Source organism: Oncorhynchus kisutch, linkage group LG4 (genome assembly GCF_002021735.2).
Source record: "Oncorhynchus kisutch isolate 150728-3 linkage group LG4, Okis_V2, whole genome shotgun sequence".
Classification (NCBI taxonomy): Eukaryota; Metazoa; Chordata; class Actinopteri; order Salmoniformes; family Salmonidae; genus Oncorhynchus; species Oncorhynchus kisutch.
The window spans coordinates 47,848,935-47,993,113 of record NC_034177.2 but is presented as its reverse complement, the minus strand read 5'-3'; the positions used below and the strand labels follow the sequence as shown (position 1 = coordinate 47,993,113).

The window sequence follows — 144,179 nt, the reverse complement described above, 5'->3', positions numbered from 1 at the left end:
CGATGTTTCTAGAGACAATATCTCTCTCTTCATCACTCAATACCTAGGTTTACCTCCACTGTATTCACATCCTACCATACATTTGTCTGTACATTATACCTTGATGCTATTTTATCGCCCCCAGAAACCTCCTTTTACTCTATGTTCCAGACGTTCTAGACGACCAATTCTCATAGCTTTTAGCCGTACCCTTATTCTACTCCTCCTATGTTCCTCTGGCGATGTAGAGGTGAATCCAGGCCCTGCAGTGCCTAGCTCCACTCCTATTCCCCAGGCGCTCTCTTTTGACGACTTCTGTAACCGTAATAGCCTTGGTTTCATGCATGTTAACATTAGAAGCCTCCTCCCTAAGTTTGTTCTATTCACTGCTTTAACACACTCTGCCAACCCGGATGTTCTAGCTGTGTCTGAATCCTGGCTTAGGAAGACCACCAAAAACTCAGACATTTTAATTCCAAACTACAACATTTTCAGACAAGATAGAACTGCCAAAGGGGGCGGTGTTGCAATCTACTGCAAAGATAGCCTGCAGAGTTCTGTCCTACTATCCAGGTCTGTACCCAAACAATTTGAACTTCTACTTTTAAAAATCCACCTCTCTAAAAAAAAGTCTCTCACCGTTGCCGCCTGCTATAGACCACCCTCTGCCCCCAGCTGTGCTCTGGACACCATATGTGAACTGATTGCCCCCCATCTATCTTCAGAGTTCGTGCTGCTAGGCGACCTAAACTGGAACATGCTTAACACCCCAGCCATCCTACAATCTAAACTTGATGCCCTCAATCTCACACAAATAATCAATGAACCTACCAGGTACCTCCCCAAAACCTTAAACACGGGCACCCTCATAGATATCATCCTAACCAACTTCCCCTCTAAATACACCTCTGCTGTCTTCAACCAAGATCTCAGCGATCACTGCCTCATTGCCTGCATCCGTAATGGGTCAGCGGTCAAACGACCTCCACTCATCACTGTAAAACGCTCCCTGAAACACTTCTGCGAGCAGGCCTTTCTAATCGACCTGGCCGGGGTATCCTGGAAGGATATTGATCTCATCCCGTCAGTAGAGGATGCCTGGATATTTTTTTTAAATGCCTTCCTAACCATCTTAAATAAACATGCCCCATTTAAGAAATTTAGAACCAGGAACAGATATAGCCCTTGGTTCTCCCCAGACCTGACTGCCCTTAACCAACACAAAAACATCCTATGGCGTTCTGCATTAGCATCGAACAGCCCCCGTGATATGCAGCTGTTCAGGGAAGCTAGAAATCATTATACACAGGCAGTTAGAAAAGCCAAGGCTAGCTTTTTCAAGCAGAAATTTGCTTCCTGCAACACTAACTCAAAAAAGTTCTGGGACACTGTAAAGTCCATGGAGAATAAGAACACCTCCTCCCAGCTGCCCACTGCACTGAAGATAGGAAACACTGTCACCACTGATAAATCCACCATAATTGAGAATTTCAATAAGCATTTTTCTACGGCTGGCCATGCTTTCCACCTGGCTACTCCTACCCCGGACAACAGCACTGCACCCCCAACAGCAACTCGCCCAAGCCTTCCCCATTTCTCCTTCTCCCAAATCCATTCAGCTGATGTTCTGAAAGAGCTGCAAAATCTGGACCCCTACAAATCAGCCGGGCTAGACAATCTGGACCCTTTCTTTCTAAAATTATCTGCCGAAATTGTTGCCACCCCTATTACTAGCCTGTTCAACCTCTCTTTCGTGTCGTCTGAGATTCCCAAAGATTGGAAAGCAGCTGCGGTCATCCCCCTCTTCAAAGGGGGGGACACTCTTGACCCAAACTGCTACAGACCTATATCTATCCTACCGTGCCTTTCTAAGGTCTTCGAAAGCCAAGTCAACAAACAGATTACCGACCATTTCGAATCTCACCATACCTTCTCTGCTATGCAATCCGGTTTCAGAGCTGGTCATGGGTGCACCTCAGCCACGCTCAAGGTCCTAAACGATATCTTAACCGCCATCGATAAGAAACATTACTGTGCAGCCGTATTCATTGATCTGGCCAAGGCTTTCGACTCTGTCAATCACCATATCCTCATCGGCAGACTCGACAGCCTTGGTTTCTCAAATGATTGCCTCGCCTGGTTCACCAACTACTTCTCTGATAGAGTTCAGTGTGTCAAATCGGAGGGTCTGCTGTCCGGACCTCTGGCAGTCTCTATGGGGGTGCCACAGGGTTCAATTCTTGGACCGACTCTCTTCTCTGTATACATCAATGAGGTCGCTCTTGCTGCTGGTGAGTCCCTGATCCACCTCTACGCAGACGACACCATTCTGTATACTTCCGGCCCTTCTTTGGACACTGTGTTAACAACCCTCCAGGCAAGCTTCAATGCCATACAACTCTCCTTCCGTGGCCTCCAATTGCTCTTAAATACAAGTAAAACTAAATGCATGCTCTTCAACCGATCGCTACCTGCACCTACCCGCCTGTCCAACATCACTACTCTGGACGGCTCTGACTTAGAATACGTGGACAACTACAAATACTTAGGTGTCTGGTTAGACTGTAAACTCTCCTTCCAGACCCATATCAAACATCTCCAATCCAAAGTTAAATCTAGAATTGGCTTCCTATTTCGCAACAAAGCATCCTTCACTCATGCTGCCAAACATACCCTTGTAAAACTGACCATCCTACCAATCCTCGACTTTGGCGATGTCATTTACAAAATAGCCTCCAATACCCTACTCAACAAATTGGATGCAGTCTATCACAGTCCAATCCGTTTTATCACCAAAGCCCCATATACTACCCACCATTGCGACCTGTACGCTCTCGTTGGCTGGCCCTCGCTTCATACTCGTCGCCAAACCCACTGGCTCCATGTCATCTACAAGACCCTGCTAGGTAAAGTCCCCCCTTATCTCAGCTCGCTGGTCACCATAGCATCTCCCACCTGTAGCACACGCTCCAGCAGGTATATCTCTCTAGTCACCCCCAAAACCAATTCTTTCTTTGGCCGCCTCTCCTTCCAGTTCTCTGCTGCCAATGACTGGAACGAACTACAAAAATCTCTGAAACTGGAAACACTTATCTCCCTCACTAGCTTTAAGCACCAACTGTCAGAGCAGCTCACAGATTACTGCACCTGTACATAGCCCACCTATAATTTAGCCCAAACAACTACCTCTTTCCCAACTGTATTTAATTTTAATTTATTTATTTATTTTGCTCCTTTGCACCCCATTATTTTTTATTTCTACTTTGCACATTCTTCCATTGCAAAACTACCATTCCAGTATTTTACTTGCTATATTGTATTTACTTTGCCATCATGGCCTTTTTTGCCTTTACCTCCCTTCTCACCTCATTTGCTCACATTGTATATAGACTTGTTTATACTGCATTATTGACTGTATGTTTGTTTTTACTCCATGTGTAACTCTGTGTCGTTTTATCTGTCGAACTGCTTTGCTTTATCTTGGCCAGGTCGCAATTGTAAATGAGAACTTGTTCTCAACTTGCCTACCTGGTTAAATAAAGGTAAAATAAATAAATAAATAAAAACACCATATTTTTATATGTTTGGAGAGTAACATTATTTCACCCCAACTTGTGAACTTCTGTATGTGAAGGTTGGATTCTCACATGTGGAGTGTTCTTGCATTTGAAACTGCAAATATTATTTTCTCGTTCACATGTGGAATTGCAAGTTCACGTGTTGCCTCACTAAGCTTTGAGTGTAATTCAGTATGCATCTTTAAAAAAAATAATAATGATGGAGTGGAATTGAAAGGAATTGAAGCAGAATCTTTGTCAATCCAATAATTACACAGAGTATGTCTGTTCTACACTTCAATGTGGCAACACACTGACTCATAGGCCCTGTTATGCTTTAGTTGAGCTCCTTCTCTCTATCGAAAGGCCTTATTTTAACGGGAGCCAGTCTGTGCCAGAAAGCCACACTCATTATTACTGGAAAAAATGTTTAATGAGTCAGTCCCCGGAAGTTAGAGAGGGAACATAAAATGGTCGTCTGGCGTGCCACGGTGCCAGACTAGGAGCTAGGAGCTAGGAGCTAGGAACTAGGAGCTATCCCACCTCGCCAGGCCAGCTCTGCTGCCAACCATGCAGAGAACTACTGGAATACTGCAGAGACTGTTAACATGCTGTATGTAAACACACACACACACACACACACACACACACACACACACACACACACACACTCAAACAACCGCACCAACATGTCATGAAAATACACAAGCAAGGCCACCTTGGTAGCTGTACCCCACTATGTAAACGACCATCCGCAAACATGCATGCATACATGTACACGAACAAGACTACACACAGAATGAACACAAATAAACATACCCTTAAATACACACACACACTCATAAATAGTACATGAACATATGCAAACATACAATCAAGCACACACACACTCGAGCACACACAGAGAGAGAGAGACACACACATCTCAGACAGATAAAAACTGTAACTCAAAGTTCAAGTGCAGTGGTGCTAGTATGCACTCTCTCCTCCATAGATGGAATGGAAACTAGTAGCGGTATGTGACAAAAGCCCTAGGCGTTTCCCATAAACACGCTAGGGATCCCTCTGCTCTATACTCAGGTGAAGGTCATCACAGAGTGGAACGATGTGGTTTGCATCACAAATGGCACCCTATTCCCTATTTAGTGCACTATTTTTGACCAGATCCCTATAAATTGTACACTATACTGGGAATAGGGTGCCATTTGAGACACACAATGGGAGATACGGTCCTCTCCTCTGGGCTCCGTCTCAATCCAACAGGATGTCCCCCATCCAGAGTGAGTGCTCTGATATCATTGTTCCCCATTCCCCCTGTCCCCTAACAAGCAAACACACATTTGTTCCTCATTAAGCCAGAGGAAGCCCTCAACACCGTTCCAGACGTTCCGCATAAGGACACTGGTCCTCTAGGGACCACTGGAAGTCCTGGAATGTGGTGGCTTGGTAAATTCATTGAGCATTCACGGAAAGGAGCACCAAAATATAATGCAAGCCACAGGAAGGTCAGCGATGATGCTTGTTGTGGAGCCTTATGGAGATCGTCATCCCAGGCATTCATCTGTTGCTCACTAATATGTCTATGGAATAATATGCATGGGAAAACAATCGTTGGGATGTTGTTAGTAGCAGGTGTATGACCACTTAGCTGTATGAAAAACAATGATCACATATCTTGTCACTTAGGACTATAGCTTCAGGGACAGGGTTTGTTGTTAGACCATGTTTGTCTATTTGGTTGGTCACAGGACCTTTTTAAACGTACAAATATAGGTTTGGGCACAAAACCGCTTTTTCACTTCAAGAGATATTGATTGCCTTGTCGAAACACTTTTATCATGATGACACTAGTGCATGGAGACTGCAGGGTGCATATTTGAAAATGCAAATATGTGAACATGCAGTCTTACAGGTTTCAGTTGTTCTCTGAAAGCCTGCCTGCTAGCCTGCTTTGATTTTGGCATCATGGCTATCAATGGCTATCCAATGGATATCAATGGCCAACCATTGACTGTCCAATGCTACCACTGTGAAATGATCACCAAGCAGAGGGACACAGTGCTAGACTGAGTTCATACGGAACAGGGATGGATGATGAGTGTTAATATTGAAAAGGTACTAAAAAAGTGATGGGATATCAGTCCTTGCCTGAAACAGGTAACCCTCATTGAGTCTTGTATTAATCCAGGTCCTCGTCCAACTGGCACTGTTCTAAACAATCTTGTATCTATACCATTTCAAGCCAACTCCATGGCTATTTCATATACAAGGTTACCTACTGATCATAGCATGTGTGTGTTAGAGACTCCGTCTGACCTGAAATCCCACAGCTATGGCCTTGGACTGATTCATGTAAATGTCCGAAGTTTGATTTCGAAAATGGATCTCGATGTAATTCTGTCTTCTCAAACTAATGCAGACATTTTGATAATTACTGAGACATGGTTGAAAAAATCTGTGCCAGACTGATGTGTCTCTGAATAGATATATATTTTTATAGATCTGACAGAGCTGGCAGAGGTGGGGGTGTCTCCATATTCATAAAGAACAACTTGAATGTTGCTCTGCGTATTACCAGCTCTGTCCCCAAGCAATTTGAATGTCTTGTCCTAAATGTGGGCCTTGGTAATAATGCCCAACTAATGTTAGTGGGAGTTTATCTCCCTTGCTCTTGGGAAATTGTCTGACTTGCTAACTATACTAAATCTGAATGATTAATACTGGGTGGTCTTAACCTGGATTTAGTTGCCAGTATCAGATAGAATTATTGATATTTGTGCTAAGCAAAATTTTACTCAACTGATAACTAAACCAGCCCGTAATAACTTAAACACCCTGAAAACTCTACTCTTTCGGATATCATTCTGACAAACGCCCCTCATAAGCGTGCAGCTTTGCTCAGTGACCATTGTTCCATTGCCCGCATTAGCGATACTAAGCTACCAAAATTGTGTCTACACATTATTACAAAGATACATTTTAGAACTTGATGAACAACATGTCCTGTGTGACCTGGGGTTATGATTGAGATGGTGTGTCCTCTATCACTATCTCGGATCAGGCCTGTTTTACCTCTCTGTTTAACTTTGTTGCAGATAAGTATGCTCCATATAAGATATTAAGGGTAAAGGACAGATCTAACCCATGTTTCATGCATTAATTGTCTGAAAGATTTCATGAAAGAAAGTTAGCTTGGGCTAAGACTAGAGTGACTGATTCTACCTCTGACTAGCAGTCCTTCAGACTTTGGTTAGAAAAGCAAAGTCAACACATTTCTTGAATTGTGTATCTGAGAGTGGTGGAAATCCAGCTAAATTCTGGAAAGTGGTCAAATCTTTGGAAAAAAAACTCCATGCCCCAATTACCCTAGCAGGTTATGATCGCCTCTGGTCCCATAACAGACAAAATAAAAAACATTTGTGGCCAACAATTTTGCCTCAGCTGGCCATCTATTTTAAAGAATGGTTTCTGAAAATACTTGAAGTTCCACTAGAGGGAGTCCTTTATTCACCTCTAAACAGACAGCAGGGAATGATGCACTTACTTAAATCAAATCAAGCTTTATTTATACAGCACATTGCAGACGAAAGAAAAACAAAATAATTACACAAACTGAACAACTAAAAAGCACCTAAGGAAAAGCATTCATTTTATGTCAGTGATGTGTTAAGTGCCTTGAAAAAAGGAGCTGATTCACTTGATCCCTTTGTGCAGCTTTATGCCCCCTCATTGTAGAACATTTGACACACATTTATTTTATTTAGTAATTGCTTCTGGTGCCGTCCTTAAGATTTGGAAGGCGGTGCATGTCCTCCTCCTTTAAAAAGGGGGAGATCCTTCTGATCTAGATAACTACAATTCTAAACTATTTTGCCTTGCAAAAATATTAGAATCACTTGCAAACGTTCAGCTCAAAACTTTTCTAACTTCAAATGATATTCTTAATGTGTACCAATCTGTTTTTAAACCTGGACATAGCACTGTTTCCAGCAGCTACTCTTGTCTTAAATGATATATTAAATTGCTTATATGTGCCGCCATATTTATAGATCCAAGGCCTTTGACACTGTCGACCATCCCCTACTCATTCAAAGGTTGTCTGAAATGGGCCTCGACCAGGCGTCTGGCAAGTGGTTTGGTAACTATCTATCAGACAGGACACAAACTGTGCTTTTTGATGGTGTCAAGTTTAAGTTACCTTGACATTACTAAAGGTGTCCCGCAGGGATGGGACGTGTCCTATTTACCATTTACAGTATATAAATAATATTGGTCTACAAGCAAAAACCTGAAATATTCTGTTATGTACGCTATTGCCCCATATGGCTGCCCACGATATGTTGGAACTGCAATCTGATATGGTCACCATGCAGAAAGTCCTTGTTGATTTGGAAATAGTACATAATGCGGGAAAAACTAAATGTTTACTGTTTTCTAATTCTCGTAGAAATATTCCAGATGGCTTACACAATTTATGCATTGGATGGTTCATTCATCGAGCAGTTTCCCGCCTATAAATATCTGGGCTTTTGGATTGACAATAATTTGATGTTTAAAAAACTTACGGGTGACTAGTTAAGAAGCTGAGATTTAAAGTAGGCTTATTTTATAGAAATAGATCATGCCTTTCCCTAAACAGCAAGAAGCAGATTGTACAGCCAACTTTTCTGCCAGTTATTGGCTGTGGGGATACCATTTATCAGAATGCAGCAGCCGCTACTTTTAAACCTTTGGATGCAGTCTACCATAGTGCCCTTCCTTCGCTTTATCACAGGTGACAGTTTTAGTACGCATTGATGCATCCTGTATCAAAAAGTTGGCTGGTCCTCATTAAAGTCTCATTTTTGTTTACAAAACTCTACTACTCAAACTTCCAACCTACCTGACTTCACTGTTAAAATAAAAAAAGATGAGACACCAAACCCGTTCACAATGATGGATAACTCGAGGTTCCACTAGTAGAGGATATCCCAAACTCAGTCCTCAGGACCCCAAGGGGTGCATGTTTTGTTTTTTGCCCTAGCACTACACAGCTGATTCAAATAATCAACTAATTATCAAGCTTTTATCATTTGAATCAGCTGTGTAGTGTTAGAGACAAAACCAAAATGTGTACCCTTTGGGGTCCAGAGGACCGATTTTGGGAAACGTTGCACTAGTACGTACATGCTGATCTAGGTCTTCAGTTTTAGTGCCCAACATTATTGGAATAGACTAGAAAACTCTCTACATCCTGACTCTCTGGTGCCTCTAGGGCAGTTTAAGACTTTAATGTTAAATCAATTTAATGAGAATTGCAACTGTTTGGATTGAATGTAAAAAATTGTATTTGTGGTGTTTGAAGCTATAGTGTTGGTTCTGTCATTTACCAATTTATTTTATTTTATTTATCATTTTGCATTTGTTGAATTGTTGTCCTCGGGGCACCATTGTTAATGAGACCCTGGTCTCAAAGGGTTCCCTGAATAAATAAAGTAAATCAATAAAATACATCTCCATCAATCTCAACTCTGGACCTCGAAGCCAGTTCCACTGTTCCCCTCTAACCAGGTACTGATTTAGACCTTGGAAATCAGGTGGATGCAATTAATTATCAGGGGAAAACAGAAAACCAGCAGGCTCCGGACCTCGTAGGGTAAGAGTTCAATACCCCTCTATATACTATGGGAACAACTGCAACCTTTTTGCAAGCAACATTGCTAAAATGAATCAAATAAAATGAACCTCATGATATGTCACTCTGTAACGCTCATCTCCTGTGGTCTAATTGTCATCTCCTCATTTTCATACTATACCTAAATTACAAGGGTTGGATTTGCAGCATTTGTCAGCACTTAAAAAGGCAGGTACAAAATCTGGTATATGGTTCGCTTCATATACATTGATACATTGTTTAATAGTATCAATTTGAATTGAGAACATATAAATTAACCTGTAAATAATGTGTGAGCTTAGCTATTCTCTGCTTGAGATGACAGATCCCCGTAAGGCCAGTAATACAATCGTAGTGTAGGCCTATGGCTGTATTGGTGATGCATACCATATGATAAGTTGCTAAATGGATTCAGATAGCTGATATACTGAGACAGAGTGACAATCCAATAAAACAGATTGGAGATCGTATAACTAGACAAAAAGGAAATGTTCGTTTAAGAATACAACACAGACACACAGAAATATTAGAGGCAGAGCAAAACCCCGTCCCTCTTAATTGCAGGATTGTTATATGTGATTAATCAACATTGACACTAGTTAATTTTGAATAAGAGTTTATCAATTAAATCAAGGTCAAACACCACTTCAAAGAATCAAAACGTCATCACTACAAAATGTTAAAATAAGCTAACTCGTATGTAAAAGAACAATAGACATCTTAGTCTAAACAACATTAGGTAATTGAGTAGTAACAAGTAGGCTATTAGTAGGCATCATTTCAGGTGAACAAAAAAACCTCCATATCAGCAGTGGCCAAACTTGCTCCACTGATCCCCTGATCTACTGGCTGAGCTGTTCCAGTTAGCATTGTATACAAAAAATATCGCTGGTATACACAGTTGCTTTGTGAGAAGGTGTTAAAGTTCACACTTAGCCAGTGTTATGTAAATTCAAGTTGTACCAGTGGCCTGGCTTAGATCCCAAATGAGAGCCCGTCCACCGGAGCCATGGCCCAGTGAGACACAGGTGCCGGCCCGCGTAGATGGAAAGAGAAGAGTCTGAGCCTTTTGGGTTAAACACTGGGGTATATCCTATATGAAAATGCTCTATTAATTTCTTGTGACCTGTCTCTTCAGATGTAAACAGTCTTTCACTGCTTATCATATCTGAGGACAGAAAACAACAAAAGAAACAGGCTTCATTATACAAAAATTAGGCAGCACTGAATATTATGTTGCTGTTATCTCTCTGTCCTCAAAGTTTCCCCCCCCCCCCCACAAAATTGCCTGTCCTATCCAGTAGCTAGCCAAGGCAGCCGATTGTGCAGATCTAGCACCCATGCAACAATGTCTGTCTAGGCTATCCAGTAGCCTACACTCTCCCTTTACTGGCAGATGGAGCTGCAATTTCACCCTCTTCCATGGCTGTTATCTACAAATGCATTTGCAGACAGTGTTTTTAATTTACAATTATTATTTCAAGATAGCTAGCTAATAGAAAGTTAGCTAGCCGTTGACATGTAATTCACTTAGCTAAACAGTGTGTACATTTAGCTAGCTAGCTAACAGATCAGTTGAGTTAGCCTACAAAATGGCCTACCAGTACTGTATTACATAATTTTTAAACACTTCCTAAATGTATTCACTTAGTTGAATAGGTTTTCCCGCTGACTCCTTTTTTGGGGTCCTTACAAAAATACTATGCCATCTTCAAGACTTTTCCAGTGATAGCAAAGCGCAGCCAACAGCCTTGTGACGAATGGAGACAATGCCCAGAGTGTGTTTGTCACCAGAGCAGTTTAGAGCGTGTTGTGACGTTTGACTTTACAAGCGTAATCCACTTTCAGGAGGTAGGGCAATGCGAGACTAATACCAGTATACACAATGTTATGCAACCAGCCCTCACCACATTATCAATGGCTGGCCACCCCCCATCCTACCCCAGCCAACCCTACATTACCATTTCCTAGTCAACCAGCCAACCCGGCCTCCCTTGTTGAATGCTTGGCTGTCAGAAAAGCCCTGTGTGTTTAAGCCTGGGGATTGTGGGTTTGTATGGTTCCACCACTCTGGGGGCAGGACCCCTCTCTGTTCTCCCTGCTGACTGGATTCCTGCCTTGCTGTCACAAACACACAAAACAAACACACACACTGCCCTATAAAGCAGAGTTGTGCTCAATTCAGAAATGAATTGAGAATGCATTGTAAATTCAATTCAATTCTTGAAATGAAATGAAATAGTAAACAGGATACATAATTGAATTTAGATGTTTTTTTATTAAAGGAAATATACTTTAATTTGAAATTAAAATGTCTCTTCTTTTCTATATTAGGTATGTTCTATATAAATATGCATCTTTTAGACTACATAAAATGCCAAACGTTTCCAGAATGCATTCGTTTAACCCTCAAGTTGACCCTAAAGCCTTCAAAAAGAAGCCAAAAAAATGAAATGGTTGGTGGGAATATAATTGGCTATTCTAAGCACTAAGGTTAAAAGAGTATATGAACATTGTTTAAAGAGAAAAGTGATATATTCTTTGTATGGCCAATATACCACAGCTAAGGGCTGTATCCTGGTGTCATTGCATTGTGCCTAAGCACAGCCCTAAGCCGTGGTATATTGGCCATATACCACACGTGCCTTATTGCTTGAGTGTCTGGAAGTGTGACATGTCAGATTCAATATAACTCTCATGTTCTATGACTAATTTCTTTGAAGTGCACTGAATTAAATTCTACTTCCTGTCACTCAAACTCAAATTCTAGTTTCCTGTGGAGTGTGGCCTATTCAATTTGAATTTGAACTCATGAGTTGAATGGGAGTCCAAAATTCTGAATTGAGCACAACCCTGATATAAATGCTCCTGTTGTTTAAATTACTTCCACTCGACAGACAAGGACAAGAAACTGGACTTCATCAACAAATGAGATTCAAAGCGGTGGACAAAAGAGTTGATGGTCACACAAACACATACAAACAAATGCATACATGCACGCAGGCAAGCAAACACACGTGTGGTATATATACAGTGCCTACAGAAAATATTCAGAACCCTTTACTTTTTTCACATTTTGTTACGTTTACAGCCTAATTCTAAAATGGATCAAATAACTGTTCAAAATTAGCAATCTACACACAAAACCCCAAAACGACAAATTGAAAACAGGTTTTTAGAAATGTTTGCAAATGTATAAATATACATTTAAAAATACCTTATTTACATAAGTATTCAGACGCTTTGATATGAGACTCGAAATTGAGCTCAGATGCATCCTGTTTCCATTGATCATCCTTGAGACATTTATACATCTTGATTGGAGTCCACCTGTGGTAAATTCAATTAATTGGACATGATTTGGAAAGGCACACACCTGTCTATGTAAGGTCTCACAATTGACAGTGTATGTCAGAGCAAAAATCAAGCCATTATACCGAAGGGATTGTCCGTAGTGCTACGAGACAGGATTGTGTCGAGGCACAGATCTGGGGAAGGGTACCAAAAAATGTCTGCAGAATTAAAGGTCCCCAAGAACACAGTGGCCTCCATCGTTCTTAAATGGAAGAAGTTGGGTACCACCAAGGCACTTCCTAGAGCTGGTCGCCCAGCCAAACTGAGCAATCGGGGGAGAAAAGATTGGTGGGGGAGGTGACCAAGAACCCGATGGTCAGTCTGACAGAGTTCCTTTGCGGAGATGGGAGAACCTTCTAGAAGCACTGCATCAATCAGGCATTTATGGTAGAGTGGCCAGACAGAAGCCACTCCTCAGTAAAAGACACAGAACAGACAGTTAGAGTTTGCCAAAAGGCACATAAACACTCTCAGACCATGAGAAACAAGATTCTCTGGTCTGATGAAACCAATATTTAACTCTTTGGCCTGAATGCCAAGCATCACTTCTAGAAGAAACCTGGCACCATCCCTACGGTGAAGCATGGCAGTGGCAGCGTCATGCTGTGGGGATGTTTTTCAGAAGCAGGGACATGGAGAATAGTCAGGATCGATGGAAAGATGAACGGAGCAAAGTGCACAGAGATCCTTAATGAAAATCTGTTCCAGAGTGCTCAGGACCTCAGACTGAGGTGAAGGTTCACCTTCCAACAGGACAATGACTCTAAGCACACAGCCAAGACAATACAGGTGTGGCTTTGGGACAAGTCTCTGAATATCCTTGAGTGGCCCAGCCAGAGCCCGGACTTGAACCCGATCAAACATCTCTGGAGAGACCTGAAAATAGCTGTGCAGTGACTCTCCCCATCCAACCTGACAGAACTTTAGAGGATCTGCAGATGGGAGGAACTCCCCAAATACAGGTGTGCCAAGCTTGTAGTGTCATAACCAAGAAGACTGGAGGCTGTAATCACAGACAAAGGTGCTTCAACAAAGTACCGAGTAAAGGGTCTGAATGCTTATGTAAATGTGATATTTCTGCTTTTGCTTTGTCATTATGGGGTATTGATGAGGGGGGGGAAAAACAATTTAATACATTTTAGAAAATTGCTGTAACCTAACAAATGTGGAAAATGTCAAGAGATCGGAATACTTTCCGAAGGGGGGTTAGTGTGAGAATAATCCCAACAATTGAAAAATATATCTATATTCTGTGCATGTACAGTTGAAGTCGGAAGTTTACATACACTTAGGTTGGAGTCATTAAAACTCATTTTTAGACCTTTCCACAAATGATTGTTAACAAACTATACTTTTGGCAAGTTGGTTAGGACATCTACTTTGTGCATGACACAAGTAAGTTTCCAACAGTTGTTTACATACATTATTTCACTGTATCACAATTCCAGTGGGTCAGAAGTTTACATACACTAAGTGGACTGTGCCTTTAAACAGCTTGGAAGATTCCAGAAAATTATGTAATTGCTTTAGAAGCTTGTTATAGGCTAATTGACATAATTTTAGTCAATTAGAGGTGTACCTGTGGATGTATTTCAAGGACTACCTTCAAACTCAGTGCCTCTTTGCTTGACATCATGGGAAAATCAAAATAAATCAGTCAAGACCTCCATCATTCAGTCAATTGCAGACCTCCACAAGTCTGGTTCATCCTTTGGAGCAATTTCCAAATGCCTGAAGGTACCATGTTCATCTGTACAAACAATAGTACGCAAGTATAAACACCATGGGACCACGCATCCATCATACCACTCAGGAAGGAGATGCATTCTGTCTCCTAGAGATGAAAGTACTTTGGTTCGAAAAGTGCAAATCAAACCCTGAACAAAAGCAAAGGACCTTGTGAAGCTGCTGGAGGAAATAGGTACAAAAGTATCTATATCCACAGTAAAATGAGTCCTATATCAACATAACCTGAAAGGCCGCTCAGCAAGGAAGAAGCCACTGCTCCAAAACCACCATAAAAAAGCCAGACTACGGTTTGCAACTGCACATGGGGACAAAGACTTTTTGGAGAAAGTTCCTCTGGTCTGATGAAACAAAAATAGAACTGTTTGGCCATAATGACCATTGTTATGTTTGGAGGAAAAAGGGGGAGTCTTGCAAGCCGAAGAACAACATCCCAACCATGAAGCACGGGGGTGGCAGCATCATGTTGTGGGGGTGGTTTGCTGCAGGAGGGACTGGTGCACTTCACAAAATAGATGGCATCATGAGGAGGGAAATTAACTGGATATATTGAAGCTCCATCTCAAGACATTAGTCAGGAAGTTAAAGCTTGGTCGCAAATGGGTCTTCGAAATGGACAATGACCCCAAGCATACTTCCAAAGTTTTGGCATAATGGCTTAAGGACAACAAAGTCAAGGTATTGGAGTGGCCATCTCAAAGCCCTGACCTCAAACCTATAGAACATTTTTGGGCAGAACTGAAAAAGTGTGTGCGAGCAAGGAGGCCTACAAATATGACTCTGACACCAGGTCAGTCAGGAGGAATGGGTCAAAATTCACCAAACTTATTATGGGAAGCCTGTGGAAGGCTAGCCAAGACATTTGACCCAAGTTAAACAATTTAAAGGCATTGCTACCAAAATACTAATTGAGTATATGTAAACTTCTGACCCACTGGGAATGCGATGAAAGAAATAAAAGCTGAAATAAATAATTCTCTCTACTATTATTTCACATTCTTAAAATAAAGTGGTGATCCTAACTGACCTAAGACAGGGAATTTGTACTAGGATTAAATGTCAGGAATTGTGAAAAACTGAGTTTAAATGTATTTGGCTGAGCTGTATGTAATCTTCCAACTTCAACTGTATATCCTGGCTTCAAAGAAGGTTGGTGGCACCTTAATTGCGGGGAACGGCTCGTGGTAATAACTGGAATGGATTTGTAATAAACACATAGTTGAGGTTTTCAATGCCATTCCATTTGGTGCGTTCCTGACATCATTATGAGCCGTTCTCCCCTCAGAAGCCTCCTGTGCCTGGCTTTAAAAATATGAAGACTGAGAGCCATTCTAAAATTGCTCCCAAGTATGTTCACTATCGGTAGAAGGATAGGTCACTGAATTCAGTAAATACGTGCAATAAATCTGCAAGAACCTCTTGAAGACATGCACAAAATGCACTCAATGTTCCTTTACACACATACATGCACACACACACACGTTTCCCAAACTCACATACACATCCCTCTAATGTCATCCTCCTCGCTCTCCTCCACATTCCTTTTAATTGGAGATTGTGATAGTGGAGGAGGAGGAAAAAGAGAGGAAGTGAAGGAAGGGGACTAATGTTATCAAACAGGCTACTGTCATGATTGTGATGATTGAGGACTTTTGTGACTTGGCACACAGACACCTCACGATTATCTGAATGGTGAGTGGTGCATGAACAGGTCTTGTGGTGGCAGGTAGCCTAGTGGTTAAAAGTGTTGGGCCAGTAACTGAAAAGTCCCTGATTCAAATCCCCAAGCTAAAAATCTGTCATGTCCTTGAGCAAGGAAGTTAACCCAAATTACACCTGTAAATGCTCTCTGGATAAGAGCATCTGCTAAATGACTCAAATGTATAAAAAAATATGACTAGTATGTATAGCCTATACAAATGTTAAGATATAAATACATCATGTACAATGGTTAACTAACGTAATTACTATTTTGCCATATATAGCCGCGTTCAGATTATTTGATCAATCTGACGAATTCGTCAACAAATATATTTGTTCAAACAGGGCAAGTAGCATGGGGACGTGACTTTGCTTGTTGTGTCTACACTACGTTGCGCCGCTTTCCGCACCGGGCGTGGGTCCGTTTCATGCGCGCAGGCACAGACACAAATGCAGAGAGCGCCACCAACGAGAGCTCTCCGCTGCCCACCGCGCCGTCTGTGAAGTGAAAATGGGTATCGAAAAGGAGAATTACGAGACGAGTATTATCATGGACGAGGACGAGTTCAACAGATCAATAGAACCGATTTTGTCGAAAAAAGACAAAGTTTACGCGGCTATCCCAGACCGAGATCCCAATGACATAAATGCGCACTTAAAGGTAAACTACTGTATCAGTGTATCAGCGCACCGTGCGCTCCGGTTTTCACAAAGTTAACTCCAGTGGACGGATAAACTGTAGACCAATACTTTCGTTATTGTCGTTTTACCATATGTAATAAAAAAAATATGAATGCACAATAAATGCAAATGTCATGCGCCATTGCCTGTGTGTTTAGTTTCCATATTGGCTGTAAACTCCTGCTAATATGTTTGTTTGGACAGAATAGGACAAATGGGTATGTGAGTGAGTCCATGACTGATTCCTGACAAGCGCTTGTTTTCTTCCCCAGGTTGGTTTTGATGATGTGATCGCAGAGCCCAGTTCCAGCCACAGCTTCGACAGAGTATGGATAGGAAGTCACGCCGTCTTCGAACTGTTCAAATATGTATTCTACCGAATACTGACCACCATCCTCGCCGTTCCCATGGCATTTATCATCGGGATAGTCTTCGGGGTCCTCAGCTGTATTCATATTTGGTAGGAACACAACACATGCTATCTTGTTGTTTCAGAGCTTGGCCAAGGGCCACATTTTCCATTGACTGCTCTGTCGCCTATTTGTTTTGACCTATAGTAGACAGTTTGCACAGAAAGACCAGTAGGCATACTGACATATATATTCATACAATTAATGTCATATGTAGGGTACAACTATGAATGTGTCGTCATTGTTTTTACTTTATTTGGGCAATTAAGTCATAGCTTTTCCATACATAGGCCTATGTTCCAGTATGTGCTGTATGCATGCCAGTGGACACAGTGGTTAGGTTGAAGGAAAACCATGCGACTCCTGACATTCACAAATTCCGCCTAAGAGTCAATTAGATAAGGGGCTGCTTGCTAAAACAACACCAGATCTGTGCCCAAGTGAGGCACTTTATGGAAAGTTGGGAGGAATGCAGTGTTCAGCTGGTAACGGAAAAAAGCCCCCATAACCCCTGCCAGATAGTTGGCATTCTATTCTGCCTTGCAGCACTGTAGGCCTGTTTTTAGAGAAGAGTGGGACATTCCACTAGATTAGATAGGCTACAGATTGCTTGTGGGCATGTTTTGTGGGCATGTCACAAAGTAACTCTAATATGACCTTTAGTACAGAATATGGTCTAGTTTCCCCATGTCTCAATGTCTCAGTCTCTCCGAAGAATAGATTTTGCCAAAAGTCAATGGTTGGATCTCAAATGGCACCCTGTTCCCTACAGAGTGCACTACTTTTGACCACTGCCCATAACAATAATGTTGACATACTGTTTTACCCATTTCATATGTATATACTGTATATACTGTATTCTGGTCAAGGCCATACAATTCTTCAGATATACTACCTATTCTATCCATAAACTGTCAATATTTTCTATACATCCCATCACACACACACACACATATATTTGATAGGTTACAGCCTTATTCTAAAATGTCCTTATCAATCTTCACACGATAATGACAAAGCAAAAACAGTTTTTTAGAAATGTTAACAAATGTATAAAAAATAAAAACTGAAATCACATTTACATTTGTATTCAGACCCTTTACTCAGTACTTTGTTGAATCATCTTTGGCAGCGATTACAGCTTTGTGTTGTCTTGGGTATGACGCTACAAGCTTGGCACACCTGTATTTGGGGAGTTTCTCCCATTCTTGTCTGCAGATCCTCTCAAGCTCTGTCAGGTCTGCACAGCTATTTTCAGGTCTTTCCAGAGATGTTCGATCAGGTACAAGTCCGGGCTCTGGCTGGGCCAGAACAAGGATATTCAGAGACTTGTCCAGATGCCACTCCTGCATTGTCTTGGCTGTATGCTTAGGGTCGTTGTCCTATTGGAAGGTGAACCTCTGCCCCAGTCTGAGGTCCTGAGTGCTCTGGAGCAGGTTTTCATCAAGGGTTTCTCTGTACGTTGCTCCGTTAATCTTTCCCTCTATCCTGACTAGTCTCCCAGTCCCTGCCTCTGAAAATCATCCCCACAGCATGATGCTGCCACCGCCATGCTTCGCCGTAGGGATGGTGCCAGGTTTCCTCCAGATGTGATGCTTAGCATTCAATCTTGGTATCATCAAACCAGAGAATGTTGCTTCTCATGGTCTGAGAGTCCTTTAGGTGCATTTTAACTCCAAGCGGGCAGTCATGTGTCTTTTACTGAAGAGTGGCTTCTGTCTGGCCACTCTACCATAAAGACCTGATAGGTGGAGTTCTGCAGAGATGGGAGAACCTCCCAGAAGGACAACCATCTCCACAGAGGAAGTCTGGAGCTCTGTCAGAGTGACCATCGGGTTGTTGGTCACCTCTCTGGCCAAGACCCTTTTCCCCCATTGCTCAGTTTGGCTGGCGGGGCCACTTCTAGGAAGCATCTTGGTGGTTCCGAAGTTCTTACATTTAAGAATGATGGAGGCCACTGTGTTCTTGGGGACCTTCAATGCTGCAGAAATGTTTTTGGTACCCTTCCCAAGATCTGTGACTCAACACAATCCTGTTTCAGAGTTCTACTTATGTAAATAAGGTCTGTTTTTTTTATGTCAGGGTTTTCACCTCTGGTCATTCGAGTCAAGTGCAGGAGAGCAGAGAATAGGTGATCAGGCGACTTTATTAGCCAAGAGCAACAAACAGACGGGAGCAAACAGCTACAACTCAAGCCAACCGGCAAAAGTGACAAGCGCAAAATACCGTCAATAATAACAATAAGGTTCACCAATAATTCCCCAAAGAGGGTACAGGCAATGCCCAGGGTGAAAAACCAGACTAGTGCGATGCAACAAACACAAAACAAAACAATTCCACACAAAGACATGGGGGAACAGAGGAATATATATATGCAGTGTGATTAGGGAATGTAAACCAGGTGTGCAGGGAACAAGACAAAACAAATGGAACAATGAAAAATGGAGCAGCGATGGCTAGAAGACCGGTGACGTCGACCGCCGAACACCGCCCGAACAAGGAGGGGAGCCGACTTTGGCGGAAGTCGTGACATTTTAATTACATTTGCTAAAAATTCTAAAAACCTGTTTTCACTTTGTCATTATACGGTATTGTGTGTAGATTGATGAGGAAATGTTTTTATTTAACCCATCAAGGAAATATTATTTAATCCATTTTAGAATAAGGCTATAACATAACAAAATGTGGAAAAAGTCAAGGGGTCTGAATACTTTCCAAATACACTCTTATACTCTGGACTTTGCTTGTTCTAAAGTTTTTCAATTTCTTAATTCCATTCTTTTACTTTTTAGATGTGTGTGTATTGTTGTGTATTGTTAGATACTACTGCACTGTTGCTACACCCACAATAACATCTGCTAAATATGTGTATGCGACCAATAAAATGGGATTTGATTTGAAAGGTAGGGCTTTATATCGGGAATAGGGTGCCATTTGTGATGAGGAAGAGTCCGTCTGCACTGTCTGTCACAGCTTTTATGGAGGATGAGCAATTGAAATATGGCTTTGGTGACATAGCAGAGATCAGTAGAGGATGGAATGGGAACTATGAGAAACAGTTGACCCTGTGGCTGGGATGTGTCTGATAGATAGTGTCACAAGATGTAGTGACACTATAATAAAAACACATTCCGTAGCCTTATACAGTCAAATAGAAATACAACAATCACTAGATAGGTGCAGTGAAATGTGTTGTTTTACATTGGTCAGCAATAGTAGTATGGCACCTCTGGAGCAAATTAGGGTTAAGTGCCTTGCACAAGAACACACATTTTTCACCTTGCTGGTGAAGGGTATTCAAACCCGTGACCTTTCGGTTACTGGTCCAATAGCTCTAAACGCTAGGCTTCCTTCTGCCCTTAATACATACTGCAGGCTCCAAGCATTCATAAAGTCTGCATTAACTGTTTATGCACATCAAAAATGGACAAAGTAAGAGGATCAAGAAGGCTGTGTTAGAATTCATGTTGCAAGGTACTCTGGACTCTGCAGCAAACGGAACTTGTTAGGAACACCTCATGCAACTGATAATACACCCCAACACAAGGCTAAATGTTCCCCGTAATGTAATATGTATGCAGGTAATACTTATTCCTACACATTCTGTGCATTTGAAGAATGCTGTGTGTGCGCGCGATGCAAAGTGAAACCTGTTTTTGTGGTCCTCCTCCTTCCAGGGTGTTGATGCCGGTGGTGCGGAGCTGTCTGATGGCCCTGCCCTCTGTCCAGGTGGTCTGGAGCAGCCTTACAGACATTTTTGTCACCCCCCTCTTCCACAGTATGGGCAGGTGTCTGTCCTCTGTCCACGTCAAGGCCATGGACATCTGATAGAGTCTTTCCTTCCCTGTTATGGGGGTTAAGAAGTTAAAGGACATCTTCACTTTTTTTAAATATATTTTTTTTTACCTATGTCTAAGTGGAAAAACAAGTAAATAATTTGAGGTAACTCTTAAAAAAGTGAAGATGTCATTGACCTATGTTTGCGTTGAAATATATAAGCTGTTTATAAAGTCAACATCGACACACCGTGTGGTGGAATTATGGTAGAGCATATAAGTGCAACTGATAAAGGGTGCTCATAAAGGGTGATTAGGGCCAACTTCCCTTTGACAACGCCATCTGAGTAATAAGATGATCCAACATGATCATTTATGTCATTTGGGAATTTCAAGATTCTCATGATAAGTCGTAATGTCCACTGTTCATAGAAGTGGTTGTGTGGCATTTCTAAGCAGTTTTGATGTATTCTGCCAAAAGGACAATTGTTCAGTTGTGACCAAAATAAATGATTATCATTCCATTATTGTGATGCTAAAAATAACTGTTTTAATCATAAAGGATCAGATCAGGGTCAAACAGTATATTGGCCAGTTAGGCATCACACCATTCCTGGCATCAGACATGTAACGTCTGTGTAGTTTCTGCTTTTTATGTGTTGTGGATATACAGCAGAGGATTCAGATGGGATTTGAATGAATGAATTTGTTTTCTGTAAGAGAGTGTACACTGATCCTAGATGCTGAGATGCAGCTTATACTTCTGCAGCCTTATTTTGCTGCTGCTGTGTTAATCTCGCAGTGCTTTTGATACATTTTGGGCATTTGCTTTTACACAAAGACAACCTACCTAGTAAAGACCTAAGACAGTTGTATATATTTTGAACAGAAGCTAATATAATAAACAAAAGGGTGGGTTGTCGGAGTATTGGCTTTCTAACTAATTATTTATGCACAATTGCCATGTGTTCTTGACGGTCCATGTTTCTGTGAGTCGTGAAAGAACTGGACAGAACTTTTATGTTAAGTATCTAAGATGAGTTTTACTACTCTGGTTTATTCTATACAGTCAGGTACATGGTCGTAGGCCTAGGTGCTGCTGAGCTTTCTATAAGCCGTAGAGCAACTAGCTTGCTTTATTCTTTGATGTCAGAACCCAAATGTGGAGAGAATCTAGCAGATAGTGCCACCAGTTCTTCACAACTTATCGTATAATACGTCACACAAAACCTTGGCTTCATCCAAAATGGCACCCTATTCCCTATAAAGTAGTGGGCTGTATAGGGTATGGGGTGTCCTTTCAGAGGCACCCTTGTGCTTTGTTTTAATGGACAACCAAACGCAGCGATTCTGTCAGTAACTTCTAATCGTTTGGCTAAGCTAGGCAGTTGACAGCCTGCCAGCCAATAGACCATGTCTGTACATGGCTGAGTTATCTCTTCAGTGCTGAGAGGAAATTGGAGGTGTGATTGTGCAATAGAGCACACAGGTGTGGAATTATTTTTTCTTTATGGAGCAAAAATGGTAAATGGCATGATGTGATTCTAATTGAGCTCAACAAACAAGACTTATTCTTTGATTTGTAAAAAAGTACCAAAAGTGTTCCTATTCTGCATCAAATAAAGATAATTATTTGTAAAAAATGTTCTGAGTATTGCTGCGTGTCTCTCTGTCATAGAAAATTATGAGAACTGTGATAGGAGGGCGGGATATGTTTCTCAGTCTCAGAGAGAAAAGTGAGAGAGAAAAGTTGTAAATCACTGAGCTGGTCTGATTGCATAAGACACTTTCCTATACAGAAAGAAGAAGAACTGCCTCTGCCTGACCCGGTGGGTCTATTGCAACACGACCTGGGGCTCTGCTGATAATTTACAGGTTTACACAGCACAAGCACAATTCCATACCAGAATATTCCATACTGATAATAACCTACAGGGTTACATAAATACAGCATTTTACTGACTTGGTGGAATGTAAGGAATATTCCATACTGATATTTACAATTTGAAATTTACTGGGGTGGGGGATTGGTCCAAAATAGGGGAGTCATACTTTTTTTGGGGGGGGGGGGGTTGTGTGTTTTTTTTATTGGGTACAGTGGAGGATAGTGCACATTTCCCCAGGTTTACATTCTCCCTTTTGCAGGTTTTATGATATAATTTCTTCCATCCTAGCCAAATTTACTCTTCTGCTTGCCCACGCCTCCCCTATCAAGGTGATTTGGTACTTCCCTTATGCATTACGCTTTTCTGCTCGCTTACTATACCACAGGTCAATGTAGTCTACCAGTCTAACAATCCATCTGCCCTCTATCTACAATTCATTGTGAAAACAGTGGTGGGTGGATCGTTTGTCCAGATCTGCAATAGGCTGACTAGCAATCATACCACACATAAAATCATTAAAGGTTGCAACTATTTTCAACATAGATCCACAATAACATAGAGGAATAGCTGATAGGCAGCATAGAGGTGACATGTGTCATTGTGCATGAAAGAACATTGAAGACATGAGACACACAGCTCAAATAGCTCCCCCATTGATCTTGGTTAGGGACAATCAAAATGTCCTACCTATAAACTAGCCTACAACACCACAATGCAATGAATAATAGCATTATTGTTTTCAAGTGAGTTCAAAATTCTACTCTAGGCTGTAAACTGCAGTGAAAATGTCATTTGAGTAACGGTGCAAAATCCCTGTGATGTGAATGTCTGATTCCATTTGGATCCGTTGTGGGTCTACTCTAGACAGTTTATACGGTCCAGAAAAGCACAGTAGCAGGCCAGTCTGGCTGTAATTTTACTTCTGATACTGATGTCTTTTGGGGATCATCGTTCTCCCAAGTCGTCCTATAATAATGTGGCCACATACAGAGCTTTCAGAAAGTATTTACACCCCTTGACTCTTTCCACATTTTGTTGTGTAACAGTTTAATTTACATTTTTGGTCACTGGCCTGGCCTACATACATAATGTCTAAGTGGATTTTTTATTTTTTATATCTACATTTAAAAAAATGTATAAAAAATAAACGAGGAAATGTCTTGAATCAGTAAGTATTTAAACCCTTTGTTATGGCAAGTCTAAATAAGTTCAGGAGTTAAAAATGGCTTAACAAGTCACAGAATAAGTTGCATGGACTCTGTGTGCAATAATAGTGTTTATTAACATTATTTTTTGAATGACTACCTCATCTCTGTACCCCACACATCCAATTATATGAAAGGTCCCTCAGTCGAGCAAAGAATTTCAAACACAGACCACAAAGACCAGGGATGCCTCACAAAGAAGGGCACCTATTGGTAGATGGGTAAACATAAGAAAAGCAGACAATGAATAACCCTTTGAGCATGGTGAAAGTATTCATCACACTTTGGATAGTATCAATACACCCAGTCACTACAAAGACACAGGCGTCCTTCCTAACTCAGTTGCCAGAGAGAATGTAAACAGCTCAGGGATTTCACCATGAGGCCAATGGTGACTTTAACACAGTTAAAGAGTTTAATGGTGGTGATAAGAGAAAACTGAGGATGGATCAACAATTTTGAAGTTACTCCACAATACTAACCTAATTGACAGAGTGAAAAGAAGGAAGGTTGTACAGAATACAAATATTCCAAAATGTGCATCTTGTTTGCAACAAGGCACTAAAGTAATACTGCAAAAAATGTGAGAAAGCAATTAACTCCTTGTCCTGAAAACAGTGTTATATTTGGAGCAAATCCAATACGTCACATGACTGAGTACCACTCTCCATATTTTCAAGGATAGTGGTGGCTGCATCATGTTATGGGTATGATTGTAATTGTTAAGGACTGGGGAGTTTTATGGGGGGGGGGTATGGAATGGAGCTAAGCACAGGCAAAATCCTAGAGGAAACTCTGGTTCAATCTGCTTTACACCAGACACTGGAAGATGAATCCACCTACCATTAGGACAATAACCAAAAACACAAGGCCAAATCTATACTGGAGTTGCCTACCAAGAGAACAGTGAATGTTCCTGAGTGGCTGAGCTACAGTTTTAACTTGAATCTGCTTGAAAATCTAGCAATGATCAACAACCAATTTGACAGAGCTTGAAGAATTCTGAAAATAATAATGGGCAAATGTTGTAGAATCCAGAACAACTCACAACTGTAATCACTGCCAAAGGTGATAATAACATGCATTGATTCAGGGGTTTGAATACCTATGTAAATGTTTCTGTATTTCATTGTCATTAAATTAGCAAACATTTGTAAAAACCTGTTTTCACTATTTAATCGATTTCACTTTCTGAAAGCACTGTATGCTCCCAGCAGGCCCCGTTATTCAGGAAAGCTTTTAGGCACACTGCCTCCTTTCCGATCTATTCCTTGTGCACCTAGAACCTAATGCTTCAATATAGCCTAAATATTTATTATTTAACTTTTAAAATGCACTGCCTTTTATGTGTGGCATAAACACAACCAGTTACAATGTTTTAATCTGATTAGGCTACTTCGAAAGTTTCCTGTAGGCTACCTTGCGCACGTTTGTCCAACCTCAGGAGGCTTTACTCATTTCACATGTACAGTGCATTTAGAAAGTATTCAGACCCCTTGACTTTTTCCACATTTTGTTAGGTTACAGCCTTATTCTAAAATTGATAAAATAATGTTTTCCCTCATCAATCTACACAGAATACCCCATAATGACAAAGCAAAAACGTATTTAAAAACATTTAATTGAATTAAAACATAAAAAAAACTGAAATAAGACATTTACATAAGTATTCAGACCTTTTACTCAGTACTTTATTGAAGCACCTTTGGCAGCGATTACAGCCTTGAGTCTTCTTGGGTGTGATGCAACAAGCTTGGCACACCAGTATTTGCAGAGTTTCTTCCAGTCTTCTCTGCAGATCCTCTCAAGCTCTGTCAGGTTGGATGGGGAGAGTCACTGTACAGCAATTTTCAGGTCTCTCCAGAGATGTTAGATCGGGTTCAAGTCTGGGCTCTGGCTGGGCCAGTCAAGGACATTCAGATACGTGTCCCGAAGCCACTCCCACGTTGTCTTGGCTGTGTGCTTACAGTCGTTGTCCTGTTAGAAGGTGAACCTTCGCCCCACTCTGAGGTTCTGAGTGCTCTGGAGCAGGTTTTCATCAAGGATCTCTAAGTACTTTGCTCCGTTCATCTTTCCCTCGATCTTGACTAGTCTCCCCTTCTCTGCTGCTGAAAAACATCCCCACAGCATGATGCTGCCACCACCACGCTTCACCGTAGGAATGTTGCCAGGTTTCCTCCAGAAACTTGGTTTCAGGCCAAAGAGTTCAATCTTGGTTTCATCAGACCAGAGAATGTTGTTTGTTAGGAGTCTTTTTGCAAACTCCAAACGGGCTGTCATGCGCCGTCTACTGAGGAGTGGCTTCCGTCTGGTCAATCTACCATAAAGGCCTGATTGGTGGAGTGCTGCAGAGATGGTCGTACTTCTGGAAGGTTCTCCCATCTCCACAGTGGAACTCTGGAGCTCTGTCAGAGTGACCATCAGGCACTTCGACACCTCGCTGACCAAGGCCCTTCTCCCCTGATTGCTCAGTTTGGCGTGGGGCCAGTTCTAGGTAGAGTCTTGGTGGATCCGAACTTCTTCTATTTAAGATTGATGGAGGCCTTCAATACTGCAGAGATTTTTTGGTACCCTTCCCCAGATCTGTGCCTCGACACAATCCTATCTCTGAGCTCTATGTTTTTGCTCTGATATGCACTGTCAACTGTGTCACTTTATATATACAGGTGTGTGCCTTTTTAAATCATGTCCAATGAATTGAATTTAACACAGATGAATTCCAATCAAGTTGTATAAACATCTCAAGGACAATCACTAGAAACAGGATGTACCTGAGCTCAATTTTGAGTCTCGTATCGAAGGGTCTGAATACTTATGTAAATAAGGTATTTCTGAATTATTATTTTTTTCAACATTTGCAAATATGTCTGAAAACCTGTTTTCACTTTGTCATTATGGGGCATTGTGTGTATATTGATGAGTATTTTTAGAATTTTATCAATTTTAGAGTAAGGTTGTGACGTATCAACATTTTCAAAAAGTCAAGGGGTCTAAAAAACTATCTGAATGCACTGTATATACTGTATTTTACTGTATTTCAGTAAATGCCACTCTGTCATTGCTCATACTAATATTTATGTATTTCTTAATTCCATTATTTTACTTTTAAACTTGTGTGTATTGTTGTGAATTGTTAGATACTACTGCACTGTTTGAGCTAGGAACACAAGCATTTCGCTACACCTGCAATAACATCTGCTAAATAGGTGCATGTGACCAATAAAATGTGATTTGATTTGATTTGACATGTCTGGTGAGTGTGCAGGCCATGGAAGAACTGGGATATATTCAGCTTCAAACAATTGTGTATAGATCCTTGCGACATGGGGCTGTGCATTATCATGTTGAAAAATGAGGTGATGGCGGTGGATGAATGGACCTTGCAGTTGTGTTCACTGTCCATAGCTTATGCCTGTCCATACCATGACCCCACTGCCACCATGGGCCACTGTTCACAACATTGACATCATCAAACCGCTCGCCCACCTGACGCCATCTGCCCAGTACAGTTGAAACCGGGATTCATCCATGAAGAGCACACTTCTCCAGTGGCCAATGAATGTGAGCATTTGCCCACTGAAGTTGGTTACGCTGCCAAACTGCACTCAGGTCAAGACCCTGTTGAGAACGACGAGCATATAGGTGAGCTTTCCTGAGACGGTTTCTGACTGTTTGTGCAGAAATTCTTTGGTTGTGCAAACCCACAGTTTCATCCGCTGTCCGGGTGGCTGGTCTCAAATGATCCCGCAGGTGAAGAAGCTGTGTGGAGGTTTATATTTTTGTTATTGAAGATGCCCAAATAATAATTTCTAGTTGAACAAAAATATGATACAAGTTGAGCCAACTTTTTTATTTTTATTTTTTTATTTCACCTTTATTTAACCAGGTAGGCTAGTTGAGAACAACTTCTCATTTGCAACTGTGACCTGGCCAAGATAAAGCATAGCAATTTGACACAAACAACAACACAGAGTTACACATGGAATAAACAAAACATAGTCAATAATACAGTAGAACAAAAGAAAACAAAAAGTCTATATACAGTGAGTGCATATGAGGTAAGAGAAGGGAGTTAAGGCAATAAATAGGCCATGGTGGCGAAGTAATTACAATATAGCAATTAAACACTGGAATGGTAGATGTGCAGAAGATTAATGTGCAAGTAGAGATACTGGGGTGTAAAGGAGCAGATGGCGAAGTAATTACAATATAGCAATTAAACACTGCAATGGTAGATGTGCAGAAGATGAATGTGCAAGTAGAGATACTGGGGTGCAAAGGAGCAAGATAAATAAATAAATACTGTATGGGGATGAGGTAAGTAGATAGATGGGCTATGTACAGGTGCAGTGATCTGTGAGCTGCTCTGACAGCTGGTGCTTAAAGCTAGTGAGGGAGATATGAGTCTCCAGCTTCAGATATTTTTGCAGTTCATTCCAGTCATTGGCAGCAGAGAACTGGAAGGAAAGATGACCAAAGGAGGAATTGGCTTTGGGGGTGACCAGTGAGATATACCTGCTGGAGCGCGTGCTACGAGTGGGTGCTGCTATGGTGACCAGTGAGCTGAGATAAGGCGGGGCTTTACCTAGCAGAGACTTGTAGATAACCTGTAGCCAGTGTGTTTGGCGACGCGTATGAAGCGAGGGCCAACCAACGAGAGCGTACAGGTCGCAATGGTGGGTAGTGTATGGGGCTTTGGTGACAAAATGGATCGCACTGTGATAGACTGCATCCAGTTTGTTGAGTAGATTATTGGAGGCTATTTTATAGATGACATCACCGAAGTCGAGGATCGGTAGGATGGTCAGTTTTACGAGGGTATGTTTGGCAGCATGAGTGAAGGATGCTTTGTTGCGAAATAGGAAGCCAATTCTAGATTTAATTTTGGATTGGAGATGCTTAATGTGAATCTGGAAGGAGAGTTTACAGTCTAACCAGGCACCTAGGTATTTGTAGTTGTCAACGTAGTAGTGATGCTGGACAGGCGAGCAGGTGCGGGCATTGATCGGTTGAATAGCATGCATTTAGTTTTCCCTGCATTTAAGAGCAGTTGGAGGCCACGGAAGGAGAGTTGTATGGCATTAAAGCTAGTCTAGAGGTTAGTTAACACAGTGTCCAAAGAGGGGCCAGAAGTATACAGAATGGTGTCGTCTGCGTAGAGGTGTACCAGAGAATCACCAGGAGCAAGAGCAACATCATTGATGTACATAGAGAAGAGAGTCGGCCCGAGGATTGAACCCTGTGGCACCCCCATAGAGACATGGGGGTGCCATGGGGAGACACACACAAACTTAAAATTGTATGTTCCGGTAACACATTGATCAAAAAGTTAAGTAAGTAAAAAAAAGTCTGTGGAATAAGTTACTTAATAATAATTAGTTGAAACAACTAACAAATTCTTACAGTGCTTCTTTTGTCTGATTTGCGATTATCAACCAATTACCCCTCTGGTCACAGGTCTTCAGTTTAATGTGAAGTCTATTTATCTACTTTAAATAAAATCAAACTTTATTTGTCTCATGCGCCGAATACAAAAATAAATGCTTACTTACAAGCCCTTAACCAACAATGCCCTTACAAGCCCTTAACCAACAATGCCCTTACAAGCCCTTAACTAACAATGCCCTTACAAGCCCTTATTTCACTGTTCCTCTATACCAAGCACACGAGGAATGGTTGGTTCTTCTACATCTGGGTATTCAGTGTGTAATCTGGAGCCAGAATGCACATTTTTCAGAACCATCTATCTCACACAAACGGCACTGATATTAACACTGACAAGAAATAGCAACCTGTCTCCCTCTTTTGTATGCATCAGTACTGTTTCCTCAGGGGCATTAAAATATATCCTATCCTGAAGACAGTGTTGTGATTGTGACTCATTTGCATGTATTTTGCATTGTCTCACACACCTCACCTGACTCTGCAGTAGATTCCAACTGATCCAGTTCTCTTCCCTAGAGAATGGCGACAGTCAACTTCTAGGCAACTGGATGGTGCAATGTGTAGCCTAGGTTACCAATTACCCCCCACCCACCCCTCCACACACACACACAAAATCTCATTCATACATTCTTTCTCTCTCACCACACACACACACACACACACACACACACACACACACACACACACACACACACACACACACACACACACACACACACACACACACACACACACACACACACACACAAACTAGAATCAAGACATGGAAATGCAATTAATTGTTTCATTCATTTGTCGTGACCCACCCATCAAACAAAGAATGCTATGCATGAACACCCATACGACAGGTTGAAAACAACCCGGACAGGACTGTTGTGTCTCTGGGGCTGGTGTCATTTCTTAACCAAGGTGAGTTGTTGCCCTGGGCAGAGAATCAGACAAAGGAATGTAGACAGACTAGAATGACCAGAGCCCTATACTGCGAATGTAGTTTGAGGAGTAAGCAAGGCAACTTTGGGCAACTCTTGAGTTCAACTTGAGATTACCAGTCATACGAAAGTGGCTGACCTTTTAGCGAGGTGCATTTCTATTGCAACGAATCCATCAGAACTAACCTGCTCCTGGGCAGGCTAACTCTTGGGTAGCTACACTTCTAACTGTGACTAATGCCAGTAATATGATCCAGGTTATCACTCAACCAACTAGAGGTCATACCAATAGTGTTGGATCTGTAACGTCCACTTGTATTGATCGTATTTTCACGAATGCTGCAGAGCTTTGCGCCAAAGGCTAGTTATGACGTGGCAGGTGGCAGCTTGGTAGGCACAGTTTGTCCCATGAATTAATCCTAAAAACTGAGGATCAGCTGATAACTGAGAAACAAACATTCTGGATAGTATAAAGAGCCTTGAACTATTTATTGATCAGAATTTTTCTAAAAAGAAGCAGGTACATCGAAGCGAACAAGAGAAGACCTTTCCTCGAGCTCCGCGAGCGAAACTGAAGGGAAGCCACCGTCTAGCATTGGAGGGGGACTTTTTATATAACTATGTCTCCAGAAGATAGAGAATTGCTTACAAGCATGAGCAAGCAGTTACAAAAGCTGGATCTATTGCCTGGGCTTCTGGGGGAGGTTGAGGCCATAAAAACAGGAATTGATTACAGTAATAAAATGATGGAAGAAATACGAGCGGAAAATAAGATATTGAAAACTACCGTGGACTCCCTAAAAGACACTACACAGAGGCTATGGTATGATAATAAAACAATGAAAGCCAAATGACTTGATCTAAAGTGCAGATGTATGAAAAATAATTTTGTTATCATGGGAATAAAGGGGAATGAAAACAAAAACCATCAGTCAACGGAGGAAAAAGTCATGGTGTTCATGAAGCGTAATTTCAAGATGACGGACAAACAGGTGATTTTCAATGGCTTCACCGTTTCGGTGGCAGAGGGGAGGGAAGGCCCATTACACATTACAATTATGTTTTACAAAACATTGTTAGTATGATGGACTTTTTTTATTCATGCAGTATGGAACCGTTGACTATGTGGACATAAAATAAGGTTGGACTTATGGTAATGTAGAATGTTTATGATGAACGTATCCTTTTTTCATTTAGGCAATTTGGGGCGGCAGGGTAGCCTAGTGGTTAGAGCGTTGGACTAGTAACCGAAAGGTTAAGGTCAATACGGTGCAGTCGTCCTGTCCCCTTTGCAGAAAAGCATCCCCAAAGAATGATGATTCCACCTCCATGCTTCACAGTTGGGATGGTGTTCTTGGGGTTGTACTCATCCTTCTTCTTCCTCCAAACACGGCGAGTGGAGTTTAGACCAAAAAGCTCTATTTTTGTCTCATCAGACCACATGACATTCTCCCATTCCACCTCTGGATCATCCAGATGGTCATTGGCAAACTTCAGACGGGCCTGGACATGCGCTGGCTTGAGCAGGGGGACCTTGCGTGCGCTGCAAGATTTTTAATTCATGACGGGGTATTGTGTTACTAAAAGTTTTCTTTGAGACTGTGGTCCCAGCACTCCTCAGGTCATTGACCAGGTCCTGCCGTGTAGTTCTGGGCTGATCCCTCACCTTCCTCATGATCATTGATGCCCCACGAGGTGAGATCTTGCATGGAGCCCCAGACCGAGGGTGATTGACCACCATTTTCTAATAATTGCGCCAACAGTTGTTGCCTTCTCACAAAGCTGCTTGCCTATTGTCCTGTAGCCTATCCCAGCCTTGTGCAGGTCTACAATTTTATCCCTGATGTCCTTACACAGCTCTCTGGTCTTGGCCATTGTGGAGAGGTTGGAGTCTGTTTGATTGAGTGTGTGGACAGGTGTCTTTTATACAGGTAACGAGTTCAAACAGGTGCAGTTAATACAGGTAATGAGTGTAGAACAGGAGGGCTTCTTAAAGAAAAACTAACAGGTCTGTGAGAGCCGGTATTCTTACTGGTTGGTAGGTGATCAAATACTTATGTCATGCAATAAAATGCAAATTAATTACTTAAAAATCATGCAATGTGATTTTCTGGATTTTTGTTTTAGATTCCGTCTCTCACAGTTGAAGTGTACCTATGATAAAAAATTATGGACCTCTACATGCTTTGTAAGTAAGAAAACCTGCAAAATCGGCAGTGTATCAAATACTTGTTCTCCACACTGTATATGATTTACAAATATTACACTGTAATGAAAAACAATGATTGATTTGTAAATGTGTACATGTATCAACAGTAAAATACTGTGAAGCATTATACTGCAGCATCCTGTAAATTGTGGTGCATTGTTGGAAAATGTTGTGGGCAAGGAAATAATTGCTGTAATTTGAATGGTACTGTAATTCCACCCCACAGAATACACTACCGTACTGTATTTCTGGAGCGCCAAAAACCTTTTGACCACTAGTGGTTGCATGGTACGTCCTTAGGTCTGTTCTACCCTATAGTCACTGCCAGTTTGGAAGCCTTTGTTAATGGTTCCAAACAGTTAAAGTCACATTTTTCATCAACTTCGATGGTATTTACATGAAACCAATTAAGTACCAAGTAAGGTGACCCCAAGTATGAACAATTACTGTAGCTGGTACTTTGACGAAGTCTTTATGCAACATCATATGAAGCCGGAAATGTAGTACACCAACAGTAGCGTTTTATCATCTTTACTAATATAAATATGTGCCGCCTTAAAACTGCCGTCACATGTGCGTCTATGCCTTGCTTTGGCTTTGTTTACAAACCGTAAGCTAGCTTAAGCAGAAAGTATGACCAAAGATACTGGTAACCTTTCACCTGTGGTGTGACTTCAACTGTTAGTTAGGAAGCTACTTACCAGCATGCCGGAATAAGCACACTGTGTTGTGACTGGATGGCATAGTGTACATTTTATGTTACAGTTCTTTCCAAAGAATGATGACATCCAAAAGCAGTGACTGCTTTTCATTTCGGGTGGACAGGCTGCACAGAAAATTACAATCAGGTCACACATGTGCAGTGCACATTTGAGGAAAGTTGTTTTATCAATTGGTGAGAACGTTCAATGGGTCTTGCCAGGAAGCTAATCTTGAAGACATATGCTGTACCGACTTGAACAGTGGATCTTGCAAGCGCTGACGATAATGTAAGTATCAGAGTTTGACTTATATTTATTTATTTTTATTTCACCTTTATTTAACCAGGTAGGCAAGTTGAGAACAAGTTCTCGGTTACAACTGCGACCTGGCCAAGATAAAGCAAAGCAGTTCGACACATACAACAACACAGAGTTACACATGGAGTAAAACAAACATACAGTCAATAATACAGTAGAAAAGTAAGTCTATATACAATGTGAGCAAATGAGGTGAGATAAGGGAGGTAAAGGCAATAAATAGGCCAAGGTGGTGAAGTAAATAGAATATAGCAATTAAAACACTGGAATTGCTATGTTGTATTTACTTCGCCACCATGGCCTATTTTGAATGGATGAGTCTGACACGGTAGCCAACATTTTAAGGAGGGGGAGGGGGATCGGGGGGCTAACGTTCGATAACGGAACTGTGGTTTGGCTGCGTTATCTTGTGAACTGTATATTTTCTGTAACACACCTAATAGTCACTATATGGTTTTTGTTCATCCATCCCTAAGCCCCCTACATTGAGTCTGAGAACTCCCAGCACACAGCTGGCAAGGAAAAACTCTTAGCCAAGAGAGACATGCATAGTGTTAATATTAGCCTTCTGATGCAACTCTGTTCTGGGCCAGCTGCAGCTTAAACTAGGTCTTTCTTTGCGGCACTTGACCATATGACTGGACAATAGTCAAGATAAGATACAACTAGAGTCTGCAGGACTTGCTTTGTGGAGTGTGGTGTCAAAAAAGCGAAAGCATCTCTTAATTACGGACAGACCTCTCCCCATCTTTACAATTATTTAATTTATATGGTTTGACCATGACCGTTTACAATCTAAGGAAACACCAAGTAATTTAGTCTCCACAACTTTCAGCCACACCATTCATTACCAGATTCAGCTGAGGTCCAGAATTTAGGGAATGATTTGAACCAAATACAATGCTCTTTGTTTTAGAGTGTTCAAGAGTTGTTTAGTTGTTTATTACTGGCCACCCATTCCAAAAAAAGACTGCAACTATTTATTAAGGGTTTTAGTGACTTAAATAGCTATGGTTGCTGATGCGTATATGGTGTAATTATCAGCATAGATGTACACACATGCTTTGTACAGTACACCACACTTTACATTTTTGACATTAGAGAAGCCTCTGAGTTCTATAGTATAGATATCTCTGAATCCACAATAAGGTTGCACAGCCATTACATAAGTGTTCTGAACAACAGGTTATGGTCAATTCCTCATCAATCCATGGAGCCTTAACAGTTATAACAGTCAGTTTCATAACAGGTGCATGTTTATCAATAATTGGAAGAAGTAATTTCATAAATTCATCAAGTGCAGTGTCTGAAAGATGATCCTTATTAATCACATCAGACCAACAAATAGTTTTAACATCATCCACATGAGAAATATTTTGTATGATATCTTATACACTATTTTAGGTCCAGCTTTTGGAACTTTGGCTTTCCTGGATATAGCCACTATATTGTGATCACTGCATCCAATGGGTACGGATACAGATTTAAAACAACATTATACAGTATTAGTAAAAATGTGGATGATCTTGTTCCTGTAGTGTTTGTAAACACCCTGGTAGGTTGATTAATAACCTGAACCAGATTACAGGTACTGGTTACAGTGAGAAGCTTCCTCTTGAGCAGACAGCTTGATGAAAACCAGTCAATATTCAGGTCCCCAAGAAAGTAGACATCTCTGTTTACATCACTTACACTATCAAGCATTTCACACATATTATTTAGATACTGACTGTTAGCACTTGGTGGCCTATAGAAACACCCCAAAAGAAAAAAGTTTTTAGGTATTCATTTCAAATCTGCACCAATTGAGCATTTCAGGCACACCAACATTTCCAAATACAAACATTCAAATGTTTCACAAAAGAGTGCACAACCAAATACTGCATATTTCAAATTGAGTACTTCAAAAACACCGGAAAACAAATTGTTGTATGAGTAGATCACTAGGTAAATGAATTGATAGCATTATAACTCAGAACAGTAAATAAAAGGAAACTAAATTAACTGCCCATTTAAGAAACATTGACCTTTTCAAAAACACTACAGGCTACGTAGACACGGTCCTGGATCTCCTCTTCAACGAGGTCACTGTAGGAGTCTGCCCAGTGTGACAGGCCTGACGAGGAGGAGGCCATAGCTGGATTTGTTTCCGGCTTCAATCTTGCGGGTTCCTGAAGCCAAGTGGGTGACTGAGGTCTGCTTGATTGAAACGGGACACGTGGGTCCCCCTCCTCTCCTGCTCCACTCCCCATCAATATCTGCAGTTGGTTGCATTTCCTGAAGCCTAAGTCATTCGCTTTTACGTGATACGATCTCACACTTTGTTTCATTGTATTGTTTTTTTTTTCAAGCATTCGGACATGAGATTAATGTTACAAATTGTACAAATCAATGGGTCCTACACAAAGTAGGGCGGCCAGGTGCCTATATTAGGCTTATGGCTCTATTTTATTTTATGTTTATGTCAAATGATGTCTCCGTTATTTCTCACCTTTTATTTCTTATGAGTGTTCATGTTGATACACATTTAGGCTATGCTGGCATATTGTAAATGATCAAATAAATGTCTGATCAATAAATACACATCTGAACATACTGTCATTTATAATGCTAATGCATAATGCTAATGTGTCTAAGCTTCTAAATTGACTCAAACTTGACTAGTTCTTGTGAAGTATATTATTGAAGTAACTGTATTCTGTAATGCTGTTTGTCTGACATCCAACAGTCCATTTTCAGCTGTTGATCATTAAAGCCTGTTGCAGAGAAAATGGCTCAACCCATTTTCTCATACTATTTAAGCTCAGAATGAGTAGTCTATTGTTTACCATGTCATCAAGGACATGTGGCCCACTGTTTAGCTTGTTACCTGGCAACAACTACAAGGGTGTTTTAAAGAGCTGTCAGTCAAGGTGAGCTGATGAATATAAGCTCCCCGCCCACTCAGCCGGTTCTTTCATGCTTCCTGATAGTTAGAGATGAGAGAAAATGTCAAATGTATTCAATTCTGAGCATTGTAATAGCATAAAGATATAATGGGTGATGTTTTGGTCATTCAAATGCTATTTTTACTTGGGAAATAGGATGAATGTGTGGGACCTTTAAGGCCTCTAGAAGTGCAATTGTAAAATACTTAAGTGTGGTATTTTATATCACTTGCACTTTTAGAGGCCCAAAGGCTTCCAAACTGGTATTCATTGATTTGCTGTAATATGTAAACACAATACCTAGCAGCCAACCTGCTTGCACCAATCCCATGCAATTATGCTAAAATACTGTAAAATGCAAACCCCATCTCCTCAATATATGTAATTAATTCGTTAATTCTTTACAATTACCATAACATTAGTACAGTAATGCTACTAATGTTTTTACAACAATACTGTTGTTTTGTGTAAGGCAGACAGTTGCCTGTAAGTTACCATAAAAAACAACAGCAAAAAAGATCACAGTAACATTATTGGATACTGTAAAATATGGTACAGTAACATACTGTACCTTTTTTATGGTAAGTTAAAAACAGGACATGTTTTACAGTGTACACAGGTGACTGCTCTGCGAATATGAAACGCATTCATTCAGTCCATGCAGATGCGCGCCGAGATTTACTCTTAGGTCTCTCCAGCTACTTAACTAACTGTGCTTCCAATGTGCGCAACGTAAAGATAAGGCGACAGGATTTGGTAATATCCCCGAAGGAGCCCTCCAAGTCGTCACCATATTCCACACGCCTCCTGTTATTGCTTTACTTCCTCTGTTAAACTGATATTGTCTCGCTTCAACGACACACTGGACTGTTCGCACTTCAGGCGCGGGACAGCATGACTGGTGGACTCAAGGACGGTGAAACTGACGAGGTATGGTTCTCGGTTCTCTTCTGGACACTGCTGTCCATATTTGAAAACATTTGTACGTTTTTAGAAGATATTTCATCATCTGAGAGCAATACAGTTTATCTGGCTCATTCTCATTCTGACATTTATCGAAAATGCCATTGGAAAATTGGGAAACTTTTAAACTCCAAAGCCTATTTGCCAATAGTTCTCTTTTTTGGCACCTAGTTGTGAACGTTACTCCCACTCCTACTGGGCGAATGTGCAGCAAGCCCCCTCTATCCATTAGCACTGACATGAGACATTTACAATTATTTATTCACTTGTATTTTCTGTTGTTTTACTGAGTATTTGTACGGTGGCTGTGTAATTGACCTTAGCTACACTGCGACTTTGGGTGCAAATTTGCTTTTGGGTAACCCAGGCACATTTACATTTTTTATTTTATTTATTTTATTTCACCTTTATTTAACCAGGTAGGCTAGTTGAGAACAAGTTCTCATTTGCAACTGCGACCTGGCCAAGATAAAGCATAGCAGTTTGAGCATACAACAAAGAGTTACACATGGAGTAAACAATAATGGATGTTGCATTATTGTAATATTGATGTTGATTAATGTGCATTGTCCCCTATAAATAAACAAACTACACTTCTTACATTCGGAGCATTATTTATGTTTCAATCCACATAGATAATTATGCGCACAAAGTCTTATTTTTTTAGAATGTTAATTATATTGGACTAGCTAAGCAAATCGAAAAAATGCACATTCCAGTAAAACTTGACGACAGTTATATGATTAGAAAATATTCTTGCGGTGCCTTATGTGAAACAGGTTCTCAGTGTACAGAGCATACAGCCATCCTAATAACCATCGTTAACACGCATTGTGTGAGTTCTTGGTGACGACCCCTTGCGGTGAGAGACGGATATTTGTTAAAGAGGGGTGTGGTGCTCTCCCTTAAAACCATCTCAGGCTGGGGTAGGCTGCTAACTCTGGTGCGCTCAGTCCGTCTATCCTCTGCTCTCTACCCGTCTCTCCACTCATTTATCCCCCGCTTCTCTTCTTTCCCTCCGGACTACAAGGGATTTCTGCACTCGCAGTTCATCAGGAAACAAGGAAACATATACAAACCAAATAACAAAGAGATGGATAACGACAGTATGAGCGGGATGAAGACGATGCAGGACGTCCACACGAAAGAAATCGACCTGGTGAACCGGGACCCCAAATACTTAAACGACGACGTTGTCAAGGTGAGTTCAAATCCGAACCAGTCCGTATACTGGATTTGGTATTATTATGCATGTTACCATTGTAATATACCCATGAGGACTGGAAATTGTCACTTGCACGATGATTGAGTAGGAGCAGTCAAAATGTGCACAGTAAACTGTCAAGGGTGACCCAAAGTAGCCTACTGCGTGTGTTGAAGTTCAAGTTAGTCAGATATTAGTCAGATACACATGATATACGTGGAGTACACAATGCAACAAAATGCTTACTTGCAGGTTCACCTTTCGACAAAATGCAACAACAATAGAAACGTAGCCTTATTAAGTGAATAAAATAATTATTTTAAAAAACTCAATGATTGAAAAATAGGATAAACATATAAAAAAATATGCAAAGTGGGTGGTGAGTCGCATAGCATTCTCACGTGTAACCTATACTATATGTCAGTTTGAGCTTTTTCGGGTTCATGACCCCAGTTGACTATGTTTTACAATAGGTTTGTGAAGGGGCTCAACACGTGCGTAAAAGTTGTAAGTAGCAGCAGAGCATATTCTAAATAAAATGTATTTGTCACATGTTTCATAAACAACAGTGAAATGCTTACTTAAGGGTCCTTTACCAACAATGCAGAGTGAAAGATAAAGCTTTATTTTTTATATATATATATATATATATATATATATATATATATATATATATATTATATATATATATATAAATAGCAACATGAGGAATAAATACACAGTGAATATGGAATAACAATAAAGAGTAAAAGTAACATGGCTATATACAGGGAGCACCAGTGTGTAGTAGATGTGCATGGGAATGAGGGAGTTGAGGTAGCTATGCTTACTGAACAAAAATATAAAACGTTGAGTTTTACAGTTCATTATACGGAAATCAGTCAATTGAAGTAAATAAATTAGGCCTTTCACATGACTGGGCAGGGGCACCGCCGTTGGTGGGCCTGGGGGGGGGGCTAAGGCCCACCCACATGGGAGCCAGGCCGACCCACTGGGGAGCCAGGCCTAGTCAATCAGAATGAGTTTTTCCCCACAAAAGGGCTTTATTACAGACAGAAATACAATGCAAGAAAGTGTGAGTGTGAAGGTGTTTATGTGTGTGTTGGGGTGTGGGTCCAGTGTGTGCTCATCGAGTTCATGCAAGAGGGTTAGTGCAAAAAAGGGTCAATGCAGGTCTAAATTTGATTAGCTATTTAGCAGTCTTATGGCTTGGGCGTTGATTATGTTCAGGGTGCTGTTGTTTCCAGACATGGTGCACTGGCACTGCTTACCTTGCTGTTACGAGAGAAAATTCTATGGATTGGGTGGCAGGAGTCTTTGACAGTTTTTTTGGACCTTCCTTTGACACTGCTTGGTATAGAGGTCCTGGGTGGCAGGGAGCTCGGCCCTAGTGATGTACTGGGCTGTACTCACCATCCTCTATAGTGGCTTGCTCGCAATGGTGCAGATGTATAACGTTTTGAGGATCTGAGGGCCCGTGTTGCTGCGGCTGCTGTCATTAGAACAGAGTGGAACATCCTTGCTCCGGTGTTGGAACAGAGGAAATATTACTCATATCCTGTTGTTGGAACAAAACATTTCTCACAGTCCTTGTTTTTATAGTTACACAGCATCTGTTAATAAATTAGTGAGGTATTAAAGATAATCATTATTTTCAAAGTAGACACAAACCACACTGTGCCCATTTTGTGTGCTTATAGTGCGTTCAGAAAGTATTCACACCCGTGGACTTTTTCCACATTTTGTGGTGTTACGGTATGATTTTTAATAGATTACGTTGAGATTTTGTGTCACTGGCCTACATACACTACCCCACAATATCAAAGTGGAATTATGTTTTTCAAAACGTTTACAAATGAATAAATAATGAAATGCTGAAATGTAATTGAGTCAATAAGTATCATACCCATTTGTTATAGCAAGCCTAAATAAGTTCAGGACTACAAATTTGCTTGACAAGCTACATAATACGTTGCATGGACTCACTATGTTTGCAATTACAGTGTTTAACAGTATTTTTTAATGACTATCTCATCTCTGTATCCACACACACAATTATCTGTAAGGTCCTTCAGTAGGCAAGTGAATTTCAAACACAGATTCAACCACAAAGACCAGGGAGGTTTTCAAATGATTTGCAAAGGGAACCTATTGGTAGATGGGTAAAACAAATGACATGAACACACATTCAATATATCTTTGAGCATGTGTAAGTTGTTAAGTGCACTTTGGATTGTTTATCACAGCACCCAGTCACTACAAAGACACAGGCGTCCTTCCTAACTCAGTTGCCGGAGAGGAAGGAAACCCCTCAGCGATTTCACAATGAGGCCAATGGTGACTTTAAAACAGTTACAGAGTTTATGGGCTGTGATAGGAAAACTGAGGATGGATAAACAACATTGTAGTTACTCCACAATACTAACCTAATTGACAGAGTTAAAAGAAGGAAGCCTGTACAGAATAAAATATACTAAAATATACATCCTGTTTGTAACAAGGCACTAAAGTACTACAGCAAAAAAAATGGCAAAGCACTTGAATTTTTGTCCTGAATACAACGTGTTACGTTTGGGGCAATCCAATACGTCACATTACTGAGTACCACTCTCCATATTTTCAAGCATAGTGGTGGCTGCATCATGTTATGGGTATGATTGTAATTGTTAAGGGCTGGGGAGTTTTTCAGGATAAAAAAAACAAAACAGAATAGAGCTAAGCACAGGCAAAATCCTAGAGGAAAACCTAGTTAAGTCTGCTTTCCAACAGACACTCAGATTAATTCACCTTTCAGCAGGACAATAACCTATAACACAAGGCCAAATCTACACTGGAGTTGCTTACCAAGAAGACCGTGAATGTTCCTGAGTGGCCGAGTTACAGTTTTGATTTAAATTGACTTGAAAATCTATGGTAAGACCTGAAAATGGTTGTCTAGCAATGATCCACAACCAATTTGACAGTGCTTGAACATTTTTTTAAAGAATAATGGGCAAATGTTCTACGATCCATGTGTGGAAAGCTCTTAGAGACTTATCCAGAAGATGTAATCGCTGCCAAATGTGCTTCTACCAAGTATTCACTCAGGGATGTGAATACTTATGTAAATTACATATTTCTGTATTTAATTTTCAATAAATATCCAAACATTTCCCAAAACTTTTTTTCACTTTGTCATTTTGGGGTATTATATGTAGATGGATGAGAGAAAAACTCTATTTAATCCATTATGAATTCAGACAGTAAGTCAAGGGCTATGACTACTTTACGAAGGCACTGTATGTAAAAGATTAGTTTGTTGAGAGAAAGCTTGGCTGAAAGAGTGCTGATGTAGGCTCTAGTGAAAACCACCTGTCGTGTGTGGTGGGAAGAGAACAGCAGCTGCCACAAAGTCAGAGGCTGCTTCCCAAATGGCACCCTATTCCCAATGGCCCTGGTCAAAAGTAGTGCACTAAATAGGGAATAAGGTGCCATTTTGGATGCAGTCACAGCCCATGTCCATCGCCATGTCCAGCTGGGTTATTTATTCAAATATAAGGGGTCACCATCCACTGGGAGAGTGTCAGGCATTTGATGTAGTGAACTTTGATTCATAAAACATGAAAACACCCACATAGGTGAGGGATCTTATAGATTATTATTATTATTCTCTAATGTCAAACATGTAAAGTGTGGTGTACCGTAGGGCAGATCTCTAGGCCCTCTACTCTTTTCTATTTTTACCAATGACCTGCCGCTGGCATTAAACAAAGAATGATTCAACTATATATGCATCAGCAACCACAGCTAATAGTGGTGTAATGGACCGTAGTTGATCCGTGATCCGTACGGATCACCCCCCATGGTTCGGCACGCATGTGAACATGCGTATCATTTGTAAAGTTTAACCATCAGCGTGAAATACCGTTTTACTGCCACTGTTACTTCTAAAGTAATAATTTCCTAAATTTCTACGCATTGTTGCAGTGAAAAGATAAAGACAAGACAGATGCTTGCTGTGTTTTACTCTGAAGCCTGAAGGTTAATTGTATTTTTAAAGCAGTTGTGTGTACTGTTCACATGAACGTGGCATGTTGAATCAATCCTGGAACCTGGTGGACAACACCATTACCGTGTGTAGACATTGTGCCACAAGAAATCCGTATCATCATGGAAATACATCGAGTATGGCCACACATTTAAAGCGTTATCGCCCTGGTGTGTCAGAGACAGGAGCCAACGCAGCCAAGAGACAACAACTTCTCACCGCGGCATTTAAGCAGCCTTTTGCTGCAGAATCAGACCGGGCTAAAGCCATCACCTAATGTATTGGGATGTTTATCGCTGCAACCATGAGGCCATACTCTGAGTAGAGTATGGCCTCACGCTACGGAATTCCCTCGCGCACCCACTTCTGTATGAAGGTCGTGCCAGATCTTTATGAAGAGGAATTTTATTACAATGGGTTCAGTCATAGTTTTATTTTTGCAAGGGACACACACATACACACAAGTCCCGCATACATACAGACATACAGTCACAAACACACACAACACACACAAACAATGTACACTACTCTCTCCTTCTGCAGAACCAGTAGACTGTTGACTTTCTTTAGCAGTGATCTTATAGTTAGAATTTCAACAGCTGCACTCAATTGGTCACATCAAAGAATCAACATCCATGCAGAGTTTGCCTTGGGAATATATTTTCCTCTCGTAAAGCTGAGTTCTTTATATAGCGCAGTCAGTGGAGTGGAGTGGCTCTAGCAGTGGCCCCAAAGCCACGCAGCCTTCTGTTAAACCATAATGGGGCTAATCTGGGCAGAGTAGACACACCCACAGCCACGCCGCACGGGAACCACAGCAGTGATCGGTTCCACTAACTAGCTAACATCTCCCTGCCAAATGCTCCAGTATCCTGGGAGGCACATTATAGTGGAAATTATTATGTTCAGGTTCAATGGAGTAGCTGAGGCAGGGATTCCCTTAGATTGTCCAGGCGGGGTGCAAACAAAGGCCCCAAATCAACATGATTTATTAAGCAACAAATTCAATTAAATAAATGAAAGTCACATCAAACCCCTTTAGGTGGGAGGAAACAGAGTGAGGCAGGGGTTGTCCGCCACAACAATACAATAGTAACGGAAACACTGGACTGAGGCATTCTGCAATCTAGGGACAAAATGAAAAAAATACATTACAGTTGTCACTCCAGATTGACGCCAACAAGACTGGTCACATGTTGAACCTGAGAATGGGTCGAGTTTGTTTTATTGTATGTCCAATCCCTAAAGGGGCGACAGGTACCGAGACGAACAGTCGAAGTCGGAAGTTTACATACACCTTAGCCACATATATTTAAACTCAGTTTTTCACAATTCCTGACATTTAATCCTAGTAAACATTCCCTGTTTTAGGTCTGTTTGGATCACCAATTTATTTTAAGAATGTGAAATGTCAGAATAATAGTAGAGAGAATGACTTATTTTAGCTTTTAATTCTTTCATCACATTCCCAGTGGGTCAGAAGTTTACATACACTCAATTAGTATTTGGTAACATTGCCTTTAAATTGTTTAACTTGGGTCAACTGGTTCAGGTAGCCTTCCACAAGCTTCCCACAATAAGTTGGGTGAATTTTGTCCCATTCCTCCTGACAGAGCCACCTTGCTCGCACACGCTTTTTCAGTTCTGCCCACAAATGTTCTATAGGGTTGAGGTCAGGGCTTTGTGATAGCCACTCCAATACCTTGACTTTGTTGTCCTTAAGCAATTTTGCAAGTATGCTTGGGGTCATTGTCCATTTGGAAGACCCATTTGCAACCAAGCTTTAACTTCTTGACTGATGTCTTGAGATGTTGCTTCAATATATCCACATAATTGTCCTACCTCATGATGCCATCTATTTTGTGAAGTGCACCAGTCCCTCCAGCAGCAAAGCACCCCCACAACATGATGCTGCCACCCCCGTGCTTCACGGTTGGGATGGTGTTCTTCGGCTTGCAAGACTCCCCCTTTTTCCTTCAAACATAACGATGGTCATTATGGTCAAACAGTTCTATTTTTGTTTTATCAGACCAGAGGACATTTCTCCAAAAAGTATGATATTTGTCCCCATGTGCAGTTGCAAACCGTAGTCTGGCTTTTTTATGGCGGTTTTGGAGCAGTGGCTTCTTCCTTGCTGAACGCCCTTTCAGGTTACGTTGATATAGGACTCGTTTTACTGTGGAAATAGATACTTTTGTACCTGTTTCCTCCAGCATCTTCACAAGGTCCTTTGCTGTTGTTCTGGGTTTGATTTGCGCTTTTCACACCAATGTACGTTCATCTCTAGGAGACAGAACGCGTCTCCTCCCTGAGCGGTATGACAGCTACGTGGTCCCATGGTGTTATACTTGCATACTATTGTTTGTACAGATGAACATGGTCCCTTCAGGCGTTTGGAAATTGCTCCCAAGGATGAATCAGATTTGTGGAGATCTACAGTTTTTTTTCTGGGGTCTTGGTTGATTTCTTTTGATTTTCCCATGATGGCAAGCAAAGAGACACTGAGTTTGAAGGTAGGCCTTGAAATACATTCACAGGTACACCTCCAATTGACTCAAATGATGTCAATTAGCCTATCAAAAGCTTCTAATGCCATGACATCATTTTCTGGAATTTTCCAAGCTGTTTAACGGCACAGTCAACTTAGTATATGTAAACTTCTGACCCACAATGAGCTATAAGTGAAATAATTTGTCTCTAAACAGTTGTTGGAAAAATTACTTGTGTCATGCACAAAGTAGATGTCCTTATCGACTTGCCAAAACTATAGTTTGTTAACAAGAAATTTGTGGAGTGGTTGAAAAACAAGTTTTAATGACTCCAACCTAAGTGTATGTAAACTTCCGACTTCAACTGTATGTATCTAGCATACCATGACTTGCAGAATATTATAAGTCATTCCCATAGTCATGCACAAGAGCAACCTTTGAGTCTGCCCCAGTAAGACAGTATTAGTAGCAGCAGTCATGCTGTCTGGCTTTCAGAATGAGTGAGGATCCCTTCCATATAACATTGGTGTAACGGTTCTCTTCTTCCTCTTCCTCTGAAGAAGAGGTGTAGCAGGGATCGGACCAAGACGCAGCGCAGTTATAATTCATGGTTTTTTAATAACGAAACTATACATGAAATAGACTACAAAACAAGAAACATGAAAACCCAAAACAGTCCCGTGTGGTACAAACACTGACACAGGAGACAACCACCCACAAAACCCAACACAAAACAGGCTACCTAAATATGGTTCCCAATCAGAGACAATGACTAACACCTGCCTCTGATTGAGAACCATATCAGGCCAAACATAGAAATAGACAAACCAGACACACAACATAGAATGTCCACCCAGCTCACGTCCTGACCAACACTAAAACAAGGAAAACAAACAAGAACGATGGTCAGAACGTGACAATAGGGGTATTTCTAGTGAAGAATCTTGTTCTCTGTTCAGTTATCCATAGCAATAGCAAAGTAATAACCCCCTATGAATAAACAATATTATCAGCTCATGTTTATGTATTTATAAATTGGGCTTCAGAAAAACATAGGCACTCGCTTACAATTAAAACATTAATTTTTATAACCCCAAAAATACATGTGCAACATTTTTTTTGGCTAAAATATACATCTGGTTTCCGGACACATGTACAGTGCTTTCGGAAAGTATTCAGACACTACAAGCTTGGCACACCTGTATTTGAGAGTTTCTCCCATTCTTCTCTGCAGATTGTCTCAAGCTCTGTCAGGTTGGATGGGGAGCATTGCTGCACAGCTATTTTCATGTCTCTTCCAGAGATGTTCGATTTGATTCAAGTTTGGGCTCTGGCTGGGCCACTCAAGGACATTCAGAGACTTGTCCTGAAGCCACTCCTGCGTCGTCTTGGCTCTATGCTTAGGGTCGTTGTCCTGTTGGAAGGTGAACCTTCACCCCAGCCTGAGGTCCTGAGCGCTCAGGAACAGGCTTTCATCAAGGATCTCTCTGTACTTTGCTCTGTTCATCTTTGCCTTGATCTTGACTAGGCTCCCAGTCCCTGCTGCTGAAAAACATCCCCGCAGCATGATGCTGCCACCACCACGCTTCACTGTAGGGATGGTGCCAGGTTTCCTCCAGACGTGACGCTTAAGGCCAAAGAGTTCAATCTTGCTTTCATCAGACCAGAGAATCTTGTCTTTTGGTGCCTTTTGGAAAACTCCAAGCGGGCGGCCATGTGCCTTTTACTGAGGAGTGGCTTCATATCTACATGTAAATACACTCAATATGAGCCGTCGTTTGTAAAAAATAAAACTTTTAAAAACCCAAAACCTTTTATAACGGAAATAAAAACAATCTTCCAAAACGGCATCTTGTTCTCATTGACTTGTATATACTTAGCTTGGATACAGTCATGTAAATGGGAAAATCTCACTTGTTTTTCACTCAGTGTTAACAATTCAATTATACATCAAAATAACCCAAAAACAAAACAGTTTAGTTAAACTGTTATCTCTAGATTTTGAAAACGTAACCATGAGTACAACCTGGAAAAAAATATATAAAATGAAGGAGACAGAGAGCTAGCGTCTCTGTTCTTTTCAATGGGCTTCTTCCAACAGTCACGGAGCGGCATACAAAGAAGAGAGGCACGCGTCTGCAGCAGTAACACTCTGAATGCCTCCACCTAGTAGTAGCGCTAAGTATGCATATATATCAATGCAACACCATAATAATGGAGTGGATGACTCGTAAATAATAAATCCTTATTTTTAAACACACTTGAATTATTATACTCGGGTAGTCTAAGTAACCTGTTTGAAAACAACCATTTCACATGTGAAACTGCAAATTTCAAAAAACAATTGTAAGGGTACATACAGTACAGTACTCAAGATGTAAGGCCTCTGGGGAAATTAAATGGACGTTGCTGGGTCTTTTGGCTTAAAATAATCATATGATTTATTATTACAGGGCTGTAATCACCAACTTTTATTTTATGCTATAAGTTTAGCATGTTCAGTTTAGGAACCCCTTTGTGTACACAGAAAGAGCTGGTAGGAATGTGTTCTGAATAAAATGTTCAATCTCATATCAAAAATGCACTTTTACTCTGCACTAGATACAGGTGTTGTTAAACCCTCTGACAGCAACACGTCTCTCGCAGACAAAACACACGCGCAATGAAGTAACTGTAAGATAAATATTTGCTCTATCATGGGCCTGGTAGCGAATGGGAGAGGGAAAGGGAAAGAGAGGTAGCGAGAGAGGGGTAGTGAGGTAGCGAGAGAGAGCAAGTGTGCTAGCATGGGTGTGTTTTTCCACTTCACAGTCTGCACTAAAATGTCTATGTGGTCATGGGTACTTGGGAGGCACGTAGCAAACCCGTCGACCACCTGAGAAGTGTTTTTACACTGAAAATAAATACATTTCATGGTTTACCTGGGACCCATCCGGCTACTCTTGACTAGTCTTTATGTAAAGATGTAGGATCTTCATTTGATCACCCTTTTGTTGCAGGAAATTTCTTGATTTGATTTGACCTAACAAAAAAATGACCAACCCCTATAAAAAATGTCCATGATTTATAATCCACACAATAATTCACATTTCCTGTTATTATTATCCTGATTTGAGAAACTGGTTAGTGTTGCACCATCTTGGGAGTATAGTGCTGCTTATTTGCCCTCTGACTCAATCTGCCCTCTGACAATTCTGGCACTGTGGCTCTGTCTTTTGTATCAGCTCTGTCTGTCAGGAATTGTGAAAAGATGGTTTAGGATGGTAGAGAGAGTACAGAGGGTAAGGAGGGAATCACAAAAATGTTTGTTGTGGGGGTGGGTTGACCTAGTTGACCTTCCGTACCAGTCACTATGAGGAGGCATAAATCTCTTGTAATACTATGTTAGTTGCTTTGACAGTGGCTGTCTAATGAACCGTTATTGATTCAGTGATTCTCTTCTCCCGTCAGGTGGAGTTCGAGGATGTGATCGCGGAGCCTCCAGGGACATACAGCTTCGACGGCGTGTGGAAGGCCAGCTTCACCACCTTCACGGTGACCAAGTACTGGTGCTACCGTCTCCTTACCGCCCTGGTGGGAATCCCGCTGGCGCTGGTCTGGGGCATCTTCTTCGCCATCCTGTCCTTCATCCACATCTGGGCGGTGGTGCCGTGCATCAAGAGCTATCTGATCGAGATCCACTGTGTCAGCCGTGTTTACTCCATCTGCATCCACACCTTCTGCGATCCTCTGTTTGAAGCCATGGGCAAGTGCTTCAGCAGCGTCCGCATCAGTACCACCAAGGGGGTGTAGAAGAAGAGGAGGAAGAAGAGGAAAATGAATGGAGGATGTGGGGAGGATGGTGGGAATGAGGTGAGGGCTGGAAACCATAACAGATTTTAAAGGGAGAGAAGACACCTGAAGAAACTGAAAGAAAAGAGAGGGAGCAACCTTTTTTCATCAAAGAAGAGGGTGAGACATTTCTAGAGCTGTGGGCGGGATGTTGGCGGTGAGGGGGCGGAGACACAGGGAGTACCTTGCCCCGCCTCTCTTTCTCTGTCTCCCTCGACGACTATCGTTTCTCTCTCCAGTGCTGGTTTAACATGGGCACATGATTATGTCAAGTCATTCCTTGAGGTCTTTGTTTATATTTTTAATTTAGTTTTTGTTAGTGTTGTTTATCATTGCAGGAGTACCACCACGCTAGCCACCCCACCCCCACTCCATTATTCCTAACATTATTCCGAAATGTTGTGTGATCCTCTCTCTGATTACAGCTTGTTGAATGAAGGGTATGATTGGTTGAATTATTGATTGATTGATTAGTTAGTTAATTGATTGATAGGCTCATATGATGGATTTTGGTGTCCTCTCTGCTGGGTTTGTGTTCCTATTTTTGGGAGGGTAATGCTTTGGGTGCGGGGGAAGGGATATCCCTGTGCCTGTCCCATTGCGTTGTTTGGAGAGAGTTGACAAATCCCACCTAACACAGCACAAAATCCGAGAGCCAAACCCCTCTCAACACCCCTCTCTCAGTCCCACTACCCCCCCCCACCACCCCACCTGACCCCCTCACACACCCTCCACCCCGCTATGCCTGCCTTGACTCCGAGTCTGAAACACTGAACCTGCCCTTGTTTCTGCATGCACCCGCTGTCAGTCTGCATGTCCTGACAGACAGACAGGCAGGCAGACACACGGGTATAAGACAACCACCTGATGACATCATAATCACTCTCTCCATCAACACTGTTTTGTTCCAGCTCCAATCCAAGCAAGAGAGATGAAATTCTATGACAACAACCAAGTCTACGAACGGAACAGCCTTCATGGTATATACCATTTTTCTTTGTGACCGAGGATGTTTTTTCATGTTTGCCTTTGAATCTCAAAAAAATATCACTTGAAGTTTGTTTCATTACATTTACACATGGGGGAATCTTCCTTTAAACCACGTGAGGTCTCTTCTCTGTAGAGGGAGGGTTGAACTTTCAATGTTGATGCGCATTTGCTGTAGCCGTAGCTAAATAACCATGCTTTATCTACACTTTATGAAGAACTTTTTGTTTTGAGCTTTGTTTTGAGTTGCTTTGTCTTTTTTATTTTTTTATTTTTTTTACTCCACGGTGAGTTTTGAGTTTATTCCCTGATTGAATAGTATTGTCTGGTGTAGACTTCTGCTTATTGACTGTCGTCCACAGGAGGCTGCTGAGGCGAGGACAGCTCATAATGGCTGGATGTGTTCGATACCATTTCATCCGTTCCAGCCATTACTATGAGCCCGTCCTCCCTAATTAAAGTGCCACCAGCCACCTGTGCTGTCGACAGCTCCAACCAAGGACTATCAGCTAATACAGTGCCCTCAGAAAGTATTCAGACCTCTTCACTTTTTCCACATTTTGTTACATTACAGCATTATTCTAAAATTGATGAAATTATTTTAAAAACCTCATCAATCATCAGAATGTCCTCATCAATCTACACAAAATACCCCATAAGGACAAAGCGAAAACAGGTTGTTTGAAATTTTTGCAAATGTATTAAAAATAAAAAACTGAAATTTACTGGAAAAGTCAAGTGGTCTGAATACTTTCCGAATGCACTGTAGGTCTCCCACCCCTGAAATCACTGCTGTTTGATAGCGAATGGGGGCATGTTTTTTAATATACTGACATGAAGCACACTTTGTCTGCGTCCCAAATGCCCCCTATATAGTGCATTATATAAGGAATACCTGCTCTCTGTGAGGATGGTAAATATTAGCACGTTGCTTGATTGAATGAAAAAGGTCATATGTATTTTTATATTAAAATGACATTTTCCTTCCCTTGCTTTTACTGTACAATCTCACGTCACTGTGCACATTAAAATGTAATATAATCCCATCTGCTAGTGATGCTTGCTTGTTAGGTTTGTTTTGTTTTCTTTTGTTTTGGTTTGTAAATCTGTCTCTCATTGAGGAGAGGTGAATTGTTGTCATATGATTCTGACCTTCGTTTGTCCATAGATAGAATGTGATATTTAGACTATATTGTGCAAATACACCTACACTACCGTTCAAAAGAAATGTTCTTGTTTTTGAAAGAAAATAATAAAAAAAATTGTCCATTAAAATAACATCAAATTTCTCAGAGATACAGTGTAGACATTGTTAATGTTGTAAATGACTATTGTAGCTGGAAAGGGATCATTTTTTATGGAATCTCTACATAGGCATACAGAGGCCCATTATCAGCAACCATCACTCCTGTGTTCCAATGCCACGTTGTGTTAGCTAATCCAAGTTTATCATTTTAAAAGGCTAATTGATCATTAGAAAACCCTTTTGCAATTATGTTAGCAAAGCTGAAAAATGTTGTGCTGATTAAAGAAGCAATAAAACTGGCCTTCTTTAGACTAGTTGAGAATCTGGAGCATCATCATTTGTGGGTTCGATAACAGGCTCAAAATGGCCAGAAACAAACCTTTCTTCTGAAACTCGTCAGAGAAATGAAGGCTATTCCATGCGAGAAATTGCCAAGAAACTGAAGATCTCATACAACGCTGTGTGCTACTTCCTTCACAGAACAGCGCAAACTGTCTCGAACAAGAATAGAAAGAGGAGTGGGAGGCCCCGGTGCACAACTGAGCAAGATAACAAGTACATTAGTGTCTAGTTTAAGAAACCGACGCCTCAGAAGTCCTCAACTGGCAGCTTCATTAAATAGTACCCGCAAAACACCAGTCTCAATGTCAACAGTGAAGAGGCGACTCTGGGATGCTGGAGGCAGAGTTCCTCTGTCCAGTGTCTGTGTTCTTTTGCCCATCTTAATATTAGATTTTTATTGGCCAGTCTGAGATATGGCTTTTTCTTTGCAGCATCCCGTAGTCGCCTCGTCACTGTTGACGTTAAGACTGGTGTTTTGCGGGTACTTTTAAAAAGACAACCATTTTATGTAGGCCTCCTTGCTGTTCAAACTTGCAGACTGTTCCAAAGAGGAGCTTTGTCTGGGTCAGAAGACTATCCCTAAGGTAAAAATAATGTAATGTTGAGGCTACCAGTGGCAGACCATCTCAGGTCTCACATCATCAGGGGCCTCATGAACTGGGCATGATTTTTTACATAATACAACAGATGGTGGGATGGAGTACTTCCAGCTAGATGGGGAGGCGTTCACCCGCATTGCCATGATAACCCAAAACCATAGCCCAGTGAAATTGGGAATCAGCTCAGACCTGGGCTGCACACTAAGTACACAGACTGGCCTCTGCCTGGGGCCTCCAAATCACTATGTGCTGTTGTAGCCTGGTGGCTACAACATCATTCTTCACCTGTGCTGTAAGATTGAGCAGTGTTTATGAATAAGATATACACACAGACTTAGACTCTTATCACCCCACTTGTGTTGACAATACCTTTGAAAAGGCTGCTCTATTTGGCCATTTACTGACCGTTGCATTGACAGTTATGTTCTGCAAAGCGGATGTTAGTCAGTCATACATCAATTCGGTTTAAAACAAGTTTGCAAACAGGGAGACACCTCTCACACAGAAACATGTCTAACAGGCCTCTTGGAGACGGGCCCTTTATATTCTGATCCGACACTACCTAATGTTCTGTAAAGACTAGTCCGAGAGGCTGAGAGGAAGACACAACATCAGCGTCCGGTTACAGAATAACACAGTGTCACAGATACATTATCAGCATGCCCTCGGCTCAGTGTGGCTTTTTATTTGATTTTATATGGTCTTAACTGTACACACGTGCCTCAACTATGCTGTCATGCAGCTTTACAGGTACCTGATACTCTGCAGACACCGTATCGACAGACTACACTGCTGTACAGCTTTACAAGTGCCTGACACTGCAGATCCCTTACAGACAGGCTCGCCCGAATGCACAGCTGACGTGACTCTCCCTGAGAGACATGCTTTTCCCACCCCGCAGGTACCGTGTTCACAGGCGAGGCTGTTGGGCGGCCTCAGGAGTGGCATATACTAGTATCCCATTTTAATATGTTGACCACAATGCAACCCAGATGGATCTATTGACAATACAGCGAGGCTCCTTTCACCAAAATACGTGGTAATCTTTAGATACCACGGGAAGGCAACCTCTCAGTGAGAGAAACCACAGAAGGCTCAACAACAGAGGAGTGCACACGATTGTTTGCCTCACCTGCAGAGAGATGATTCTGAAGCTTCGCTCAACGAACATGGCTGAATACCTTAGCATCCCATCCTCGTTGCCAAACTGTGAAGGGGATTTTCAGGTGAACAAAAGAGCAGAGCAGTAAATACCAGCCCGAGTGGCTGTGAGGAAGACATAACATCCTCGGTCGGTCACATAATCACACGGTGTCACAGATACATTATCAGCGTGCCCTCGGCTCAGTGTGGCGTCAAACTTTAACCATAACATTCAACACGGGCAGAAATTACAGGGGAGGAATTCATCAAATGATTCCCCATTACAAGATTTTACCCACAAAGAATCCTAATATTTAGTTTTCATCATCATTGTAATACTTTCTTTTTTTTTTTTTTACCAGACATGAACCGTCCTCCTTCAGTTAGTTTGCATTCAAAGACACCCATCTTTTCAGAACTATGATTTCAGATATCTATTCATAATAATCCCGGCAAAGCAATTCATATTGGGGCTGGTCTCAGTGCTCACATCCTATGTAACCCCTGACGGTTCCAGGAACTACACTGACATTACTAGGAATCAGAAATGGTCAACAACAATGTATACAGAGGTTCACTTCAAATGACTGGATGCCAGAGACTAATTGAACAAGATACATATACATGCTGAACTGTTCCTGGCCCTCTCTCTGATATAACTCAGCCATATTGGACAGGAAAGTATGGGGCCTAGATATGTTTAAGTATAGTAGCTATGTGCTGGGGTCATTATGCCCTCAAAGAATTCTGCCTCTCTCTCTCTCTCTCTCTCTCTCTCTCTCTCTCTCTCTCTCTCTCTCTCTCTCTCTCTCTCTATGTTCTCTCTCTCTCTCTCTCTCTCTCTCTCTCTCTCTCCCTCTCTCTCTCTGATCTCTCTCTTTCTCTATGATCTCTCTCTCTCTCTCTCTCTGATCTCTCTCTTTCTCTATGATCTCTCTCTCTCTCTCTCTCTCTGATCTCTCTCTTTCTCTATGGTCTCTCTCTCTCTCTCTCTCTCTCTCTCCTTGATCTCTCTCTTTCTCTATGGTCTCTCTCTCTCTCTCTCTCTATGATCTCTCTCTTTCTCTCTGATCTATTTCCACCTTTCAATCCTTTACAATAAAGCAGTAGCCCTTTCCTGCAGTGAAATGACCAGAAACCTGCAGAAAATCTGGTGCTTCTATCAAATGGTTTTGCTATATTTCAGTCTTCTGTGATGTACACTACCGTTCAAAAGTTTGGGGTAACTTAGAAAAGTCCTTGTTTTTGAAAGAAAAGCACATTTTTTGTCCATTAAAATAACATCAAATGTATCATAAATACAGTGTAGACATTGTTAATGTTGTAAATGACTATTGTAGTTGGAAACGGCAGATTTTTTAAAATGGAATATCTACATAGGCGTACAGAGGCCTGTTATCAGCAACCATCACTCCTGTGTTATAATGGCACGTTGTGTTAGCTAATCCAAGTTTATAATTTTAAAAGGCTAATTGATCATTAGAAAACCCTAATGTAATTATGTTAGCACAGCTGAAAACTGTTGTGCTGATTAAAGAAGCAGGCCTTCTTTAGACTAGTTGAATATCTGGAGCATCAGAAATTGTGTGTTCAATAACAGGCTCAAAATGGCAAGAAACAAACCTTTCTTCTGAAACTCATCAGTCTATTCTTGTTCTGAGAAATTTAGGCTATTCCATGTGATACATTTCCAAGAAACTGAAGATCTCGTACAACTCTGTGTGGTGTACAACTGAGGCAGAGGACAAGTACATTAGAGTGTCTGGTTTGAGAAACAGACTCCTCACAAGTCCTCAACTGGCTTCATTAAATAGTACCCGCAAAACACCAGTCTCAACATCAACAGTGAAGAGGCGACTACGGGATGTTGCCTTTCTAGGCAGAGTACCTCTGTCCAGTGTCTGTGTTCTTTTGCCCATCTTAATATTTTCTCAGATATGGCTTTTTCTTTGCAACTCTGCCTAGAAGGCCAGCATCCCGGAGTCGCCTCATCACTGTTGACATTGAGACAGGTGTTTTGCGGGTACTATTTAATGAAGTTGCCAGTTGAGGACTTGCGAGGCATCTGTTTCTCAAACTAGACACTCTAATGTACTTGTCCTCTTGCTCAGTTGTGCACCGGGGCCTCCCAATGCTCTTTATATTCTGGTTAGAACCAGTTGGTTTGGGATGAGTTGGACTGCAGAGTGAAGGAAAAGCAGCCAACAAATTCTCAGCATATGTGGGAACTCCTTCAAAACTGTTGGAAAAGCATTCCAGGTGAAGCTGGAGAATGCCAAGAGTGTGCAAAGCTGTCATCAAAGCAAAGGGTGGCAATTTGAAAAATCTAAAATCTAAAATGTATTTTGTTCAACACTTTTTTGGTTACTACATGATTCCATATGTGTTATTTAATAGTTTTGATGTCTTCACTATTATTCTGCAATATAGAAAATAGTTTTTAAAAAACAGTAGCGTAGCTAGTCTAAGTTTCTACACAATCAAATCAAATCAAATTGTATTTGTCACCTGCGCTGAATACAACAGACCTGACATACAAGCCCTTAACCAACATTGCAGTTTTAAGAAAAAATAAGTATTAAGGAAAAAATAGATAAGTAAAAAATGTAAAATTCAAGTAACAAATAATTAAAGAGCAGCAGTAAAATAACAATAGTGAGGCTATATATATGGGGTCTATATACACAGAGTCAATGTGTGGGGGCACCGGTTAGTCAAGGACATTGAGGTAATATGTAGATGTAGGTAGAGTTAAAGTGGCTATGCAAAGATAATAACAGAGAGTAGCAGCAGCGTAAAGAGGGGAGGGGGGACAATGCAAATAGCCATTTGATTAGCTGTTCAGGAGTCTTATGGCTTGGGGGTAGAAGCTGTTAAGAAGTATTTTGGACCTAGACTTGGCGGTACCACTTGCCGGAGTGGTACCGCCAAGTCTAGGTCCAAAATACTTTTTCTAGGTTCACAATTTTTAGGGCCTTCCTCTGACACCGCCTGTTATAGAGGTCTCTTTGTGGCAGGAAGCTTGGCCCCGGTGATGTACTGGGCTGAGCCATACGCACTACCCTCTGTGGTGCCTTGCGGTCAGAGGCCGATCAGTTGTCATACCAGGCAGTGATGCAACCATGCTCTTGATGGTGCAGCTGTAGAACTTTTTGAGGATCTGAGGACTCATGCCAAATCATTTCAGTCTCCTGGGGGGGAATAGGCTTTGTTGTGCCCCTTTCACAACTCTCTTGCTGTTTTTAGACCATGATAGTTTGTTGAGAGTTTTATTCCCTCTGGTTCCACATTTAACACGCTGGTAGAAATTAGGTTAAAATGATTTTAGTTTCCCTGCATTAAAGTTTCCGGTGGTGCCTCTGGATGAGCATCTTCCTGTTTGCTTATGGTTGTATGCAGCTCATTGAGTGTGTCTTAGTGCCAGCATCGGTTTGTGGTGGTAAATAGACAGCTATGAAGAATATAGATGTAAACTCTCTTGGTAAATAGTGTGGTCTAGAGCTTATCATGAGATACTCTACATCAGGCGAGCAAAACCTTGAGACTTCCTTAGATTTTGTGCACCAGCTTTTGTTTACAAATATACATAGACCGTCACCCCTTGTCTTTCCAGTGGTGGCTGTTCTATCCTACGAAAAAGTGTAAATCCCGCCAGCTGTACAGTATGTTATTCATGTCGTCGTTTAGCCACGACTCGGTGAAACATAAGATATTACCGTTTTTAATGTTTGTTGGTACGATATACGTGCTCATAGTTCGTCTATTTTATTATCCAATGATTGCACGTTGGCTAATAGGACCGATGGTAAAGGCAGATTACCCACTCGCCGACGGATCCTTACAAGGCACCCAGACCTCCATCCCCGATATCTCCGTCTATTTCTCTTACGAATGACATGGATGAGGGCCTTGTCGGTGTCTGGAGTAAATCCTTCGCGTCCAACTTGTTAAAGAAAAAATCTTCTTCCAGTACAGGATGAGTGATCGCTGTCCTAATATTTATAATGAAAAAAAACCACACAATAGCACAATTGGTTAGGGGACCGTAAAACGGAAGCCATCTCCTCTGGCGCCATTATTAGAATCCTTCCTATTCAAGGTGTCCAAGCTGAAACTGTGAGGTGTATACTTATGTTTCAAAGTAGATTTGTTTAAGACTACCAAGAAACACTCTGTGTGACCCTGATTTAGCCCACTGCAGTAAAAGGTTAAATAATATGAAAAGCTAAGGGAATTCCATTCTACAATTTAACGAGAGTAGAGAGGAGAGTAAACATTTTAGCCACTGTGCCATCTGTCTCCACCCTGACTTGAATGTGGTAAGCAGAGTCATACTATATAACAGGGGTTATTTATCAATGAGGCCTTATGCCCATCTCTTCAGTGTTGCTAATTTTCCCCCTGTAGGTTGCACAACATCACCATGGTAACCAGAAACATTGAAACAAACAGTTGAGTAATACACTACAATGATTGAGAAAACAGGACCTATCTCAGTCTTGATTTATACAAAAAATACGTAACTTACAGTAAGTACAGGTTGAGACAAGCAACTCCATATGCACTATATTTACAGAAGTATGTGGACACCCATTTGTGGAGGAGGAATAATGGTCAGGGGTTGTTTTTCATGGTTCGGGCCCCTTAGTTCCAGTGAAGGGAAATCTTAATGCTACAGCATACAATGACCTTCTAGACGATTCTGTGCTTCCAACTTCGTGGCAACAGTTTAGGGAAGGCCCTTTCCTGTTTCAACATGACAATTCCCCTGTGCACAAAGCGAGGTCCATACAGAAATGGTTTGTCGAGATCGGTGTGGAAGAACTTGACTGGTCTGCACAGAGCCCTGAACTCAACCCCATCGAACACCTTTGGGATGAATTGGAACTGCGAGCCAGGCCTAATTCTCCAACATCAGTGTCTGACCTCACTAATGCTCTTATGGCTGAATGGAAGTAAGTCCCCGCAGCAATGTTCCAACATCTAATGGAAAGCCTTCCTAGAAGAGTGGAGGCTGTTATAGTAGCATAGTGGGAGGGGACCAACTACATATGAATGCCCATGATTTTGGAATTAGATGTTTGATGAGCAGGTGTCCACATACTTTTGGTCATGTTGTGTATCTGCTTAAACAGTATCTTGATTCACTGCCTCAATATCAGTAGCCTAATTACAGTTTAAAGGGATTTAAAGTTGCACTAAGGCTACCTTCCTCTTTCACATTGTCCATCAGGCTTATTGTCTGTTCTGTGATAGTGTGGTCTGTCCCTTCTAGCGATTCTAATTCTATGGCCGGGACAGACCAACGGACCTCCCTGGACCTTCCAGAGAGGGTGTGGAACCCCTGAAGCACACACAGCATAAACACAGCAGGCCAGGCTTACTGGACCATGGTCCATTAAGCACAACACTGTCATTTTCACTAGGCACCAAACGGAAGACAGCTGAATGAAACAGGGAGGAACTACTTGAACATGTCCAATAAGACATTTTCCATTTCCATTTCAAAACGTTTTATTACGTCTTGCTACGGTGTGACCTAATGAATACACGACCCAGACAACTACTACTAGAGAGGTGGAGAGGTGGAGAAGGCTTCCGTCAGTCCCAGACTCCCAGCCACAGGTAGGTTACAGTAGTGAGGGAGAAATCCTCTCAGACTCCTCCAGGAGGGAAATTTCCATCCAGAGCTTCACACAGCGAGCCCAAAGCAGACATAACAGGAGGATGACAGAACACAAAGACATCAGTGTTACCTTGCCACAATGACCAACAGTCCTCACGCCATAGCCCTCTGGCATACATAGAGAATCAGACATCTAGTACTAGAGTTTGGATAAAGTTAAGAAAATGTGACATTAAACACATTTTTCTGTTGGAGTGACTGTTAGGTGATTGGTCATGTAGCCTACCAATGAAACAGCACAGTGGCGCCATCAGGTGATAACAGATTAAACCTGCATAGAGTACACACATCTCTCCTTGGTTACGAATGGTTTCTGAGTAAATCCACTCGACTCAATGACATATTCCATTTCTAGGAGAGAAAGAATACTTGTTACGTCCTCATTTGATTGAACAAGACAATAAGTTGGTGCCTTGGAGGTGTCCTTCCTTCTCCCTGGGATGATTCATCCAATGATGGATTCGTCATCATACACAATGGAAAGAAAAGGTAAGGTGACATAGACCTGTTTCCATTTTATTCTCTTTTCTCTCTCTCTCTCTCTTTTCTCTTCCTCTCTTCTCCACCTCTACAACGGGTCAGGGAGAACAGGTCTTGGACCCATGCTTTTTGGGGGCACAGTCCTGTCTAGATATCTTGGCCCACCATGAGTAGTGATGATGGGGATGACACTGACATCACACAGGAAGACTGGCGGTGGGCCATCTCCTCCAGCCCCAGTGTCTAAGATCTACTCCCCTTACAGATGGTCCCTGTAGCACACCAGGTTTCTCTTCTCCACACCACCAGTCATCCTCTCACATAGCTATTTGTCTTTAAGCGTTCCAGTTTTGACTGCTTTGCTGTTGTCTTTTTGACAACACAATTTTACTGCATGGTGGAAAATGAGTCAGGAAAGATATATTTTCAGAGAAGTACTGATGTCCACAGGTTCAATTGCACACACTGTATGTCTGGATTTGTCATCCATTAAACAGAACAGTCCTCCTCTCTATAACATACATGTTGTTAATCCACAGCTTGGGGAGAGAAGCCAGACAGGAAGGAGGAAGACGTCCCATACCTTACAAATATGAAATTCTCATGGCAGGCAGGCCCTGAATTGTTACAGTCGTGCCCAGTCCCCTCTAGCCGCCCTGTAATCCGAACCCATGACCTGGCTTCTCCCAGATGGGCGAGTGAGCCGGTAGAATAGTACTACAGCTGCTCTGAGTCTGAAGAACCTGGCTCCACTTGAGCGTGATTTGTTTTGTGTCCGTTTCCTCGGGTAAACAAGCCGAGTGGATTTTTAATAGCTCTTTCAAGAAACCTTGTAAACATTTTAACTAGACCCGAGAGCATTCCACTAGAGACTGAGAAAGATAAAAAAAAATAATAATAATAATAATTCAACATATTGTAGTAAATGTTTTATTTTTGGACGGTTGTTTTGAGAATGGGAATCCGGATCTATTGCTCCCCCTGAAACAAATTCAAGAAAAGTTTAAGAGAAGGTTTTATTGTAACGCTAAGTGAGGATTTATCTACCACAGCTAAATGTTATAGTATGCCTTTCTGAATTTGGATTCAGTTCATGTTTCCAATATTCCACAGATGACATCATTTTGTCTCATATCACTTTTATTACAGACGCTGTGCCGCAAATATGAACAATGACAATGAGATTTCGTCCGATAATGGCCACACAAGGAGAGATTAGAGGATGCCAGAGTCTTATTGATTGACACTTTTTCACTCTCAGATGTAGTTATCTTATTGTACAACTCCCAGATTGGGATCTTTTGATTTCCTATTTTATTACCACCACGCTTGTGACGCTACAAACAGACTGTCTCTGAGACGAGTACGTCCACCTGACCCTCACTCATCTTGACACAATGTCCTCTACCTCTGACCTCCATCTTGTGATATTGACACATGTATGTCTCTCTTGTTGTTTACCAACCAAACATTGTGTTTTTATCACCAAGATGCTTTATTATTGGACATTACTCTCAGTCACTGGCCTCCATCTCCATCTCCATCTCCATCTCCAGGATATGTGGTTAGTGACTGATTGATTGAGAGGAGAGGGGATCACTAAATCCCTGTCTATCCGTCTGTCTGTTACAGTGATCAACTTCTGGAGCGACCCCCCCCCCCCCCCTCCCCCCTCCCCCAGCCCAGCCCAGGCCACAGCAGGGTCAGGGCCACTAATGGGTCAAGCATCAATCAGAGTTTACAGTGACAGAACGGAGGGTAGATCTCTATGGTCAGCGGTTACTTCAGGTTTCTATTGACCTGCCAGGTGATAGATACAGTATCTCTACTAGACTTACCACTGCTGGATGACTTGGGGACTGATGAGGATTATTACTGTTCCACTCTCTTCCTCTTGACAGTGGGGTTCTCTGTGTGGTAAAAAAATTAATAAATAAAAAATCATGGTGGCTCATAGGATTAAGGCAAGTAAGTCCCTCTCTCTGTTTATTTCTCCCCATTTTTTAGTTTTGCCTCTCTCTTTTCTGCCTGTCATTCGTTAGCCTCTGTTTATTCTGACTGCCACAATCTCTGTACAAATTCCAAGAGGAAACAGTGCCTAGTTGTTCAAACTCTTCTCCACTAGATGGCAACAACAGTTATAGAACGTTCATTGAACAGTCAATCCTACGCTGGTCCGGGTTACTTTTGGGACACGTTATGTTCAATGAACGTAAATATGTTTATGCCGTACCCATGAAATCTGTGGAAATCGGATCATTGCTATACATACAGGATGGCACTACAAATATCTCTGTTTATTAGAACTGTGGTGTGGTGGTGGATGAAGATCATTCTTGTAGCGCCGTGTCGTGCGGTGAGTTTTTCACAGACCAACAACAGCAGTGACTACAGCGTGAAGACGTAAGGTTAACCACCCTGACCATCCACCAAACTGAACTTTTCCTCCTCAGCTGCTGTTGAGGAAAAATGCCCCAGTTGGAATGGAGTCCACCGTAGCCACAGGAGCCACGAACCACGAACCACCACCTCCACCCTTCAAGTGCACACACACACACACACACACACACACACACACACACACACACACACACACACACACACACACACACACACACACACACACACACACACACACACACACACACACACACACCGTTCTGTCAGAGCAGACACACCCCTTGGTTACTGCATCAGACATACTGTACATGCCCTGAGGTACTGCAAAAACACAGCAAACAGACATGAGACACACACTATAAAACCAACAAAGGAGGAGTAGCAGGCGAGGATACTCTCCACTACGTAACTGTTGTTGACAGAATAAGGGTAGAGCGTTGACTCACAGAAACATTAGCAGGAAGTATGTGCACTTGAACAGAACACTCTCACATAGGCTACAACCAGATAATGTCTGGTGTGACAGATTATTACAACCACTGTTGCCAAGTGGGTGACTATGGTAAGGGTGCACATCGCCCAAACACATGGCGCCTGATTCACATGTTACATTCACCAGTTCACCAGTCACTAGAATGAAGTCATACGAAGGGCACTTATGTTACTTGTTCTCTCTTACTGTTGTCACTTGTTCCAACACACTCAACAGTCTCAAAGAAGTCGACCTCCCTCAGAAGTCAAAGGTCACCGTCACTTCTGCAGTCACTGTAGAACGTGAATAGTCTCCTACTGACCAGCGTGCCTGCTCATTTTATGTTCTCCAACGTTACACTGTTATCTTGATTTCCCAACTCCCTTTCACTTCAATAGCCTGGTTTCAGGAAAGTGGGACAAAGTGATCATTGTGCTGTCCACTGTGATTCATAGGTGACACACTCAGCTGGGTTAGGACCCGTTTGAAATTTACTGTGTTGGGGAGGGAGTCCAAAATAGGAGAGAGTTGTGTGGTGTTTTATTGGGCGCAGGGGGAGGGTAGTGTGTTTTATCCCTGGTTTACATTTGGTCCTTTGCAGCTTTTACTATATAATTTCTTTCATCCTAGCCACATTTCCTCATCTGCTTGAATGTGCCTTCCCATTATAAATGTGTTTTGTTACTTCCCTTACGCACTACACTTTTCCATGTGCTAACTATACCACAGGTATTTAGTACAGTCTACCAGTCTAACTGACTAACCTGTCCTCTATCCACCATTCACAGTGACAATAGCGGTAGGTGGATCGTTTGTACAGATCTGCAATAGGCTAACTAAGAATCGTACCACACATAAAAACCATTCAAATGAGCATTAACTTTCAATATGAATCCACAAGAACCAATGGGACGGGCTGATAGGCAGCAGAGAAGCCAGGTGCATCATTGCTCATGAAAGAACAGTGAAAACATGAGACACTCAGCTTAAAAAGCTCCCCTATTGATCTTGTTTAGGGACAATACAAGTGTCCTACCTAGACTAGCCTACAACACCACAATGCAATGAATCATTGCCTTATTGTTTTCAAGTGAGTACACCATTCTATCCTAGGCTGCAGTGAAAGTGTCATTTGAATAGTGGCGCAAAATCCCTGTGATTTGAATGTTTCATTCGATTTGGATCAGTTGTGGGTCCACTCTCAACAGTTTATAAGGTCCAGAAAGGCACAGTAGCAGGCCAGTCTGGCATCTGATACTGAGATGCGCTTTCTGTTGCATTTTATCCTTCTCCCAAATCGTCCTATAATAATGTAGCCACATATGCTCTCGGCCGGCCCAGTTATTCAGGAAAGCTTAACATGCTCTGCCTCCTCTCCAATCCGAGCGAGAAGGAAAGCTTCGATATAGCCTAAATATTTGTAATTTAACTTTAAAATGACATTTTTTTATGTGGCATAAATACAACCAGTCACAATGGTTTTAATCTGATTTAGGCTACTTCAAAAGTCTCCTGTAGGCATTCACACGTTTTGTCGAAAATATAATTCCAGCATCCTCCAAATGGCTTGACATTAACCAGGTTTCCATCCGACCTTTTTATGCGAGTAAAGTAAAGAAAATGACATGACATCATGGCAAAGCATGTACTTTATTAGGCCAGAGGAAATATGTTGTGATGATCTTCACAGGGTGGTGAAAGTGCACGGTGATGAGCTTGATGCTCCTTTCAATACATTCTGAGGGTCTTATTCTGGTGGCGTGATGATCGATGCTTCGACTGCCGTTCGACAAATCAAAATGATCTCTCACTTTTGTCCATAATAATCTCATCATGTTGGTTATATCTTTACTGCATCTGCAAGCTTTCGGTTTAGAGCGCAAGTACCGATACCAGAGTGCACTAATTCGCTATGCCTAGCAAATGTTTCTTGTGACAAAACTATCAGTAGGCCTAGAGTTGAAAATGAATGGAGACCCATTTAACTATGTATTTACGTATTTTACCCACCGAATTTTAACTGCAACAAGTCAATTTGATGGAAACACAACTCTGACGGGAAAATTAGCATTTTGTTTTTATGCAGTTTTTGATATTTGCATGAAAATCTGGCAATTGGATGGAAACCTAGCTATAGACACCCTAAGGACTCTGGCAAGTGCGCTAGTCCAGTGTCACTTTGATTATGCCTGCACATCATGGTTCACCAGCAGCCCAAAGCATCGAATGAATAAGCTACAGACCAGTTTATGACAATTGTACTTAAATTTCCCCCCACATTCTCGTCTAGAGATCGAGCATTTTAAGCAGCTAGCCTGGCTATCCGTGGAAAATACAGTCATATTAATTCAACTTCGTCTGGTCCATTGAATTATCACAGACTCAGCCCCCAGGTACCGATCCAACCATTTTTCATTTGTTTAAGATGTCCACCAGCGTAATACCACAGCCAGAGACTCTAACATTCACTGTTTTAAATGTGAGTCTATCTGGTAAGAACAGATTTTTACAGTACCTGTCAAAAGCTTGGACACACCTAGTCATTGCAGGGTTTTTCTTTATTTTTAATCTTTTCTACATTGTAGAATAATAGTGAATACATCAACACTATGAAACAACACATGTGGAATCATGTAGTAAGTAAAAAAGTGTTAATCAAATCCAAATATATTTGAAATTTGAGATTCCTCAAAGTAGCCACTTGACGACAGCATTGCACACTCTTGGTATTCTCTCAACCAGCTTCATGAGGTAGTCATCTGGAATGCATTTCAATTAACAGGTGTGCCTTGTTAAAAGTTCATTTGTGGAATTTCTTTCCTTCTTAATGTGTTTGAGGCCGTCAGTTGTGTTGTGACAAGGTAGTGGGGGTATACAGAAGATAGCCCTATTTGGTAAAAGTCCATATTATGGCAAGAACAGCTCAAACAAGCAAAGAGAAACAACTGTACATCATTACTTTAAGACATGAAGGTCAGTCAATACGCAACATATCAATAACTTTTTTCTTCAAGTGCAGTTGCAAAAGCCATCAAGCTCTATGATGAAACTGACTCTCATGAGGACCGCCACAGGAAAGAAAGACCCGGAGTTACCTCTGCTGCAGAGGATAAGTTCATTAGACTTAACTGCACGTCAGATATTTCACAAGAGTTCAAGAAACAGACACATCTCAACATCAACGTTCAGAGGAGACTGTGTAAATCAGCCATTCATGGTTGAATTGCTGCAAAGAAACCACTACTAAAGGACACCAATAAGAAGGGGAGACTTGCTTGGGACAAGAAACACGAGCAATGGACAAATTTGAGATTTTAAGTTCCAACCACCTTGTCTTAGTAAGAGGCAGAGTAGTTGAACGGATGATCTCTGCACGTGTGGTTCCCACTGTGAAGCATGGAGGAGGAGGTGTGATGGTGTGGGGGTGCTTAGAATTCAAGGCACACTTAAACAGCATGGCTACCACAGCATTTTAAAGTGATATGCCATCCCATCTGGTTTGCGCTTAGTGGGACTATCATTTGTTTTTCAACAGGACAATGACCCAAAACCCACCTCCAGGCTGTTGAAGGGCTATTTGACCAAGGAGAGTGATGGAGTGCTGCATCAGATGACCTGGCCTCCACAATCACACAACCTCAACCCAGTTGAGATGGTTTGGGATGAGTTGGACCACAGAGTGAAGAAAAAACAGCCAACAAGTGCTCAGCACTGTTGGAAAAGCATTCCTCATGAAGCTGGTTGCGAGAATGCCAAGAGTGTGCAAAACTGTCGTCAAGGCAAAGGGTGGCTATTTGAAGAATCTCAAATATAAAATATATTTCTTTAAAACTGTTTTGGTTACTACATGATTCCATTTCTGTTATTTCATAGTTTTGATGTCTTCACTATTATTCTACCATGTAGAAAATAGTAAAAATAAAGAAAAAACGTTGAATGAGTAGGTGTGTCCAAACTTTTGACTGGTACTGTGTATCCCGGAGCTGTTGAGTGGAACAAACAACCACAGCAATTCAAAGCCATACCAGCCATAACCACTTTAGAAAAGAATGGCAAAAGCTGGCTAATGTGTGAATAGTATAACCTTTTTTTTTGTCTGTGTCTCTGTAATGTGTATGTATGTATGTAATGTGTATGTATGTATGTAATGTGTCTGTATCTATGTAATGTGTCTGTATCTATGTAATGTGTCTGTATCTATGCAATGTGTCTGTATCTCTGTAATGTGTCTATATCTATGTAATGTGTCTGTATCTCTGTAATGTGCCTGTATCTATGTAATGTGTCTGTATCTATGTAATGTGTCTGTATCTATGTTGTGTGTCTGTATCTATGCAATGTGTCTCTATCTATGTAATGTGTCTGTATCTATGTAATGTGTCTGTAAAAAAAAGAAATGGAGACCACAATGGAAATAAGTCCCCAATTTTATTGTGCCATCCCAGTCACTTCCAAACATCTTTGTACTGTGTGTATATATACTGAACAAAAATATAAACACAACATGTAAAGTGTTTGTCCCATGTTTAATGTGCCGAGATTTAAGATCCCAAGAAATGTTCCATACACACAGAAGATTATTTCTCTCAAATTTTGTGCACAAAATTTCTTTACATCCCTGTTAGTGAGCATTTCTCCTTTGCCAAAATAATTAATCCACCTGACAGGTGTAGCATATCAAGGAGCCGATTAAACAGCATGATCATTACACAGGTGCACCTTGTGCTGAGGACAATAAAAGGCCACTCTAAAATGTGCAGTTTTGTCACACAACACAATGCTACAGATGTCTCAAGTTTTCAAGGAGTGTGCAATTGGCATGCTGACTGCAGGAATGTCCACCAGAGCTGTTGCCAGAACTTGCCTCTTTATTGATAGCTAAGGGAGCATTTTTAACTTGACAACCAATAATTAAGAATAGACTGAGTCAGTGGTCTTTCTTGGGGAAAGTCAGGTGGAATGTTGGATAGATTTTCGAGTGAGAAGGAAAGGTGCTTCTATAACGAGTTATAGGCTATTTTATTTACTTGTTATGGCACATATAATCATTAATTAACATACAATGTGGGAACTAAGCTAAAGACTGAACAATACTGAGAAAAGTTAGCGTTGCTATCGATGAAACCTGTAAACTCACCTGAGTGTAATCGCGCGCCTTCCAACCACCCGCAGTACAGTAGTCGAGAGGAGGAGCGCTGCGCGCTAAAGCGGACAAAAATACGCAGGGGGTTAGAATGCCTGTGTGCGTGCGACCTACACATCTACATTATATCCTGAGTCACACAGGTCCGCAGCTTGTGAATCGGAGTCAGAAAGAGTCGAACTTTGTCTGAGAAACGGGAAAACGGTTGTGATCGTTGTGAAAAGAAAGGGAAAACGTCTGATAGAGTATTCAAAGTCAAACATCTCCTGCGCATCAATTTGTTCTTTAGCGGTCAAAACGTTGATGCATGCATGCATGAGTTTTGTGGGCTACTATGATTTGAAAGAAGAAACCAAAACATAACTGAGATAGTTGCCTAACTGACAGGTATGTTCTATTTTTGCCTTTCTATTGTTCATGTTTGCTTTACTTTGAATGACTTTGTAGCCTGTGACTCATCCACGAAACACTCGTCATTGCTTTATAGGTCGTTTTCAATACAACGTCCCAATAAGGTGTAGAGCGTTCGATTTACCTTCTTTGGGGCAAGACCCACAGCTCCGCTAATACCATTGCCGTTTACAAAGGATTGATAAATAAACGTTATACTATTTGGTTGAAATATCATCACCTCTTGAAGAGCACAGTCAGACCTACAAATGTCAGATTATTCCATGCAAAAACAAAACAATTGCGCACAATGGCCATTATTGAATTCTTTCAATGATTAAAGAAAATAAGATTGTCCAAATAGCCTACCTTTTGCAATACATGCATTATAATATGCTCAGAATTTATAGCCTACACTAACCAAAATCTCCAGAAATAGTCTCACAGAAATGTCCGCGTGTTCCCTCACAGAGCAATTTCTCCCATGAGTCATTTCCCTGTCTTTAAATCACAATATATCCTCAAATATTCTGTTTCTCAAAGCTGTATTTACTTAGGATAAGTCATTGTTCCTTGCAATAACACCTCTTATAGGGAATGAATTGTTTCGGGAGTGGAGCAGGTGCGTGGTAGAATGTGGAGTCGAGAAAATGTGTTTTTGTTCCTCACTCTTACTCATAATTTTAAGTAAAAAACAAACAAACTAGTCACTTGACCAGTATGCACACCTGCCACTTTGGCTCCCATCCATCCTTGAAAATAGTATAGTAGTCAGAACTCTGGACTGGTGATGGTCCATGTTAATTGCTTAATTTACCACTTTCCACTGATTTATTTCGATGTTAACTTGCATGACTTTTGGCGGACCCTGTAAAACAACATATTTCACTGCACCTATCTGGTGTATGTGACAATAAAACATTCTTATTGTTTCGTTTTTTACAATCTTGGAATTATTCTATGTTTTAGGGCAGTTAATATCCTAAAGAAATCCCAGAGGGTTAATCAATAACTTGTTTGCAGTAATTAAGTACATACTGTATCATTCATTATATTATAGAAATCATTATTTCCATAGCCCATTGCATGATGGCTGGGGAATCAACCATTTTATATGATAATGAGTTGGATAATTGTCTGAAAATATCAATAACATAACTTCCTATACCAGTTCCATTTATAGTTTTTTCTGAGAATCAACAATATAAGCTCAAAAAAAAGAATCTGAGGGGTTCTGTTGGGCTTTCTCTCTTGCATTTTTTGTTGTCTTGTTAAAAATGTGCTGAACCACCAACTCAGATCGTCCTGATATGGATCATACTTGCAAATTATCTGATGACTATTATGCATGGGGTCGAAAATCTCTCTCTATTTCTCTCTCTATATTTCTCTCTCTCTATTTATCTCTCTCTCTCTCTTGCTCTCTCTCTCTCTCTCTCTTCCACACTCCCTCTTTCTCTGACACTCAGACAGACCCTAAAAGCATTCCCCAGTGGATTGCCATTTAAGTGGCCTGCACCAACTATTTATCATTTTGTACAGAGCACCACTCAAAGTCCCCCTGCATTGTTTTAATTGAGTTCTATCTCCCGCTACCTTGGAGACATTTTCTAAACTTAGCGCCGTGGTTGGTTGCATCGCCCTGCAGAGAGGGAGGGCCGCTGTGTCCACGACTCCACCATGATTCACCATGTTGGGTCGCACTGTGGATGGAATTTGGAACCACAGAAGTGGTGCTCAATGGTGTTTGGTGGTGCTCGGTCAACACAGCGGCACGCTACTTCAATAGCCTACGACTTTATCGTCCCTCAGTCAGCACATCAGCAACAGTACTCCAGTCCCTCATGAGTGTCAGCGATTGGCTTGTTCACAATAATAACGAGTCATAGTAGAAGTGCTGATGTGTTTGATATTGAAGTAGGGCTCTATTAAAGCTCCCATATCGGCTTTCAGCAACAGTGATATTACTGAGGTGATGCTGTGGTGGAGTGAGTAAACCATGGCTTTTAACCCCAAAACACAGATCCATATGTGTGTGTGTTTGTGTTTCTAATGGTCTCTATTTTTAGCAAGAGAATGCTCCTTTTTCTCCATATACAGTTGAAGTCGGAAGTTGACATACACCATACATCCCTGTCTTGGGTCAGTTAGGATGACCATTTTATTTTAATAATATGAAATGTCAGAATAATAGTACTGAGAATGATTTATTTCAGCTTGTCTCGACTTCCGCCGAAGTCGGCCCCTCTCCTTGTTCGGGCGGTGTTCGGCGGTCTACGTCGCCGTCTTTCTAGTCGCCACCGATCCATGTTTCATTTTCGTTTTGTTTTGTCTGTATTACACACACCTGGTTTCAATTCCCATATTATGTTCCTTATTTAACCCTCTGGCATATCTTTCTGTTCTCTCCGTGATTGTTGGTGTCTTAGTGGTTGTTGTAGGTGTTAGTTTGACTGTGCCTTGTTAGTTAGTTTGATATTGCCTGTTTGTTTTATTGAGTAAACTCAGTTGTTTTGCTCTAAGCTGTGTCCTGCGCCTGACTCCGCTACATCTCTGCACCCAATCGCTGACACAGCTTTTATTTCTTTCATCACATTCCCAGTGGGTCAGAAGTTTACATACACTCAATTATTATTTGGTAGCATTGTCTCTAAATTGTTTAACTTGGGTCAAACTTTTCGGGTAGCCTTCCACAAATTTCCCACAATAAGTTGGGTGAATTTTGACCCATCCCTCCAGACAGAGCTTGTGTAACTGAGTCAGGTTTGTAGGCCTCCTTGCTCACACACGCTTTTTCAGTTCTGTTCTTCCTATCTTCTATAGGATTGAGGTCAGGGCTTTGTGGCCGCTTTGTGGCCACTCCAATACCTCGACTTTGTTGTCCTTAAACCATTTTGCCACAACTTTGGAAGTATGCTTGGGGTCATTGTCCATTTGGAAGACCCATTGATGTCTTGAGAAGTTGCTTCAATATATCCACATAATTTTCCATCCTCGTGATGCCATCTATTTGGTGAAGTGCACCAGTCCCTCCTGCAGCAAAGCACCCCCACAACATGATGCTGCCACCCCTGTGCTTCAAGGTTGGGATGGTGTTCTTCGACTTGCAAGCCTCCCCAGTTCTATTTTTGTTTCATCAGACCAGAGGACATTTCTCCAAAAAGTATGATCTTTGTCCCCATGTGCAGTTGCAAACCGTAGTCTGGCTTTTCTATGGCGGGTTTGGAGCAGTGGCTTCTTCCTTGTTGAGCGTCCTTTCAGGTTATGTTGATATAGGATTCGTTTTATTGTGTATATAGATACTTTTGTACTCTTTTCCTCCAGCATCTTCACAAGGTCCTTTGCTGTTGTTCTGGGATAGATTTGCACCTTTCACACTTTTCACATCATCTCTAGGAGACAGAACATGTCTCCTTCCTGAGCGGTATGACGGCTGCATGGTCCCATGGTGTTTATACTTGCGTACTATTGTTTGTACAGATGAACGTGGTACCTTCAGGTGTTTGGAAATTGCTCCCAAGGATGAACCAGACTTGTGGAGGTCTACAATATTTTTTTCTGAGGTCTTGGCTGATTTCTTTTGATTTTCCCATGATGTCAAGCAGAGGTACTGCTTTTGAAGGTAGGCCTTGAAATACATCCGCAGGTACACCTCCAATTGACTCAAATTATGTCAATTAGCCTATCGGATGCTTGTAAAGCCATGACATCATTTTATGGAATTTTCCAAGCTGTTTAAAGGCACAGTCAACTTAGTGTATGTAAACTTCTGACCCACTGGAATTGTGATACAGTGAATTATAAGTGAAGTAATCTGTCTGTAAACAATTGTTGGAGAAATAACTTGTACCATGCACAAAGTAGATGTCCTAACCAACTTGCCAAAACTATAGTTGTGGTTGAAAAATGAGTTTTAATGACTCAAACCTAAGTGTATGTAAACTTCCAACTTCAACTGTAGCTCTGTCTGATCAAGTGAGGGCAATCGAGGAAGACATTTAAAAAATGGATGGTGTTTTCTTTGTGTTAGTGACTGTTCTCAAAATCAAATCAAATCAAATGTTATTTGTCACATACACATGGTTAGCAGATGTTAATGCGAGTGTAACGAAGAGCTTGTGCTTCTAGTTCCGACAATGCAGTAATAACCAACGAGTAATCTAACCTAACAATTCCACAACTACTATCTTATACACACAAGTGTTCTGAATAAGTAATGCCTCATTTTTAACTCATTTTAAAACTTTTTTTTGGAACAGGATGAAGAATATCTGTTTGTTGGACATCGCTCACATTGTGATCATCCGCTGGGCTCTTTGTTTCTCTGGGTCCGTGGTGATGGGTCAGTGTAATGAGGCAGCTGAGAACTCCAAGCTCAACCTGTCTGTGACCTATGACCTGCCCACCTTTGAGGCCATCTCCGCCATTCAGAACCTGGTAACCTTCGAGGGGACCGTCTACATTGGTGCCGTGAACCGAATCTACGCACTGTCAGAGAACCTGACCAAGCTGTCGGAGTACCAGACCGGGCCCGTGTCTGAAGGCGCTGTCAGAAGGCGGTGTGGTCCTAGTTGTCAGGATGGAGCCTGCGGTAAGACCAACGCTGTGGTGGACAACTATAACATGGCCCTGCTGGTGGAGCGTTATTATGACGATGAGCTGTTCAGCTGCGGCTCAGCGGACGCCGGTGTCTGCCGTCGCCACCTGCTGGAGAGAAAGAAGGTGGACAGGGAGGTACAGTGCATGTATTCACCCAAGACAGATCAAGGAGGACGGCACGGCTGCCCCGACTGCGTGACTAGCCCCCTGGGGTCCCGGGTGCTCAACGTGGAGAGCGGAGGCGTGGTGCGATTCTTCGTAGGAAACTCGGAGATCCCCGGAAGCCCATCCCGGATGATCTCCAGCCCCCAGGCCCAGCAGCCACAACACCACACCATCTCAGTGCGTCAGATGAAAGAAACCCAAGATGGTTTCCGCTTCTTCTCCGACCAGTCCTACATGAATTTGGCCCCGGGCCTCCGCGGCGACCACCACCTCCAGTATGTCTATTCCTTCCAGAGCGGCTACCACGCCTACTTCCTCACCGTGCAGCGCGAGGGCCACAGCTCTCAGGTTTACCACACCCGCATCGTCCGCATGTGCGGCACGGACCCGGAGCTGCGGCGCTACGTAGAGATGCCATTCGAGTGCATCCTGACGGAGAGGAGGAGGCGGCGGCGCTCAGCCAGCATCGAGGTGTTTAATGTCCTCCAGGCAGCCCACGTGGCCAAGGCGGGCCGCGAGCTGAGGCAGGAGATGGGGCTAAAGGAAGGGGAGGACGTGCTGTTCGCCGCCTTTGCCCGGTCCAAGCCAGACTCCCCGGAACCCAGTGCAAACTCGGCCGTCTGCGTCATCTCACTGGCAGACGTCAACAACTTCTTCAAGGACTTCATCCAGAAGTGCCACACCAAGCAGCCGTACCATTTCACCGGCTCCGAGGAGAAGCGCTGCTACAACGGGGTAAGAACTGAGCAGCAATGCACTATGACAGTTATGTGTTATAGAATAGACTGTGCTGTAGATGTAGTGAGAGTACTCTTAAAGGGTATTACGGTTATTAGGTTATTTTCGGGATTTTAGAGTTAGAGAATTAGCCACTGCAGTAAATACGGTATGTAGTTGACTTGAATTAAACATGGATTAAGGAGATCTAGCGAGGCACAAGAATTCAGTGATAAGTCATTATGGGAGGGAGTCAACTGTCTGGCCTCACTGGCCTCATGCCTCTCCTCTTTTCTGTCTTCTCCATCCATACTTCATCATTGATGGGATCAATCGGTTAAATCATCTGATCAATAGTGACACGAGTTTAACTGCTGACGACCTCTCCGGAGGTCCTGTCAATAGTCCTGTCAATATCTGTAGCAGCACTAAAAATCCTCCCTTGACTTCATCGATACCTGGGTTCAAATACAATTTAAAACAATTGCTTGAGCAAACGCTCAATGTGCAGTATATTTGAAAGATTTCAAGTAGTATTTGATTCCAGGTAGGCCTGACTGAATCATTACCTAACCTGCAGCCATATAACCTATAGGCCAGGTCACCATGTAATGTTAAGCCAGTGTATAACTCGGGTGCACTCCCACAGAATAAGGATGTTAATAGGTTTTAACGATTATGTAGATTACAGTAGAGATATAGAGGGAGGAGAGCAGGGGAGGGGGCTGCAGAGAAGAATGCAGAGGGGACAAATGGAATCACGGAATGCATTTCTGACTCTTAGGGAGCCACGATGAATCTGTGGTAGAATAACAGGGACTCGGCAGCTGCTGGGAGGAAGATGATCCCATCCCTATGCCCGTCAGAGCAGAGGCATCTAATGAGAATCTCTCTCTCTCTCTTTCACTCTCTCACTCCCTCTTGAAAATTGTTTTGCACGAGGGTAAATTTCCTCTCCATCACAAGGATTGTATCTATTTTTCTGTGATACCCCTAAGTGTCTTGAAATAGGGAATCAGAACTCTGGACTACTGATGGTCAATGTTATCTCTCTCCTTTCCCTCTGCATGTCCACCTACATCTGATTCCATCTGTGGGAAAGAGAAAACGGTGTTAGTCTAGATATAGCATTAAGCCAATCAATAACAGTGCACATCAAGCTACTTCTAAAGTTATAGATCTATTCTATTCTACACTGAAACACAACCCCGCCAAGCCGCACTGCTTCTTGACACAATGCACGCTTAACCCGGAAGCCAGCCGCACCAATGTGTCTGTGGAAGCACAGTACGCCTGGTGACGGTGTCAGCGTGAATGCGTCCGGCCCGCCACGGGAGTCGCTAGAGCGCGATGAAACAAGGAATTCCTGGCCGGCCAAACCCCCCCCAGCCCGGCCAATTGTGGGTCTCCCGGTCTCAGCCAGCTGCGACACAGCCCGGTATCGAACCAGGATCTGTAGTAATGCAGCTAGCGCACTGCGGTGCATAATCTTATCGGAGATGATTTTTCCTTGACTAATTACACTACTTGACAGACAAGAGAGCCACGTCAGATGCCTTGAGGTGCAGGGTTCTCTACACTTGTAAAGTGTAATCATGTGTAACACCTTTTAATAATTCCACAGTCAGAACTAAGTAGGCTACATTTTTATAGCCTACATAATCTTTCTTGGCAGCTGTTGCGTGTCAGAAACCCCATTATTATTGTTTTGGGTTTAGTGGTGTACAGTCTCTCCTGCTCTTGTTCTCAGTCTCTCTTTCACCGACTCTGAACACTCTCAAACATTCATCACTCAAATCTGCTATTTCAAATATTTTGGTTTTGTGGGATTCTCTGCTTCAGACAATGTCATACAGTTAAATCCATCTAGTCGATTAGCAAATGTTGTGTTGATTTGCTGCAGCCAAAAGAGCTTTTAACGTTACGCGACAGGTAAACGCTAACAGGATTTCTCTTTTTACGTATGACTTCAACAGTCATTCAAACATATTCCGTTGTGCCGTTTCGTGTCTAAACAACGAGTAATTTAAACTTTAAAGCACCACATTTTTTTTTTATCCCGGGGAAAGGCAGTAAAGAACTAATGAGTCTGAACGTACAATAACTGACCAACAGTCACCAATGTTTTACCCTGTTTTTGTTTTGAAGCGTGAAGAAGGATCTCCTCCCAGTTGTTGTCTAATGAATGTATGGGTCGTATTCAGTGGCATATGGCAAGTAGGCCCTCTCTCTTATCGCATTGTAAGAGAACCAGATAATCTAGGCCATAAAACAGTAAAAAGTTGTAAACGTATGAGGCATGCTTTAGCGCACTTTACATCATTTGTTTTATCTTCTGGTCAACTAAACTGACCTGGAATAGGAATTTAAAGGAGGGTTGGAGAAGTGAGCCGATGCAAGAGCATGTTTGATGATGTAAATGGGGGTTGTCAATTCCACCCAGCCTCTTAACTCCTGGCTATGGGCCCATAGGGCTCTGGTCAAAGGTAGTGGACTATGTAGGGCATAGGGTGCCATTTAGGATGTGCCCAAGTAGTGTAGGGAGCCAGATATGATAAATGATACAATGGTGTCTCTGTCATCTTTTTCATGTGCTATAGGCTAGAGCCAGACTCTTTTCGGTAGCTGCTCATTGCCTCTCTCACTGCAGGCTTATTGTGGGTCTCATGGGGGCCGTTTGTTTGTTACCAGAAACACAAATCATCTAGAATACTTATGAAAGACTAATAACTTGTCCCGTCAATAGACTTACTGTATACACACAAAGTTCAAAGAGCCTCTTGATTGGATTAGACAGGAGATTTTGGCTTGACAATGTTATTGGCAACAAAAAGAAACACTACACATTTTGCTGTGTAATGGTAATGGAAGAGAGTGAGAGATGGTTCAGACTTGGAATGTCACCAACAGGCTTTGGGGCCATTATCATAAGTTGAGTCGAGAGAAAGAGAGAGAGAGAAAGAGAGAGAAAGAGAGAAGGAGAGAAGGAGAGAGGGGGAGAGAGAGAGAGAGAGGCAATGGGGACAATTGGGCTCTAAAAATAACAAACAGCCACATTTAAAGTCAAAATTATTATTAAATTACCATTGATCTGTGAAAACCCACCCGACGCTGATTGCTTTTAAATTGAATCTGAAGCCTGATTGATTGTACGTATGTAATATAATTCCAATGGAAGAGGCTTTTGATTGACAGTCATTGTAATTAGCAGTACTGTTTCAATGAACAGGTTTTAAAGGGTGGCCTTAAGAACAAAAAATACATAATAGTTTATGGTTATGAAATGCAACAAGGATATATGTCCTTATATAGCCAGCATTGAACACATCACTATATACTTTTAAAAAGTGTCCATTCAACAGTTGAGTAAGATCTACAGTAAGGGGCTTGCTGCTGTTTGAGATACACGCACTGTGTTTCCACACATAGAATTTGGAATTAGAATGCTAGAATGGACATTAACCTTCTTATGATTGCGTAAAGGTCAGCCATTTTGGTCAGGGAGTTGGTCAACCAGTGTTTGCCAGTGCTGTGATAAGACATTGTGTAAAATAATGAATTTGAAGAATTTGTATGTATCTTTAGCTAATCCACTCCATGTACTCTATGTTTTGTGCCAAAGAGACTGGCCTTTCCTCTTCAAATAAGAACATTCTATCATTAACGTGCTTGAGGATAATCATGGATTTGATCCTTATTCGATCACCCTCACAACTATCCTCTAATCACAATGATTATGCAAATTGTGGGACTTTTCTCTCCACAACCATTTTTTGTTTTTCCGGACGAAACCAGTCTGTCAAAAGTTGCTACCTCGCCTCTACATTTTAAAACTTAATACATACTCCAATTCCAACCCCAAAATATCTTAGACTTTGTTATAGATTCTAATAAGTTGGGTGAATTTTGGCCCATTCCTCCTGACAGAGCTGGTGTAACTGAGTCAGGCCTATAGGCCTCCTTGCTCGCACACGCCTTTTCAGTTCTGCCCACACATTTTCTATAGGATTGAAGTCAAAACTTTGTGATTGCCACTCCAATACCTTTACATTGTTGTCCTTAAGCCATTTTGCTACAACTTTGGAAGTATGCTTGGGGTCATTGTCCATTTGGAAGACCCATTTGCAACTAAGCTTTAACTTCCTGACTGATGTCTTGAGATGTTGCTTCAATATATCCACATAATTTTCCTACCTCATGATGCCATCTATTTTGTGAAGTGCACCAGTCCCTCCTGCAGCAAAGCACCCCCACATTATGATGCTGCCACCCCCGTGCTTCAAGGTTGGGATGGTGTTCTTGCAAGCCTCCCCTTTTTCCTTCAAACATAAAGATGGTCATTATGGCCAAACAGTTTTATTTTTGTTTCATCAGACCAGAGGACATTTCTCCAAAAAGTACGATCTTTGTCCCCATGTGCAGTTGCAAACCATAGTCTGGCTTTTTTATGGTGGTTTAGAGCAGTGGCTTCTTCCTTGCTGATTGGCCTTTCAGGTTACGTCGATATAGGACTCGTTTTACTGTGGATATAGATACTTTTGTACCTGTTTCCTCCAACATCTTCACAATGTCCTTTGCTGTTGTTCTGGGATTGATTTTCACTTTTTGTACCAAAGTACATTCATCTCTAGGAGACAGAACAAGTCTCCTTCCTGAGCGATAGGATGGATGCGTGGTACCATTGTGTTGATACTTGCATACTATTGTTTGTACAGATGAACGTGGTACCTTCAGACATTTGGAAATTGCTCCCAAGGATGAACCAGACATCCACAGGTACACCTATAATTGACACAAATTATGTCAATTAGCCTATCAGAAGCTTCTGAAACCATGACATAATTTTCTGGAATTTTTCAAGCTGTTTAAAGGCACAGTCAACTTATTGTATGTAAACTTGTATGTAAACTCACTGAAATTGTGATACAGTGAATTTTAAGTGAAATAATCTGTCTGTAAACAATTGTTGGAAAAATTACTTGTGCCATGCACAAAGTAGATGTCCTAACCGACTTGCCAAAACTATAGTTTGTTAACAAGACATTTGTGGAGTGGTTGAAAAATGAGTTCTAATGACTCCAACATAACTTCCGACTTCAACTGTAGCTAGCTACGTGTACCCTACTTGGACACCGGCTCCCCACAATTTCTCACTCTCCCACGCCAAATAGCCATCAAGCTAGGGCTCTTCGTAGGTCACAATTTTTTTACCTGGTTATAATAGCACTCACAGCTTTCCAAGAAAACCAACATTTGGACATTTATGGTCTGTTTATATATATTTTATAGTCTATTTATACAGTTAATCTATATGACACCTGTATAAACTGTATTTAATTTAATAGGATCTCAATGGTCCCACATGCCTGAGCATGCTGGTGACCTGCCTGCCTGCTGTCACTAGGATGTTGTGGTAGGGGTTGTATTCACCAGACACCAAACACAAGAAAATGCACCAAAACAATGAGGGACTAACTGAATTTGTCCAATAAGAATTTCACATTTTTGTTGCGAATCTCAAATTTTTGTTGCAAAATGTTTTCTATTTTAACTACTGAATATGCCCCGGTGGTTTAGGTCACAGCTCACCTGGTGGGAGGGAGACATCACTTCACTGGTGAAATGAACAAAATAATGAAAATACAGGATTGTTCCTGCCCTGTCCTGTTCAAATCCATAATAATCTCACAATATTGGGTTTTGATTAGGTAGGATAGGTGTGTATGCCTGGTGTATGTGTGAGTGTGCACGTAAAAGTGATAGTAAGAGGAACTGAGAAAGGTAAGTCAGATAAGTCAAGAACTGTGTGAGGTTTAGCTTGAGATTTTGTGGTTGTTTTCCTCAACCTGCATCTGTTTCACAAAACCACACACACTCACCAGCCTATCCCCTAATGAATATGTGGTAAGAGTTGGGTGAGAGACCCTGCAGCTGTGTACTCTCTCAGGTACCTCCACCTCCACCCCCTCAGCTCAGTGAGTCCATCCCAGTATGAGCTCAGACCAGTACAGTGTGTCATGAATTGTCCGTGCCCAGACAGGCTCCATGCTTGAGGAAAGGCTGAGCAACAGCAGCTAGATACCACCAGGCACCAGAGACTGACTGACTGGCACGCTGGCCACCTGGCATCCAGCTGCTGACTGATTGCCTTCAACACCTGTCTGTGGGGTAGAATAAATATTATAGAAATAGAGAAGGAAATAATAGAAACAAAATAGAAACACTATGTCATATAAACACTATGTCATATAAACACTATGTCATAATGGCGCAGTTCACTATTTCACATTATGTATTAAGTCCTTGCCCATAGAAAGTAATGGAAAACCATAACTTACTTTACCAGGCTGTAGGTTTATAAACTTGCATTGACCAACACTAACTGTGCAATATACAGAGAAGAGCAGTGGGTCAATATTCTGCGACTGAGTCGTGATTACATAAGATTGTCCTTTTGGTCAATCGATGATGACATTATCAAATTGGACTTTGATTCTCAATTAATGAAAACAGATATGCTTAAAAAAGCTGTTTATTTAAGACATTCTTCAAGGCGGGTGTGTTTTCTGCGAGTTAGAAATTCTCCAAGGCTGGTGTGTTTGCTGTTTGCAGCAGTGGCTGTTGATTGGTGAATACCTGGGGCGTGAAGATGGTTGGAGTTGTCAACAAAGCAGCATGTTGTAGTTGCTTTGAGAATATATATAAAGCAATCTGTGCATTTGAACGACAGCATAAATACACCTTTTTCACTTTTGCCTGTCAAAAACCGAATGACCACTGCTGCACATGCTGCCGCTGTTATGAACGGATCAGATTATACTATTTAGAATAAGCAGCCAGCTCATGAACGAACAAGTGGACCAGGAAGAATGCAACAAATGTACAAATGTAATAAGTGAAAACACGTTATCTAACTGAGGATAGCTGGCTAACATAATGTGACAAGGTATGATGCGCTAGCTAGTAAACGTTCATTCTGAAATAACTTCATATTTCCGAGTAAGTCAGATATGAACTTAGAAAGACTTGAAATTGGCGTGGGAGATAACTAGCTAGCAAGCTACCAGCTAGCTATATCAAAAGGTTGATAACTGGTTAGTTTTAGCTAAAAATGTACCAATCTATTTCTCGATGTTTCTCAAAATTACTGTATAATTTGATCATGCTTTGTGATACACCCGGGTTTATGCTGTTTTAGTCCACACAACATGTCGCCCTGTCACCTACAATAGAACCTGATCAACAGCATTAGGGGCAAACAATCAAATTGCCCACGCTTTTTTGTCCTACCAGATCCGCGATGAGAAGGTTCTAGCTAGTGTATCCCCCTGTCCTTCAACTCTTGTTGGATGTAGTTGACCGGTTTATCAGGTCCCAGGCTCCTGTGACTGTTATGATTATTTATTTGCAAGTTAATTACAGTTAGCTTTTTGCTTTAGAGCCATCTGTACCTGATAGAGAAGTTCTACTGTAGTCTCACTTGTGGAAGTAAGCTATCTGGCGCAAGATAACTTTTGGGAGGAAGGAGACTAGAGCAGACCCGGAAGATCTGACTGAGCGGACGCACATTTGAGCTATGAAATCCTCCTATTTCATTGGGGCTGTTCCCCCTAATAGAAGATAGCTGGCAACACAATCCAAGCAATGTTCGCACAATGTTGGCAGTCACTGTGGGGCAAGTAACTGAACATCTTGTTTTTAACAATATATTTTTGAAACAGGCAAATTACACATTTACCGCACTTTTATGAGCATTTAAAACATAATCCTTACAAGGTATTTTTTTGACCAATCACAAGTGTGGCGCTGCCCTTAACTCCCTAATGGGCGAGCCGCCTCTGGCTGTTTTATTCAAAATTCTCCAGGGCTGGTGTGTTTTCTCAGTTCACATATGCAGGTATTTCCTGGTAATAATCGGGTTGTTTTCTGTGGTAAATGTTAGTTTATATTTTGCATTAAGTTAATCATTAGTGAGGGGTCTCCAGTCCCAGTTCTCTGTGACTTGTTTGGGAAAAACAACATTGCGTAGTATAGGTGTGTGCTTCTTGTCTGTTTGTGAGGTTGGAATTGTGTGCACACCTTACCTTATCTAAGAGCAGTAACTAGTGGAAATGTCTCCCTCCGCTTGCAACCTGTCTGTCTGAGGGAAAGCACATACTGGAATTGCCATAGCCCTGACACTGATCTCTGCTGTCCACCGCTCCTGTCCTCGTCAATTTCTCTTTTTCGACATGCCGTTACAAATTATATACATTCTCTTCAAATCACATATCTTCCATTTTGTCCTCCACACATCTAAGCAGGGATTTTGCAAAAATTTGGCTACTTTATTGCTTCTCAGAGGTCTTTGCCAATAGTCCCTAAGGCTCCACATCATACACTTGTTTAGTGTGTGATGTGGAGTAAAGGAGCTTTGCTCAGTTGAGCTTAGATATGAGTCAAGGGCCCAGAGCTGTTTTCTAATCAGTCACTTGCCTTTCCCCCTATTCGTTTACTTCTCTGCCTTTACCTCCACACAGTGATATCCTGCTTCCTGGTGGAATAGGTGCTATGTGGACACACTCGTATTTCAGCATGCACGCACATACACGAGGCACCCTCCTGACCAGACCTCAACCCCCCCCCCCAACCCCCCCAACCCCCCATCCCTTCTTAAAGTGTTGTCTCACTACCAGTCTGAGTTGGCTTCATGGATGTTTTAATCACCAAGGTCAGTGTAGGGGGTGGAGCAGTGGAGCAGAAACAACCCTCTGTGTTAGGCCAGCCGGTCTACTCCACCCTGTGGGCCCGGAAGCCCAGGCCAGCGTCCCAGCATGGACCTCAGACAGACTAACATGGTGGACTCTACAGCCCTATGGAACTCTCGACTTTGCTATGCAGTTGCATATGTCTCTAGCACTTTATTTTAGGGGTCTGTGATAAACCATTTATAAAGGCATTTTGAAATTGTTTGTTCACCGTTTATTAATAATTACTCCCACGTTGAAAAAAACATTCACTAAGTATTTTTGCAGTCCCTAGTCTAAAGTGAGCACTGTTTATACAGTGAACAAATAAAAGATGGGCATGACATTGGTAGACATTCAAGCCATACCTGGTAAAATAATATATATTAGGTTCTGGGAATTGCCAGGGACCTCCTGATACGATATTATCACAATACTTAGGAGCCAATACAATATATTTTGCGATTCCCACGATTCTACATGTATTGTGAATCGATACTCAGTTTTTATTGCGATTTCATGTTCCAAAAATACTTCTTACTATATGTCTGCTCCAGATAAACATGTTGGCTCACTATTTAAAAAGAAGATGGAGAACAAGCTATAGGATGAACAATACCAGAGTTTTGGCACAGTTACAGCCAACTAGTGCTAGCTAACGCTGCCTAGCAACAACAAAAAATCTCTCTCTATATATATTTTTTAACCTTTTACTGCAGTGGGCTAAATCAGGGTCACGCAGAATGTTTCTTGGTGGTCTTAAATACATTTACTTAGAAACAAAAGTATACACCTCACACACATAGTTATGCAACCTGGTCTCAGAACATTTTGTATTATTCTGTACCTAAATCCAAGACGATCCATCCACCATCCACCCCGACCAACCACCCTACTTTAGTTTTTTTTTTGCCCCTAAGTAAACATCTGTCTTATGGAACCATACAAACCGGAACATTTGACTGCAGGAAAGCGCTACCAAATCTATACTTAGAGTCAAGGTATCAGTATACAGTGACTTAAGAGAGTACTCATACTTTTGACTTATTGTGTTACAGCCTGAATTCAAAATGGAATTAAATAGATGTGTCACCCATCTACACACAATATCCTATATTGACAGTGAATACATGTTTTTTTGTTGGGTTTTTATTTATTTATTTTTTAAATGAAATATCTTATTTACATAAGTATTCACAACCCTGAGTCAATACGTGTTAGAATCACTTTTGGCAGCGATTGCAGCTGAGTCTTTCTGGGTGTCTCTAAGAGCTTTTACACAGTGTTTGCACTTTTTGAATTGTTTTGTTCTCCATGCTCTGTCAAGTTGGTTGTTGATCATTGCTAGACAGACATTTTCAAGCCTCGCCGTTTATTTTCACGACGATTTCAGTCAAACTGTAAGTAGGCCACTTACCACAAAGAACATTCAATGTCGTTGTGGTAAGCAACTCCAGTGTAGATCTGGCCTTTATCGGGAATCAAGGTAAGACTGAAGTTCAGACTGTGTGAAGTAACAATGTTTTAATGTAACAACAGGGGCAGGCAAACGGCAGGTCAAGGCAGGCAGAGGTTTATAATCCAGAGTAGGAGGAAAGGTACAGGATGGCAGGCAGGCTCAGGGTCAGGGACAGGCAGACTGGTCAGATGGGCGGGTACAGGGTTAGGACAGGCAAGGGTCAAAAACCAGGAGGACGAGAAAAAGAGAGGCTGGGAAAAGACAGGAGCTGACAGGACAAACTCTGGTAAGCTTGACAAACAAGACGAACTGGCACAGACAGACAGAAAATCCAGGTATAAATACCCAGAGGATAAGTGGGGAAGATGGGCGACACCTGGAGGGGGTGGAGACAAGCACAAGGACAGGTGAAACAGATCAGGGCTGACACTTGTGTTTTAGGTTATTGTCCTGCTGAAAGTTGAATTTGTCTCCCAGTGTCTGTTGGAAAGCAGACTGAACCAGGTTTTCCTCTAGGATTTTTCCTGTACTTAGCTCTATTCAGTTTATTTTTATCCTAAAAAAACTCCCTAGTCCTTGCCGATGGCAAACATACCCATAACATGATGCAGCCACCACCATGCTTGAAAATATGAGGAGTGGTACTCAGTGATGGGTTGTGTTGGATTTTCCCCAATCATAACTCTTTGTATTCAGGACATAAAGTTAATTTTTTGCCACATTCTTTGCAGTTTTACTTTAGTGCCTTATTGCAAACAAGATGCATGTTTTGGATTTTTTAAAATTCTGTTCAGGTTAGTATTGTGCAGTAACTACAATGTTGTTGATCCATCCTCAGTTTTCTCCTATCATAGACATTAAAGAAGATCTGTAACTATTTTAAAGTCACCAGTGGCCTCATGATGAAATCCTTGAATGGTTTCCTTCCTCTCCAGCAACTGAGTTAGAAAGGACGCCTCTATCTTTGTAGTGACTGGGTGTATTGATACACCATCCAAAGGGTAATTAATAACTTAACTAGGCTCAAAGGGATATTCAATGTCTTCTTTTTACATTTTTACCCATCTACCTATAGGTGCCCTTCTTTGCTTGGCATTGGAAAACCTCCCTGGTCTTTGTGGTTGAATCCATGCACATCCAGACCGGTCAACAGTGAACTGATGATACATTGACAGAATGTGAGAGACTTTATGTTTCAGGGTTAGGTTTAGATGAATCGTGAACACATCTAAACCTTGGTTAAGATAACTTGATGAAATGGAAGGTGATTTAAAGTCCTTCCGGGCCAAGGCATGTTCTGACTCTGGCATCAGCTGATGCTAAACCCCCAGCCATTCCATTCAGCTACACTAAGCCACACACAATGGAGCCAAGAGATTGTGTCTGAATGTGTACTCAAGTATGGAGGGGATCGAATAGAAAGACACCCCCCCACCCTCCTACTCCAACCTCTCAATCCCTATCATCTCAACGCTTGTGTGGTTTTTATCACCCTGTCGCGCTCCCATACAATGCACCAACAAACAGAGACCTAGGCTATCTAGCCAAATCCCCAGGACACTATTCAGATTGGGGCAGAAGGCTTTGATGTTATCCACCCCACTGGGGATTGGTGATCTCTGGCTGAATCATATTGCTGTTGAAGGAGGAAAAGGAAGGGAGGGCAAGCTCACACCTGAGTGAGCATGAGCTGTTTTTCTTGGAATTGAATGGTGTATTTTACGGTCAGAAAGCCCAGTATTTGGCCATGCATCTAATGGACTATCCCAATTCACTGCCAAGGAAACGTAGACTTTGTGCATCAGGGATTGTGTCAAAAGAGAAAGATTTTGTTTTTAAAGTTGGGCTCCCGGGTTAGGGTTTGGCCGGGGTAGGCCGTCGTTATAAATAAGAATTTGTTCTTAACAGACTTGCCTAGTTGAATAAAGGTTAAATAAAAAATAAAAACAACCAGCATTTACTGGTTTGACGTATCCTACAATAGTCTCTGACAATGAACCCTTGAGCTTTTTTTTGGCAGTTGTCATACCGGGACTGTGACAATGTTCAGTCATGTTTCAGAAGAAGAGTAAGATGGTAGGTGATGCATTACACACAACTTCCTGTTTATACAAAAACCTATCCTGTTGGAAGATTTCTCCTCTGGCATTAACAGTACTGGGCCGGTATTCACAAAGTGTCCCAGAGGAGTGCTGATTTAGGATCACGTCCCCCCTTATTCATTATGATTCAAGGCAAAACTGATCCTAGATCAGCATTAACAGTGTTACTGGATCTGTGCCCTGGAGAAACCAACCAGATGTACACTATTTAGATCATCATGAATTATTCTCACCTAATCGCTGTGTGTGTGTGTGTGTGTGTGTGTGTGTGTGTGTGTGTGTGTGTGTGTGTGTGTGTGTGTGTGTGTGTGTGTGTGTGTGTGTGTGTGTGTGTGTGTGTGTGTGTGGAGATGTCAACTTCCAGGAGTTTATGAGTGTGAAAAGGCAGTACAATGATGCATTGTTGCACTGCCGCCCATTTCTCTGGACTGGGGCTATGCCCATTGTTAGTTTGCCTTTTGTTGTGTGTTTTTTGTTTTACAGACATTATAGTATTCAGCTGGTGCAGAAATAGTTACAAAAAAAATACTCAAAGCCACCACCACCTGCAAGTTATCATGAAATAAATCTGAATATCATACGTATGATAAGGTTGTGTTTGTTCTCTCCAAGTTTGTGCTGATTTTTAAACCTGCGTTCTCGTTAAAACACAAGTACACTATATGTACAGAAGTATGTGGACACCCCTTCAAATGAGTGGATTCAGGCTATTTCAGCCACACCCGTTGCTGACAGGTGTATAAAATTGAGCACACAACCATGCAATCTCCATAGACAAACATTGCCAGTCTTACTGAAGAGCTCAGTGACTTTCAAAGTGTCACTGTCATTGGATGTCACCTTTCCAACAAGTCAGTTTGTCAAATTTCTGCCCTGCTAGAGCTGCCCTAGTCAACTGTAAGTGGTGTTATTGTGAAGTGGAAACATCTAGGAGCAATAATGGCTCAGCCGCAAAGTGGTAAGCCACACAAGCTAACAGAAGGGGACCGCCGAGTGCTGAAGCACGTAGCGCGTAAAAATCGTCTGTCCTCGGTTGCAACACTCACTGCCGAGTTCCAAACGGCCTCAGGAAGCAACGTCAGCACAAGAACTGTTCATCTGGAGTTTCATGAAATGGGTTTCCATGGTCAAGCAGCCACACACAAGGCTAAGATCACCATGCACAATGCCAAGCGTATGCTGGAGTGATGCAAATCTCGCCACAACTGGACGCTGGAGCAGTGGAAACGCGTTCTATGGAGTGATGAATCACGCTTCACCATCTGGCAGTACGATGGACAAAAGAAGGGCAGAACTAGCTGTGTTCATATCCTGTGTCAATTAAGAAAACGAAGGTGATATGCACATCCCATACTTAATGCAGATGTTCAATGCAGATGTTGTTGTTTTTTTATCTCAATATCAAATCATTTCTGGGTAACAATTAAGTACCTTACTGTGATTGTTTTCAATTCAAATGGTAAAATTAGAAACAAAAATAGCTTCTTACCTAAGAGCAATTTCTCAAGCAAGAAGTTTGTTAGGACTGTCTGGGAGTGGTCTGAGTGGGGAGCAGAAAAAAAACACATTTATGAGCTGTTATTAGCAGAGAGGTTTCAAACTCATTCTTATTGGTCTATTAGCTAATGTATTGCATGGTGATGTCACCATGGAAGGCCAAAACTCCATCCCACCAAAACAGCCTGAAATTTCAGCTCCTACACTACAAGGGCATTATCATATTATTTTTTATAATTTCAACGTATTATTCCAACCTCATAGTGTGGGAAAACGTGTTTTTGAGTCCACTGGGCCTTTAAAGTAAATAAATGAGGCATGCACACAGTGCTCCCCAGGCCCTGCGTCAATGTACACTGATAAGCAAAGCTGTCAGACCTAGAGCCAAGATACAGTGTATAGTTTCCTGACCCTGTTTACAACCCTTGGTTATCTGGTTCATCTTAAAGTCCCTACTGTTGGAACTGCTACTGGTGCTGGGGTCCTTCTGTGTTCCCCCCACCGTGTCTCATATACAGTTAGCTAAGGTTTTAATGGTTCAGTGTGTGGAAAATCCTTCTCCCTTTGCTCCGCGTTGGCCCTCCAAAAAATACAAAGAGAGAGACCAGACAGACAGACACACACACACACACACACACACACACACACACACACACACACACACACACACACACACACACACACACACACACACACACACACACACACACACACACACACACACACACACACACACACACACACACACACACTGAGAGCCCTAAACACACCATGCAAGTGGTAGCGGGATGGCCTGAAGGAAGGGGCAGGTTTTCAGACGTTTAACTTCACTCACCGTGAAGTCATCACTAAGTAGGCTCTTGCCAAACGTTTTGCTGCTCGCTGGCCCGGGTGGAATTGATTAGTCCAGACTACTACTGACTGAGAACCAGGAATTCCGTTTCAATTCGTTTGGCAGGAAAGGGCTTTAAAGCATGTCAGGTTGGATCTTGGATCTTTGAAAAGCAGTTACGCTCCTTTGGATTCGTGCATGTTCCCCATTCCGAGTTGGATATGTTTCCTTATTACTCATCAGGGAGCATTGGCCATTGACAACTCCTCTCCGGTGCACTCTGCTCTGGGCAGTTCCTTTTCATTACACCAGAGTCCATTACTGAAATGTAGTAGGAGACAGTGGGGGTGGGTTCATGGTGGAAAGTATTCCCACTCGAAGTCCCTTCTGTCTGTCGGTGGTTGGTCATGAATACGAGTGGATAAGCGCTAATGCTAATAATGTACGGCGGGTAAATGATGGGCGCTAACTCCGCGCGTCCCACTGCCCCAACACTAAATTATCCTCAATTTGCGTTGGTCTGTTTGGTCTAATTGAATTAACATGCTAGGCTGGCGGCCTGCCGTGCAACAGTAAATATGTTGTGTGGACTGGCTGGACTATCGGTCACAGAAAAGAGAAAGTCTTGGGCTAGTGAAGAATGTTCTATAGGTCCATGATGTTCCCTGTTTCCCTCCCATCGTCCGATATCAGTCATTGTTTCGATGACGGAGTGTAGCTACGTGCTGGAAGAAGAGCTCTGAGGATAGAAGTTCATCACAGTACGACCACAAATAATATCTTTGGCCCAAACTCTCTACAGCTCCACACTGCACTCCTCTTGCTATACGAGACCAAGCTTAAGGAGCAAATTATTAGTAACTGCATTCTTTAGCTTAGGGAGAGAGAGAGGGAGGTGCTGGGTCATCATTCACTCATCATTCATTCAGCCAGTGTGTGTGTGTGACTATATAGAGTGTGGTACCCAAGGGTAGCTGCATTGTTCCTCGGCAGGATTCACAAAGGCTCCCACAGCCCCCCGGTCTGCGTTGACAGATAATTTGACTATTCAAATGAGCCACGGACACCAAGTTGTGCCTCAGTGACAGAGATAGAGAGAGGAAGAGAAAGAGAGAGAAAGAAAGAGAGAAGGGTGAGTGAGTGAGTGGAATGATAGGAGAGAGAGAAGGGAAGGGTGACAGGTGGAGAAGAGTGTGAACAGGGAGCGAGAGGGGAGGAAGAAACAATGGGAATGCGGGGTAAAGGGAGAGAGGGTTAGAGAGAAGTTTAGAGTGGGCCCTCTCACCAACAGAGGCTTTTAGACCCTGTACTTTTCTCCCTCAATTAACTGAAACGCTCGTTCCAACGAGGGTTGGGTTTAACACTCCAAAACAGAAATGAATATTATTCAGCCTGACTGAGTTCCTCTGGCGTCTGTTTATATGATGTGTGAAGCTGTTCTCTGTCCGGGCTCAATGCACCCATGCCACCCTGGGTCACCATACCTAACCCATACACACATATTCACACACTAACCCCTAACTCTGCCTGGCATCCGGAGGGCACGCATCGCCCCCAGACCAGCTGCCCTCGGCGCGCCAGGGTCTAATCCAACCTTATTGTCAGCTTCTCTAATTCCCCTGACACAAACACACACACACACACACACACACACACACACACACACACACACACACACACACACACACGTACCCATACACACAAGCTATGTATATTGTGTGGGGGCCTCTACACACACACAAACACACATATACGTACATGTGTAATTACTCACACACAACCCATCAACACCCCTTCCAGACTCTACAAAACATACATATACACACACCACACTTGCTTCCTAATAAGTACACACAAACAACAGTCAGTGCAAGCTGTCAGGGGGCAGAGTTGTGTTATTCTAGTAAAAGGCCAGCTGACTTTGTGGAGAGCTTTGCTGCCCACTCAAGAAATCAGCAATAACAAAGTGTGTGTGTGTGTGTGTGTGTGTGTCTCTACCTACTCTAAGCAGTAGCTCCCAGTGTATTTTTATGACTGAGTGAAGTGAGTGTGTAGGTGTATGTCTACTATTAATAGTAACACAGCCCCGGGCCTCCCGAGTGGCGCAGCGGTCTGAAGCACTGCATCGCTGTACGTGCTGCATTACTACAGATCCTGGTTCGATACCGGGCTATGTCACAGCCGGCCACGTTAGGGAGACCCATGAGGCGACGCACAATTGACTCAGCGTCTTCCGGGTTAGGGGAGGGTCCTTGTCCCATCGCGACACGGTCGACAGGTGTACAGTGTTTCCTCCGACACATTGGTGCAGCTGGCTTCCGGGTTAAGTGTGCAATTGTGTCAAGAAGCAGTGCGGCTTGGCGGGGTTGTGTTTCAGAAGACGATCGGCTCTCGACCTTTGCCTCTCCCGAGTACCTACGGGAGTTGCAGCGATGGGACAAGACTGTAACTACCAATTGGATATGATGAAAAAGGGGATAAATTTTTTTATAATTATAAATAAAATAACAAATAGTAACATAGCCCCAGCCCAGTGGTTTTGTGTGTCGCTAGAGCCACTGGTGTGTCTGCTCTAAGGGAGCCTTGCCCGAGGGTCAGAGTAGGTGTATGAAAAGGACAATAGACCTCTCTCTGCACCTTGTCTGTACCCAGCATGCGGATTACACACCTCTCTTGACTCTGGCAGGCCTCACACACACATACACACTCATGTAGACACACACACACTCACATGGGTCGCTAGCGGGCCCCGCGGAGCAGTTAAACACTGAGCCGCTGCTGCCATAGTAACTCTATCGCCTGGCCGTTGTGTTGCAGACAATGGCCGGTGGTTAAGTGTGGGGGAAAAAGGTGTACAGTGTCTCACGTATCCCGTCGGCTTCTGTTTTACTGGACAAAAACATCTTCCTAAAACTTGGGGAAAGTTTGGAGACCCGAAACCAGTTGGGAGTTCACCTTCCTTTGCCTTAAAACGTCACATTCAATTTCAAATCGGGGCCCCCAAAAAATTGAGAGCTAGAGAGAGAGAGAGAGTAGAGAATGTAGTTAACCTCGCTAAAGAAATCGTTTGCCATGACAACAGCGTGACCATTCTTCAAGACTGTCTTACTGTGTGCCAAAGAAAATCCCTAGGTCTCTAGGATAATAGCAATGGGGCTTCAAACACGACTTGTCAAAACACCCGTCCACTGTCCAGTTACGTCCCCTTGATCCTCAGCGTTACCTTCACAGAGTTCCATGGAATGCTCCAGAACCCTTTCTCTTTCTTCGTCTCTCCCTCCTACCGCTCAGCGTTGCTTTTACAAACACTCCATAGGACCCTGTTTGTTTGCTATCAAAATAATCTCCCCTGGACCTGTTTTTGGAGCGGTTCTGTGGTAATCTCCATAGTATCCTGGCTTGATGACATCTCAATCTCGGGGAGTAGTAAGAGAGAGAGGTCCCAGACTTTGGACCATTTCCCATGGACTGTATCTCATGTGGTTTACTTGCGTGAGAGGTGCGGACAGCGGGAGTTATGATGGATCAAAAGTTGTTGGCCGGGAGATTCCGGGCAAAAGTAAACCCACACACACACACTGTAGACACATGAAATACGGTCCATCCGTCATCTGTCCCCCCCCCCACACACACACTATATCTTACCCACCTGATCTATTTTCACTCTAGGTAGTCAGTCCTCTCTCTCCTTCTCAGACGTCAGATATTATTCTCCTCTTCTGAAAGAACGATGAGGTTCTTGTAGAGTGAATCAACTCCGGTCTGACAGCTCAGCACCGCTGGCCCTCTGCAGTACAGCTGTGGCTTTTGGCATTACGTACAGCCAGAGATGTTGGCCAGCCTGAGCCTTGAGGATTTACCTCTGTAGTTGTCTCTCTATCTATCCTACCCTTGCTATAGCCTTGGAGCTAGTTGTAGCCAGTCCAACCTGGTTTGGCTTATGATAGATACAGGTATATCGTAGCTTTGAGGCTGTTTTATTGTTTGTTTGTCTACCAGCCAGGACTGTCTTTTCACCTTGGAGCTAAACTCACCTGTAATGGTCTACTCTGTAATGGCTGCTAGAGAAAAGCTGCTTGCGTGATTTACTACTCTCCCATTGTTCTCCTCAGCTTCAAAGCACGCCTTTGAGGTTTACCGTGAGACATTTCAGTGTTACACATCGCAAGCAAGTCACCCTGACTTAGTCCTCACACGTAGTACTTCGTTTACAGAGAGTCTCTCTTTGGGTGCTTCATTAGTTGGCTATCCCTCCCTGATTCACAGGCACCATCAGTCAGTGTGGTGAGTGATTGTAAGATCATTTGAAAATAAATGACCCACTTGACCTGCATCATTGTATACCCTACTCTCTCTCTCTCTCTCTCTCTCTCTCTCTCTCTCTCTCTCTCTCTCTCTCTCTCTCTCTCTCTTCCCCCTCCCCCTCCCATATGGGTTTTGGGCCAGTGTTGTGTTCCTTGCTGAGTGTTGTGTCTGGGCCCTTTGGAGCGTACAGTGAAACAGTAGATGCTGCCAGGCCGGGCCAAGTGGAGTTAGTGGTAGGGGCCCCAGCCTGGATCTCTTAATCAGTAACCCTCTGCCTCTGTAGTCTGTAGCTAGCACCCTAAACTCTGTAGCTGGCCCCGCCTGTTTAGTCACGGCCCCCGCCTGCCAGCCTCGGATTTCATTAACTATTGATGACCGACTGGGGGGGGGGGGGGGGGTCCTTGACCTGAGAGCTTGTCTAGCTTGACCACACCAGCCCCCCTCTCCCTACCCCGAGCTTTCTCCACTTTAAAGACGGGTGACCTCTTCTAATGGTTTAATGACGACGACTTAGGTTACTTTCAAAGCAGGGTGGCCAAGTGAAAAACTGCACAGGGTTGCCATTGCCAGACAGTGGTTCTGGAGAGTGGCCGAGTGAAAACAGGCCAGGCGCAAACACACTTACAGGGTGGACTTTTACTCTATTACTAATGGGGAAGACTCTTGCATGCCTATTGGGCGAGCTAGAGAGAGGGAGACAAATAGGGAGGGAGAAAAGCAAAAGGAGAGAGAGAGAGAGAGAGAGAGCAGTGAGCGTGTGTAATGTCATGGCAGCCGCACCGGCACACATTCCCAATGTGTTTCCCATGAATTCCTGACACACACACACACACACACACACACACACACCGTGCCAGCCACAATTCAGCTCTCCATTACGAGCAGGGTCCGACGAAAGAGCAGATGAGGAGGCTTAGGGAGCCCTGCTCTCCATCCCTCCCTTTTACCCTCATCTGACAGGGGCGTGGGGGGAGGTTGGGGGTCTTGGGAAGTACTGTGGCTCATCAGTTGAGACACTCGGAATGTAATTAGTTAAAAACCACTGGCTGCACATGACGTATTTCATGCAACCGTATGTGATCCACATATCTTATGTAGCATGTGTTTTCCTCCCCGTGTAGAGTTCGTCAGACGACTCGTTTGGCTGTGGGAAGCATGAGGAGGGCTACCGTCTGGAGGTGACCAGTACCATGGCCAGACTAGACTACTTCAGCGGGCAGTTCAGCAACGTCCTGCTCACCTCCATTGCCGTGGCGACTGCACAGGAGCAGACCGTGGCCAGCCTGGGCACCGCAGACGGACGCCTCATACAGGTAGGGGGACAGGGGGCAAGAGGGAGCACTGGCAACGAGAGGGGAAGTGTAACACTTTACTTAAACAGCCTTACGAGAGTGGGAGCAGTGAGAGTGTGAAAATCACACACTCACTCAATGCAAATGAGGCAGCATGAATGAGTCCTTTTAGTCCAAAAAGTTCCTTGAACAGCAAAGGGTTGGTGCTGTAACCTGCTTACCCAAGAAAAAGGAGGAGGAAGAAACCAAACCTAACTTTGAATTATTCATAAACAAAAAGTCAATTGAACTCCTGAGTGTATATAGAAGGCTCAAACCTGCAAAACTGTCTGTTGGTGCCGTGGCCAGGCAGCATAGTCTCCCTTTCTTATTGTGCATGTAAATGGGGCAGGACGGTGGTACGTGGCCAGTGAAACCTGACATTTTGGCAACACAAGGAGCCGAGACACAGGTGGCAGCCAGTACAGGGCCAGGTTAGGAAACACCACAGCTGGGAGGAGGGTGGCTTCCTTCCTATTTGCTCAACACATGACCCTTGACCTTGCCTCGCCATGCTTCCACAAACCCTCCTGCTGCGTTCCACCGTGTGTACCATCTGAGCGAACAAACCACGTCTGGGTTTGCCTATTAATGACAAGTACAGCCAATGGTGGATTTCACTTTCCCGCTTCCCATTTGTGTGTCTAGGCCCTCGGCGGCGGTCTCACTGTCTCCTAGAGAGGCAGGATTTACTCAGCAGATGGCTCAGTCTAGCCTGGTCCCAGATCAGCCAACATCCTGCCCATTTACATGCATAATGCATAACCGATCTTGGACCCGGCTAGGTTGAGTGAGGTCAGGTGGAAGTGGGAACGCTGACGGATAAGAGCTTTGGAGTGGTTGCTCTATCTTGCATGTCCCTGTAAAAGGAAGCTCTGTTTGGCCTCAAACTCTGATGTTTTATGAGTACTTTCAGGAAATACTGTGTTGACAAAAAGTCACGGAGGAACGATGGGAACGGGCGAAAAAGTCGACGACAGCTGCGCGGAAGCAGGGTCATGAGCCGAACTGCCCGTTAATGGCAAGCGCCCTGAGCTTCGATGACACGTTCCCTCGCACAGCATTTCTCTCTCTCTCTCTCTCTCTCTCTCTCTCTCTCTCTCTCTCCACCGAGTCCCCGCAGCTGTTGGCATGTTTTTTTTTTCTCACTCTTTTTTTTTGTTGTTGGTGAAATTTCTAACCTCATTGTCTCGGGATGGGGGTCTGGGAAGGAGAGAGCAGGAGACCAGCTGTCCTGAGAGAGGGATACAGTGGACCTCATGGGGTGGGGGGGGGGGGACTTTAAGAGACGAGGTGAAGGTATGGAGAGATTGGTAGAATAGAAGAGTTGTAGCATGAGAGAGAAATATGGGACCGAGTGTAGAAAAAAGAGGGAGAGAGAGAGAGAGCTTGTAAGGTTGAACGATTGCTTCTAGCTTATTAGAATCCTAGGAAAGGCCTCTGTCAACTGCCTTTCTTTCTGTTTAGCCTTTGTTCCCAGGGGAAAATGCTCTTAGCACCAATGGAGAGAACAAAAGAGAGAGGGTAGGAGAAAGAAAGAGAACGATGTGCTGTGTTGTGCTGTGTCCCCGTGGTCTCTCCATTCTGGCTCAGGAAACCTCTCCCTATGGTTCAATATCACTGTGAAAATAGCACAGTGGCTGTGTTTATAGGCTAACCCTGTCTAATACAATAAGCTGTAATTCCGACCACTATTAAAAGAGAAAGAGACTAGGCCATTCAGTCTTTGGTTGTAGCTGAAGAGTGGAGCAGGAAATAATAGTGTTCCCTATGAGAAAGGAGACATGCCATTCATTGACTGGCTGAAGTCTCTCACAAAGAAGACATTGGTTTTCAGCGTCAGTGTATCAATGCTCCAAGGTGCCTTGTCAACAAAGGACCTTGAAAACAGGCGTTAGTGTCCACGTCTGACTACCTGACATGACTTAAGACTAAGAGGGTAGCAGCCCCCCTCATACTCTTCACTGAAATGCAATGGTCATTTAAAGTGAGCACAGCTGACACGCACGTACACACCTTGCAGAGACACACACCTGGCGGAGGGCCACAGTCAATGAAGAGATAAGGGGAGATAGAAGGAGAGGAGGGGTGGGTGGGTGATACAGTGGATGATTTAAAGTCAGGACATAACCACACTCTATTACAGCCCACTGTTATGTTTCACCCCAACCCAACCGGTTCTGAGCTCCAAGCCAAGTTACTCCAGGTGTGCGCTGCACTGCATCTGTGTGTAGGAGTGTGTATGTCTGTGCATGCGTTTATGTGTGTGTATGTGTGTGTGTGTATGTGTGTGCGTGTACAGGCGTGTGTGTATGTGTATGAATGCGTGCCTACGTCGACGTGTGTGTGTGTGTGTGAATAAGGCTTCTGAAACACCTCGCGACATGTCCAGGTACAAGATGCTCTTTTGCTGCTCTTTCTGCCTTCGGGCAATGTCTTTTGTCCCTCCGTCTCACTGTAGCTCCCTCCACCTCCATGGTGGTTAAGCTCTAATCTGCCAATCTGTCATCTCACTCTCAATATAGCAGCAGTATTACCCTCCACACAGTAGTGGGAGTGGCTCGCCGGGCCCCTACAATGCCAATGGGGGAAAAAACACACACTTTGCATGTGACGTGAAACATCGTTCAGTGTTACTGTGTTAATAGTCCCTCACAACTAGATGACCTGGTCTGCACCACCAGATTCCATGGCGTTATCTCTTTGTTACCATATTCCATTCTATTGCAACCTTCAGTCTTGTACGGCACCCGATTAGTAGAAACAGCAGAAGATTGACTCAGCACTAAAAGGTCTTACGAAATCACCATGCCCAAGTTCATGTCAAAAAAAAATCTGGATCAAAAAGGCTTGGAAGGGGCCGAGGTAGGGTCTGTGGTAGGGGCGTGGTCGGCCTGGCGGCCTGGCTGAATGACATTTTAGAGGCCGTTATCTTGGTGGTGTAGAGACATTTTTGAATTTTTAAGCCAATTTCCTGCATTTTTACTCATTTCTCCATGGAGCTGAGAGAAATGTTTGCAGTCTGAAAGCTAATTTCCTGCCATTCTACACATTCTATTTATTCTCCCATGGAGCTGAGATAATTTCTTTCCACTTTTAAAGCTAATTTCCAGTATTTTGCCATGGCTAAATTCTGTGTTATTTTGCTCAAGCATATTAACAAAGCCTATACTGCTAAATTCATTGTTCAGGTAATTGTCAATGTTCCCTGACTATCTAGCTTTTATTTTGGGGCCTGTTAGTTATCAAATATTATGTTATTTAAAGGCCCAGTGCAGTCAAAAACTAGACTTTGCAGTGTTTAAAAATATATATATTTCCACACTATGAGGTTGGAATAATACTGTGAAAGACCACCTGAAATGTCTGCCTGTTTTGATGGGTTGGAGTTTTAGCCTGGGGACATCACCAGGTGGTAAATTCGTTAATTGACCAATAAGAAAGAGAGTTCCAAATCTCTCCCAATAACAGATAGTTTTCAGTTTTCCCCTCCCCACTCAGACCACTCCCAGACAGTCCTATCAAAATTCTTGCTTTCAAAATTGCTCTTTGCTAAGAAGCTACGTTTGTTTATTTTTGACCATTTTAACTGCCAACAATCACAGTACTTCAGTGTTACCCAGAAATGATTTGATATTGAGATAAAAACTGCTGCGTTGGACCTCCAAAAATATATAGGTCCATTATCTTTCCTACATACTTTATATTTGGTTTTAGCCGTTTAAGTTTACACTGAAAGAGTTTCTCCCGAAATTCTACACTGTATGGACTTACGCAACCTGAAGAAACACTTAGGCAGCCTGCCAAAGTACAACACCCCACAGTGCCTTTTTACATTATTACATTGCTTTATTAATAAATGAGGTATGTGTGGCATCTCCGGTAGACAGGGGTGTTTTTAAAATTATTAATAAATGGTTGAACTCTGTGTTTTACTGAGCTGGCCTGGCCTCTGTCTTCCCCAGGTGGTGGTCTCCCGTTCCAAACGCAGCACGCCCCACGTGGACTTCCGCCTGGATGACTCGCGGCCCGTGTCCCCCGAGATGGCTCTCCTGTCCCCCCAGCGCCACCACGGCTCCCCCCAGCGCAGCCAGGACGGCTCACTCTTGTTGGTGACAGGAAATAAGGTGGGTAGTCGGTAGACACAGGAGAGGGAGTATCAAAAGACAACACACACTCAAAGACACACACACACACACGCACACTGTATCGACACACACACACTTTATATTCATAACAGACATTCTTTACATTGCTGGTTTGATGGAAACAACAGCCCCCTGGTACTAAAGCCACAGTTTTCAACATTGACCAGAGCCAACAGATTGTTGGAATCAATGTCCTACAACAGTTCTGTAAACGTTTGTTCGTAGAAACGGACCAAGGCGCAGCGTACGTTGAGTTCCACATATTTATTAAAGAAGTGAAACTTAGCAAAGACAAAAACAATATAAACAATAAACTAACAACGAACCGCGACTACAGAGAATGCTAACGTGCAATAACTCAAAAACAATATCCCGTAAACACAGGTGAGAAAAACAGCTACTTAAATATGATCCCCAATTAGAGACAACGATTACCAGATGCCTCTAATTGGGAATCATACACAAACACCAACATAGAAAAACGAACCTAGAACCCCACATAGAAATAATAACCCCCCCCCAGTCACGCCCTGACCCACTCTACCATAGAAAATAAGTACTCTTTATGGTCAGGACTTGACAAGTTCAGCCAACAGTTGAAAATAAATGTTTTCCCCGAATGCCCACATTGATCAGAGAAATAAAAAAATGGATTTAATTGAGTTTTTTTTCGTCACTGGCCTGAGTACAATACCTCATAATATGAAAGTGGAATTCTCATTTTTTTTTTTTTTTTTTACAAATTAATTTAAAAAATGAAAAGCTGAAATGTCTTGAATTAGTACGTATCAACCGCTTTGTTATGACAAGCCTAAATATGTTCAGGAGTAAAACATTGCTTAACAAGTCACTTAATAAGTAGCATGGACATCCGCCTATGTCGGGCCTTCCACATCTGCGGTTTTTGTTAGACCTTGAAATTCCGAAAATATTTATTCTTATGAAAATGTCTGTAGCTTCCGTATGGTTTAGCCTAGAAACGAGTATGACCCTACTGTGGAAAGGGTAGACTCTCACGAACACAATGTTCTCTGTTTTGGATGTAGTTTTGTGCCACCAAAAATAAGAGGTTAAATATTTGTCAAATAAAATGTATATTTCCTGAGCTTTCTTCTATCTCGTAGATATAAGACAGACACTTCATAACCTTATTCTCTATTGTTTATTTTTTTAAACTATTTGACTTTTTTGCCATTTATGAATGTGTTATTCAATGTGTTTCTATGGGCTATAGTTGTAAAGGCCAAATAACAATACTATTAATTGATACCTAAAGGGGTCCTAAAACTCTAAATCAAATAGCTAAATGATCCATGGTAAGACCATCTTAAAACAATTCCATATGTTAGCCTAGTAGATATAAATGATGTACAATCCAGGTATGCAATGCTCTTAGAGACATCCAGAAAGACTCACAGCTGTAATCGCTAACAAAGGTGATTCTAACATGTATTGATTTGCAACATTTGTCAAAAAACATGTTTTCACTTTGTCATTGTGGTATAGTGTGTAGATAGGTGAGAAAAAAATACTTAATCAATGTTGAATTCAGGCTGTAACACAACAAAATGTGGAATAAGTCAAGGGTATGAATACTCCCTGAACAGTATGATGTTTTTACAATGAAGTAATGCATAACTATATAATATTATAATAGTAATGAAATAGGGTATTTTAGCTTAGCAGATGCTTTTATCCAAAGTGTCATATAGTTATGTGATCAATGCAGGAATTAAACCCACTTATGTACAAAACAAACTTGTTTTTGTTTAGTCTGTATTCTGATTGGCTGTTGTGTGTACGCCCAGATCACCAAGGTCCCTCTGATTGGTCCTGGCTGTGAGCAACAGTGGATGTGTAGTTCCTGCCTGCTGGCGCCAGGTTTTATGGGATGTGGCTGGTGTGACGGCCGCTGCACCAGGGCAGCCCAGTGTCACCCAGCGTCCCTCTGGACCCAGGAGTCCTGCCCTCCCGTCATCACCATGGTAACTAGCCAGTTCAAGTTTTAAAAAAGCTTTGTTGTCCACAAGCACAACATTTCACAACACCCCCTATGTCACTCCCTCTGACCAAAACACTGGGACTATTGTTGTTGTTTTGATCTTTATTGCAATACTCCATACTGAGAGTGTCTACATAAACAAAGACAAGCTGCTAGTGACTAGTGTCATCTGAGGCCATACAGGTAACTGCCAAAATAAAGGAAACACCAACATAAAGTGTCTTAATAGGACGTTGGGCCACCACGAGCCAGAACAGCTTCAATGCACATTGGCACAGACTCTACAAGTGTCTGGAACTCTATTGGAGGGATGCAACACCATTCTTCCACAATAAATTACATAATTTGGTGTTTTGTTGATGGTAGTAGAACACGCTGTCTGAGGCGCCGCTTCAGAATCTCTAAGTGTTCAATTTGGTTGAGATCTGGTGACTGAGACAGCCTTGGCATATGGTTTACATCGTTTTCATGCTAATCAAACCATTCAGTGACCCTGTGCATTGTCATCCTATGGGAGCATAGCCATGGTAGCCAAAAGAATGTCCAAAATAATGGCCTACGCAGCGTTTTTAGACATGACCCTAAGCATTATCGGATGTTACTTGCTTAACTAACTCAGGAACCACACCTGAGTGGAAGCACCTACTTTCAATATACTTTGTATCCCTCATTTACTCCATTTTTTAAAATTATTTTGGCAGTTACCTGTAGCTAATTTTGCAGTATACTATATGCCATATACCCCTTTGGCAAGTATGGAAACAAAGCTCCCACCAGTAACCTGGACACACTACACAGTGAGTGACACAGTGGGATTTAGCTGTGAACAAGCTAGTCATGTTTTTACTGGAGAGCTTGTAAGCGACTCCTCCATTGTTGTCTAAAGGTTGTCTAAGGATAGTTAAAAGGTTGTCTGTCTGGTCGCTTGTCATTTCCAGTGTGTGGTTTCTACACTTTTTTTGGGATACTAGTTGTCTCTGCTATAACCAGCACCTGGAACTAGAAGTACAGGGTTTTCGCTTCCTTTGTTATCTGATTGTTTGGAGGTTGTTTGAAGGTTGTCTTTGGGTTGTTATTGTGTGTTTGTGTAGATCTCCCCAGCCAACGGCCCCCTGGGAGGGAGCACCAAGGTGACGGTGTGTGGGAGGAACTTTGGCTTCAACAAGACGGAGAGGTTTGACCACACACTCATCAGCCTGGACGTGGCCGGAGCACCCTGCAAACTACTGAAACGAGAGAGCAACAGCAACAGGTGAGGGAGGTCGGACTGGGATTGGGGTGTGTGTGAAGGCGGGGGGGGTAGTTGTGGATGAGTCAGTGGGTGGGGGGGGGGGTAGTTGTGGATGAGTCAGTGGGGGGTAGTTGTGGATGAGTCAGTGGGGGGGGGGGGGGGGGGGGGTTGTGTTTGTGTGTGTACTGTTTAATCATGCGTTGGGATAAGGGTGAGGGTAAACAGTTGAATGAAGAATGTTAAGGAAACGGCGCCATAGAATGAGGAATCCAAGTGCCGGGGCGCATTCCCACATTGCATTGCATTCTGCTCATGACTTCACTAAGTGTTAAATTGGTGGGAGAATGGCTGCGTACAGAATTTCACTCTTTCCAATCCAAGAGGCCATGCCAGACAGCAGCGTTTAACTCAAAAGCCCAAGTTACCAAACATCCCCCCCTCTTATAGTCAACTCATTGTGTAGAAGATTGAACCCCCCAAAAGATGGCCTCTTTGTGCTTTTCTGCAGCATAGTAAAGTCTTCATCAAATTAGGTTAACTGCTTGCTTACCCCAACAAGAGTGAGCACACAATGTTTGTTGTTGGTGATCTTGTGCCTCTCTTGCGGGATAAATCACGTTTTATTGAATTGTGTGTGTGTGTGTGTACACGTCTCTGTGTGTGTAGGTTGGTGTGTGTTCCGGCGTCTCCTGTGAACTCGTCTCTGGCTAATAGTGTGGTGAAGGTCCACAGTGGCAAGGAGATGTCCCAAACACAGGGATTCACCTTTGTGGTAAGAACTGAATGCTGTCTCCACTCACAATCACAATAAGAACACAGTAGACAGTAGTCATTAACCCTGGTCCTGGAGAGCTAAAAATGCAGGCGTTGGTTCTCTCTCTAGCTCTCCACGACTACAGTTGGTGCCCACTGTCATAGACACTGTAGGTACAGTATGTCAGATGGATGTACAGATTGATTACTTACAGTAACTGACTGATTTGCATATGAACTGTAATTGTGGTTGTTGTTGGGTTTGAAGTGGCTTCGACTCCCCTCCTGTCTCGCTCATACAGAACCCAGTAATCAGGGAGATCTTCCCTGCATTCGGTCCTAAGTCAGGAGGCACCGTGCTCACCATCAGAGGCTCTTTCTTAGACAGTGGCAACACCAGACAGGTCACTGTGGGGAACGCAACCTGTGAGATCCTGAGGTGAGTGCATAATGTTTCTGCTTCGAGTAAAAATGCTTGCGTGTGTACATGCGGACGATATACACTGTATTTAACAGGTTTGGGTTATTCTCCAAATGTGAGGAACTGTGTTGTGTGTGTGTGTACTCTCACTAATATGCCGACATGTATTTTGTCTCTTTCTCCAGTGTGTCAGTTACCATGCTGATGTGCAGGACCCCTCCCCAGTCGGCCCCGTCCCTCCAGGCGGTGTATGTGAGGGTGGACTCTGTGGTCCGAGAGGCCCCTGTACTCTTCGCCTACAACAAAGACCCTCTCATCTCCAGCATCCAGCCCACACGGTCCTTCATCAGGTACTTGATGTTAGCTTGCTAGTTCGTCCGTTGGTAAGGAGGGAGGCAGGCCGTAGAGCAACAGCAGGAGTAATACGGCGGTGTCGACAGAGGCAGCCAGGGAAAGAGATATAGCTATTATTACCCGTAGGAAGAGGTTCCATAGGATACAGGTGTCAGAGAAGGAATGAGAGATCGTAGGGGGGAGTTTATGAAAACAGAGAAGTCACAGAGAGAGGGAACGAGTAGCAGTGTGTGGTATATAGAGGAGAAGAGAAAGTGAGAGAGACGGTCATAAAGGATAAGTGGGTGAAGAGGGACACATGAAATAAAAATCTATTTGGCTGCTGGTGGGCAAGGAGACCCCCAGCTCCGCTAAAACCATTGACAACTATGTGCCGTTTTCCAGGGATTGTTAAATAAAGGTTCTAACTATTTGGTTGGAATATCATCACCTCCTCTTGAAGAGCAGAGTCAGAACTACACATTTCCAATTATTCCACATCAATCATCAGATTTGTACAGCAAGCAACTGCAGGCTTTTTATGATCAGAGAACATTGATTGAGCATGTATTTTCAGATAGGTGAGGGTAGCCTATCGATTTGGCGTGTAGCTAGCTAAGCAAACAACACGTGTCATTTAGCTTGCTTCCTCAGAGATTCGACTTTTGGAAAGAGCAAGATATCGGCATTTCTTTAACTTAGTTACAGTGCCAGTCGGATTACTGTCTTCACCTCTATAGATGGCAAGCAAATCAAACAATATTTGGATACAGCCTTCTAGCTTTGTTAGCTGTTATTAGCAAGCTAGCCAATTTGACGTGGTCCGTCAATAAATGGAGCCTATCATGTCTGTCAGCAGCAAGCGTGATTAAACCCTCTTGAAAACAACGTTGAAAAGGGAATCGTGTTAGCTAACTTCGCTAGGAAGGCCTACGTTGTTTGGGGGGAGAAAAGTACATTAGGTCTATTTACGTCTATGTTTAGCCAACCTTTACAGTTTATATCGTCAAATACGCCCTTCTGCTGCTCGACAGGCAGATCTCACAAAGGATGGGAAATGAACGTAAACCACTCATTGCCTACTTGTCACTTATACAGTAGTTCACTTTCATTTGACTGTATATCACTCAAATATCCAATTCATGGCCGGCAATATTACAGGATGAATTGATTTTTAATGGTCATTGAAAGCATGCAGTTACTTGCTGTATGATGATAGAGCTAAATGTGCGCAATTGTTCTGCATGGAATAACAATGCATTTGTAATTATGACTATGTTCTTCAAGAGGTGATGATTTTTGCAGGACAGTTAACATTTATTGAACGATCCCTTGAAAACGGCACGTAAATGGTTTTAGATGTTTTCAGCAGGCAAATCTAACACTCTGCGCCTTATTGTGACGTTTTATTGATAACGGCCTATGGGCACACTAGTGACTAATCACTAACAGCCATTTTCTCCATGGAGATCACACTGTGTCTTTATTCCTGGCTACTCTCTCTGCGTCCCCAATAGCGGAGGCAGCACTGTGGTGGCCCAGGGCTTCTACCTTCACTCGGCTTCCCCACCTCAGATGGTGCTCATCCCCACAGCCCAGGACGGCAAGGTCTTCACTGTGGTGAGTGTCTTAACCTCTACTGAACTAGGATTGTGGTTTAGCAAGACCTCTTTCCCGTTGAGTGTCTGTCCGTCTGTTGAGGCGACCGACCGGACGTCTTCCAGCCTGTGCAAAAAACAAAATACCTTCCAGGCCCCCCCCCCCCCCCCCCCCCTTCAAACAAACCGCGTGGCTGTTATTGTCATTAAGCCCCCCTGAAAAGAGGAGAAAAGAGGTGAAATATTAGGGGAACAGTGCTAGATAGATTTGTACGAATGGATGGAGGCGAAATGGAAAGTCTACGCTCCATATGAGATAGCATCATCACCTCTGAGTCACACAGTAATGTTACAGTAGCTGACTTGGTTTATTATCTGGCTTCAATCTGCTCAATCTGGGTTGATTATCTTTCCCCCCCGCCGCATCCCAAATAGCACCATCATCCCTATATAGTGCACTACTTTTGACCAAAACCCTACGGAACCCTATTATGCACTACAAAGGGAATAGGGTGCCCTTTGGGACACAGCTGTGGGCCTCGAGCTCTTCAATCTGTGTTGATTCTCCTTATTCTAAGAACGCTGCGGTGCGGATACACATGTATTCAGCCACTATCAAGGTTGCCTCAGTTACCACAGCACGAGAGAAGCCCTGACCTGACTCTCTGTGTGTTCCACTTTTATAAGGAACCCTGATAACTAGATAGAAATGTAGGTTTCATTGCAGTTGTTTTTTAACGTTACCCTCTGTCTTGAAACAAACTGGTACACCTTAGTGTTGGGGGTTGGTGGTTGGCTGACTTGGAGTTGGCCCACATTGTGACATGTTGTTCCCAAATCTAATCAAACGTTATTGGTCACATACACATGGTTAGCAGATGTTATTGGTCCAATACACATGGTTAGCAGATGTTATTGGGCCAATACACATGGTTAGCAGATGTTATTGGGCCAATACACATGGTTAGCAGATGTTATTGGTCACATACACATGGTTAGCAGATGTTATTGGTCACATACACATGGTTAGCAGATGTTATTGGTCACATACATATGGTTAGCAGATGTCATTGGTCACATACACATGGTTAACAGATGTTATTGGTCACATACACATGGTTATCAGATGTCATTGGTCACATACACATGGTTAGCATATGTTATTGGTCACATACACATGGTTAGCAGATGTCATTGGTCACATACACATGGTTATCAGATGTCATTGGTCACATACACATGGTTAGCAGATGTTATTGGTCACATACACATGGTTAGCAGATGTTATTGGTCACATACACATGGTTACATACACATGGTTAGCAGATGTTATTGGTCACATACACATGGTTAGCAGATGTTATTGGTCACATACACATGGTTAGCAGATGTTATTGGTCACATACACATGGTTAGCAGATGTCATTGGTCGCATACACATGGTTAGCAGATGTCATTGGTCACATACACATGGTTAGCAGATGTTATTGCAAGTGTAGAGATATTCTTATGCTTCTAGGTCCGACAGTGCAGCAGAATGTAACAGGTAATACAGTATCTAACAATTCCACAACAAAACCTAAAACAGACACATTCTAGTAAAGGAATGGGATGAGAATATATAAGTATAAAATATATAGAGGGCAGGTAGTTTGCCCCCGATGATGCGTTGTGCAGACCGTACCACCCTCTGGAGAGCCCTGCGGTTGTGGATGGTGCAGTTGCCGTACCAGGCGGTGATACAGCCCGACAGGATGCTCTCAATTGTGCACCTGTAAAAATGTGTTAGGGTTTTGGTGACAAGTCAGGAAGTCCAGGTCCCAGTTGCACAGGGTGGGGTCAAGACCCAGGGTCTGAAGCTTAATGATGAGTTTGGAGGGTACTATGGTGTTGAATACTGAGCTGTAGTCAATGAACAACATTCTTACATAGGTATTCCTCTTGTCCAGGTGGAATAGGGCAGTGTGATGGCGATTGCATCATCTGTGGACCTATTGGGGCTGTAAGCAAATTTAAGTGGGTCTAGGATAACAGGTAGGGTGGAGGTGATATGATCCTGGACTAGTCTCTCAAAGCACTTCATGATGACAGAAGTGAGTGCTACAGGGCGATAGTCATTTTGTTCAGTTACCTTAGCTTTCCTGGGAACAGGAACAATGGTGGCCATCTTGAAGCATGTGGGGACAGCAGACTGGAATAGGAATTGATTGAATATGTCTGTAAACACACCAGCCAGCTGGTCTGCGCATGCTCTGAGGACGCGGCTAGGGATGCCGTCTGGGCCGGCAGCCTTGCGAGGGTTAGCACGTTTAAATGTTTTACTCACGTCAGCCATGGAGAAGGAGAGCCCACAGTCTTTGGTAGCGGGCTGTGTCGGTGGCACTTTATTGTCCCCAAAGCATGCAAAGAAGTTGTTTAATTTGTCTGGGAGCAAGGCGTCAATGTTCGCGATGGGGCTGGTTTTCTTTTTGTAATCTGTAATTGTCTGTAGACCCTGCCACATACGTCTCGTGTTTGAGCCATTGATTTGCGATTCCATTTTGTCTTTACACTGATACTTTGCTTGTTTGATTGCCTTATGGAGGGAATAACTACACTGTTTGTATTTGGTCATGTTTCCAGTTGCCTTGCCATGATTAAATGCGGTGGTACGTTCTTTCAGTTTTGCGTGAATGCTGCCATCAATTCACGGTTTCTGTTTAGGGAATGTTTTAATAGTCACAGTAGGTACAACATCTCCTATACACTTCCTTATAAACTTGCTCACTGCGTATATGTCAATGTTATTGTCTGAGGCTACCCGGAACATATCCCAGTCCACTTGATCGAAGCAATCTTAAAGCGTGGAATCCGATTGGTCAGACCAGCGTTGGATAGACCTAAGCACCGGCGCTTCCTGTTTTAGTTTCTGCCTATAGGAGGGGAGCAACAAGATGGAGTCATGGTCAGATTTGCCAAAAGGAGGGTGGGGGGAGGGCCTTGTATGCATCGTGGAAGTTAGAGTAGCAGTGGTCAAGTGTGTTACTCGCTCGTGTACTGCAATCGATATGCTGATAGAATTGAGGTACCCTTGTTCTCAGATTAGCTTAGTTAAAATCCCTAGCTACAATAAATGCAGCCTCAGGATATATGGTTTCCAGTGTGCATAAAGATACCAAGACAGCCTTAATGGCCATCTTGGTATCCGCTTGCGGGGGGATACACACAGCTGTGACAATAACCGAGGAGAGTTCACCTTGGGAGATAATACGGTCGGCATTTGATTGTGAGGAATTCTAGGTCAGGTGAACAAAAGGACTTGAGTTCTTGTATGTTGTTACAATTACACCATGAATCGTTAATCATGAAACATACCCACCCTCCCATCTTCTTAACAGAGACATGTTTGTTCCTGTCTGCGCGATGCACTGAAAATCCCATTGGTTGTACGGATTCCGACAGCATGTTCCCAGCTAGCCATGTCTCTGTGAAACAGAGTATGTTACACTCTCCCGGATATCTCTTTGGAAAGCAACTCTGGCCCTAATTTTGTTGACTTTGTTAGCTAGGGACTGGACATTAGCAAGTAATATACTCAGAAGCGGTGTGCGAGCATCCGAAGCCTAGAAGACCGCTCCGGCACCCTCTCCTCCGACGGCATTGTTTTGAGTCGGCGTCTGGAATCAGTTCAAATGCCCTGGGAGGTGCAGACAAAGGATCTGCTTTGGGAAAGTCGTATTCCTGGTCGTAGGGCTGGTTGTGCTGGTAAGTTGACGTCTCTCTGATATCCAATAGTTCTTCCCGGCTGTATGTAAGAACACTTAAGGTTTTCTGGGCTAACAATGTAAGAAATAATACATTAAAAAAACAAAATACTGCACAGTTTCCTAAGGACTTGAAGTGAAGCTTCCATCTTTATCGGCGCCATCTTGCCATCTCTATGAACCACAACAAATACGTTTTACACACAAGTGGCCTCTGATGTTATGTGGACAGGTAGTGCTTTGTTATGGTGTTATCTTTCAACCTTGATAGCAAGGCACACAGGTTTAGTCATGACTCCCTTAGGAGAAACGCACACTCAAGCAAAACACACACATACACTGCTCTAACACTTTATCTCAAATCTCAACCAAACAAAATCCCTCTCTATCCCTCTCAACCCCCTCTACACCAGACCACTGTATCTGTATCAGCTAAGCTACAACCAACCCCCATCCCCTGACATCAAGCGCACGCACGCACACACACACACACCAGCTCGCCTTTCAGTTTCCCTTTCACTGACCCCCTCCTGGTGTGACCTGTGATGAGGTTGGTGCTCTACAGAGCCTCAGGGAGGGCTAGGGTCAGAAGAGACAACAGGAGAGGAGGGAGGGAGGGATGAGGAAGGAAAAAGGACACAGGTAGAAGGTGTCCTCATAATATGCCTCAGTATCAATTCAACTACCAATAACATTGTTGTTGTACATTTATGATTTGAAAGTTTCGATTTGGAGACTTTGAAAATGTTCAGTGGAATTTATTGTGCTTAGAATTTCAGCGCATTTTCTCAATAGACTTGAATAGAAATGGGAAATCAATCTTGGTACAACTATGAATCGAATACGCGTGGCTCAACGCATGCACTGAGTTTGTCCCTTTTCAAACAATCTTATTTCCTTTCCATTCCAACCACTAATCTAATACCTAAACCCCCAGAGAAGACTGACTGGATGACTGTGCATCAGGCAAGACAAGACAGGGATGTGTACTGTGTGTAACAACGCGGGGTATAATTTCTAATGATTTAGTATAGGGGATAATGCTCTAGTCCCCTAATGCTCCAGCTGTTGCCTCTTAAATTCTTTACAGTAACCAGGATGAGATGAGGCCTTCTCTAGGAAGAGACGGTATGAGACACAGTATTATTTTGACCCACAACACGGGGTCGCCGGAGAAGAGAGGGAGATAGAGAGAGAGAGCGAGCGAGGGATCACTGTTTCCAAAGAGAACACCCCTGGATATATGAATGCCTGAGCAGTAATTTGAGCGGGCCTGTCATCATCCACCACCACAGCAGCTCTGTGTTTGTTCAGTTGAGAAAAGGGAAAGAAAAAAATACAACTTTGATCCGTGTACAATTTCATCTCCTGACTTTGGGTAGCCTGTCTGCACAGACCCCTAGCTGACTGTCAGCCCGTAAAAATATAGTAGGACTGCGGTTGAAATAGGAGTCCATAATATACTCCGCATATGCAGCATACTGTACACATACAGTACGCATGCTGACATGCACACATGCACAGCCACACACTTGCAGGCACGTAGAGTACAAACACACACACTCGTGATCCTCTTTCCATAGGTTTCATACCAACAAGGTCTAGAAGGGAAGAAAAACAACTCTTCCATGGACCAAGAATGAGATTTGGAGCCTCGGCAACAGCACGAGAGAAAGGAGACAGAGAAGAAAGAAGAAAAAAATGTCCAGCATCGACTTGATATCTGTTTCTCAGATCTGGAGTAAAGCCGAGGCTCAAGTAATCTCAGCTTTCCCACAAACATGAAAGGAATGTTTTTTTCTTCTTTCTTTTACGATCTGCAGGGAAAAGCTGGCATGGTCAGAAAGCCAAAGGAGCCAAGAAAAAAAAGAGGGATGGAGCAATAGATCTGAGTTAGTGTGAATTTTCACATTACTACGTCCAGGGCCCATTCACATCCAGAAAAAGGGGGCCAGAGAGCAGAGTGAGATTGCCAAGGGTTGGTGTGGAGAGGTTGATGGGGAAGTGGCGTTTGCGGTTGGACAGGGTTCGCTTTACTAGAGGATCCACTAGACCAGCCAGACACCGGTTGGTTGGTAAGGAATCATAAAGTTCCATGTCAACACAGCCCAGGTCTGCCTTTCCCATCCCCTGTGTTATAATGCACTATACGTGTATCATATCATTGTAAATACACTACGGCGTTGTGTGTGTGCGCCTCATAGAAAGTGTTACCGTTCCATTAACCGGCCAGACACATGTTGGAGGAATTCATACATGGGGGTGCTCCATGTCAACTGAAGACCCGGTCTGGTCTGCCATTCCCATCTCTTACCCTTTCAGCAGCATGGCCAAAGCCCAGCTTGAGGGGATGCCTGAGAGGGGCAAGTATGAGGCCTTCCGTTTCCACCTGGCTAGTTAAAGATATTTTTGTGACCCAATACGGCTACACTTGTCGGTGTTATCTTTCGAACTTAACTAACTATGTATGTACAGCTTGAGTCCTTAGCTTCTGGGTAACACTTAGTATCTTATAAGATCGCTTTGTTTGGCATTGTTAGCCCTTGGTCAGGATACTGAACACGTTCCAGAGAGTTTACAATTGTACAATTTCACTATGGTTGCTGTCTCCATCTTGGGAGTACAGGGTTGCCAGTTCAATGATAATCAGAGCTAACTACCCAACTCTGCTGCTACAATATCAACTAACAAGTCATTGTATTCACAGTTGCTCCCCCCCAACCCACAGTCATTCAGATCAGTCTACCAACACAAGCGAGAGGAGACATTTATGAAACAATGAATCTTTGCCATATAATGAGTAGTGGTTGACTGAGGTTTCCCCTAATTCACAGGATATTTGTCTAAACTCTCCAGGGGACCATTTTACCTTCTAGACCCCTTTAGTTGCTCCCTGTCGAGGAGCACACACACACACACACACACACACACTCACCAGACTCAATTGTGATTGCTTGCTTTTGTTCGATCATCAAGTGCAGGTTGTGTGTGAGTGAACAGGGCCCGTGTGCGTGTGTGTATGTGTGTGCCTGTGTGTGTGTGCATGTGTGTGCGTGACTGCATGCGTACGTGCATTTGTGTGTGTGCATGCTAGCGTGCGTGCGTGTGTGTGTGTGTGTGTGTGTGTGTGTGTGTGTGTGTGTGTGTGTGTGTGTGTGTGTGTGTGTGTGTGTGTGTGTGTGTGTGTGTGTGTGTGTGTGTGTGTGTGTAAACGAGGGCCTGCAGGGCCAGAGGGTGTGTGTGTTTGCACTCCATCTGCGTTATTGCTCAACACTGACTAGAGTTTGGAAGTCTGTCCAGGGGAACTGAACTGCTAACAGGAAGCTTCTGTAACACTTAAAACCAGCCCTGCTATTCCACCCATGGCTACTCTGATTAGCAACAATGATGCTCATGGGAATTGGAGTTCAATCACTAACGAGTCATTGAAAGGTTTATTAAAACACTTCCATGTTCCGGAAAAGTTGAGCGTGGAGCAAAATAGTCTGGCCACTGTGCGTCTGCCTCTGCTCCTGCTTGCCCTTCGGGGTCAAGACCAGGTTACTGTAAATGCACGTTGTGACAACTGTACGATGTATTCCATGTGTACCCTGGTACATACAACTAATACCACTTGAAACTGCCGATGTAAAATGGGCTTTATGAATACATTTGATTGATTGATTGATATGTATTCCACTCCTGCCGTGATATGTAAAAACATGCCACCTAATGAAATGTTTTAGCAGAAAGGACATGTGACTGTGGTGCAGAAAGGCCACTAGAAACATGTGTTTGGGGTCATTTTTGGGGCCATGGGTACTTTGGGCTTGATGTCTGTCTGTGTAGGATGTCTTTACTCAAGGACGTGTTTGCTTTAGTGGCCAACTAGATACATATACAATATCAATGGCCCCTAACCACGCGACAGACATTTACACTTGGTTGTCAACTCTGGGCATAGTTAAACTTTTTTTTTGTCCATGCCACAGCTGTGTGTGCACCAGGAGGCTTCGAAGTGTCTGCTGCCGGTGCACTTTCAGGAGGCCTTTGTTGAAAACACACAAAAAGATCCATAAGGAACACCAGATTGCTATATATATAGGAAGCATGGGGACTGACTGACAAAAACTCCCTGCGACTCCATTATCACATCAAGAAACACTTCTAGAACTCGTCCGCACCACTTCCCAAATCTCCAGTTAGACGTGAAGAGCCGGAAATGACAACCATACCAGACATCTGGGCCAGTTTTTCTCCATGCTAGTTGTGCTAGAGGACCGAAGTGCCATATTGATGCCGAGAGGGGAAAGAGGAGAGGAAAGAAGAGATGCCGGAGGATACAGGGACGGCAGGTAGGCAAGTGGTTAGAGTGTTGGGCCAGTAATCAAAAGGTTGCTGGATTGAATCCCCGAGCTGACAAGGTAAAAGTCTGTCATTCTGCCCCTGAACAAGTCAGTTAACCCACTGTTCCCCGGTAGGCCATCATTGTAAATAAGAATTTGTTCTTAATTGACATGCCTTGTTAAATGTAAAAACAATTAAAATACCTGAACTAACTTCCACCACTTTAGCTCTTAGACTGTGTCCCAAATGGCACCCTATTCCCTATGTAACCGGTGTGAAATGGTAAGCCGGGTGCACACTAATAGCGCTTTGATTGATGACTTCACTTGCTCTGAGACCTTGAAGTAGTTGTTTCCGTGGCTTTTGTGGAGCGATAGGTGACAGTGCTTTGAGGCTGACTGTTGTCAATGTGTGCAGGGGGTCCCTGGTTCGAGCCCAGGTAGGGTTGAGGAGAGGAACGGAAGCTATACTGTTACATTGATGCTGTTGACCCAGATCACTGGTTGCTGCAGAAAAGGAGGAGGTCAAAAGGGGGGTGAGTGTAACCGGTGTGAAATGGCTAGCTAGTTAGCGGGGTGCGTGCTAATAGTGTTTGGTGACGTCACTTGCTTTGAGACCTTGGAGTAGTTGTTTCCCTTGCTCTGCAAGGGCTGTGGCTTTTGTGGAGCGATGGGTAACGGTGCTTCGAGGGTGACTGTTGTCAATGTGTGCAGAGGGTCCCTGGTTCGAGCCCAGGTAGGGGCGAGGAGAGGGACGGAAAGCAGAACTGTTACACCTATATAGTGCACTATGGGCCCTGGTCAAATGTAGTGCACTACAGTAGATAGGGAATAGGGTGTCATTTGGGACTTTGCCTTTATTCTTCTGTTCTGGATGAGGGCCCTTGTTTCACTCCTACTAGAACGCAGACCCTTCTTTTCTCTCTGTTTACCATTATGTCAGACTAGAAAAGATGGAGGATGCATTAGCAGAGAAGTGATTGAGTGTGTGAATGTATCTAAGTTTGTTTTTAGGGTAGTGGTACCCTTACAAAATAACATGTGAAAAGAAACACATCTGGTTTTCGGACCTGTTTATTTTTAACATGTTTATTTTTAATCTTCGTCTGGTCTCCCATCCCATCCCTGCTAAGCTTCAGAGGCTTCAGAGGCAAACTAGCAGTGGGATGCAGGGTGCTACAGTATGTTGCTTGAATAAATGTTCCAAAAAGGCAGCGAAAGCAAAGGCCAGGCGAACATAACCGAAGATAGGGAAAATTGCAGGAAAGAGGGAGGCATTTTATTTATCAGAAATGTTTCAGTTAAAAATTAAAATAAATACATTTTGAAATTATTTCCTTGCAATATTTGGTTTTGCTATCAATACTTTTGGGTTTATGTTTTGCTTTCAATATCATTATTAGTCTTTTTGTTTGCAATACTAACAATTTTGTTCTCCACGTCAGACGTTTTTCTTGATAATTATGGCACAAAAGTACCTCACTCACTAGAGGATTACAACACATAATAAAACACTATTACTCTCTTACACCATTATTCCCTGCCACAGTTTCAGTAAAGAGCTGAGGGATGTGGCCGGAGAAATGCAACCCCTCTCAAATCTATAGACAATGCTGTGTGCAGGGACTGACCATCCATGATATCAAAATGATAGTTTTAACCATGTGTTTAGTGGTTGTTCCTATTTACTTTCTTTACAAACATTGGGGTAAAACAAGATTATATTTGGGGTTCTGATGGGGTACGACAGTTGAATGAAGCTCATGAGACATTTATACGTTACATTCTTCAATAATAAACACATATCATTCATTTACAAGTCCAAAAATGGATGTAGCAACTAAGGATTGCACCTTTTTAACAGGCAGTGGCCTTCATACAGCAGAACTACAGTATGTCGCCCTTTGACCGTAATCCATTAACATTATTTCAACCCCACATTTGAATCTGAAATTCCACATGTGAAAGTAAAATGTTTTACAGTTAAACTGCTAATTTCATTTTCACGTGATTGTTTTTCACATGCAATTCGACATGTGTTTAAATGAGATTTTCACATGTGGAGTTTTCTTAAATGTGAAACGGCAAATGTGATTTTCACAAGTTTTTAACACGTGAAACTGCAAATTGCACATGTGACAATGCAATTCACATGTGAGGTGAAAACATGTTATTCTCCTCACATGTGAAAAGGTGGTGTGAACGCAAAATGTATACATGTGAAAATTATAGTTTCACGTGTGAAATGTGCAAGACTCCCCAAACATATGGAAGTAGGTACTCTGGTCAGATGAGACTATAATTTAGATTTTTGGCCATCAAGGAAAACACTATGTCTGGCGCAAACCCAACAACTCTCATCACCCGAGAACAACATCCCCACAGTGAAGCATGGTGGTGGCAGCATCATGCTGTGGGGATGTTCTGATCAGAATTGAAGGAATGATGGATGGTGCTTAATACACTGAAATTTTTGAGGGAAACCTTTTTCAGTCTTCAAGAGATTTGAGACTGGGATGGAGGTTCACCTTCCAGCAGGACAATGGCACTAAGCATTCTGCTAAAGCAACACTCGAGTGGTTTGTCCTAGTCAAAGCCCAGGCCTCAATCCACTTGAGAATCTCTGGTGTGACTTAAAGATTGCTGTACACCAGCAGAACCCATCCAACTGAAGGAGCTGGAGCAGTTTTGCCCAAAAATCCAGTAGCTATATGTGCCAAGCTTATAGAGACATACCCCAAGAGACTTGCAGCTGTAATTGCTGCAAAAGGTGGCTGTACAAAGTATTGACTTTGGGGAGATGAAAAGATATGCACGCTTAAGTTAAAAAAAAATTGGTCTTATTTCTTGTTTCACAATAAAAAAAATATTGTGGTAGGCATGTTGTGTAAATCAAATGATACAAACCCCCCAAAAATAAATTGTATTTCCAGGTTGTAACATTTTAAACACTTCAGGGATAACACAATAAAGTCAAGGAGTTATCAAAATCAAATCAAATTTTATTTGTCACATGATTCGTAGACAACAGTTGTAGACTAACAGTGAAATGCTTACAATTTCCAACAATGAAGAGTTAAACATAATTATTATATATATATTTATCTTATCTAAATAGTGACACAAGGAATAAATACACAGTGAATAACAAATAAAAATGGCTATGTACTATAGGCTATGTACAGTATATAGGGAGTAGAAAATGACATGGCTATATACAGTATTTAGGTAGTAGAAAAGAACATGGCCATATACAGTATATAGGGAGTAGAAAATAACATGGCTATATACAGGGAGTACCAGTACCGAGTCGATATGCTGGGGTACGAGGTCATTGAGGTAGCTATGTACTATACATATACAGTAGGTATAGGTAAAGTGACTAGGCAACAGGATAGATAATAGACAGTAGCAGCAGTGTGTGTGTGTGTGTGTGTGTGTGGCTGTGTGTGTGTCTGTGTGTCTGTGTGTTTAGAGTCTGTGTGTTTAGAGACCTATGCCCCCTCAGGCCCACCCATGAGTGCACCCCTAACCAGTCATGTGAATTCCTTAGATTAGGGCCTAATTTATTTATTTCAATTGACAAATTTCCTTATATGAATTGTACCTCAGTAAAATCATTGAAATTGTCTCATGATGCGTTTTATATTTTTGTTCAGTGGAAATTCAGACTTGGAAAATGGTTATATGGTTCAGTCATCAGCCAGCTTTTGACATTCTTTTAAAAATCAAAGTATAGTTTGTTCCACTCAGCACGCCGGTATATCTTACTGGATAGACTCTTACATTTGAAACAGTCTAAATAATAGTATCAGGCACTGGTATAGCAGCAGATGCTGGTTTGGATTCTATACAGTATTTGATGTTCTGTCATTACTTTGGCTTTATTATGACCTGCTGGAATCTGGAACTAATCATCTGCATGGAAGGGAATGTTTCAGGAAACAATTACATGTGCACATTCATTGTCTCTGAGCGGGTGCTGGATGTATATATATATATATATATATTTTGAAATAATACATTTAAAAAATAAAAGGTGAAAAGAGACTCATATAATGCTTTCTCTTATGTGTTTCTCAAGTCGGTGTCTAGCTCAATAGCACTTATGGTAAAGCGCTAGTGATGGGAGGCTTTTAAGTTTGAATCCAGGGTGGTATACACACACTACTGTTGTGCCTGGAGCAAGGCACTTAAACCCCACTGAAGCTGTATGGAGAAATAAATAGATAGTGTGTACAATTAGAAAGCGTGTAATTAGTCCTGGGATGAAAGCATCTGTCATCTGAAGGATTAGTATGTGTCCTTGTTATGTGACAGGGGAACAAGGGAAATGCTGGAGGAATTTGTAAGGAGTGTTTCTCCTTAAAGCACAATTGTGGTGTGTGCGTGCATGTGTACATACTGTACGTACATGTGTGTGCACGTTGTAACTGCCATCGTTAATGCAGTAAAGGACAACGTATTGTGTGTGTGTGTTACTTAAGCCACGTGTGCGCCCTCTCTCCAGAGCTGTACGCAGGGTGAGGACAGGCTGACCATCCTGTGTACCACTCCCTCCCTGAAGGACCTGGGCCTGCAGCCTCCTGTGGTCACCAAGGTGGCGTTCGTCCTGGATGGTTTCACCGCGCCCCAGTTTGACCTGCTGTATGTCGAGGACCCTCGCTTCGAGGACTTCCAGAGACCCACCGTCACATCCAAAGGCAACAAGAGCATCCTGGAGATTAAGGTGAGACGTGTCAGACCGGCACCTTTTTGTTCCCTAGCTGGGTTTCTATTGATCTCCTGAATCGTCTGAGTTTAAGGGGAATTGACAATATTAAGGTGAGGTCCTTTCTCCCACATCCCCATTCCCCCCTCGTCCCTTACCCCACCACCACCTCTCCATGCAGGGCTCTATGCTTACCTTTTTGACAAGGAACACGTGTTTGCCTAAGTTGACAAATGTACAGTAGTTGCACACAAACAAATGTGAGAGCACAAAATGAAGAATATTTGAGATAATAAAGCACAGAAGAATATGAAGGCGGATATGCAAGGTGAAAGGGTCGCACTGTAAAGCCCTGCCATGATGATAATGATGAAAGCTGGGGTTAGTGCAACTACCAATGCATCCATTCAGGAAATGAATTCAAATTGGAGAATTCCTATTTTAAAACAAATGGCGCTTACAGTTTCTCTTCTGGACGAGAGATTCAGTTGATCTCCTGAATTGAAATGGAATTGAGCCCTGATTGTAGCTTGTTGTACTTTGCCCTCCTCGACACCCTTCCACTGACTCACCCTCGCCCGTCTGAGGTGGGAAGGAAACAATACTGGGGGCGAGGGGTTTGTATACTGAAAGAAAACAGGAAAAAGAGTCCCGTTTCCCATCGCTCACCCCCTACATTTCCCTCACTCACTCCTCCGATCCCTCTCCTCTGTGTATTCTCTCCATCTCACTGCATTGTCTCAGGTTCCTGAGGTCAAAGCCCTTGACATATTAATGGTGTGTTTCAAATGGGCAACCTCATTTTTCTGGGTAGAAAACGATGTTGTTGTTTTTTTACAATGAAAACAATTATAGCTTTCTTTCTTTTTTTTTACTGAGGCGGCCCGATGGGTAGTGACAGCTGTGTGGAACAGGTCTCACAGGATCCTGGGTCGGCTTTTTTCCCAGGCATGACCTTGGCCCCATGGCTTAATCCAGCCCCTGCCCCTCCTTTCCCTCTCAGTAACCTCCCAACCCCCATCTAGGTCCCAGATGAGCTCCCATGAGCCCCCATTACCCCAGGGACACCCAAGGCCCTGGGTTGCACTGTTATAGAGTACATTTGGGGCCATCTGATATCTTTGCCCCAAAATGTCCGCCAATCAGTAAAGGCTACTGATAATGTTATTAGTCTTGGCTGGTGTAGAGCTCTTATCTCTACAGATCGTTCCATGGGAGGGTAACAAGCATCTTAGCCCAGATTAGCGCCACACACTCTGTTTGTTTGGATAGACTGTTTAATGCCTGGCAGAAATTGTATAGTTATTCTCTCTATGGGATATGTTGCTTTCAATGACTCGTAAACACACATTAAATGTTACACACAACCTCAGAGTACAGACATGAGATGACACGTGTTGAGATGAGAGATTGTACATATTATGCAATATTCTTTGTATAAGTTAAAATACTGTTGATATTAGAGTTTGTTATTGTCTCAGTGTCCATGTGTGCGTATGCGGGGGGATTGTGAAACAAGGACCTTCTCCCTCATGGGGACATTTCCCACATCCCCATGAGGACAAAGGCTATTTTAAGTTTAGGATTAGGGTAAGGGTTAGTGGTTGGGGTTAGGGTTAGGAGTTAGGTTTAGGGTTTTGGTTATGAGTTACGGGTTAAGGTATTAGTAAGGGTTAAGTTTAGGGTTAAGAGTTAGAGAAAATAGGATTTTGAATGGAAATAAATGTAATGTGCCCACGAGGATAAAAGAACGTGTGTGTGTGTGTGTGTGTGTGTGTGTGTGTTCACATGTACTGCACTAGTGGACGCATACGGTTACACCGTGAGGTTTGGGAACAGGTGCGGCCCTCCACTCTGTGTCAAATCTGAAAATCCCAGGCTGTCACGCGAGGAATGTGATCATTCTTTTTATTGCCTTCTGCTATACACATACAGCACAACCATGCAGAGTGAGAGGCAACTGAGCTGTGTGTGTGTGTGTGTGTGTGTGTGTGTGTGTGTGTGTGTGTGTGTGTGTGTGTGTGTGTGTGTGTGTGTGTGTGTGTGTGTGTGTGTGTGTGTGTGTGTGTGTGTGTGTGTGTGCCAACCAAGCAGTTTGAGAATAAACCGTCAGGCGACAGTGTTGAGGTTGAGACAGTAACATTAGAGACTGAAGGAACCAGACCATTTTACAGTCCAAGAGCCAAGTGAAATGTGTGTGAAGGAGCATCAGAGCATGTAGCCAAGGCAGTGAGGGTGAGATTCCTTCCTTCAAAAATCCTCTCTTCCCGTCTGAAGAGCCCTCATCGACAAAAGGGTTAGGTAGTTTGTATGCAGACGCAGAGAGGCTGTTGTCTCTGTCCTGGAGAGACGGGTCACGATAACAGTAGTGGCACCACAACCAGTGCCTCAGTCACTTCCACTGGAACCAGTTTTCGAGCAAGCCTGCATGCATGTCTCTGTGTGGATATGGTAGGACTCACTGAGGATGATATAGTACGTAGGATTTGTATACTGACTCCATTTATCCCTTTCCCCTTCTTTCTAAATCTCCATATCCCCCATCTCCAGGTGCCAGGTCGTGTGGATGTGGAGGCGATGAAGGGGGAGGTGCTGAAGGTGTCTAACAGGACCTGTGAGAGTGTGACTGTGGTGGGTAACACCCTGGAGTGTACTGTCCCCATGGAGTTACGGGATGCCACCAATGAACTGGAGGTGGAGGTGAGGACAGACACACACGCACACACAGAGACAGAGAGAGACAGAGAGAGAGCGAGAGAGAGACCTAGTACAGACACATGGACAAAAACACACTCCCTTCCAGCTAAACTCTCAGTGAACATTTCCAAACTACCTCCATTTGGTTTCTACTGAGTCCCCTCATCACCCCTAGTAAAACATTAGTGAGACCACCCTACCTTCCCTAGGATCTCTGAGCCCTCCACTTCAGCCCTTCCCTTGAAACAGCCCCTTGTCTACAGAGACCTCTTCAGACCCCCCCCCCCCCCCCTTCCCCACAATCTAGCAGCACCCACTCCACAGCTCCATAAAGGCCTTGTTGGGCAGCCACTGCATCCATACAGAGGGCTCTGTGTGTGGTGTGTCCGTTTGTGTATGTGTCCATGACGATGGCGTTGTGCGTGTGTGTGCGCGCATGTGCTTGCGAGCAAGCGTGTGTGCTTGAAGCATGTGTGTGTGTCGTGTGTGCGTCCTGAGTGTTTGTATTGACAGCCCCTGCTTTGATAGATGCCTGCTTTGATAGATCATACAGTCATTTTTATCGTTCTGCTGCCTGGCATTTTATTACCACTGGGCGGGTAAATCCACGGATATCTCTGCATTCCTCCTGGCATTCCATCAACACCTGTCAACTTTTACTGGACTGTTCAACTCAGACTTCCAATATCTCCCAAAAAGTCGTCTCACTCAAATAGTATTTATCTGACACATAAAATGCTTATGAATGTAATAACAATAGATTGTTCAACCATAAACTTTTGACTTTCCACATGATTTAACCCTTAAAACGGTACAGGAACACTGAGCTGGGGCCTCATTTGTAAACATTGTGTACACACTAACAGTTTCTCGTGGTTGAAGTAGCTTTGAGCAAATGGGTAATATATGACTCGTATATCATTCATAAAGAGAACAGGTAGCCTTGTTAAATATAATAACAAGATGCAAACATTTGCCGTTAGTGATAAGAGCAAATGTTGGGGGGGTTTCTTATCTTTGCATTCGAAAAGAATTTGAAATAGACATATATTTCCTATTATTTACAGTATTACATTTCCATGATCATTGCAGAATAGATTCCTCACCTATGACCTGTGATGGTTTCATAGGCTACTCGTGAAGTAGCCTATATAGGCCTACAACAAGTTTGGACTGTCGACCATTCGTCCCATCTCTCATTGAATTGGACCCACTTCACATTAGTAAATAGATGAGCTATTTCAAGTAGCCTATTCTGCTCTATGCTCACCTTTTCCATTGACGTTTTTAGGCCACGTCTGAGTACTGTAATGTCACATTTCTCACGTAGACAATATTTCATTTAGAAACATAATACGTATATATCATAACCATTGCAGAATACAATTCCTCAACCTTTTCTGGCCATGATGAGTTTATATTCCCGTAGTAGCCATGCAAAAAAATTACAGGGCGCATCGCTCATTTAATTGGGACAGTTAATCATTTCTCGTTTTTTGCTTGATGCATCGGACAGGGTGTGCGGTTTATAAGATAGAGTTCATCTTTTGCATTGAAGTGTGTAGGATTGCCGTTGCCTTTCAGAAACGGTCAGATACCGCTAATGTCACTGCAAAATAAAACGTTCTGCCAACTCCTCCAAAGACATTTGATCAAGTCGGCCATTCCTATTTCCTTTAGATACTGTCTTAAGGGTGTTATTATCACCATAAAAGGTGAATGGGTGTTTTTCAGGACGAGTTATAATGGTTGTTCACGTGTGCCCAGTTTTACGACCGGTCTGATTTCATAATGGGAAACTTGTATGGCATTCACCAAGTTTATACATCTAAATATTTTTGTGCAGATCTTTCATGTTAAAATGACGCAACACTTATAAATGAGGCCCCTGGAGAGGAGATGGTGGCCGTGTCCGAATACCCATACTAGCGTATTACATACTTGGCAACTGCTTGTCATCCGACCGCAAGGTGCTACAGATGGTAGTGTATACGGCCCAGTTCATCACTGGGGTCGAACTCCCTGCCTTCCAGGACCTCTATACCAGGCGGTGTTAAATACTCCAGCCACCCAAGTCATAGATGGTTCTCTCTGCTACCGCAGGGCAAGCGGTACCGATGCACCAAGTCTGGAACCTCCAGGAGCCTGAACAGCTTCTACCCCCAAGCCATAACACTGCTAAATTGTCAGTTAAATAGTTAACTAATTACCTCGTACCCCTGCATGAATTTTGGCCCACTCCTCCTGACAGAGCTTTGTTTGTTATAGATATAGTTTGTTATAGATTCTAATTCTATTTTCGAGTAGCCACATGTCAAATGTTTTCCACACACATACAGTTGAAGTCGGAAGTTTACATACACCTTAGCCAAATACATTTAAATTCAGTTTTTCACAATTCCTGACATTTAATCCCAGTAAAAAGCCTTCCACAAGCTTCCCACAATAAGTTGGGTGAATTTTGGCCCATTCCTCCTGACAGAGCTGGTGTAACTGAGTCAGACTTGTAGGCCTCCTTGCTTGCACATGCTTTTCAGTTCTGCCCACAAATGTTCTATAGGATTGTGGTCAGGGCTTTGGGATGGCCACCCCAATACCTTGACTTTGTTGTCCTTAAGCCATTTTGCCACAATTTTGTAAGTATGCTTAGGGTCATTGTCCATTTGGAAGACCCATTCGCAACCAAGCTTCCTGACTGATGTCTGCCTCATGATGCCATCTATTTTGTGAAGTGCACCAGTCCCTCCTGCAGCAAAGCACCCCCACAACATGATGCTGCCACCCCCGTGCTTCACAGTTGGGATGGTGTTCTTTGGCTTGCAAGCATCCCCCTTTTTCCTCCAAACATAACAATGGTCATTATGGCCAGCAGTTCTGTTTTTGTTTCATCAGACCAGAGGACATTTCTCCAAAAAGTACAATCTTTGTCCCCATGTGCAGTTGCAAACCGTAGTCTGGAGTTTTTATGGCGGTTTTGAAGCAGTGGCTTCTTCCTTGCTGAGTGGCCTTTCAGGTTATGTCGATATCGGACTCGTTTTAGTGTGGATATAGATACTTTTGTACATGTTTCCTCCAGCATCTTCACAAGGTCCTTTGCTGTTGTTCTGGGATTGATTTGCACTTTTCGCACCAATGTACGTTCATCTCTAGGAGACAGAACGTATCTCCTTCCTGAGCGGTATGACGGCTGCATGGTCCCATGGTGTTTATACTTGCGTACTATTGTTTGTACAGATGAACGTGGTACCTTCAGGCGTTTGGAAATTGCTCCCAAGGATGAACCAGACTTGTGGAGGTCTACAAATATTTTTCTGAGGTCTTGGCTGATTTCTTGATTTTCCCATGATGTCAAGCAAAGAGGCACTGAGATTGAAGGTAGGCCTTGACATACATCCACAGGTATACCTTACTTGTGTCATGCACAAAGTCCTAACCGACTTGCCAAAACTATAGTTTGTTAACAATACATTTGTGGAGTGGTTGAAAAATTAGTTTTAATGACTCCAACATAAGTGTAAACGTCCGACTTCAACTGTACACACGGGCGCACAATGATTAACACACGGGACGAGACCCGTAATCATCTGCGCAACCCACAAAGGCACGAACGCCCAAAACACACAGCACAGGTACTCACACGCACCAACAATAATCGACAAGACCATGGACACCAAAGGGCACATACATACAAATACTAATCAGTGGGAATAGGAGACAGGTGTGCGTGATGAAAGTTCCGGATCGATCTGTGACACAAGTTGAGCAAACATATCATTTAAAGTTTCAAGTCGGAGCTAAGTTTGGACCAACTAAAAACGTTTAAGTTCAGGTAACACTTTGATCAAAAAGTTGAGTCAACTTAAAAAGGCTGTGGAACCAGTTACTTAATAATAATCAGTTGAAACAACTAGAATGTATTTACAGTGTGCGTGTGCGCGCATCGGTACATAAGGATTATCTAGAAAGTAGTTGTACATCTCACTCACTGTTCTCCTCTCCTTTCTGTGTTTGTGTATTGTGTGTGCATAGTGGCGTCAGGCATCGTCTTCAGTGAGTCTGGGAAGAGTGATGTTGGCTCATGAACAGGACTACAGAGGGCTGATAGCTGGCTGTGTGTGTGTCAGCCTGTTACTACTTCTGCTGCTCGCTCTATTCATCTGGAAAAGGAGGAACAAGCACATTGACGGTACGTGTGTTATTATAGAAATGTGATATACAGGATTTACTATGTTTTTGTTTGTGTGGGTTTTGTGTGTGTGTGTACGTTTGCATGTGTGTCCACCTCCTACTAGCCGTGTTGGGCTGTGGGGTTGGGATGGCTGTGGGGTTGCTGGAGATGTTGTGCTGACTGGCTGGTCACGATGGGAGAAATGGTGGAGCGCTCTGTCCTTCTCCTTCAATGACTGTGTTCTCTCTCTCTCTCTCTCTCTCTCTTTCTCTGGTCCTACCTTCTCCCTCCACCTTTACCCCATCTTTCCCTATCGCTCACCTCTCTCTGCCACCCCTCTCTTCCCTACATCTCATCACATTCCCTACATCCAATCCTCTACCTACCTCCCTCCCTCTCTCTCTCTCTTGCCCAAACACCCAACCACCCACCACCACCCCTCCCCCCTCTTCTCCCTCTCTCCATCTCTCTGGTCTCTAGATGTGGCTGAGGGTAAGGTTTGGTATGATGGCCGGGCTCACATTCAGCACTTGGACATGTTGGCAAATGCCCGAAGCGTCAGCCCTACTAACGAAATGGTGTCCCACGAGTCGGTGGACTATAGAACCACCCTGCTGGAGGGTACGTTTCCTGACACAACACCATGGCCCTAATCCTAACACTAACCCTGTCCTAACACTAACGCTGACCTTATAACCCTGTACTAACAATGCTCGCTTTCCTTTCCTAAACTTAAAGTGGCTATTTGTATTTGAAACAATTACAAATTGTACTCAACTGCCATTGTTTCGGTAAAAAGCTGAGGAATGGGGCTGGAGGAATGTAACGACTCTCAAATTCATAGTCAGAGCTATGGATGCATTGACAGACCATCCATGATATCAACACTACAGATGCAGCCATGTTTTGAGGCTGTACAGTGTTTGTTTACATTTACTTTGCTTTTAAACTTTGGAGTAAAACAAGTTTATATTTTGGGTTATGACAGTTGAGCTAAGCTTATAAAGTCTTTACACATTATATTCTTCAAGAATCAATTGGTACATGTGATTCATTTATAACAACAACAAAAAAAATTGATGTAGCAATTGCAGATTGGCCCCTTTAACTTCTAACTCATAAGTTCATAACCCAGAGATGTGCTGTAACTTCTAAGGACTAGAGTGGTCCATCCCTACATGAACCTCTTTCAATATAACCCCAACTGTTTCCACTCATTCGAGCAACACTGACATAAAGGGAAGAAAGCAACGCAACTACCTTTTTCACTTTCCTCTGCATGTACTGGGCAGGGCTGAAGTTCTCCCTCTTCTGTTCTGTAACCATGACTCTCTCTGGCATCACTCTGTGATCATCTGACCTAACGCTGACCTCTAACCCTGACACCCTGTAGTAATTGACCTTTGGCTATATTGTTTCAGACCAGGGCGTGGAGAGGCCAGAGTCGTGCAGGGGGGCTCCCCCCATCTACGGGGGCCATGGGGAACTCCTGTCCCCCAGGCTGGGGCTGGGTGGCATGGGGATGGGGATAGGTCTGGGGGTGGAGGGGGAGCTGGTGTCCCCTCTCCTGTCGGCCTCGGTCCACATCGACACGTCCCAGCTGCACCCTGACCTGCTGAAGGAGGTTCAACATGTGGTCATCGCCAGGGAACACCTGCTGTTACACCTAAACCAGGTCATAGGCAGAGGTGAGTGGGATGATCATACATGTGTGTGGGATAGACATATATAGAATAGACATGTACAGGGATGGATGGATGGATAGTCCAGGAGGCAGGAGGGGGACAGGGAGAGCAGGTAGCTGACGAGTGGTGGCTATTCAGCAGCCTGATGGTCTGGGGGTAGAAGCTATTGGCCATTCTGACAGTTTTTGTCATGATTCTCCTATACTGCCCACGTCTGAGTGATGGAAATGGGGAGAACAGGCCATGGATCAGGTGGCTGGGGTCCTACCTCTTCCCTGTAGGCGTGTCATCATTTTTGGTAATCAGGCCTACTACTGTCATGTCGTCAGCGAACTTGATGATGGGGTCGGAACTGTGTCTACTATACATACTTCTTGATACATGAAAAGACACACACATCCATGAACACACACATTACCTTAACGTACACCAAATGTATGTGGGCACCCCTTCAAATGTTTTCAGCTGAAAGACCCCCCGAGCTTACCCATGATGTTGTCCAACGATTTAACTCAATAAGTCATAGTTTTAGACAAAGTACACTAGATATACAAAAGTATGTGGACAATCCTTCAAATGAGTGGATTTGGCTATTTTAGCCACACCTGTTGCTGACATGTGTATAAAATAGAGCACACAGCCATGCAACCTCCATAGGAAAACATTGGCAGCAGAGTGGCCTTACTGGAGAGCTCAGTGACTTTCAACGTGGCACCGTCATAGGATGCCACCTTTCCAACTAGTCAGTTTGTCAAATTTCTGTTCTGCTGGAGTTGCCCAGGTCAACTGTAAGTGTTGTTATTGTGAAGTGGAAATGTCTAGGAACAACAACGGCTCAGCCGCGAAGTGATAGGCCACCATATCTCACAGAACGGGACTACCGAGCGCTGAAGATCATAGCGTGTAAAAATCTCTGTCCTAGGTTGCAACACTCACTACCGAGTTCCAAACTGCCTCTGGAAGCAACTTCAGCACAATAACTGTTAGTCGGAAGCTTCATGAAATGTGTTTCCATGGCCGAGCAGCCGCACACGAGCCTAAGATCACCATGCACAATGCCAAGCGTCGGCTGGAGTGGTGTAAAGCTCGCCGCCATTGGACTCTGGAGCAGTGGAAATGCGTTCTCTGGAGGGATGAATCACGCTTCACCATCTGGCAGTCCGACTAACAAATCTGGGTTTGGCGGATGCCAGTAGAACGCTACCTGCCCGAACGCATAGTGCCAACCGTAAAATTTGATGGAGGAGGAATAATGTTTTTCATGGTTTGGGCTAGGCCCCTTAGTTCCAGTGAAGGGAAATCTTAACGCTACAGCATACAATGACATTCTAGACGATTCTGTTCTTCCAACTTTGTGGCAATATTTTGAGGAAGGCCCTTTGCTGTTTCAGCAGGACAATGCCCCTGTACACAAGGCGAGGTCCATACAGAAGTGGCTTGTTGAGATCTGTGTGGAAGAACTTGACTGGCCTGAACAGACCCCTTATCTCAACCCCATTGAACACATTTGGGATGAATTGGAACACAGACTGTGTGCCAGGCCTAATCGCTCAACATCAGTGCCGGATCTCACTAATGCTCTTGTGGCCGAATGGAAGCAAGTCCCCGCAGCAATGTTCCCACATCTAATGGAAAGCCTTCCCAGACGAGGAGTGGAGGCTGTTATAGCAGCAAAGGGCGGACCAACTCCAAATGAATGCCCATGATTCTGGAATGAGATGTTCGACAAGCCGGTGTCCACATACAAGTAGTGTATACTCAGACTCAGACTTTAGGGAATCTGTAGGTCTCAACCATGGTAATATCAGAATCCATCCCCATAGGGGATACACCTAAATACAGTATTCACCATGTTAGAGCTTAGTGACCAACATAATCAAACCACCCGGTTTGACATTCAGATATGAAAACAGAAAAAGGAGAAGGGCCTTTCTCTGTTATTAACATCCGCACAATGTTCAGGGACAATGCTCCCCCCCCCCAAAATCCCCCCCTCCCCCTTGACTCGGCCCTCAGGGAAGCCTGGAGATTCCGAAGCAGGATTATGGGGTGGCGTGGGATGATTTATTCCCGGGTAGAATTCCGAGCACCATTGTTTATCCGTGTGGTGTAACCCGAGCCCTCAGTGCATCTGCAAGGATCGTGATGGGAGAACACCTCAGAGTTCTCTACACTCCCTAGCTTTTAATAGCCCAACACCCTTGCAAAGCTGCACTGAGCCCCCCAGACCACATATAATAAAGGCCACAGTAACTCAGATATGGGGCGATATAGCCTCTAATGAACCCTATTGAACTAAACTGAAGGGAATGAATGGGCGCCTCAAGTAGAGCTTCATAGAAGTAATCGAGACTTCAACAAAGGGGAATCTAGCTTTTCAGCCTGCCTGACTCCCCTGAACAAGGCAGTTAACCCACTGTTCCTAGGCCGTCATCGTAAACAAGAATTTGTTCTTAACTGACTTGCCTAGTTAAATAAAATTAAATAAATAAGTACATTTTTTTTTTTCATTGCTCCATTGACTTACTGGTCTAAAGAAGTATGTCTATAAAAAAACAAGGGTTTCAGCATCAAGCATTCCTCTAACAGCAAGTACTCTTTTTCTAGCTTATTTTGACACCCATTTGAGCTTCATCTCTTATGTTTCTCTCTCTTTTTTTCTTCACAGGTCACTTTGGCTGTGTGTTCCATGGGACCTTGTTAGAGGCTGACGGTCAGAAACAGCACTGTGCCATCAAGTCCCTCAACCGTGAGTACAGACCACAGCATGACCAAAAGAGCCACATCACAAAGTCACTTGACCAGGGTTGTGTTCAGACACAAAACGAGAGAAAACCTTTTGAAGCTAAGGGGTTCCGACTTGGACGTGGTTGGATGATCAAAAACAGGAAAGGCCAGATCTTCATCTGGAACATGGCCGAAGATACAATAATTATGCTAAGAGGAGCTACCGTACCTACACCGTGGATTCCATTTGAAACACACCTGACTAACCATGTCCAAAATTCAACCATATAAGCAGAATCCAACCTCAGTCATCCCCTATTCATTCATTCAAATCTCATAGCTATGATGTGAAATCATAGCAACAATGCAATGCCACAATAACATTAGAGGGCCTTATCTCATTCCAGCTGGGCTCTTGACACACAACACACACACACACACACACAATGACACACACAGCCGCAGCGGTGTGGCCTGTGGAAGGATGATTGAGATGAATGGGCTCCTGGCGACGAGGATGACATTAGGGTCCCCCTGTCTCTAATCGTGTAACCTGTCACTTTACCCTGGGAGATTAATGTCCTAGATAAGGCTATGGTGAGATCTGCCTGCTGGACTGGTGGTAACCCATAGCGATTGAGGGTACTCGGCTGGTAACCCATAGCGATAGAGTTACCTCTGCCTTTCGTTTAGACATTGTTCTCTGAGCCTTGGCCTTCTCATTGAGTTTACAGTGACCTGAAGTTCCCCAGGGAACTTTAAAGAAAATGAAGTTCCCTGGGGAACTGTGTCACTGTCTTGGCAAAGACACAGTGTTTTCGGTGAATATTGTAGGTGATGTCACCATGTTGTTTCTGCAATACAGAAAAGGGTAGTTTGAACTCTTGCAGCTTAACAGCCGTATTGTCTTCTTTCTTTTTTAAAACTCAGCATTAAATACCAAGCCTTCTTTTTTCCGTTTGAGTGTGTCGTCATCTGGTAGTTCCAGTGAAAGGGCAATCAGCTGTTTTATCTTAGCTAAATGAGATTCCATTTTAAACGAGATTAGAAGAGAGGGGAGGGGGAAAGAGCAGTGACACCAGGAGCACTGATTCGATTGGGAAATGGGAGTGTTGCGTAGCGGTTGCCTATAGGTTTGGTTTAGGGTCACAGTCCCAATGCTCGGACAGCCTGAAGACTGGCTCCTCATGGGCTGCTAACTAAGGTTTAGATGGCACGGTAAAGAGATTTAGGTTTATGGCTCCAGGGCCTGTTTTGTTTGCGTTTTTGGTGGTGGCAATGCATGATTATAATACAGACTTTAATGTCAGGATGTTGTGTAAAAGTCAATGTGTTCTCTTTTCAGTAACTTGGCTAAATAAGTAAACAAGTCATTCTGTAATATCTTGCCGGGTTGTCAGGGATCACTGACCTGGAGGAGGTGTCTCAGTTCCTGAAGGAGGGGATCATCATGAAGGACTTCAGCCACCCCAACGTGCTGTCTCTACTAGGGATCTGTCTGCCCACTGAGGGCTCTCCTCTGGTGGTGCTGCCGTACATGAAGCACGGAGACCTCAGGAACTTCATACGGGAAGAGACACATGTACGACACACACACACACACACACGCACACACACACACACTCTGGTCATACATGAAGTAATATCAGACAAAGTCCAATGCAGCTGAAACATTTGTATATGTAGGTACAGGAGTACAGCCCCGAAGCAGCTTTTTCCATGTGTGAGCTTTTCTTTCTGTATTTGTGTGCTTTACTTCCTATATGAAGTATTTTTTTCCCCCAGCACCAGTGGATACATGTGGGACGTGTATCTCACCTCCACCCTCTTCCTTGTTTCTTTAGAACCCCACAGTGAAGGACCTGATGGGCTTTGGTCTGCAGGTGGCCCAGGGCATGGAGTATCTGGCCAGCAAGAAGTTTGTCCACAGAGACCTAGCCGCAAGGAACTGCATGTAAGATCTGGAACCAACTGTCAAATGCAATCTCAAACAGTCAGTGTGTGAACGTGTACCCATCTTTGTAGTGAGAGAGGCATACAGTCATGCATACTTTGAGATTCCGCATTGGAAAAGACGCCATTTTGGCTCCAACCATTACAAGATAATATAAGAATGTTCAGATCCAACATGGCTGTCAGTTTCCATAGCGCTGTTTGTATGCTGTAAAGCTGTTGTTGACCCCATCCCTCTCTCTCTCTCCTAGGCTGGATGAAAGCTACACAGTGAAGGTGGCAGACTTTGGCCTGGCCAGGGATGTGTATGATAAGGAGTACTACAGCATCCACAACAAGAGTGGAGTCAAACTACCTGTCAAGTGGATGGCCCTGGAGAGCCTGCAGACACACAAGTTCACCCCAAAGTCAGATGTGGTGAGAGACTACCCAAGCACTAACATCAAATCAAATGTTATTGGTCACATACACATATTTAGCAGATGTTATTGCGGGTGTGGCGAAATACACACAAATCCAAAAGTAAAATAATGGAATTAAGAAATATATAAATATTAAGACGTGCAATGACTAAATTACAGTAGAATATATTGCAGTATATACATATGAAATGAGTTAAGTGACTAGTGTTCCATTATTAAAGTGACCAATGATTCCATGTCTATGTATATAGGGCAGCAGCCTCTAAGGTGCAGGGTTGAGTAACCGGGTGGTAGCCGGCTAGTGAAGGCTATTTAACAGTCTGATGGCCTTGAGATAGAAGCTGTTTTTTAGTCTCTCGGTCCCAGCTTTGATGCAGCTGTACTGACCTTGCCTTCTGGATGATAGCGGGGTGAACAGGCCGTGACTCGGGTGGTTGATGTCCTTGATGATCTTTTTGGCCTTCCTGTGGCATCGGGTGCTGCAGGTGTCCTGGAGGGCAGGTAGTTTTTCCCCTGGTGATGCGTTGGGCAGGTCGCACCACCCTCTGGAGAGCCCTGCAGTTGTGGGCGGTGCAGTTGCCGTACCAGGCGGTGATGCAGCCCAACAGGATGCTCTCAATTGTGCATCTGTAAAAAAAAATGTGCATCTGTTTGTGAGGGTCTTAGGGGCCAAGCCAAATTTTGCACCTTCTTCACCCCACTGTCTGTGTGGGTGGACCATTTCAGATCATCAGTGATGTGTATGCAGAGGAACTTGAAGCTTTCCATCTTCTCCACTGCGGCCCGTCAATGTGGATAGGGGGTTGCTCCCTCTGCTTTTTAATGTCCACGATCAGCGCCTTCGTTTTGTTGACGTTAAGGGAGAGGTTATTTTCCTGGCACCACTCCGCCAGGGCCCTCACCTCCTACCTGTAGGCTGTCTCGTCATTGTTGGTAATCAGGCCTACTATAGTTGTGTCGTCTGCAAACTTGACAATTGAGTTGGAGGTGTGTGTGGCCACGCAGTCATGGGTGAACAGGGGGCTGAGTACACAACCTTGTGGGGCCCAGTGTTGAGGATCAGCGGAGTGGAGGTGTTGTTGCCGACCTTCACCACCTGGGGGTAGCCCGTCAAGAAGTCCAAGACCCAGTTGCAAAGGATGAGGTTCAGACCCAGGGCCCTGAGCTTGATGATTAGCTTAGAGGGTACTATGGTGTTGAAGGTTGAGCTATAGTCAATGAACAGCATTCTTACATAGGTAATCCTCTTGTGCAGATGGGATAGGGCAGTGTGCAGTGTGATGGCGATTGCATCGTCTGTGGAGCTATTGGGGCGGTAAGCAAATTGAAGTGGGTCTAGGGTGTCAGGTAAGGTAGAGGTGAAATGATCCTTAAATAGCCTCACAAAGCAATTCATGATGACAGAGGTGAGTGCTACGAGGCGATAGTCATGCACACACACTCAGGCACACACGCATGTACTGTGCCAGTCAAAAGTTTGGACACACCTACTCATTCAAGGGTTTTACTATTTTCTTCATTGTAGAATAATAGTGAAGACATCAAAATTATGAAATAACATATAATAAATCATGTAGTAACGCACTTTTTTTAAACAAATCTAAATATATTTTATATTTGAGATTCTTCAAAGTAGTCACCCTTTGCCTTGATGACAGCTTTGCAGACTTTGGATTTTCTCAACCATCTTAATGAGGTAATTACCTGGAATGCATTTCCGTACATTTGTGGAATTTCTTTCCTTCTTTTTGTGTTTGAGCCAGTCAGTTGTGTTGTGACAAGGTAGGGGTGGTATACAGAATATAGCCCTATTTGGTAAAAGGCCAGCTCAAATAAGCAAAGAGAAACGAGAGTCCATCATTAATTTAAGACATGAATGTCAGTCAATCAAGAACATTTCAAGAACTTTTACAAAAACCATCAAGAACAGTTGCAAAAACCATCAAGCGCAATGATGAAACTGGTGTTCATGAGGACCACCACAGGAAAGGAAGACCCAGAATTACCTCTGCTGCAGAAGATAAATACATGAGAGTTAACTGCACCTCAGATTGCAGCCCAAATAAATGCTTAAATGAGTTCAAGTAACAGACACATCTCAACATCAACTGTTCAGAGGAGACTGTATGGATCAGGCCTTCATGGTCGAACTGCTGCAAAGAAACCATTACTAAAGGGCACCAATAAGAAAATACTTGCTTGGGCCAAGAAACATGAGCAATGTACATTAGACTTGTGGAAATCTGTCTTTTGGTCTGAGTCCAAATTTGAGATTTTTGGTTCCAACCTCTGTGTCTTTGTGAGACGCAGAGTAGGTGAACGGATTATCTCCTATGTGTGGTTCCCACCGTGAAGCATGGAGGAGGAGGTGTGATGGTGTGGGGGTGCTTTGCTGGTGACACTGTCAGGGATTTATTTCGAATTAAAGGCACACTTAACCAGCATGGCTACCACAGCATTCTGCAGCGATACGCCATCCCATCTGGTTTGCCGTTAGCGGGACTATTTGTTTTTCAACAGGACAATGACGTAACACACCTCCAGGCTGTGTGAGGGCTATTTGACCAAGAAGGAGAGTGATGGAGTGCTGCATCAGATGACCTGGCCTCCACAATCACCCGACCTCAAACCAATTGAGACAGTTCGGGATGAGTTGTTCCGCAGAATGAAGGAAAAGCAGCCAACAAGTGCTCATCATATGTGGGAACTTCTTCAAGACTGTTGGAAAACCATTCCAGGTGAAGCTGGTTGAGAGAATGCCAAGAGTATGCAAAGCTGTCATCAAGGCAAAGGGTGGCTACTTTTAAGAATCTAAAATCTTAAAGATATTTTGATTTGTTTAACACTTTTTTGGTTAGTACATGATTCCATATGTGTTATTTCATAGTTTTGATGTCTTCACTTGTAGAAAATAGTAAAAAATAAAGAACAAAATGCTTGAATGAGTAGGTGTGTCCAAACTTTTGACTGGTACTGTATATACACTACTACTCACTCCTTCATTCACTTACAGTATTACGTAATCATTCTCTCGTCTATTCTAACACACACACGATGATAACCTGTGATAAATAAGTAGCAAGCTTAATTCTTTGGAACTTAATTAGAGCTCCATCCTCTCAACCCCTCGAACTCCACTCTGCCTTAACAAACCACCACTGTACCGTTCCATCTCTGGTTGAGGTATATAGGTTTAGCTTGTCACTCTCTGCTACAGTATCTGTCTGTGATCTCACTAAGGTTAGCTGATTTTAACACTCTTCCCGGCTGGCTGCTCTCATCACTGAAGGCCAGAAGGGAAATGATCTCATTAGGACTGACTTGGCCTGTGTTCGAAATGACACCCTATTCCCTATATGGTGCGCTTCTTTTGACCAGGACCCATAGGGAATAGAGTGCTATTTCAGGTGCAGCCTATGATGTACTGTGATGTGATCTGATGTGTAATTGGTCCATCTGGTGTTCAATGTTTCAGTGGTCGTTTGGCGTGTTGCTATGGGAACTGATGACCCGGGGAGCCCCGCCGTATTCGGACGTCAACTCTTTCGACATCACTGTGTTCCTACTGCAAGGGAGACGGCTGCTGCAGCCAGAGTTCTGCCCTGACCCACTGTGAGTGAACACACACACACACAAACACACATTCATATACAGTACGTGCACACTTGTACACACACACCCACACCCACACACATACACACACACACACACACACACGCACTGTGAGTGGAAAGTGTGTGTGTGTCCACTGGTCATGTATTGCTACGCACACATATGCCCACACACACTCCTGTCTTTCACCTTGACCAATGCACATAGGGATGGCTCAGTAGTGCTTGTCCTTGACAGAGACATTGAGATGAACAGAGGCCCATTGTTAACACCACCCTTACATACTGCATTGTCTGCTTGAAGAAAAAGACTGAGACGGACAGATATGTAGACAGGGAAGGGGACGGATGGAGGGACGGATGGAGGGACGGAGGGAGGGAGGGATGCAGACAGCCAGATAGACGGACGGACGGACGGACGGAGGGAGGGAGGGAGGGAGGGAGGGAGGGAGGGAGGGAGGGAGGGAGGGAGGGAGGGAGGGAGGGAGGGAGGGAGGGAGGGAGGGAGGGAGCCAGACAGACAGACAGACAGACAGACAGACAGACAGACAGACAGACAGACAGACAGACAGACAGACAGACACGGAGAGAGAGTTACGGAGAGAGAGAATTGTGTAAACTATAACGCATATATAACTACTGAATCAATCAGGTCACTACAGACATGAGATCCTCCTTAATCTCCCCCAATCTGTAAAAACAACATGTTTCCAAGTACGAACTACGATTATTTCGTGAAAATAAAATACTATCTCCCTATTCATCTCCGCAAGTCAGGGGGAGTTTTCAGGTGAGGTGTAAATCCTAGTATAGATTCAGCCAAGCGGAGAGCAAAACGGAATGCATAACCATTCATATGAGTCTTTTTTCATGAACATTCACTGACATGCAGTATTTCCAGAATGAATGGGGCCCTGTGGCAAAACTGTCAAAACTACACTGAACAAAAATATAAACGCAACATGTGAAGTGTTGGTCCCATGTTTCATGAGCTGAAAAAAAAAATCCCAGAAATGTTCTACATGCACAAAAAAACGTATTTCTCTCAAATTTTGTGCACAAATTGGTTTCCATCCCTATTAGTATGCATTTCTCCTTTGCCAAGATAATCCATCCACCTGACAGATGTGGCTTATCAAGAAGCTGACTAAACAGCGTGATCATAACACAGGTGCACCTTGTGTTGGGGGAAATTAAAAGACCACTCTAATATGTGCAGTTTTGTCACACAACACAATGCCACAGATGTCTCAAGTTTTGGCTTGGCTTGGCTCCCCAGTGGGCGGTGGGCCTGGCTCTCAAGTGGGTGGACTTATGCCCTCCCAGGCCCACCCATGGCTGTGCCCCTGCCCAGTCATGTGAAATCCACAGATTAGGGCCTAATTTATTTATTTCAAATGACTGATTTCCTTATATCAAATCAAATTTGATTGGTCACATACACATATTTAGCAGATGTAATTGCAGGTGTAACAAAATGTTATATGAACTGTAACTCAGTGAAATTGTGTGCATGTGGCGTTATACTTTTGTTCAGTATAAATGTGGCTACTAAATATCTAAGTGAGCAAAACATATGTACATAATTGTATTTCACCTGCATATCGGCTTATCCATGCATCAACATTTTATCCTAACCACCTCCCCTCCCTTATCTCCCACCCCAGGTATAACGTGATGGTCGAGTGCTGGCACCCCAAGTCGGAGAGGAGGCCCACCTTCTCAGAGCTGGTATCCCTTATCAACGCCATCTTCTCCAGCTTCAGCGGAGAGCACTACATCCTTCTCAACACCACCTATGTCAACATAGACAAGATGAGCCCCTACCCCCCTCTCATCTCCTCATCCTCCTCTTCCTCCTCCACCCCTCAGGGCCACCCCCTGGAGCGAGACTGCTGCACCTGAGAGAGAGGGAGTGATGGAGAGAAAGAAAGAGAGAGAGAGAGAGAGAGAGAGAGAGGGAGAGATGAAAGAAAAATAGTTAAGGAGAAAAGGAGAGGGCATGGGGAGAGATTGAAGACAAGGGGGTAAAAGGGGGGTAGGAAAAGAATGAGCTTGACAGAGTAAGAAAGAGAGAGAAAAGAGTGGGCTTGAGGCGACGAAGCCGTTGGGTCGCTTGGGAACTGTATGTGATTGACAGACAGACACTGGACAAACTCTGTGTACGCTGGCTGAGAAAAGACAGTTTAAGGACACTGACATGTGCCGTGCCTACTTCACGTGTGTGTAATGTATGTATACTGACCAATGACCAACCAAACAAACATCACTGTACGCCTGAGGCCTGTATGAACTGTTAGGTCGATCTTGGCCTCCCTCTGCTCTTTAACCTAGAACTTGCTCTAGACCCTCCCATTACCTTTTACCCTGGTATGCCCTTGGAGCCTGACTTCAGGAGGTCAGGCTTCTCGTCTCTCTCTACCACATACAATTTGGAGACATGGGAAAACCTTTTCAATGAACAAAGCCTATAGAATTCTATAGAAGCACATTGTGTGTATCAAGTACAAGTGACTCACCCAACAACTCCCGTGCCAAAGAGGGACCGGATGATTTTTGGAGACATTTCCGCTTGTTAATGGGTGGCATGTGTATGGCGATATGGCGAAGGGCCGGGCTCCAGGTTTTTTTCCCCCTCGCCATAAAATTCTTTACACCATCATCCGCACTGCCACTGAATTCCCCTCTCTTCCCACCTCTCCTCACATGCCTCCTCGCATACATCCCTAAGCACTAGGACTGAATGAAGAAAGTCCCAGCTCCAGCCTCCAGGGGATGTTCTCACTAACGGTGGCGGTGCAGATTGGCTGGCAGAAGGAACAATTTGCTGCCCATGTGCAGTAGGCTACACTGGATACTTCTTTATGTGTGTAATTATCTTTCACGATTCTCTTTTGATGTGCTTCTTTCAAAACATCTCGCTGCTTCATTGCTGTGAGTGACTCACCTTATAGGAATCTGCAGACGTTTCCCAGTTGAAAGGTTTTTTTTTTTTTTTGCCTTTCGGTTGGTAACACTTTGACTTGAACCGGCCCGTCATAATGTCTACATAGCATGTGTCATAGCAGTTCATGCAGGCTCAGCCTGAAAACAACTGACATAATCATGTTTTAGACTTCAGAGAGTCAAGTGGGGGGAAACTGGAGACACGTTGGAACATTTGATGGTTTTTGGGCATCATAGTACTACGTCAGTTGGAACAAGCGTTTTTACTGTCAATCATGACTTCATCGCGGCGTTGTTACACACTGCTATGTCGACATTTTGAAAGACCACTTCAAGTTAAAACGTGACCATTTTGCCTCTCCTGTGTGAAGCGTTTGTCTTTTTGTTACTATGGCTGCTGTTCTGTTTTAAATGATCAGGCCAGCAATGGACAGATATGAATGTTTGCTCAAATAAATGTTTAAAGAACTGTACTATATTTTTTATAATGCCTTTTATTATGAAAATGAGCCTAAATAAATGGTCGGCCCAATAGAATAATGCCCGAACTGAGCAGTGGTGCCACAACAACGACCAATCAACTTCAGTGAATGAACCACTGCCTTCTGTACAAAAATGTTAAAGGTTAACACCTCTGTGGATGTGTCTTCTATATGTAGGATTTAACTGTGGTAAATGTGTGTGTATGTATACTATATGACAGGAGATTGTTGTGGGTACAGCACAGTACAAACAACCGATACTGTACAGTCATTGAACAACTGGAGCTAGCAAGTTCACGTCCTTAACTATTAGACTGTTCTAGATGTTCCTATTGGTAACTAAATGGCTTGTAAATCCATGACCTTTGTCCATTAATATGCCATTGAGCTCACTGTCAGTGCAGTGTGAGCATATATATGAAGCACTGTTTAGGGATCGTCTATGAAAATAGTGATGGTACATATGTTGTTACTATGTTATGTCATCTGACTGACTCGGTGTAATAAAACTATATTATCAGTGTGGACATGTCAAATACTGTATCTTGTTATCATTGTCTGTACATTGTTTATTTGACCAGGCAAAGATCATTTTTATGATGTCACACAGTGCCTTCGGAAAATATTCAGACCGGCCCCTTGCCTTTTTCCACATTTTGTCACATTACAGACTTATTCTAAACTTGATTACATTTTTTTTTAAATCCTCAGCAGTCTACACACAATATCCCATAAAGACAAAGTAACAATATTTTTTTGTATTTTTGCAAATATATTATAAATAAACTGAAATACCTTATTTATATAAGTATTCAGACCCTTGCAATGAGAATCGAATTTGAGATGTTTTTACAACTTGATTGGAGTCCATATGTGGTAAATTCAATTGATTGGACATGATTTGGAAAGGCACACCTGTCTATATAAGGTTCCACAGTTGAAGGTGACCAAGAACCTGATGGTCACTCTGACAGAGCTCTAGCTTTCCTCTGTGGGGATGGGAGAACCTTCCAGAAGGACAACCATCTCTGCAGCACTCCACCAATCAGACCTTTATGGTAGAGTGGCCAGACGGAAGCCACCCCTCAGTCAAAGGCACATGACAGCCTGCTTGGAGTTTGCCAAAAGGAACCTAAAGACTCTCAGACCAGGAGAAACAAGATTCTCTGGTCTGATGAAGCCAAGATTGAACTCATTGGTCCGAATGCCAAGCCACATGTCTGGAAGAAACCTGGCACCATCCCTATGGTGAAGCATGGTGGTGGCATCATCATGCTGTGGGGATGCTTTTCAGCGGCAGGGACTGGGAGACTAGTCAGGATCGAAGCAAAGATGAATTCTAGAAGGTGATGATCCTTGATGAAAACCTACTCAGGACCTCAGACTGGGGTGAAGGTTCACCTTCCAACAGGACAACAACTGTAAGCACATATCCAATACAACGCAGGAGTGGCTTTGGGAGAAGTCTCTGAATGTCCTTGAGCGGCCCAGCCAGAGCCTGGACTTGGACCCGATCTAACATCTCTGGAGAGACCTGAAAATAGCTGTGCAGCAACTCTCCCCATCCAACCTGACAGAGCTTGAGAGGATCTGCAGAGAAGAATGGGAGAAACTCCCCAAATACAGGTGTGCCAAACTTGTAGCGTCACACCCAAGAACAATCGATGCTGTAATCGCTGCCAAAGGTGCTTCAACAAAGTACTTTGTACATGTGATATTTCAGTTTAAAAAATGTATTTAATCAATTTTAGAATAAGCCTGTAACGTAACAACATTTGGAAAAAGACAAGGGGTCTGAATACTTTCCGAAGGCACTGAATGTTACATATGCTGCTTCAGTCGTTCTACTCATTGCCTCATCTACCTACCGATAGCTTCAGAGTATCCACAGGGTGGATGGGTGGATTACTTCATATCTGTCCACTAAGGAGTCAAGTGGCTTCAGTTTCATATTAATTAATTTAACATTTATTTAACCAGTGGCTTCAGTTTCAAATTCATTTATTTAACCAGGACATCTCCTGAGGGAGAGAACCGAAATATAGAAAAACCTGGAGGTTCTTGCTGAGAGTTGGGGGGGGGGAACAATTATAGGTGCTCAGAATACTGGGTTTTATGACCCTGTGTTAACAAAGTGTTTCAAAAAAGTAACATTTGAATGGTAGTGGACATTGAATTTGACTGATTGGAACTCCTGTTTGGATAACATGCAGGAGTATACATTTACGACCCGTACCTTTTGTCTCTATCCTGTTAGCTTTGTTCTCACTCCTTCAGCCTTCTCTGCTCTCATTGGCTAGTGGTGACCTCTGACCCCTCACCTTTCTTTACCCTCTCCTCTTTTGTATTGCTGTCTAGACAAGCCTGGAGTTTCCCTCTGTGTAGCCTGGCCGTGACCGAAGCTTTCATTACAGGTCATCCTCTCAGAGTTGCTTGGTGACCCTGGATCTGGGTTGTTTTCACGACGGCACACCGTAGCAACGGAAAACAAAAAATGAATGTTTCTAATTGGTCAAGTTCAGACATAGCCTCCTCGTTTCACTCAGTTGAAAGATGCTTTCTTCCTATTTGTGCTTACTGAACAAGACCTTGTTTGAGAACGATCTGTCTTTGCCTATAGCCTAATCATGCCACCCTGGTCTTAGTTAAAAGGCTATCATATGGAGATAGATAGAGGAGAGGACCTCTGAGTGCCAGTGCTCTTCAGTTATGTACTAATCAGTTGCTCTGTAATGGCTGGAGCCTGCACCCTGTTTCTCTCATTCTCTTTCTTACTCTCTCGCTCTCTCTCTTTATATTTCTTTCTCTTTCTCTTTTCGATACACATACGCAAAGAAAGAACAGGTGTATGTTAGATGGGCACAGTTCAGGTATGTTATGTCATAGGATGATTCAGGACCTTTGGAATGCAATGCTGGACACACTGCACTAGTACCCCCCCAACCCCATGCCAACTGATAACGAACCTATCCCAACCTCTCCTCAGCACCCATTCTGACCTACTGAGTCAACACGCACTCATTAAGCCACTAATGTTCTTTGGCAAAGAGCATTGGCAAGAGAGAGATTTAGGAGATATTTAAAGGTACACAACGACTCCTTATATTCATTATCAACCAATCACTCATGGTTCTAATACTTTACACTGTTTTTCTTTTGGATAAATCAGTACAGAACAACTCGCTTGAGATGTGAGTTTTTGGGGTATAGATGCCCCCTATTGGTACTCTGCCACTCTTGCAGCTAAAGAACCATTATTATTTTCTGCTGATTTCCCAACCTAATGTATAAATGAATTAACACACACGTTTTGTCTAAAACCATTTTCATAAGAGAAGAAAGCATTTGCCGCCTCTTCTATAGCACCGGCAATTTTCCCAATATATTTCACAATTCCTAGGTTCTACATTTGGATGAGATCAGGTGAACTTCAACACCTTTATCAATAATTCAAGAACTTGGTTGTCAATCTGTAGATGAACACATCTCAGATGATACCTACAGGCTGTTGGATCTTGGCCTGCATCAAACATTCCTCCCTCCACACACATTCTGCATCAAGGTCATCCAACTCAACCTCAGATATGAGCCGAATAGCATCTGTGTCCCAAATGGCACCCTATTTCCTATATAGTGCACTACGCTTGATCAGGCCCCATAGAGCTCTGGTCAAAAGTAGTGCACTGTACAGGGAATATGGTGCCATTTGGCACAGACTCAGACTGCCCCTGGCATAAAGTAAACAAGACTAATTAGAAGATGGTTTGGGTATAACTATATTCCAGAGTTTAGGTTTGCAGTGGTACGTACACGTGGATGTATCACTCTTTGCACCCATTTTTTATGGAATATTCCAGGCTTCGATCTGCCAGACATACAGTACCAGTCAAAAGTTTGGACACGCCTGCTAATTCAAGGATATTTCTTTATTTGTATAATTTTCTACATTGTAGAATAATAGTGAAGACACCAAAACTATGAAATAACACACATGGAATGATGTAGTAACAAAAAAAAGTGTTAAACAAATCAAAATATATTTTATATTTGAGATTCTTCAAAGTAGCCACCCTTTGCCTTGATGACAGCTTTGTACACTCTTGGCATTCTCTCAACCAGCTTTATGAGGAGTGCTTGGGGAACTCAATGTGCGGGGGTACAGGTTAGTCGAGGTAATTTGTACATATAGGTAGGGATGAAGTAACTATGCATAGATAATAAACAGCGAGTTGCAGTAGTGTATAAAACAAATGGAGGGGGGGGGGGGGTCAATATAAATAGTCCGGTGGCCATGTGTTTAATTGTTCAGCAGTCTATTGGCTTGGGGGTAGAAACAATTAAGGAGCCTTTTGGTCCTTGGCGCTCCGGAACCGCTTGCCGTGCGGTAGCAGAGAAAACAGTCTATGACTAGGGTGACTGGAGTCTCTGACAATGTTTTGGGCTTTCCTCTGACAGCGGCTATTATTTAGGTCCTGGGCGGCAGGAAGCTTGGCCCCAGTGATGTACTAAGCCGTACGCACTACCCTCTGTAGTAACTTACGGTCAGATGCCGAGCAGTTACCATACCAGGTGGTGATGCAACCGGTCAGGATGCTCTCGATGGTGCAGCTGAAGAACTTTTTGAGGATCAAATAAAATAAAATGTATTTATATAGCCCTTCGTACATCAGCTGATTTCTCAAAGTGCTGTACAGAAACCCAGCCTAAAACCCCAAACAGCAAGCAATGCAGGTGTTGAAGCACGTTGGCTAGGAAAAACTCCCTAGAAAGGCCAAAACCTAGGAAGAAACCTAGAGAGGAACCAGGCTATGAGGGGTGGCCAGTCCTCTTCAAGCTGTGCCGGGTGGAGATTATAAGAGAACATGGCCTGTTCGGCCCGCCTTTTCCTAGAGTCCACGATCAGCTCCTTTGTCTTGCTCACATTGAGGGAGAGGTTGTTGTCCTGGCACCACACTGCCAGGTCTCTGACCTCCTCCCTATAGGCTGTCTTGTCATTGTAGGTGATCAGGCCTACCACTGTTGTGTGTTCAGCAAACATAATGATGGTGTTGGAGTCGTGTTTGGCCACGCAGTTGTGGGTGAACAGGGAGTACAGGAGGGGACTTAGTATACACCCCTGAGGGGAGAACATCCCTGGTAATCCCTACTGCATCTGATCTGGCGGACTAAACATATGCTTTGTTTGTAAGTGATGTCTGGGTGTTGGAGCGTGCCCCTGGCTATCCATAAATAAATTTAAAAAACAAGAAAATGGTGTCATCTGGTTTGCTTAACATAAGGAATTTGAAATGATTTATACTTTCAAGTATGACAATTTGGTACTTATTCCACCATTGTAATATTGGCACAAGGCACATTCAGACTGGGCACTGCTCTCCTCCCTCAAACAGCTTTTAACACAACAGCTATCTAGTGGGCTGACAGGAACAGAAGTCTAGAGGTGTGGACATAATCTCAGTTACCCTGATGGCACTGCCTCTATGTACACTTTGATGCCGGTCCAAAAATACTTTTCTCACAGTGATACTAAGAAGGGAGGGGTAAAGAGAAAAGAAAAGGACACAATTGTGAAGAATTGGCATATTGTAAAGATACTGTATCCAAAAGTTCAACCACTCCTTGTAATTTTATCCTGATACTTCGCACTTCTTTGATTTCTTCCCTGTTTAAACGTTTATTGAGCGTTTCTACTGAGGATTATCTGAGCGAGCTGTTTGTAATGGGTATCTGGAGTGACTAGCGGGTAACTGAGGGTGAGTCAGAGAGAGGCCTTTTGAGTTCTGGTCACAGAGGTAATGAGTAGCTCATAGATAGCTCCCATGCATGTCAACACAATGGCACAGGCAGCAGACTACGGCTTGTGTCCTAAATGGCACCCTATTCCCTATATAGTGAACTAGTCTTGACCAGGGCCCAGAGGGCACTCAACATCTGGAGAGATTATAGGGGCCTCAAATGCCCTTTTGATCCTCAAGTATGTGTTCCTCATCTGGGACTTGAACTTCTGGGATCACTAGCCCTCTTGTCTCTCTGGCTATACATATTCAAGATAGTGATGTTGTTTTATTGTATACAGTAGAGTAGACCGTATGGTCCTTGCAGCATATCAACATAGATGTAAAAAGGCATGTTTGAAGTAACTGACTAATGTTAGGCATTATTGTTTGGTTTAAAAGAAATGGCGTAACAGTCAACTGAGCATACAAAGTAGACTGGTGTGTGATTAGGGGTATTATTCACACAAAGAGGGATCTCTTAGATTGCCATAAGCGACTGAGAAATGGGGGATTTGCTAGGAGGTCTAAAGGTGTGCCCAGCCCATCCACTTTGATAGTTAATGACAGAGTGGATTATTAAAATCACCTCTAGTCGCCCACCAAGAATGGAAGAAATACATAGAAGACGCGATACTGTAGAAGACAACACTGTACTGTAGAAGACAACACGGTACTGTAGAAGACAACACGGTACTGTAGAAGACAACACGGTACTGTAGAAGACAACAAGGTACTGTAGAAGACTACACGGTACTGTAGAAGACAGCACTGTACTGTAGAAGACAGCACTGTACTGTAGAAGACAGCACGGTACTGTAGAAGACTACACGGTAC

The 144,179-nt window shown here is 43.0% G+C and overlaps 3 protein-coding genes across 3 annotated transcripts; all 3 read left to right on the top strand.

Annotated features, from left to right (window-relative positions):
* The first annotated feature begins 16,380 nt into the window (after nt 1-16,380).
* Nucleotides 16,381-22,502, top strand: LOC109889627 (caveolin-2). The gene is made up of 3 exons (XM_020481197.2): nt 16,381-16,651; nt 16,944-17,131; nt 20,759-22,502. The coding sequence occupies exons 1-3, from the start codon at nt 16,502-16,504 to the stop codon at nt 20,907-20,909; spliced, it is 489 nt and encodes a 162-aa protein (XP_020336786.1). The 5' UTR covers nt 16,381-16,501; the 3' UTR covers nt 20,910-22,502.
* A 14,627-nt stretch (nt 22,503-37,129) lies between these two features.
* On the top strand, nt 37,130-51,274 carry LOC109889626 (caveolin-1-like). Its single transcript, XM_020481195.2, has 3 exons — nt 37,130-37,407; nt 38,471-38,641; nt 48,611-51,274. The coding sequence occupies exons 1-3, from the start codon at nt 37,372-37,374 to the stop codon at nt 48,950-48,952; spliced, it is 549 nt and encodes a 182-aa protein (XP_020336784.1). The 5' UTR covers nt 37,130-37,371; the 3' UTR covers nt 48,953-51,274.
* Nucleotides 51,275-67,541: 16,267 nt separating this feature from the next.
* LOC109888715 (hepatocyte growth factor receptor-like) lies at nt 67,542-138,093 on the top strand. The gene is made up of 21 exons (XM_031823132.1): nt 67,542-67,876; nt 72,139-73,378; nt 93,403-93,594; nt 97,578-97,739; nt 99,569-99,745; nt 100,854-101,014; nt 101,660-101,765; nt 102,049-102,185; nt 102,353-102,517; nt 104,018-104,120; nt 116,677-116,895; nt 119,428-119,577; nt 123,604-123,760; nt 124,223-124,363; nt 125,164-125,430; nt 128,096-128,176; nt 129,555-129,736; nt 129,999-130,108; nt 130,359-130,524; nt 134,005-134,141; nt 135,808-138,093. Exons 2-21 carry the CDS (start codon nt 72,140-72,142, stop codon nt 136,043-136,045), a joined length of 4,290 nt encoding a protein of 1,429 aa, XP_031678992.1. The 5' UTR covers nt 67,542-67,876; nt 72,139; the 3' UTR covers nt 136,046-138,093.
* The last annotated feature ends 6,086 nt before the right edge of the window (nt 138,094-144,179 follow it).

Coding starts and splice junctions, on each gene's coding strand:
- LOC109888715 (XM_031823132.1), top strand. CDS start 72,140: ATGAAGAATATCTGTTTGTTGGACATCGCTCACATTGTGATCATCCGC. Junction 102,186..102,352: donor GCAACCTGTGAGATCCTGAG/GTGAGTGCATAA, acceptor CTCTTTCTCCAG/TGTGTCAGTTACCATGCTGA. Junction 123,761..124,222: donor GAGGAACAAGCACATTGACG/GTACGTGTGTTA, acceptor TCTGGTCTCTAG/ATGTGGCTGAGGGTAAGGTT.
- LOC109889627 (XM_020481197.2), top strand. CDS start 16,502: ATGGGTATCGAAAAGGAGAATTACGAGACGAGTATTATCATGGACGAG. Junction 16,652..16,943: donor ACATAAATGCGCACTTAAAG/GTAAACTACTGT, acceptor TTTCTTCCCCAG/GTTGGTTTTGATGATGTGAT. Junction 17,132..20,758: donor CTCAGCTGTATTCATATTTG/GTAGGAACACAA, acceptor TCCTCCTTCCAG/GGTGTTGATGCCGGTGGTGC.
- LOC109889626 (XM_020481195.2), top strand. CDS start 37,372: ATGACTGGTGGACTCAAGGACGGTGAAACTGACGAG. Junction 37,408..38,470: donor AGGACGGTGAAACTGACGAG/GTATGGTTCTCG, acceptor CCGGACTACAAG/GGATTTCTGCACTCGCAGTT. Junction 38,642..48,610: donor TAAACGACGACGTTGTCAAG/GTGAGTTCAAAT, acceptor TTCTCCCGTCAG/GTGGAGTTCGAGGATGTGAT.